This window comes from Somniosus microcephalus, chromosome 18 (assembly GCF_052327205.1).
Source record: "Somniosus microcephalus isolate GS21.2 chromosome 18, FLI_Smic_1.0, whole genome shotgun sequence".
Lineage (NCBI taxonomy): Eukaryota > Metazoa > Chordata > Chondrichthyes > Squaliformes > Somniosidae > Somniosus > Somniosus microcephalus.
Genome location: NC_141004.1, coordinates 58,447,958 through 58,592,136, shown reverse-complemented (window position 1 = coordinate 58,592,136; position 144,179 = coordinate 58,447,958). Strand labels below are relative to the sequence as shown.

General features: G+C 47.6%; 2 protein-coding genes and 1 long non-coding RNA gene across 9 annotated transcripts in view; 2 read left to right on the top strand and 1 right to left on the bottom strand.

Annotated features, from left to right (window-relative positions):
- Positions 1-53,645: 53,645 nt before the first annotated feature.
- On the top strand, positions 53,646-63,519 carry LOC147105305 (ADP-ribose glycohydrolase OARD1-like). 7 transcript variants are annotated; one of them, XM_086011538.1, is made up of 7 exons: positions 53,717-53,735; positions 54,210-54,367; positions 58,285-58,352; positions 58,843-58,996; positions 59,794-59,852; positions 61,884-61,996; positions 62,400-63,519. In XM_086011538.1, exons 2-7 carry the CDS (start codon positions 54,295-54,297, stop codon positions 62,572-62,574), a joined length of 642 nt encoding a protein of 213 aa, XP_085867664.1. In that variant the 5' UTR covers positions 53,717-53,735; positions 54,210-54,294; the 3' UTR covers positions 62,575-63,519. The 7 variants fall into 7 exon arrangements, with proteins under 7 accessions (XP_085867666.1, XP_085867664.1, XP_085867668.1 ...); XM_086011540.1 differs by lacking the exon at positions 54,210-54,367 and having other exon boundaries at positions 53,646-53,735; XM_086011542.1 differs by lacking the exons at positions 53,717-53,735; positions 54,210-54,367 and adding an exon at positions 53,976-53,994.
- A 17,131-nt stretch (positions 63,520-80,650) lies between these two features.
- apobec2a (apolipoprotein B mRNA editing enzyme, catalytic polypeptide-like 2a) lies at positions 80,651-114,515 on the bottom strand. The gene is made up of 3 exons (XM_086011536.1): positions 114,245-114,515; positions 96,560-97,098; positions 80,651-81,104 (listed from the first exon to the last, which is right to left on the bottom strand). Exons 1-2 carry the CDS (start codon positions 114,361-114,363, stop codon positions 96,564-96,566), a joined length of 654 nt encoding a protein of 217 aa, XP_085867662.1. The 5' UTR covers positions 114,364-114,515; the 3' UTR covers positions 80,651-81,104; positions 96,560-96,563.
- Positions 114,516-137,767: 23,252 nt separating this feature from the next.
- Positions 137,768-144,179, top strand: part of LOC147105303 (uncharacterized) — a 16,368-nt gene continuing 9,956 nt past the window's right edge. Inside the window, exon 1 of the long non-coding RNA XR_015081729.1 lies at positions 137,768-141,633. This is a non-coding gene — a long non-coding RNA (uncharacterized LOC147105303). The remainder of the gene's footprint in view (positions 141,634-144,179) is intronic.

Here is a 144,179-nt window from a genome sequence, read left to right as displayed (position 1 = left end):
AAAACTGGAAAGTAAAAATAATTACTTCTTCCATTGACTACTAGAGACCAAGCAACATTCCTTTATGCATGCACACACATATACACACATGTGCACATACACAAGAGCAAATAGACACATGTACAGGCACACATTTGCACATGTACACGCCAGCTGTGGCTCAGTGGGTAGCACACTCACCTCTGAGTCAGAAGGTTGTGGGTTCAAGTGAGCACATAAATCTAGGCTGACACTCCAGTGCAGTGCTGAGGGAGTGCTGCACTGTCTGAGGTGCTGTCTTTCGAATGAGACGTTAACCGAGGCCCCGTCTGCTCTCTTAGGTGGACATAAAAGATCCCATGGCACTATTTCGAAGAAGAGCAGGGGAGTTCTCCCCAGTGTCCTGGCCAATATTTATCCCTCAATCAACATAACAAAAACAGATTATCTGGTCATTATCGCATTGCTGTTTGTGGGAGCTTGCTGTGCGCAAATTGGCTACTGCGTTTCCCACATTACAACAGTGACTCCACTTCAAAAGTACTTCATTGGCTGTAAAGCGCTTTGAGACGTCCGGTGGCTGTGAAAAGCGCTATATAAATGCAAGTCTTTCTTTCTTTCTATATGTACACATATACACATACCGTACACACATGCACACATACACAAGTACAAATAGATGCACATACACATATGTTTACACACACGTACACCATACACATATGGACACAGACACACATGCCTTGTGGAGCTGTGCCTATTATATAAGTTGGACTGAGGCATACACAAATAAAGTAATACTAAAATAGACTACATGGGGAAATCATAGAATCATAGAATAGAACAGCACAGAAGGAGGCCATTCAGCCCAAGTGTGCGTCATAATGGACGATGCACTTTCACAGCTCCAATAGACTACTAGAAATACTGACATGGAGATATGGAAAAGGTTCAGAGAAGGGCCACCAGAATGAGTCCCAGCTTTAAAAACCTTAGTTAATCTTGGAGGCTTAAAAAGCTTGGTCTATCCACTTTAGAGTTGCGTAGACTTAGTGGTGATTTGATAAAAATATATAAAATAGTGAAAGGACTAGATTGTGTTCCTATTGATAGATTATTTCAATTTAATAGATTGAAGAAGACCAGGGCTCATGCATACAAGTTACACATGGGTAGGGCTAGGTTAGTCGTTAGGCGGTTCTTCGTTTCACAGATGAAAGTAGACCTTTGGAACAAGTTGCCAGCTCGTGCAGTGGGTGCTGGCTCTCTGCAAACCTTCTAAAAGAGAGCTGGACCAGTTCCTGGCTGGGGCAGAAAGGTAAGTGAAATGCCAGGCAATGTGGCCAATGTGGTCTTCTAATTTCGTTTTCGATCGCCTAAGGAAGTCGGAGTGGAATTTTCCAGATTTTTTCCCCCTAATTGTATCTGTGTTTTTTTACCTCTCCCAGGAAATTACATGGCTGCTGGTGGGTAGGGAATGTCTAATGATGATGCTTCACGCATCATGACAGTGTGGGGCAGCCTTGATGGACCAGATGGTCCTTTCCAGCCATGCTGTTTTCATACGTTTGTGAGCTCGTAAGTCGGGTAACTCCCTCCAGGGAAGGCCAGACTAAGGAAGTAACAAAATGTAAAAGAAGAGATAATAAGCCCTGGAAATCCACAGAGATTCTCACTGTAAACCTGGTGCAACCTGCCAGAAAATGACAGCAAGCTGCTTGTCCTGGGTCTCTGCTGTTTCTCTGGCATGATCTTATTGAGTGGCGGAGCAGGCTCGAGGGGCCGTATGGCCTACTCCTGCTCTTACCTCTTATGTTCTTTCTTATTTCTGTACCCAATATTTACAGCTGTTTCCCGCAAGGCTCCCAGAACAAACCCGTTCCACTGATTTATTTATTCTCAGCTTTGATATATTTAATTATTCAAGAGATCCTACCACCTGTGTCAATGAGCTCTTCTGCTACTAGAGCGAGTCCCGGTGCTCTCGCCTCACAATAAACCAGGTAGGCGAGGAAAAGTGCAGCCAGCTATAACAGAAGCACAGCCCATCTACCTGTTCACTCTGAATAATTGTAGATACTAACAGATCTCCTGTGACACTGCTCTGGGATCTAGAGCACTGTTGTGATGCTTAACTGATAACCATTAAGGCCACTGCTCAGTTCCTCCCTGCGAGGAATTAGTGTAACCAGGCAAATGTAGATCATTGCAGCTATCCAAAAACTTGTACAGTCAATCACAGGGCAATTATAACTGCTTGTAAATTTCAGGTTCCTGGTCAATGGCTGGCATTCTTTACCCCTTCATGACCTCGCCAATCTCTATCTCTGTAACCTCCTCCAGCCCTCCAACCCACCAAGAACTCTGCGTTCCTCCAGTTCTGGCCGCTTGTGCATCCCCAATTTCTTTCGCCCCATCATTGGCTGCCGTACTTGCAGCGGTCTAGACCCTAAGCTCTGAAATTCCATCTGTAAACCTCTCCGCCTGTCTCTCCTACTCAATAAAGCCTACCTCTTTGACCAAGCTTTTGGTCATCTATCCTAAACACCTCCCCTTGACATTCAACGTCATTACCATCGCCAAATCCCCCACTATCAACATCCTGCGGGTCACCATTGACCAGAAACTTAACTGGACCAGCCACATAAATACTGTGGCAACACGAGCAGGTCAGAGGCTAGGTATTCTGCGGCGAGTGTCTCACCTCCTGACTCCCCAAAGCCTTTCCACCATCTACAAGACACAAGTCAGGAGTGTGATGGAATATTCTCCACTTGCCTGGATAGTGCAGCTCCAACAGCACTCAAGAAGCTCGACACCATCCAAGACAACGTAGCCCGCTTGATTGGCACCCCATCCACCACCTTAAACATTCACTCCCTCCACCACTGGCGTACCGTGGCTGCAGTGTGTACCATCTACAAGATGCACTGCAGCAAATTGCCAAGGCTTCTTCGGCTGCACCTCCCAAACCCGCGACCTCTACCACCTAGAAGGATAAGGGTAGCAGGCGTATGGGAATGCCACCACCTCCAATTTCCCCTCCAAGTCACACACCATCCTGACTTGGAAGTATATCGCCGTTCCTTCATCGCCACTGGGTCAAAATCCTAAAACTCCCTCCCTAACAGCACTGTGGGAGTACCTTCACCACACGGACTGCAGCGGTTCAAGAAGGCGGCTCACCACCACCTTCTCAAGGGCAATTGGGGATGGGCAATAAATGCTGGCTTTGCCAGTGATGCCTACATCCCATGAAAGAATATTTAAAAAAATTCGCTCCCCAAAAAGCTGTTGAGGCTGTGAGTCAATTGAAAATTTCAAAACTGAGATTGATAGATTTTTGTTAAGCAATGTTATTAAGGTTTGCGGAACCAAGACAGGTCGATGGAGTTAAGATACAGATGATATAATATACATGATATATATACATGATCTAACTGAATTGTGGAACAGGCTCGAGGGGCTGAATGGCCTACTCCTGTTCCTATACTCCTATGTTCCTATGTGCCACTTTCAAGTGTGACATCAGGTGTGACCAACATTCATAGAAATACACAGAAGTTACAACATGGGAACAGATCATTCGGCCCAACTAGACCATGTTGGGGTTTACCCACCACACGAGCGAGCAGCTCCAATCACATTTACGCACCCTTCTCCTTCCTTATCCACTTAATCAATCTAATCTTGAATTATGACATCGTTTCTGCCTCAACCACTAATCCCGTAAGTGAATTCCACATACTCACAACACTCTGTGTAAAGAAGTTCCTCCTGCCCACAGTTCTAAATCTCTAATCTTGTATCTATGGCCCTTATTCTTGACTCCTCAACTATTGGAAACAGTCTGCCTGTATCTACCCTGTCCCATCCTTTCATAATGTTAAACACTACCATCATATCGCCCCGTAATCTGCATTGTACTGAAGAAAGAATTTGTTCATGTTCATATCTGTATTTCCTCATACCAAGCAGCATCCTAACGAATCTGCATTATACCCTCTCTGAAGCCTCAATATCCATCCTATAGTGTGGAGCCCAATACTGCACACAGTACTCTAACTGAGGTCTTATTAAGGTTTTATGTGGGCTCATTATTACTTCTTAGCTTTTATATTCTATACCTCTTGTGATAAAACCTATAATTCCATTTGCTTTTGTTACAGCCTTCGCAACCTGAGATGCTGGCCTAGAAATTCAATTGGGCGCGCCAGCCGTTAGCGCCTTAGGAGGAGTAGATCTCGAGCGCGATCTGCGCCTCGCCCCAACTTCAGTAGACATTTAGCGCCGGCGCAAAGTCTTAGCGCGCGCCCTGCTGTGCGCGCAGATCATGACGTCATTTCGTCGTGCAACGCCCTTTGTGCGCCCGGAACCGGAACGTCACTCACGCCGCCCCATTGTGCGCCGGGCGGCCCTAACGACTGTGAAGTGGAACGGTACACAGCCGAGGCGGGCCACGGGGAGCGCAAATTAAAGGGCACTTACCCTGCACTATAAAGGCCAGCCATTTTACAGCATTCACTCTTGTGCAACGGTTTTTTGGAGAGAGACCAAGGAGGAGAGCTTACTGCTTTGGCCCAACACTAGGACAGGTATTTTTGGCTCAGGCCAGAGCTTAGCAATTATCTTTGCCTTCATTGAGATCTCAGTGTTTGCCAGCATATAATGGGGGCTGCATTGGGTGTCAACGCTGAGTTTCAGCCTTATGCCGGAAGGGCTTACAGACGCCGTGAGAGAGTGGCAGCCCTGGCTAGACGCAGAGGGGGCAACAGGCGTCGCCAAGTGAGGCCTTACCCACCCAGGGTATACCGCCAGCAGTCCTCCTATCTGACCATGTCTGCCGCGCAGTGTGTTAGGAGGCTGCGATTCAGAAGGGAGGTGGTTGCAGACATCTGCCAGCTGCTGCACAGAGATCTGCGTCCACAGCTAATGCGCAGGACGTCGCTGTCGGTGGCAGTGAAGGTGACGGTGGCTCTCAACTTCTATGCCACTGGCTCCTTCCAATCCGCTGCTGGGGACATCGCTAACATCTCCCAGTTCGCCGTGCATTGCTGCATCCACCAGGTGACCAATGCCCTTTTCAGAAGGAGACGTCAATTCATCTCCTTCCCCATGACCCTGGACAAGCAGCAGCAGCGTGCAGTGGGATTTGCAAGAATAGCGGGCTTCCCCATGGTGCAGGGCGCCATTGACTGCACGCATGTGGCTTTGCGGGCACCTCTGGAGCATGCCGAGGATTACCACAACCGGAAGGGCTACCATTCCCTCAACGTACAGCTGGTGTGTGACCACAGGCAGCGCATCCTAGCTGTCAATGCCCGCTTTCCAGGCAGCAGCCACGATGCCTTTATCCTGCGACAGACAACTGTGGCTGACATGTTCCAGGCACAGCCTCACCCAAGAGGATGGCTTATCGGGGACAAAGGCTATCCTTTGTGTACCTGGCTCATGACCCCGCTCCGCGCGCCCACGACCCCTGCTGAAGAGGCATACAACGAGAGCCATCAAGCGACTAGGAACATCATAGAACAAACAATCGGCGTCCTCAAGCAATGGTTCCGCTGTTTGGATCGCTCCGGGGGAGCCCTCCAGTATTCGCAGGAGCGAGTCTCCCAATTCGTCGTCATTTGCTGCATGCTGCACAACCTGGCTATCCGCAGGACTCAGGCACTGCCACCTCACGTTGGACCACCACCTCAGGAGGAGGAGCAGGAGGAGGAGGAGGACGAGGAGTACCAGCCCAGGAGGGAGGCAGAAGGTCCAAGGGCCGCCTGTCGGCGGCTTATTGACCGTCACTTCTAGGCCCCCTGTCAGGGAATGGCTTGTGCCAATGAAACAACATGATTGCAGCCGCTCCGCAAGCCGTCAGCCGGTTAAGGCAACAAACACTTCAAAGATCAAACATGGACAATGTGAATAAATAAAATGCTTTATTGTACAAACTCAGGGCCCTTCCCACATGAAAACCAAAAACAGACGAAACCCCCAAAAAACACTCACACACATGACTCACTCCCACAACCTGGGGAGCATTAACAAAAGATGTAAACAAAAATGGCCTTCATCCTCGGCCTTCACAAAACACACATTCCAGAAAACACAACATTTGGACACACCCTCTACTTAGTGGCCCGCGAGGGCGATGCCTTCTGCCAACTTTGGCGGCCCCTGCACGCCCTGCTGCTCCTCCTCAAAGTGAGGCCATTGGCTGCTGCAAGGCTGGGGGCAGGCTCCTGAGGGGCACATGTCGTGACGGCAGATGCCCTTGGGGGTCGGCCTAGACGAGGTCTGGCCGTCGAGGGGCCGGCTGGTGAATGCTGCAGCTGTGGCTGGCCAGCATCAGTCGCTGCAGCAGCTCCTGGCAGCTCCACTGGGGGAGTGGCAGTGGCGGCTGGAGGAATGGGGGCAAGCTGGCGGATGGCAGGCGCTCGCTGGTCGCCTGAGACACTGGCACTCGGCCGGGCCAGCACTGCAGCATGTGCACCAATCTGCCGAGGGACAGACCGCTGTGCTGCTGCAGCGCGCCGGGTGCCCTGGCGATGCCTGGCTGACACAGCGAGTGTGGCAGCAGTGAGTGCCCGTGTTGACCTGTTCAGTGACCGCATCAGAGCACCCAGTGACTGCACGGCACCACTGATCACCTGGCCACTCGCTGCCTGAGGTGCCCCGAATTCCGCCCGACTGGTTGCCTGTGAGGCCCCGAACTCGGTCACACTCCGAGACAGGGACTCGATGGCCTCAGGCAACCGTGCCACTACCCCCATGAGCTCCGTGTGCCGGCGCTCCGAGTCCGCAGACAAGTCCTCGAGGCGGCGCATCTCCTCGGCGTTGGCCGCCTCCGGACTGGAGGCCGGACTCTCCCTCTGGGGAGAAGGCCGCCGAGCTGGCCGACCCTTCCTGCATTGCTGGACGCCGCTGGGCCCAGCAATTGGACTCCCCTCCGACCCTTCCCCCCTCTGGGGAGAAGGCCGCTGAGCTTCCAGCCCCCTCCCGCGTTTCTGCAGGCCGCAGGTCCCAGGAGCTACCCTCCCCTCCGACACTTCCCCCACGCTCCCCTCCAGGGAAGACGTGTCCCCTACATTGGCATGGGTTGCCGCGGCTGAGGGTTCCCCTGATGGGCCGCCTTCCTCTTGCTCCTCCTCCTCCTCCTCTTCTGAGGGGCTGTCACTGGCAACTTCAGGGACCTCCTCCTCACCATCTGAAAGCAGGAAGGCACAAGAGTAGCTTTAGAGTGAGGAGAGGGCGTCAGCGAGGGATGCATGAGTGGTGGCATTCAGCGCATTGGTCGGACAGTGGCAAAGGATGTAGATCTGATGCGCAAGTGGGACGAGAGAGGTCCAAAAGGTGATGTCCTTACCATTGGTGCCCAGAACAGGGTCGGCATCTCCAGATGCAACGGGGCCAATCACCCGGGCACCCATGATGCGCTCCACGCGATGTTGCAGCTCGGTGAGCGGCTGGATCTGGGGTCCACCTCCCCCGGTCGCATTCCGGCTCCTCTTATTATTGGCCAGCTTGGCCTGCAAGAGAAAGGACGGCCTCTAAGTACAGTGTGTAGCCCTGATCTTGTGTGCACTGCCTCCCATGGTCGAATAGCCTGGCCAGTGTGTAGCCCTGATTTTGTGTGCACTGCCTCCCATGGTCGAATAGCCTGGCCAGTGTGTAGCCCTGATCTTGTGTGCACTGCCTCCCATGGTCGAATAGCCTGGCCAGTGTGTTAAGTGCACAATGTGCAATTGATGTTCATGACTGTCCCATAGCTGCTGCATGAGGGCTGGCCATTAGGGCTTTCAGGTCCCTTTGCCCATAATGTGAGGTGCACATGCAAGGATGAGGAGGACACTGGAAAGGGTACTCACCCTGACATTCCTGGCGAGGTCATTCAGCTTTTTGCGGCATTGGACACCGCTCCTGGGGACCTCGCTGTTGGATGACACCTTGGTGGCAACATGCCTCCAGGCTCTCCGGTAGACGCGGGCTGGCGGCTTCCTGCCATTGTCTGGAAACAAAATATGGCGTCTCTTCTCCACAGCACCAACCAGCACCCTCAGATCAAGCTCTGAGAAGCGCTGCGCTCGTTCACGGGCCTTCTCCATGGTTTCAGGCGCTCTTTGGGTCCAGCAGCAGTGTTCAGGCCTAGCTGCAGGGCTCCACTATCCAGGGCGTGGCAGCAGACCAAGTCGACCCTTCCCCCTTAAGAGCTGGCTGGCGCCAGGGTGTCTGCTGTCAATCAAGAAATGGCCGCACCTGCGCTGCGCCCGGCCTCGGCGCTCTCGCTCAGCACCTCCGGCTTAGCGCCTAAAGAGAGGCGTGCATCGCCAGTTTTAGCGCTCGAGCAAACTCTTAGGGCGAAGCTAATGAATATCGGAGAAGTGGCCTCGAATTTGCGCCGGGCGCAAACTTTAGCGGCCGCCCGACTTTACCGCCCCAAAAGTGGCTATAATGAATTTCTAGGCCGCTGTCTTTAATGTCCTGTGATCCTGTGTCCCCAAGTTCCTCTGCTCTCTGCAGCACCAAGCTTACTTCCATTCATGCACTACATACGAGACTCTTATAGTCACTAGTTGGCGAGTTGGATACATAGGAAATTACGTTATATGCAAAACTATTAAAGATGATAGATTAGAAATTTATCTTTTCTCTTTACAAAAAATCAAAATGGATGGAATTTGATCTCCAAAAGCTGATTATAGATGTAGATGCCTCGCTATTACTATTGGCAACATCAGCAGGCACATGTTTGATGATGTTCCAAATACCATTCATTTCGCAGAATCATTGGCCCATTTCAAATAAAAGGCTTACTGAGTTTATCTATTGAGAGCCATACAGACAGGAAGGGCCCAGATTTGATTAGGGCAGACTAAAAACTAGAGGCAATAAATAGCCACTAATAAATCCAATAGGCCATTCAGGAGAAACCTCTTTACCCAGAGGGTGGTTAGGATGTGAAATTCGCTATCACAAGGAGTAGTTGAGGTTCCATTCTAATACTGTCCTCCTCTAATATTGTGCCAAAATGACCGGCTACTGAACTGCCTTCAGGAGGAACTTTGACCCTCTCAGAACTGAATGACATTTTTATCCCCACTTTTCCAGCAGTTCTGACGAAGGGTCAACGACCTGAAACGTTAACTCTGTTTCTCTCTCCACAGATGCTGCCTGACCTGCTGAGTATTTCCAGCATTTTCTGTTTTAATTCAGACTAGTGCTGGGGCAGGAGTGTGGTTTTCTGTAGAAGCAACAAATCAGCCTCAATGCTCTCATAGTCAATAAGCCGCCAAACTCTCACACATGAATAATGGCCTCTTGCATCGGGTAGCAGAGGATCAACAACGCCCATGTAATCATATCCTAGCAAGGAGTCAGAGCCTTCAAGGCAAGGAGGGGAGGGGAGAAAACTGGCAAAGTAAACAAACAGGAGTAAAAGGAACATATGATTGCTTTTGCACCATTTGCAACCAAAGAATAGTGTTCCAATATGCAAATTTTTACACATTATTTGCTTTGCAAATATAATTGTTGACAATCCTCCAACTGCTACAGTTAACTGTCGGTGCTCCAACTCGTCTTCATAAACTTCAGCTTATCCAAATCTCTGCTCCTCATATCCTATCCCACACCAAGTCCTGCGTGCCCATCATCCCCTGTCCTTGTTGAACTACATTGACACCCGGTCCCCCAAATCCTCAAATTTAAAATTCTCATCCTTGTGTTTAAATCCCTCCATGGCCTCACCACTCCCTATCTCTGTAGTTTGCTTCAGTGCTACAAACCCCTCTCCGTTTCTCTAACTTTGGCCTCTTGTGCATCCACCCACCGCTCCCCCCCTCCTTTTGCCCCACCATTGGTATCTGTTCCTTCAACCCCTTAGATCCCAGTCTCTGGAATTCCCTCCCTAAACCTCTCCATCTCTTCACTACCTCTCCCCCATTAAAACCCTCCTTAAAACCCACCTCTCTGACAAAGCTTTTGGTCAGACCTCCTAATCTCTCTTTTGCTCTGTGTCCTTTTTTTACTTATTACATCTCTGTGAAGTGCTGTGGGATCCTTTTCCCCGTTAAAGGAACTATATAAGTGCAAGTTGCCATTGTTGTATTTTCCTTTATGAAATTCCTGTATTTGCTTTGTCCTGTACAGGAAAACACTGTATCGTTCATGTTTGGAAGCAACCCTCCCAATTCCAGGTCTGATTAACTCTTCCCCCACCTTCCCATCAGTAAGTCTAGAGAGAAAGCTCTACTTCCATATATTAATCCAAGGTCACATGAGACTGGCAACGGCTTGGGATTTTTTTTCCTTCCAATTTTCTCCCCTTTTCACCTGAAGTCTCTGTTACTATGAACCAGGCACCAGGAGCCCGCCAGGATCTCACTGGAAGGACCTTTCTTCATGTAAATGACTGTTGGCATTCAACCTGTGTTCCTTTCTCCAGATTCACACAGGATGCATTAACAGACTACATCCGCCTCCATTTACTTCAAGCAAGGAAGAAGCTGGCTTTAGTGTCCTGAGCTCACATCTGTCAAAGCGCCTGAAGACAGCCCTCAGCCACAGGATGCTGATGACAGAAGATTGCCATGCCTGATTGTGGCTCTCTGCTCTTCGTTAGGTTTTCTATACCAAGTTGATCTCATGATTTTTCAATTTTCTTTCTGTTTACAAAACAGAAGATAACTCTCGTGTAATATAAACCTGTAGGAAGAACTTCCACTGAAAATTGAACTCATATCACAGTTATATCATGAAGCAGGGATTTGGCTGTTAAGTGATTCTGCTGTAAAGCCCCAATAGACTGCCACTACTGCTTTACCTCTGGTTCTATCAGCCATTCAGAGGAGAAGTTAGGTTATATTTCAAACATGAACACTTTGTTTATAACGTAAGAGGACACCAGCACAGTCGTCTTTCCTGCTCTCATACAGGCTGGTGCTATATACATATATGTGTGTCTGCGTATATGTGTATATAGGAAATTGCTCAGCCTATACACTAGATGGCTGTGGTCCAGGAGTCTATCTCCAAACTAGCTACTTATCTAAGCTTGGTGCTTCAGCTTAGCAATTCACCTTGTTTCAGCCAGCAAAGGGCCTATAGTTCTAGTTTGTAGATTGCCGTACAGACATTTATACTGAAGCAACAGCTTCACCAAGTATTCAAGTAGGATGTGTAATGATATCAGCAAATAGAGATGGTATTTGCCTGTTCGATTATGATGCCTTAATAGCATGTTTGCAGGTATTGATTACTTATGCCTGACCAGCAGAGGTCATGTGAGAGACAAGCAGTTTGGGTTTAGTTTCAGTTTCGTTCTAGATGCATCACTAGCTTGATGTCTCCTGTAAATGCTGTTAAAAAGAGTTGGACAGACTTTAGCTTAAAAGACATTCTCTTTCATAAATGTCTCGTCATTGAACCCACAAAGAAATCAATACACGGTGTCAGAAGTGATTGAAAGAGATGAAGAGAAAAAATCTGAAGTTAAATCAGCTCTCCACATATTAGCAAGCCAAAAGTGAACATCGTTGCTTACCATTGGAGAATAGCTAACGAAGTGAAAAAATGGAAGGTTTACACCCACCGGCGACGCTTCAGTTGACAGGTAATGTGGCTGAAAATTGGAGGAGATTCAAACAACGTGTAGAGTTGTATTTAGCGGCAATCGGAGCTGACGAGAAAAGTGATAATAAGAAATCGCCAGTGTTCTTACATGTCGTGGGTGATGAAGCGCTGGAGGTGTATAATAATTTCACATTCGCTGCTGATGGAGACAAAATGAAACTAGATAAAATAATGGAACAGTTTGAGGCCTACTGCATACCTAAACGTAACGTGACGTTTGAGAGGCACGGATTTTTCACATGTGTACAGAAAACGGGTGAGACTATTGATCAGTATGTGACTGAACTGAGAAACAGAAGCAAATCGTGTGAATTTGGGGGACTGACAGACTCGCTGATAAAAGACAGACTGGTGTGTGGTATTCCGGATAATGGTCTAAGGGAAAGACTGCTAAGAGAGCAAGATCTGGACCTGGGAAAAGCCATAGCACTGTGTAGGGCTACAGAGACTGTGAAGTTGCAGGCAAAGGAGCTGTTCAGTGACAATAGCTGCAATGTGGATGCAGTGAGAAAGAACGGATACAAACCGTTTAACAAAACGAGCACCAATGTGAAAAAAGAGGCGTGGCCAGCGAACGAAAATGAAAGGGACAATCGAAAGTCATGTAGTCGATGCGGTACACAGCATCCACCAAAAAAGTGTCCAGCATATGGTAAAAAATGCAATAGTTGCAACAAAAACAACCATTATGCCCGTTGCTGCAAGAACCAAGTGCAACAAAGCAAGGTCCATGCAGTAGATGAAAGCGACATAGAGGAGTTCTATGTAGATGTTGTGTCTGAAAACAAAAAAGAAGAAAGAGACTGGATGTTGACACTAAAAGTGAATGACATACATATTCCATTTAAATTGGATACTGGAGCACAAGTTAATGTGATATCAGAGACTGATTTTAAGAAAATTAGACCCAGACCAAAGATACATGGAATCAAAGTGAAAGTGACAGGATACTCAGGTACTGATATACCAGTGAAAGGAAGATGCATTGTCAAAGTAACACACAAGGACAGAGAGCACACGCTAGCATTAATCATGGTGCCAAAGGATGTGCAAGCCATACTAGGTTTAAAAGCCTGTGAGAGACTGAACCTGGTAAAGAGAGTCCTTGTTGTGGAAAGCGAAGGAGAGACAGTCTATGATGAACTCATGAAAGAGTACAAAGACCTATTTAAGGGTCTAGGCTGCATTCCAGGAGAACACACGATCAGAGTAGATAAAAGTATGACACCGGTCATACATCCATGCAGAAAAGTTCCGTTTGCTCTTCAAAAGCAACTGAAGGCAGAGTTGGACAGGATGGAAAGCCTGAACGTGATTCAGAAGATAGATGAGCCAACTGAGTGGGTGAGTTCCCTCGTCGTAGTGGACAAAAAGAATGGAAAGCTCAGAATTTGCCTGGATCCAAGAGATCTAAACAGAGCAATAAAGAGAGAGCACTTCAAGCTTCCTACACGTGAGGAAATCATGGCACAGTTTGCAAATGCAAAGTATTTCAGCAAGTTAGATGCATCATCAGGATTTTGGCAGATGAAATTGGATGAAGCAAGTTCAAGACTGTGCACGTTCAACAGTCCATTTGGCAGATACAGATTCCTAAGGTTACCATTTGGCATTGCCTCAGCTCCTGAAGTGTATCACAAAACAATTCATATGATCTATGAGCACCTGGAGGGAGTTGATACATCAATGGATGACATCATAGTATGGGGAACCACGAGAACTGAGCATGACGAGAGACTGAAAAAAGTGCTGGAAGCAACAAGGAAAACAAACCTGAAGCTGAATAGAGAGAAATGCCAGCTCGGGGTGACAGAACTGACATTCGTGGGAGATATCCTTAGCAGTGAGGGCATCAGACCAGATCCCAGAAAGGTGTCCGCCATTGAGAATATGCCAAAGCCACAATGCAAAAAGGACGTGCAGAGGTTTAATGGAATGATCAACTACATGGGTAAATTCATATCCAACTTCTCAGAAAAGGTGGCGCCACTGAGAAGACTAACTGAAAAGAACATAGAATGGGAATGGAATCATGAGCATGAGAAGTCATGGAGCGACCTAAAGAAACTGCTCACAAAGGAACCAGTTCTGAGGTTTTATGACCCAGCGAGACCCATCAAGATATCATCAGATGCATCACAGAGTGGGCTCGGTGCCGTTCTTCTGCAAAAATATGACTACTGGCAACCTATTGCATATGCATCGCGCTCAATGACAGACGCGGAGACGCGATATGCTCAAATAGAAAAGGAGCTGCTCAGCCTCACATACGCCTGTGAAAGATTTCACCAGTTTGTGGCAGGACAAGCAATCAGTGTAGAGACTGACCATAAGCCCTTGATTGCATTGTTCCAAAAGCCACTAAATAGCTGTCCGCTTAGAATACAAAGAATGATGATCAGGCTGCAACGCTATACACTGAATGTTGCGTACACACCGGGTAAGCTGATGTATACAGCAGACACGTTGTCCAGAGCTGTAGACCCAAGTGAGCCCGCAAACACCACAATGGATGAAAAAGTGAACGCCTACGTGGACATGATCACAAGTGCACTGCCCATAGCAGATGCAAAAATGGAGCTCATAAAGACTGAGACAAACAAAGATGAAACAATGAGACGACTGAGGAAAAGCATCTTGGATGGATGGCCCAACATGAAGCAAGACTGCTCACCTGACATAGCAGAGTACTGGAACTGCAGGGCAGAACAATCAGTGGTCGAAGGCATCATCTACAAAGGAAGTAAAATAGTTATCCCAAAGAGTCTGAGAAAAGAGATGCTAAAAAGGATCCATGGAGGACATCTGGGAATCGAAAAGTGTAAGAAAAGAGCACAAGAGGTGATGTACTGGCCACGAATCAACCAAGATGTGACAAATGAGGTGTCAAACTGCACAATATGCCTGAAATATCGAGCAAGCAATCCGGTAGAACCACTAAAGCCACACCCAGCACCAGACAGACCTTACCAGAAGGTAGGCGCTGACCTATTCGTATGTCAAGGGAAGGACTATCTTGTAGTCACAGACTATTACTCCCTGTATCCAGAGGTTTGTAGACTGCACACCACCACTGCAGATGCTGTGATAACATGTATGAAAGCCATATTCTCCAGACATGGCGTGGCAAGCGAGGTCTTCACAGACAACGGGCCTCAGTTTTACAATGCAAGTTTCCGACACTTTGCCAAAGAGTGGGACTTTGTCCACACAACTTCAAGTCCTCACTTTCCACAGTCCAATGGTCTAGTGGAAAAATCGGTCCAGACAGTGAAAAGACTGATGTACAAGGCAAAAGACAGTGGAACTGACTTCTACCAGAGCATGCTTGTATACCGCACAACGCCGCTCGAGTGTGGTATGTCACCAGCCCAACTCCTGATGGGACGTCGACTAAGGTCAAACCTACCCATCCCGGAGAACCTCCTGAAAACAAAAGAGGGGGAGAAAGTGAGGAAGTTCAAAGAACAACAGAAAGAAAAGCAAAAGTACTACTATGACAGAGGAACACAAAACCTACCTGAACTCCACACTGGTGACCAAGTAAGGTTCAAAGACAAAACAAACACATGGACTCAGAAGGGAACTGTCCTGAGTGAAGTTCAACCAAGATCATACACATTCAGACAGATGAGGGTGCTGTTCTGAGAAGAAATCGTCGAGATCTTCTCATGGGACCAGCCACAGCAGGTCAAGAGACTGATACTGTTGAACAACCTGATCACACAGCTGAGAACCAATCATCTGAGGCAACAACTCAGATTCAAGGACAATCAATCAGAAAATCCTCAAGACACGTGAAGCCTCCTGAGAGACTCATTGAGCAAATTTAAGGACTATTGTTATAGAAGAAAGTAATGTTATCTTATTCTTTCTTCAAGTTCTAGTGTATTGACATATTTCATGTGAACACACAAAGCAAGGTTAAAAAACCTTGATCATGATAATGATAATGTAAGTTCATTAAGTGTTACAGTTAAAATGCAGATTAATACAAAGAAAACATGTTGTTAGTTAAAAGTAAAATACTTTTGTTTTAAGGAAAGGAGATGTAATGATATCAGCAAATAGAGATGGTATTTGCCTGTTCGATTATGATGCCTTAATAGCATGTTTGCAGGTATTGATTACTTATGCCTGACCAGCAGAGGTCATGTGAGAGACAAGCAGTTTGGGTTTAGTTTCAGTTTCGTTCTAGATGCATCACTAGCTTGATGTCTCCTGTAAATGCTGTTAAAAAGAGTTGGACAGACTTTAGCTTAAAAGACATTCTCTTTCATAAATGTCTCGTCATTGAACCCACAAAGAAATCAATACAGGATGCATTTAAAGTGGACTATCACCATTTTAGAGAAAGGGAGGAGCCACATATAACTTTACCTCAATTGTAAGCAACAGTGTACACAACAGTGTCAACACATTTTGGATACAAATTCTTTAGAAAAAGTAAGATTTTCTTAAATTTGTACGGTGATATGCTCCTTCCATAAACTTCTGGAAGGATCCAAGGATAAATCATTGATTTCTCAAAGAGCTTTTGTAAATTAGCTTGTTACCACAACACCACCTGATCGTGCATTTATTTATTGATTATCAGCCAACCTTTGAACTTTCTTTGTGTAGCGTGGCTGCTCTAGACTACCACCTAAGGCTGGTACAGGAAACTCCCGATTTACGGCCCCCTAAATTAACCGGAAATCTCTGTTAACCGGCATAATTCAGGAGTAGGTTCAGGTAAGTTTTACTTCATATTAGTGGCCGTTCCTGGATCTGTGGCTGTGTAACCGGGGTTCCTGCACCTGTTGCTATGCAACAGGGACGCCTGGATCTGTGGCCGTGTACGGGGCTCTCGTACCTTTTACTATACCTCTCTGTAATCCAGACTTTTTGATAAACTGGCACCATGCCGGTCCCGTCAGTGCCGGATAAAAAAGAGTTTCCTGTACCTGGAAATGTTCTGCTTTGTTTCGGTCTCAATATCTTGTTTTGATTTGTGTTGAAATGAACAACGAAGACCACTGCCCATCCCAACAGTAATGGCTGAAGCGGAAATAAACAAAGTCAACAGGACACAGGGTTATGTTGCCAAATCAGTTGACTTTGTTACCTCCAGACTCGACTATTCCAGTGCTCTCCTGGCCAGCCTCTCACTTTCCATCCTGAGCTCATCGAAAACTCTGCTGCCCATTTCCAAACTCGCACCAAGTCCCGTTCACCGGTCATTGACCCCTGGTCAGGTAACGTCTCAATATTAAAATTCTCATCCTTGTGTTCAATTTCCTCCATAGCCTCACCCCCTCCCTATCTCTGTAACCTCCTCCAGCCCTAAAACCTTTTGAGATCTCTACACTCCACCAATTCTGGCCTCTTGAGCATCCCCGATTTTCATCACTCTACCAGTGTTTCAGCTGCTCTATGCTCTGGAATTCCCTCTCTCCACCTCTTTCTCCTCCGTTAAGTCGCTCCTTGAAACCTACCTCTTTAACCAAGCTTTTAGTCACCTGTCCTAATATCTCTTTATCTGGCTCGGTGTCAAATTTTGTGTGCTAACGCTCCTGTGAAGTGCCTTGGGGAGTTTTTACTGCGTTAAGGGCGATATATAAATGCATGTTGTTGTTTTTGTTGTTGAGTTTGTCTCCCCAGGAGTCATGCTGAAACTGTACCGTGCTTTGTTCAGGCTGGACCTGGAGCTCTGGTCACAACACAACATAAACGTCTACCAGGTTCCACAAGCAGTGCAGAGAACAGCAGCTAAGCTGATAACCTATGTGACATAAACAGATAACCTGGTGCTCTTTAGCTTTGAAAAACAGGTATCTCAGAGTGGACATTATAAACTGTATTGTGGCGGAGCTACTAAGGGACTCCAATCAATTGTATATAATTCCCTTTAATAATATGTTGGCTACAGCCTGAGCCTGTATCTTTGTTTTCACTGTTTACATGTACAGAGCGCGATCACTTTAATAGCGCAGGCAAACGCGATGACGTCACGCCGTTCATCACGTGATCCCCACCGGCGGGAAAAATGTGATGACATCATGACGTCAGCCACAGGACCACCCTAGCAGTCCTCGTGGAGCCTCCGAACTGACTAGACCTATATTCGATGTTCTCCTGTAGTTATCTGTTAAACTCTGTTAGTTTTCATTAAACCTCGTTTATTTGATCGCCTGAGTGGACCTCAGTCTTTTGGATAGGAACTAGACATTCCTACATTGGTGATCCCGACTTTTGCGAACGGTTTTCGCAGAAGTTACTGAACATGGAATCGAACGCCGTTGCTTTGAAGCTACCACAGTTCTGGGAGCAACAGCCAGCCGCGTGGTTCATCCAGGCTGAAGCCCAGTTCGCAATCAGGAACATTGTTGCGGATCAGACCCGTTACTATCACGTGGTCTCCGCCCTCGACAGCGCCACAGCCTCGCGGATCGTCAGCCTGCTTGCAGGACCAATTCCAATAAAACCAATTTTATTACAGCGGTTACGAATCGCTACCCCTCCTTTAGTTCTGAATGGAGGAACTTATAATTAATGATATTAAAACGGAACAAGTGGTTTGGATGAGAGAAAAAAATCAAGTTTTATTACCTAAATAAACTACAATCAAAAGAACAAACTATACCACACAAACACAGTAATACTATATAACAGGGGGTTGCAGACGGCGAAAACGAGGGATACAATGAGCTACAATGTTATTTAAACAATCTTAGCAATTCCCTTAAATCACCACCCCTTAACCCCTGCTAAGTTGCCTTGTTGAGGAGTCAGAACACCCAGCTCACCTTTGGTCCAGCGAAGTAAGAGAGCGAGAGCTAGCTTCTCGGCCGCTATTTTTATACCTGGTGAGGTCCTGCCGTTCTGCCTTGCAAGGGCTGTGTGCAAAATTCCCCACCCAAAAGGGTCCAATACACAAGAGAAAGCTGTGATTGGCTAACTCAAAGTGGTTAGACTGGGTTAATGTGTCTTCCGGAGCTCCCTGGGCTGAAACAAAAGGGAGATACAACTGCTCTATTGTCCAGCGCTGGGTGATTTAAAACCCATTCAAATCTTGAACGATTCCCATTCAAGGTGCAAAAGCCTCTTCTGCAGTTTAGATGTATCCACTCGATATACAAACAAATGCTAATAGCATTCAATTGCTTTGTAAACAAAGCATTGTCCTTTGTCTTCGGCCATGTGGTGACAGCCATTTTTATCCCTGGAAATTTAAAAGCACATCGCCCAGGGATTCTTTAATCAAAAAAATGATCTTCAGAACTGTAAATTATTGCGAATTCTTACAGGTAATCCACCAGAAGTTCGCAAGTATGATACGATAAAGGTGCGGTTGTTACAGGTCTTCAGGCTCACGAAGTCGGAGCACGCCCGCCGGCTGCTCAATATGCCCGGCCTCGGGGACTCCAAGCCGTCCGAGCTCATGAGCCAAATGCTCACGCTCCTGGGCTCCGAACCGGAATGCTTCCTCTTCAGGGAGCTATTCCTCAGCCAGCTACCGGAGCAAGTTCAGGCTGCCCTAGCCAGGTCGGGAGTCACCGACTGCGCAGAGCTGGCTGTCGATGCGGACAAGATCTTCGCGGTGACACAGCAGTACTGCGCTGCCACGAGGTGCCCATCCCCCACAGACGCCGCTCCAGCCCCTCAACCTGCGGGGTTGTGCTTCTACCATGCCTGTTTTGGCGCGAAAGCAAGATGTTGCCGCCCTCCCTGCAGCTTTTCGCTCAAAAAAAAAAGCAGCCACCCTGTCGAAAGAGGACCGGTTATAACGAGCGCCCCGCGGCTGCTATGGCAATTGGTAATTCGGGAAAACTCCTCTTCATCAACGACTCCCTATCTGGTCGACGTTTCCTTTGCGACACCGGGGCACAGTGTAGCATCCTACCTGCATCAAGTCTTGATCTACAAGTTGGGGGGCACGGCCCCTCCCTCCAGGCGGCTAATGGCGGGGCCATTCGGACCTTCGGAAGCCGGCGGGTCCAGGTGTGCTTCAGCGGCCAGCGGTTTTACAGGGATTTCATCAGGGCAAAAGTCTCTCAAGCCATCCTCGGGGCGGATTTTTTGTGCGCCAACAGCCTCCTGGTGGATGTATGTCACCGCCGGTTGATCAATGCGGCCACTTTTCACTCCATCCCGTGCTACCGCGGTAACACCGTAGCGCGCACTGTCTCCTGCGCGTCCCCACCTCCGGATGACTTCATCGCCTCCTCAGAGATTTCCCAGACCTGACCAGACCCACTTTCTCTTCCACGGCCACGAAACATGGTGTCGAACATCACATCACCACTACTGGCTCCCCGGTCTACGCACGGGCCCGGCGCCTCGAACCTGGCAAGCTCACGGCTGCGAAAGCGGAGTTCGACACGATGGAGCAGCTAGGGATTATTCGCCGGTCGAATAGTCCCTGGTCTTCGCCTCTCCACATTGTTCCGAAACCTGGCGGTGGATGGCGGCCTTGCGGCGACTACCGACGCCTGAACGACACCACTACTCCTGATCGGTACCCAATCCCTCATATTCAGGATTTCTCTGCACATTTGGCGGGAAATACCATTTTTTTCAAAAGTCAACCTTGTCCGTGGCTACCACCAGGTCCCCGTACACCCGCAAGACGTCCCGAAAACTGCAGTCATCATCCCATTCGGCCTGTTTGAATTTCTGCGGATGCCGTTTGGATTGAAGAACGCTGCACAGGCTTTCCAGCGCTTGATGGACTCCGTGCTTCGGGACCTCAAGTTTCTATTTGTCTACCTCGACGACATCCTCATCACCAGCCCTAATAAAGAGGAGCACATCTGCCATTTGCGTACCCTCTTTAGATGCTTCAGTCAACACGGCTTGATCATCAACCCGGCTAAGTGCCAGTTCGGCCTGCAGCAGATTGATTTTTTAGGCCATCGCATCATATCAGACGGCGCAATTCCTCTGCAAACGAAGGTGGAGGCAGTTACTTCGTTCCCGCACTCGCACTCTGTCAAGGCCCTGCAGGAGTTCCTCGGGATGGTATATTTTTATCACCAGTTCGCCCCTAATGCAGCTCTGCTCATGCAGCTCCTGTGCGAGGCCCTCAAGGGCAAGTCCGGCAAGGATCCGATCAGCTGGACGGTCGACATGGACCGGGCGTTCGTCGACACGAAAGGCGCTTTAGCCAACGCAACCATGCTGGCACACCCGCTGCCAGGTGCCACCATCGCCCTTACCACCGACGTGTCAGACTACGCCATCGGCGCAGTGCAGGAACAGTGGGTGCATGGGACATGGCAACCGCTGGCGTTTTTCAGCCGTCAACTACGGCGAAACGAACGAAAGTACAGCACGTTCGACCGGGAGTTGCTGGCGCTTTTTCTGGCCATCCGCCATTTCTGGTTCTTGCTAGAGGGACGTCCGTTCACGGCTTTTGTGGACCATAAGCCACTAACGTTCGCTATGGCCAAGACCGCCGAACCGTGGTCAGCTCGGCAACAACATCAGTTGGCGTTTATCTCAGAATTCACCACTGACATTCAGCATGTGTCCGGTAAGGACAACCTGGTAGCGGATTGCCTCTCCCGCGCGACCATTCATGCAGTCCAGCTCGGCATCGACTACGCCCTCATGGCTGCGGATCAAGCCTCGGATCCGGAGGTCCAATCTGACAGAACCAACCCCTCTAGCCTCCAAGCGGCCGACGTCAAATTCCATGCCGTGGGCACTACGCTACTCTGCAACGTCTCCGTAGGAGATCCTCGCCCTATCGTCCCGGTCGCCTGGCGCCGAAAAGTTTTTGACGCCATCCACGGGTTGTCGCACCCTGGCATGAAGGCCTCGCAATGGTTGATGTCGTCCAAATTCGTGTGGCGGGGCATGCACATGGATGTTCGCGACTGGGCCAACACCTGCATGGTCTGCCAAAAGGCCAAGGTGCAGCGTCATGTCAAGGCTCCATTGGCCACTTTCGCCGTTCTGGAATGTAGGTTTGGTCATGTGCATGTGGACCTGGTGGGGCCACTTCCGCCTTCGCACGGGTTTACTCATCTTCTTACAATGGTGGACCGCATCACTCGATGGCCGGAGGCGGTTCCTCTGTCTTCCACCACTTCCGCAGACGTCGCCAGGGCTTTCATCTCCTTTGGGTCGCCCGCTTCGGGGTACCGGCGGACATCTCATCCGATCGTGGGCCACAGTTTTCTTCGGAGTTCTGGAATGCTGTGGCTCAGGGGCTCGGCGTCAAGCTACATCGCACCACTGCCTACCATCCACAGGCGAACAGCCTGTGCAAACGATTCCACAGGCCGCTCAAAGCCGCACTGCGAGCCAGCCTTCAAGGCGCGTGCTGAGTGGACAGGCTTCCATGGGTCCTTTTGGGTCTTCGTACGGCACCTAAAGAAGATCTTCAATCGTCCTCGGCGGAGCTCGTATATGGCCAGCCACTACGCGTACCAGGGGATTTCCTTCCGACTCCGACAGAGCCATGGTCCGCGTCCCAGCAGCTCATCAGCCACCAGGAGGCAGACAGAAGTTTCGCTCCAGTGCCTACGTCACATCATGGCTTGCAGAGCTCCCACGTCCCAGCTGAGCTGAAGAACGCCGACTATGTGTTTATCCACCACGACGCTCATCGGGACCCGCTCAAACCCCCTTACACTGGTCCTTTCCATGTGATAGAGCCGGGAGACAAATCTTTTTCGGTCGATGTCGGGGGTAAACTGGACCACATTTCGGTTGACCGGTTGAAGCCGGCTCACTTGGACCTTGACCGCCCAGTCAAAATCGCACAACCGCCAAAACGTGGCCGACCGCCCACAGTCGCCGTGCCGGATCAAACGCAACCGCCCGCCAGCTCGCCCGCCGTCCATCAGCTTCCACTTCAAGGCTACAGAAGTTGATCTGACAGGTTTGTCAGGCCTCCTCGCCGTTTTACTTTTGCTATTAAAGACAATTCTGGGGGGGCACATGTGGCGGAGTCACTAAAGGACTCCAATCAATTGTATAAAATTCCCTTTAATAATATGTTATGCTACAGCCTGAGTCTGCATCTTTGTTTTCACTGTTTACATGTACAGAGCGCAATCACTTTAATAGCGCGGGTAAACGCGATGACGCCACGCCGTTCATCACGTGATCCCCCACCGGCGGGAAAAACGTGATGACGTCATGACGTCAGCCACGGGACCGCCCTAGCAGTCCTCGTGGAGCCTCCGAACTGACTAGACCTATATTCGATGTTCTCCTGTAGTTATCCGTTAAACTCTGTTAGCTTTCATTAAACCTCGTTTATTTGATCGCCTGAGTGGACCTCAGTCTTTTGATAGGAACTAAACATTCCTACAGTATGATATTTAACAAGATGGTGAAAGTAAACTTGAAACAATACTTTCAGCAGGACAGAGGACACAGGCCTTTGAAGCCAAATTCAGGACATATGTCAGCAAGAATTCCTTCACATGGAGGGTGATCAACATCTGGAATGAAGTGGCAGGAACGATGGTTGAGGCCAGGACAATAGGCTCACTTAAGAAACAGCTGGGTGTTGTAATGCACGAATGGCTAAGCCAGGTACCCTCAGTTTGTGCCATTGGACTTGAGGGAGCGAAGCTGGCCATACTGGAAGATGGTGGGGATGGGAGTCAGTGAAGGTTTTGCTGGGGATGAGGCCATCGAAACTAGAAGTGCGTGAGTGGCGGAGCAATGGTACGCATTACTATTAAGTCCATCCAGAATTTATGCTCTAAATATACAGAAGGTTGCTGAGGGAAGTAAGGGTGGAAATAGTGTCCTCCCAGGGGTCAGTGTTAGGACTACTGCTATTTTTGATATATATTAATAACCTGAACTTGGTTATAGCAGGCCAAAATTTCTCAATGTTTGCAGATGACCCAAAACTTGGAAATGTATTTAACAATAAGGAGGATAGTAACAGATTTCAGGAGGCAGAGGCAGACTGGTGAAATGGGCAGACACGTGGCAGATGATATTTAACGCAGAAAAGTGTGAAGTGCTGCATTTTGGAAGGAAGAATGAGGAGTGGCAATATAAACAAAATGGTACAATTTTAAAGGGGACCTGTGGGGGTTCATGTACACAAATCTTTGAAGGTGGTGGGACATGTTGATAAGGCTAGTAAAAAGCATACGGATTCCTTGACTTTATAAATAGAGGCATAGAGTACAAAAGCAAGGAAATTATGCTAAACCTTTATAATTCACTGGAATATATTGGGCAGGATTTTCATTGGGCCGTGGAGGCAGGATTGGAGGCGTGTGGGGGGTTAAAATCGTGAACTCAGGGGGCACGAACCCATCCCGCCCCCAACCCGCCTCCATGCCAGTTTCAAAGGAGGCGGATACCCAACCTGTGCTGGGAGCCGCCTCCCCGAGGCGGGAAGGGGATTAGTGCCAATTAACTGCCTGTTAACAGGTAGTTAACAGGCAGTTTTTAGCCTAATCCCGATTTTTATTCCTGAAGTGTGAGATTCCCGATGGCTCCAAACCACGCCAAGTTAGCGAGGCGGACCGTCGGGCTGAAGGGCTTGGAGGGTTCGAGATGTCCAGTGTTCAGGTGAGTGATGGGTGCATGAGTTCAGAGGTAAGTGTGTTTGGTCTGTGTAAAGTGTTTAAAGAAGTTTTACTTATCTTTACTTACCTTTACAGCCTTCCTTCCTTCAGGTCTCGGGAGTCCCTCATCTCAATGGCACAGAAAGCAGAATGGCCGTGAGCTGTCAAAAATTGTAACATTCAGCTTTCTGTTCTGGAGAGATCTCTAAATCAGCCTGAGAGGAAGGAATTAACTTAGTGTACAGATTGTCAGTGTTTGACAGCTTCAAAGAGCTGTCAAACGCTGATATTTCATCTGTCAAAAGCTCTTGACAGATGAAATGTCAATCTGTGACATCACCTGTTGCCAGGTGGCCCTTAATTGGCCTGCTGAGCCCGCTGGACGGGCTCAACAAGGTCAATCAAGTGAAAATCGAGTGGGTTGGCCACAACTCGATGGAGGCAGGACTACAACCCCGAACATTGTAGTCCCGCCTCCTACACGCCTCCCGTATCAAAATCCAGCCCATTGTATCTAATTCTGGGCACAACACTTTAGGAAGGATGTCAAAGCCTTGGAGAAGGTACAGAGGAGATTTACTAGAATGGTACTAGGAATGAGGGACTTGTAGGGGGATGGGGCTCTGCTCTGCCCAATTGCAGGGGTCTTTAGTGCCTGTTGATGTATTGGGCCTCGGTCTCCTTTATACCCTTGCAGCTTATGTTAGCCTGCAGGTCGGGTGTCACTAAACGCCCTCTAAGGAGATAGAGAGCAACAGCTTATAGAGGAGGACTAAAATACGGTGGCGGCCCGCACAGTTTATACCTAATCTGTGGGGTACTCCTGAGCCCAAGTGCTCCTGGAGTCCTCTCTCTTTTCCCTAGTCTGCTGTTCCCTTGTTTGGCGGATTCGAAGCGCCCTAATGCTCCTATCTGGTTCTAACTCCAGAATTTGGGTGGAGAACGATGCACTTTAAATAGACACTCGGAGACAAGTAGTCCTTGGAAAAAGAACAGGTGACAACCAATTTTATTTGCCAAGGTAAGTTCTACCACAAACGTAATAAACACACACACACATTTATAACTATATAAATAAAATATGGGAGAGAACGGACACAACGAGAATGTTTACACAGTTTTATCTTTACCAAGTCCAATCCCACCAACCCACTTTGCTACCTAAACTAGACTGACAGTTGCAGGCCCTTGGATTATACTCACAGCCTCCTCCCTTGACAGATGGAATTTTGAGTGCGGTTGTTGGGTTGTTGTTGTTGCTGTCGTCGTCGGAATTCGACCTGTGCCTCGGGGTTCACCGTACCCCGAACCTCGGAGAGGACCTTGCTGCGTCTGGTCGGGCTTTCTCGAAGTTTGGTTTTGTTGATTTCGCTTTCGGTCGATTGTCGTTGGTTGGTTTGTGCTTGATGGAAAAGGTTCCCGAAATGACTGGAGTGAATGCCGTCTTCCACAGCCACTTCGGTCGTTGGTGTCTTCTTCTCGAGGTCCCCGGAATGGGAGTCGGTATACGGTACGGCTTCTTGCGGCGATGTTGCGCCGTCTGGTAGCGGAGTATACCTTCAGTATACCGATTGAGCTTGGGGCCTGATGGTGGATCTTCTCCTCAGCGCGGTTGGAGTTCTTTAGATGTTAGTTCGCCCCAGCTCGTCCCTCCTGGGCTCGTCTTTTCCCTCGGCGTCTTAACTCGCTCTCCTGTTTGTTCTTCTGGTAATAGTTCTTTCTCAGCGTTGGTCCTTCTTGTGTTCCATATTTATACAGGTAGGTGTGAGGACAGGGGTATTGTTTTGAGTGCACATCGGCTCCTCCAAGCCTGCTGCCCCATTGTGTCAGTCCTGGGACTGGATTAGTTTGGGCCACCTCTTAACTGTAGTGATCCCAAGACTATTGTCCCTAGTCCTTCTTGATTAAGGTGATGATGGCTTGTATTCATAGCCCGATTAGGGGTGAGTCACATATTCAAACCCGGACCGGGTGGTCCCCATTGGCTGGGGGTTTCCTCACTTCAGGTCTGACTCGGTCCCCTGATTGGCCTTTGAGAATGCACTCTGCTTCGATTGGCCGACATCTATGGCTCGCCTCTGAGCCACAGTCCCCTGTATTCGGATGTCCCAGGCATATCCCAGCCTGCTTGTCGGGACCTCTGTCTTGGCCGAAAATGTTGGTTTTAAACTGTATAGGGCAATCCAATTTTTGGTAAAACGTGCTTGTGGATTTTCGAACTCTACAGTCCCCCATCTTGACATAACCGGGTATAGCTGGGATGTGTCAATTGGCATGTAAGAAAATCCAAAGGCCTACCAAGTGTCAGTCATCCCCGTTGTTTACTCTAACTAATAACCCTTACAAAGTTAGTGTAAAAACAAAAAAAAATAATAAATAATCATGTTCCCTTTCAGGTATACATCAAAACAAGGTATTACATTTTTCCAATACATAGAGCATAACAAAATACCCCATGCTGCGTGTGTTCCTTGCGTCCTTTCCTGCAAAGTTGTACAGCTTTCACCATACCCATACAGTATATAAGATACATATCTGTGATGGCGTAAGTTCGTACTGTGTGATCTGCCGTACATAAGTTTTGACAGCTTACGTAGTGTATGGTATTATCCAGCTCCGGGTGCGAGTAGTGCTGCGATACAGTGCATCAGAATGGTCCTCTTTGTTTCCGACAAGGAAAGAATGCCTGGAAACAAAAGGGCATTCTTCTCATGGTTATACTGGGCTGTCCTTCTGTTGCTGCTTGTTGAATAATTTCAGATACCGGTGTGCTTTGAGGGCTCTTCTGGCTTTGCAGGCGTTTATAATGAGATACACTACAATGACCAGTTGTACAATTACCATCGTGTGGGAGGCCACGCGAAGCCAGACAGGGATATCTACCCTTGTTCCCCATTCCCACCACGCGGGTGACTGTATGTCTGCAATCCCAAGAGCTATGTCTTTGTTTTTCTGTTCAAGGGTGAAGTAATGTTTTTGACTGAGGTCCACTGCCTTCAATAAGGCAGTGAGTTTCTCAGGTAAGAGTGGTATAGAGTACCCAAACCGGGCAACATAGTTCTGCAAGTCACTTACATTGTGCTGTACCGTGAGGTGAATTGTGGAGGGTTCCGGGATTGGAATGATCCTTTCCTGGGCCACTTGAACTTCTGCCCTAGGTTTAAAGCAAAAGCTGCCGTCCGGTATATCACACCACTCACTCGGGTCGTGCCTATACCGGCGGGCAGTCGTGGCGACACAATATGTCCCACCACCCACATATGCTATCTGTAGAGGCACATGGCCAGGCGCCATTACCTCCAGTGTGCAATTTATAGGTTCTGCCCCAGCAGTGCTAAACCCGCATTGTGACCTCCTGAAGGCGTTCAAGTGCTGGGGACACAGTATCACCTGTATTCCCCGGCTACAGCAACCAGACAGGTCAGTACCCGTCACTGTGTGCTCCCACACAATGACATAGGGTGGGACCGTTGTGAAACGGACGTGTACCCCCCCACGAATGACCCCGACATTCTCCACACGATACAGGGGTGCTGGTCTGGCGGATGACCCCATCACTGGCATTCACACAACCACACCCATAATCGTGTGGTTGGATTTCCCACAGTCAACCGGGACAGGATAGGCCTCCGACGCCACTCGGAGCTGGCATGGGCTGAGGGTGCGGCTATAGGGGTGTAGTGCCTCCAGGTGCCGGTTGCTGATCCAGGAGGGGACCCGACCTTGCCTAAGGTCTTCCAAGTTACTGCGGCCCTCTCCCAGCAACCAGGCCCCATAGAGCACACACACCTCATTCTGTGCCGCCTGATCAGAGGCCAGCCAGCCCTCCTTAATCAAGGTGTTTATCGTCCGAGCATGAGCCTCTAGCTGGGCGACAATCTCCTTCAGGTGCACAGTCATAGCCACCCCCTCGTGAAGCGTGGAGCCCAAAACATCATTCTCCTTCCCTAGGATGCTGCGCAGCTGAGACTTTAGCCCATTAATCTGTAGGGCCAGCTGCACATCATCCAGGCTGTTCATAACTGAGGCCCCGGTATTAAACCCAGTGAAAACATCGTTCATAACCCCCCTGCGCTGTCTGCCCCTCTCGGTCGTGTCTTCTTTTGTGTACAGGTCTGCCACACTGATGTCCCCGAAATCCAGCTCATAGAAGCTTCGGAACATCTCCCTCAGCAGAGCTTGATACAGCAACTTGGTTTTCCGGGGGCAGAACACAGGTAGGCGAGCTTCTGTTAGGTTAAGGACCACAGATGCAACTGCGTAGTGCACTCCCTGGTACACCAACGTACCCGTCGGTACTAATACCAACCCATTCCCAGGTCCCCTAGTGGTGGTCGGACATCCGTGGGTGTCAATGGGTTTGGGCGTGGGTAGGGGTTTCCTCACCTGAGCCAGGAGCTCGGTGGCATTGATGGGCACTCGGATACGAGGGGTGACGCAAGCTTCCCCGCTTCTAACCCACTCCAACCCGTACCCTGTGTCCTGCCACCACCTGACAAAGGCGATGGACAGCCCCGCTGGGCATACTTGGGCTGATCCCCATAGGCATACGTATATCCCTTCGTCGTAGGCCCACCATTTTTCCCAACACACAGTGACTTCCCCCGGTGACCCCGTGATGGTCCGGTAGGTATCGTTGCTCAGACGTTCCCAGTCTGAGCTCCTGTCCTCGATGTCCGTGCTCAATTTCCTGAGCCACCACCAGCGTCCTAAAGGTACGTCCCCCTTACATGTCAAACACACCCTTTTCCCCTCTGTCACCCTAACCCGGGAAGTGGCCACCTCGATGTTCGGGCAGGGGATGGAGGCCTCTCCATAAGTAAAGCTCTTGTGGCTCGAATACTGGGTGGAATTCGAGCTGAACCACCCAGGCCATCTTCCCTCATGGAAGTAGGTGGCCTGGTCTTCTGCCTCCATGATCCCTTCTCCCGTGGTTACGGTTGGCGCCCTGCCCCCGGAACACCCGTACACCAGGGACTTCTCGGTGTCCCCTCAGCGTCCGGTGCAGGTCCCCATGTAGGTGAGTATCATCACGATGGTCCGGAGCATCTTCTGGAACACAAAGTGAAAAACACAGTCTTGCCTGAGACTTCTTCAGGCTCGACTGGAGTAGCACCAAGTTTTGTTTTCCTTGCTTAACCAAAACACCATCACCTCACTGCAAAATCACCCCAACTATCAAAAAGGTGCTATGTACAACGCCACCCGTCTCCGGGTGGCCAGGTCAGTCTCTGTAACTGCCTCCCCTTTCCTGGTCATCCTGTTGACCTTGTCCAGGGGATCGAGATACCCCCTTCCATAAGGCTTGCAGGAGGACCTCCTTCAACTGTCCCCCTGTGTCTGGTGCTCGTTCTGGGGATTGTGACGGGGACTTACCCCTCACAGTACAGAGTTTACCCTTCCAGCGCTTCCTCTGCTTTTGAACCCTTGTATTTGGGGAAGGATACACGGGGGACCAAGTCACCCTGGGTTGGACCGCCCGGGAACTACGCCTCACCGACGGCACAAAGTCCCACATCATGGGCAGTATCCCTTCGTCCTCCCACTGATCCTCCCCTTCCTTTGCTTTTCCGGTTGCTATGCTTAACACAATTCCCTTCTCTGCTGCAGGCCGCAGGGCTTCCCTCGGCTGCGCGTCGGTTTCACACTGAGCTCCAGCCTCCCTGTGACCTTGACTTTGAACTTCCTGTCCTATCCTTCCTGCCTGTCTGTCAAGTTGTGTGATGTCTCCACAGTGGCAGAGGACCATCCCGGGCGGCATAGCTTTCGGGCCGACATCGACCTCTGTCAAAGCTGCCACCTCCACCGGGGCGTCCTCTGTTACTTCTGGGGGTTCTCTGGGTTTGGGGACCTTCTTCCTTCCTGCCCTAGTGGGGTCAAACCGCTTACATTGGTTAATGTGGTACCACTTCACCCGGCGGGGTAATTGGACCACATAAACCATTGGGCTGGCCTTATCGACGATACTATAAGGACCCATGTACAATGGTTCGAACACCCCCACTCTGGCGAAACTGCGGACCATGACCTGGTCGCCGACGTCCCAGTCCTGCTGCTTGCGGGGTTCCAGCAGCAGTTTGTTGCTGCGGTGCTGTTTCCCCATATTGGTGGCCGCTTGCCAGTGAATCTGCTGCAGTCGTTCCAGCAGATTCCCAGCAAAGCGGTCCCGGTCTGTTTCCCGAAGCTGTCCTTCGGTGAGGCCGGGCACCAACACGTGTACCGGGGTCCTCATGGGCCGTCCGGTCATCAGCTCATGGGGTGAGTACCCTGTGCTCTTCGATCAACTGGCTCGAATTCCCATGAGGACCAGAGGCAAGACCTCTACCCATTTGTTCGGTGAGTCCCCCGTCTCCTTGCGGAGTCTTTCTTTAATGGTGCGGTTCAGGCATTCCACTGGACCTGAGGACTGGGGGTTGTAAGCAACATGCCATTTTTACCCTAATTCCCAGTACCTTTAGGGTGGCCTGCATCACCTGGCCAGTGAAGTGACTCCCCTGGTCGGACTCCACAAACTGTGGCAGTCCCCACCTTGAAAACACCTCCCTGACCAGGATCCTGGCCGTCCCTATTGCGGTGACTGTTCGGCAGGGGAAGGCCTCCACCCACTTGGAGAATACGTCTACCAACACCAGGCAGTACTTGTATCCTCCCTGGGCGGTCGGTAAGGGTCCTATGTAGTCGACCTGGATCGACTGCCATGGTCTCTCTACCCGCCTTATGTGCCCCATGGATGCCTTTCTTTTCTGGGGGTCTGGGTTGTTTGCTGCACACACCAGGCAGGCTGCACAGAAGTCGCGGACGTCAGTCCGGAGACCTGGCCACCACGCTGCCTGTTCCACCTTCTGCCAGGTGGACTCTGGCCCGGGATGTCCTGCACCTGGGCCCTCATGGGCCAGTTGTAGGAACTCCTACTGGTGTTGAACTGGGACCACCCACTTGTCCCCCTTGAACAGCATCCCTTCCTTCACAGCTACGTCCACAATATCATACGAGCCCTCTGCTTTTCCTCCATCGAGGATGATTGTTATGGCCGCCTTGAGGACGGGATCCTGCGCCTGAACCATTCTCAGGTCTGGGGCCAATCCTACCCCTGTGCTCCCTGGTGCCCTCGGCTGGCCTCTGACAGCTACAACACTGCCTTTCTCGTACGGGTCCCAGAAGTGACCGGTCTGTGCTCCCTCTCTGGCTAGCAGGTCGGCTCGCTGGTTACCCTCTGCCCGTGGCTCGGTCTTAGAGTGGGCTTTTACTTTATGGATGTAGACGTCCCTACTACTCCCTAGGGCTGCCACTATCCTCACTAGCAGGGGCTTGGTGACCAGGGGACTCCCATCTGCGGAGGTGTATCCCCTGCATGACCAAATCGCCAGATACTCTGTACACGAATTGCATGTGAACATACTGTCCGAGCAAATCGTGTACGGGGTGGGGAATTCCTCGGGGTGAGTGACCACGTACATCACCGCCGAGAGTTCAGCCTGCTGGGCGCTCAGGGTGCTGGGGAGTTTAAGTGCCAAGGCTATGCCTGCCTTGGGGTCCCAAACTCCGCAACCCGTGAGTCTTGTACCCGCGGACACTGAACTTGACCCATCGACGTAGATCTCGCGGCCTGTGGGATGTATCCCTGCCCGAAATCCAAAGTCGACGTCCCACACCCCCTCGACTGAGCATCTATGCGGTTCCCCTGCATAAGTAAGGTTGGCTGCGAGCTTTGGCTCACAGAGGCCTCTGACCCTGATCGCCACCTGGGAGAGGAGGAGGGTCCAGCGAGTGATCCTTGCACTGCTGACCGTCCCATCTTTTATCCTCCCATCAAGCAGCATCTGGGTCGGGGTATGATGGGTGAGGAGTGTGATAGGGGATACTCCTGTGAAGACTTGTGACCTCTTCACTGCCCAGTGAGTAGCCAACAGATGTCTCTCACAATTCGAGTACCCTTTCTCCACATCCGTGAGGACCCTAGAGGAGTACACCACCGGTCTCAGCCGTCCGTGCCTTTCCTGTAAAAGCACGGCACTCAGGCTGTCCCCGCTGGCTGCCACTTCCAAAAGGAAATCCTCACCCCCATCAATTGCCCCCAGTGCTTCAATCGAAGGAATGCAGCCTGACAGCCGTCGTCCCATTCCCACTCAACCCCCTTGTGGAGGAGCCTGAGCAGGGGGGCTGCCGTGGCTGCATAATCCTCGATGAAGTCCCTGCAATAGCCCGTGATCCCCAGAAAGGATCGAACTCCGGACATGTTGGTCGGTACCGGGAGTTCCTGCACTGTCCGCCTTCGGGCCTCATCAATGCCCCTTTCTCCTGCCCTTAAGGTTAAACCCAGGAACTTGACTTCCCTCAACCTTATCTGGGCCTTCTTGGGGTTTATTTTAAACCCCCCGCCTTGAACGTGAAAGCAAACTTTTATTGGTCTTCTCTCCTCACAGGGGTCGACCAGAAGCTGTTTGAAATGTCTAGCACCGTAAACGTGGTGGCTGAAGCAGGGATCTCTCGGATCAGGTCTGCAACCGCCGCCACCGTGGGAGCGCAAGCCAGGATGTTCTTATTGAGCACCCGATAGTCCACCGTGGCTCTCCACGAGTTGTCCGGTTTCCTGACCGGCCAAAGGGGAGAGTTTACGTGGGTGGCTATGGGCCTCAGAACACCCTGCTCGACTAGCGAACCCAGCGCCACCTCTAAATCGGCTTCCGCCTCTCTCGGGAAGTTGTAGTGACTTTGGGGCCTAGACATGGGATCCCCATCTATTCTAACCTCCACACCTGTGACTCTCCCACAGTCGTGCTTGTGGGTGGCAAATGCTGCGAGATTGGCTCGCACATAGGCCCTGTACTCGGCTGGGGTGCCACTGGCCAGAAGCTCCAGGTCGTAGCCCCCTTTGGCTTCACTGTACAGAGAGTCCCCTTATCCTGCACCTTGTCAATCATCATAACTCCCTTCTTGGTCCCCGGGTCTACGGTTCCCCACAGACAATGGTTCCGCAAGTCCACCAGGATCTGGTGGGCGATTACAAAGCCAGCCTCCAGTATCCCCTTGTCAGCCTGCTCCCACTTCATCAGGACACACTTCCACTTCGCAGTAAGTGCGCCTAACTGAAGCGTAAGTGGGAGTGAGAAGTACCCTGTCTTCTCATTCCCCGTGAATCCCACTAGTTCATGGGGCACCCCGCTGGATAGAGGCGAAGCCCCCGGATCCTCCGCATGGACGATAGTGTTGGAAGCACTCATGTCCAACAGGTAGGTTCCCCATGCTCCCTCCACCTCCATCTTCACCCACGGTCTACCCCATGAGTCATAATCTAGTGGGCACAAGTAAGCCGGCTGCGTGGGCTGTAGTCATTGTTCCCGTGGTTGTGGAGCCGTGAGGGTTTCCCTTCCTACGGCTACATCTATGCGTCCCGTCCCTGCCATCAGCTGTCACAGTGTTACCACTGCGTTTTCAAAAACTTCGTTTGCCTGTCCTTTCTTTCCTCCGGACGGGGCAGTCGCGGGAGGGTTCCTTCCTCCCTGCGCCTGGGGTGGATTGCTCCTACAACTACTTCGGTAGTGGCCGGGCTTCCCACACCCGTAACACACTCCCCTCTTATCGGATGGGTGCTTGCCCTCCTGATACCATTCCCTTTTTGGATTAGGGTTTGAGTGCACTTCGTGCACTCGCCCCTTTGTGGGTTTATCCAGCTTTTCATCTGGGGTTTCCCCATTACGCTGGGTAACCGACATCCTTTCTGCCACCGCCTCTTCGTTGAGGTTAGGGTCTCTGGGGTTGAACCAGGGATCTGCCCGGGTCTTAATACAGGGCAGACTGTATTAAGATTCCAGATAATTATCCGGAACCACGCTTCACGCTGGTCCGCTGTAAGAGCCTCTCTATCCAGGATATTGCCACAGGCTGCACGGTACACCGTCCACAGCCTGTCCACGTATACCTGCGGGGCTTCCCCAGGTAACTGGCTGGTCTTGTTGAGCCTGTCAAGGGAGTTCCCATCGTTACACCCCAGGGCTTCTAAGATGGTCCGTTGTAACCGCTCTGGGGTGACCTGCCCCTTTCTACAGGCTGTTGGGAGGGCCTGGTACACCCTCCCCTCTATTGAGAATAGCAGCATCTTTACTGCTTCTTGGTCATCACAATTGTTCATTTGTACCGCCTGTGCGATGTTAGAGAAATGTACAGATGGATCTCCCCCCCTCTGGTGAGCGTGGGGATATGTGCAATCATGGCCTTCAGAGCTGGGGCTGCGTGCGGGACTACAAACTCACTGTCCAGTGGCCCACGGGCCTGTGCACCTTGTGGAAGCCCGTACTTTTTCTGGACCATTGGACACATAGGTCCCGCCGCAGACTCCGTAGCTGGGGTCCCTATTTCCTCTACCTCCTCTTCCTCTGCCTCGGATTCCGATCCTACAGACCCAACTCCTTCCGTGGGTGACCCATACCCCTTGGGCTGGACCGGATCTACCTGTCCGGTCCTATACCCTTTTGGTTGGGCCGAACCTCCCTGTTCAGTCCCCCACCCTGTGGGCTCCCTGGTCTGCACCCTTGGTTCCCCCCGTGGCTCGACCGGACCTACCGGTGCTTCGGGAGGCGGTTGGCTGTCCTTCGCAGCCGGGTCCTCTACTATTCCCCAATGCTCCGATCTATCGCAGCCGGGTCCTCTACTATTCCCCAATGCTCCGATCTATCGCAGCCGGGTCCTCTACTATTCCCCAATGCTCCGATCTATCGCAGCCGGGTCCTCTACTATTCCCCAATGCTCCGATCTATCGCAGCCGGGTCCTCTACTATTCCCCAATGCTCCGATCTATCGCAGCCGGGTCCTCTACTATTCCCCAATGCTCCGATCTGTTGCCAGCCCTCTTTGGCTCTAACAAACAGATCATGCCCTTCGCCTGGGCAAGAGATTGGAGCAGCGACTGAACCCGTTCTCTGCAAGGCCCGTGATCTGTTTTCTCGAAACCCTCCTTGCAGTTAACTCTATATGCCGCCTGCAAATCTTTCAGCTGGCCTTCCAGCTCTTCGATTTTCTGCGCATAAGTAACGTTCAACTTCTTAACCTTGTGCTCCCCAGCCTCAGCCTCGGTCACCTGCCCCTGCAGGTATTGTTGCTGGCTGCGGAAGGCTTCCTCCTCTTTGGCCTTTTTTTCCCTTTCCTCAAACAGCTCTAACATGATCCTCTGACCTGTGGCTTCCCTAGCTTCTGAGGTGAGCAGCGCCTTTTGCAGCTCCTCGCTAATCCTGGCTATCTCGCAGTCCGATGCCCAGACCTGCCTTGTCAGTCATATGAGCCAGATTGCCTTTTCTATCTTCCTATTATGCTTTGATCCTGCCGTCCACTGGGCCGCCGCGTCCACGGGTTTTCTCGAAGTTTGGTTTTGTTGATTTCACTTTTGGTCGGTTGTCGTTGGTTGGTTTGTGCTTGATGGAAAAGGTTCCCGAAATGACTGGAGTGAATGCCGTCTTCCACAGCCACTTCGGTCGTTGGTGTCTTCTTGTCGAGGTCCCCGGAACGGGAGTCGGTATACGGTACGGCTTCTTGCGGCGATGTTGCGCCGTCTGGTAGCGGAGTAAACCTTCAGTATACTGATTGAGCCTGGGGCCTGATGGTGGATCTTCTCCTCAGCGCGGTTGGAGTTCTTTAGATGTTAGTTCGCTCCAGCTCGTCCCTCCTGGGCTCGTCTTTTCCCTCAGCGTCTTAACTCGCTCTCCTGTTCGTTCTTCTGGTAATAGTTCTCTCTCAGCGTTGGTCCTTCTTGTGTTCCATATTTATACAGGTAGGTGTGAGGACAGGGGTATTGTTTTGAGTGCACATCAGCTCCTCCAAGTCTGCTGCCCCATTGTGTCAGTCCTGGGACTTGATTAGTTTGGGCCACCTCTTAACTGTAGTGATCCCAAGACTATTGTCCCTAGTCCTTCTTGATTAAGGTGATGATGGCTTGTATTCATAGCCCGATTAGGGGTGAGTCACATATTCAAACCCGGACCGGGTGGTCCCCATTGGCCGGGGGTTTCCTCGCTTCAGGTCTGACTCGGTCCCCTGATTGGCCTTTGAGAATGCACTCTGCTTCGATTAGCCGACATCTATGGCTCACCTCTGAGCCACAGTCCCCTGTATTCGGATGTCCCAGGCATATCCCAGCCTGCTTGTCGGGACCTCTGCCTTGGCCGAAAATGTTGGTTTTAAACTGTATAGGGCAATCCAATTTTTGGTAAAACGTGGTTGTGGATTTTTGAACCCTACAGACTCCAGTTACATGGGGAGACTAGAGAAGCTGGGATTGTTCTCCTTAGAGCAGGGAAGATTAAGGGGAGATTTAATTGAGGTGTTCAAAATCATGAAGATTTTTTATAGAGTAGATAGGGAGAAACTGTTTCTACTGACAGGAGGGTCAGTAACCAGAAGACAAGGATTTAAAATAATTGGCAACAAAACAGGGTGGCAAGGAGGAGAAATGGTTTTACGCAGCGAGTTGTTGTGATCTGGAATGCACTGCCTGAAAGGGTGGTGGAAGCAGATTCAATAGTAACTTTCAAAAGAAAATTAGATGTAAGCTTGAAAAGGAAAAATGGGGAAAGAGCAGGGGAGTGGGTCTAATTGGAGAGCTCTTTCAAAGAGCCAGCACAGGCATGATGGGATGAATAGCCGCCCTCTGTGCTGTAAAAATTCTATGTTTTTAAGGGGGGGGAGGGGCGCAGTGCTTCAGTGTTAAATATGGAATTTATCTCAATGTTGAGGAGACTGAATTACTTATGAGGTTCACAGGCACAAGTCAGCTTATAGTCACCATTTTTAGATCAATTATATGTTTTCAACTGAGTGGTGTTGGGTATCATAGACTATAAAGAAAACCTGCATTTCTATCATTTTTCTCATACAGGAAGATGTCTCTAAGTGCTTTTCATCAAAAAGGAGAAATAATGGACACCAAGCAGGGGAACTAGATAGAAAGTTCTAGAGGACAGGAGTGTAGTGGTTGAAAAAACAGTCAGTCTCAGAGGAGCAGAGGGCGCATGGCGGGCATGAGGCTGGGCTTCAAAAGACAATGAGGGGGTGAAGAATCACTTGCTCGAGTGCCATGGCCAAAGTTAGGCAAGGTATCGAGGGTCATGACTTTGCTAGCTGCTGCTTGACTTCAAACGGTGAGATGGCATATGTTTGAGTAACTGATGCAAACTGCTTCTTAGCCACAGAAAGTTCTAGAGGGTCATGTTATTGTGAAGCAGAGATAAAGGACACACAGAGCAGAAAATAAATCTACAGGATCTGTTGTAAATAGGGGCAGTATCAGACATCTGTTGCATTGTTTCTAGAGGCTGGTGAGGTGTGAGCATATCAATATTAAAAGTAGATGAGCAAATATTATGTAAATTTACTCACTGTAAACATTTCCAGGGCTGAGCTCCGATCCCCAGTGGGAGACAACCCTAATGTGTTTTTATATTGAAGGAGTGCAACTGACTGTAAGACAGCGATTCTCCCTCCCTGGGCTGCACTCCTGATGGACCTGCAAGAAACCAATGGCATCATCTACCGGCATATATAACAGCACAGAAAGCGAGCAAAAACCGGCACTGCCTCAAAAAAAAACTGATAGCTCATAAACAGCCCTGAATGCAGGCCTCTGACCTATGGTTGTGGGACATGGATTTGTCATAATTTAAGCTGCAGGTGTATCCAACATTCTATCGCTTGAAGATGGCCAAATGTTAACGGGGCAGTGCAGTGCTGCTGGAGATCGCTCCCTCAAGGCAGGAGCTATAAAACCCAGTAAAGTACAAACCATCAAACGTTTCTAATTGTGAGGTAATTTTTTCGTGAAAAGGAAATACTTACTAATTGACTGCATTTTCCCAAACATACAATATTCAACTATTTGGGTACAGGGTACTTTCAACCCTGAACTAGTGATTGTATAAGGCCAAACCTTGCACAAGATGTCCATGCAAGATGCTTCATAATATCATGTAACCTTTGCCCTTTTTTTTTAATCATGTTGAAAGGATTGAGGTGGAAGTTCTCAGCCTCTTTAAAGGTCGTGACCTGGATGTAGAGGGTTTATAGAATATAAGAGCAGGAAGGTTATGCTTGAACTGTAGCACCACATTACAGGAAAAATGAGTTTGCACTAGAGAGGGTACAGAGGAGATTTACAAGGATGTTGCCAGGACTGGAGAATTTTAGCTCTGAGGAAAGATTGGATAGGCTGGGGTTGTTTTCTTTGGAACAGAGGAGGCTGAGGGGAGACTTGATTGAGGTGTATAAAATTATGAGGGGCCCAGATAGAGTGGATAGGAAGGACCTAGTTCCCCGAGCAGCATGGTCAATAACCAGGGGGCATAGATTTAAAGTAATTGGTAAAAAGATTAGTGGGGAGTTGAGGAGAACTTTTTTTGCCCAGAGGGTGGTGGATGTCTGGAACTCACTGCCTAAAAGGGTGGTAGAGGCAAAAACCTTCATCACAGTTAAAAACTACTTGGATATGCACTTGGACTGCCATAACCTACAAGGCTGCGGACCAAGAGCTGGAAAGTGGGATTAGGCTGGATGGCTATTTTTCGGCCGGCACAGACACGATGGGCCAAATGGCCTCCTTCTGTGCCGTAAATTTCCACGATTCTACGATGAGTAGTTGCCAATAGAATGGCATTGTACCGGTCTCGGGTTGCATAATCTGGCTCTGTGGAACGCAGGCGCTCTGCTACATCCACAAGAAGGTTTTTGATTCCTTGATTTGTCTGAGTCAAAAGCAAAGGTAACTTAAAATGTCTGTTCACTTGTTACAGACTAGTCACTGTGAACCTTTATTGGTGGCACTGCTGATCAGCTATTCTGGAGATAAGTTGTTACAAACATTAGATATAGAGCTCCCTCTATTGGCTGAAATAATAAATTTGTTAACTCTTTCTCTCGCCACGGTGCTGCCTGACCTGCTGAGTGTTTCCAACATTTTCTGTTGTTATTTATAATAAATTCACTGCCCAGTATGGAATTGAACCAAACAGATGAGAAGGCTTCTAGATTCAATCCCTGGTCTGTGCTGATTGAATGACAGCAGCAACTGTCCCTTTCACTGTCCCCAACAACACTGGTCTTTCTCAGTGCTTGTCCAGCCTGACACGGCCCACATCCTCTCCCTCATCCGCATTACCCCAACTTTGCCAAGCTCCACCGGCTTTGCTGCATCCTAACTCTGTGGCACCCTCAAACCGTATGTACCTGCCTGCACCCTCTCCTTTTCCACCACCGGTTTACTCCTCATTCCAAAGGGCATAATGCATTGCAGCCATTATGCCCTTTGGAACTCCCTGCCAAAAGCCTTTTGCTTCACCGCCTCTATTCCATTTTTCAAAAGTCTTCTTAACATCCCACCTTTGACTGTGCTTTCACCCTCCTCTCCCGCCACCCCCCTCCCAATCCTGTTCCATTCTACTCCATGTTCTCTCCCTCTTGGCAGCCACCTTTCAGTAAAGTGTCTTCAGGCAGTGTTCTCTACGTGAGCAGTGCTATAGAAATGTAAGGTAACTGCTCAGAAAAACACCCAAATAGGGTGGAGCCAGGACCGGGTGGCCACCCCTCCTCCCCCATCCTCAAGTTCAATGCTGGAAGATTCTGTTCTTTTCTTCTGACACAAACCTTTTATTGTCAAAATACAAATATCTCCCATAATCCCTGGCACCTGCAGCATCAATTCAATAAAATGATTAAGATGTGATTTGAATTTCACTCTCTATTGGATGTGTGCATTGCTCTATTATGTAGACAGCAATATTCTATAATATTTGAAAGAAAGAAAGACTTGCATTTATATAGCGCCTTTCACGACCACCGGACGTCTCAAAGCACTTTACAACCAATGAAGTACTTTTTGAAGTGTTGTAATGTGTGGGGAATTTTTTTTAAATATGTGTTTCTCTCTCCACAAATGCTGCCTGGCCTGCTGAGTGTTTTCCAACAGGTTTATTTTTTCAGTTTTCCAGCATCTGCGATATTTTGCTTTTGTTTCCAAGCGTTTGTGATCCTATTTTCTGAAAAGTTTGCTGTGTGTTTTTCAGGATTGTGTAATCCTCTTGTTACGAATGGCAGCAATGTTCAGAACAAGGTGACCTCAAACCGCCCAGACACTTCACACAGTCTGGGTGAAGACGGGAGGCGTAAGCACAATCCTCTGCCAAGTGTTCTGAACTGCATGGTGCTGTTTGCAGAGATACCCAGCTCATAACACAGCTCCTTGTTCAACACTCGTGGACTTTGTCTCCATTGCATGGCCTTGCAAAGAAACTCAACTGATAGAGGGAGGAAAGGTTTATTTATATATCTTATATAAGACATGGTGTACTGAGCACAGGTCAGCAACAGTGCTCTCACCCTGCCAGAAACTGCACTGGGGTAGGGGAAGCAATGGCTGCCACTTTAGGAGAGGAATTTTCCACAATGGTGTTACAACCAGTGCTGCTTGTGAGTGCCGCTCCTCACTGGAGCACTCAGTCAGGGAGTCAGCCCTAATATTCCATCACTATAGTGTAAGTAAAAACTAAAGTACAAATAGATGTGGTTCTGGTCAGATTTAGACATTTTATATAATCCCAATGAGTGACATTGAACAATCTTGCCCCACTCCTCTGTCAACAGAAATAGGTTCAGTCAATTTTCCATTTAACCTTGCAAGGAATCCTGGCGCTGCCGTGCATAACCAGATAAAATCCAAGATTTGGACCTTGATTCCAGTTTCTCCATGAGGGCTGCATGACAACAACAACAACTTGCATTTATACAGCACCTTTAACGTAGGTCCAAAGTCTTGCAAAAATTGATGAAAACAATATAAATGGATTCCCCCTGAGCTTTACAATCTCCTATAATCTCCTATAAAACCACATCTTGGCCTACACATTCCACATGAGAGAAAATTGCGGGCTGTTCCTTTCTGTAGGCCCTCGGAGCATCAGATATGTGTACTGTGACAACCTGGGGAACCACCTGATATCAGAGAGATTTTCAGGCTCACTCGGTCCTCTTTTTATGGATAGAAACCACAAGTGCTCTCTGTAAAACTGAGTGTATGTGTATCTCAAATGGAATCCTATTCACCAAGCTCAGAGACAAGTAGAGCCAAATGAAAAAGTGGAATATTGTGGCGTACCGATCACAGAAAGGACACAATCCGCTTTCCGGTCCGTAGACTATAAATCAGGCGTCATGCCTTTAAGAAGGATCACACCTTTAAGAAACTCGATCTGCAACATAGTTAAGCCCAGAGCGGGGGAGGAGCAGTCGAAGCTGTGCACTGATGAAAGGCAGTCGTACTTTGTGTAGTCTCTGACTCCATTTTGGTTCAGCATGCAGCCTCAACAATTAAACCTTTTCTGTTGAACCTCTCCGAGTTCAGTATTTTTTGCTAGGAGTACGTAGACTCCTACATTGGTGACCCCGACGCTCAGGACGACTCCTAAGCGTAACCATGGCTGACACAAACGCAGTTTCTGTGAAGCTGCCGGAGTTCTGGGAGAACCTGGCCACCGCCTGGTTCCTTCAAGCCGAATCGCAATTCCGACTCCCCGGCATCACCGCCGACGCAACGATGTACGACTACCTCCTCACCTCCCTGGGCAGCTCCACAATCACGAAAGTCTAGACAACACTACAAAACCCTCCGGAGGAAGGCAAGTACGCGCATCTCAAGGCCGCGCTCATTAAAAAATTCACAGCCTCCCAATTCTTGCGCAACTGCCACCTCCTCGACCTCCCGGGCCTCAGTGACTCCACGCCGTCAGACTTGCTCTCACACATGCTTGCGCTGACCGACGAGAAACCGCCCAGCTCCCTCTTCCGCACGCTCTTTATCCGCCAACTACCTCCCAGCATCCACCCGGCGATCGTGGCGTCCAGCCTCACGGACCTCGAGGCCCTGGCCGACGAAACCGATAAGCTCCTGTCCGCCAGCTCCAACTACGCTGTCACCCCCGACCTGGCCTCCACAGCGTCGGTGCGCGCTCCACCCTCTATCGCGCGGCCACACAGCTCAGCCACGAGGTCCCCCAGGCTCCCACATCCCCCAAGCCCTCCGACCCAGGGCTACTGCTACTTCCATACCCGGTTCGGCACACGGGCACGCCGCTGCAGCCATCCCTGTACATTTCCAACCGCCCCCACACCGGCCTACATGATGGCCGTGGGGCAAGCAGGCGCGCTGCTGTACGTTACAGACAGCGCCTCCGAACGCCGTTTCCTATGCGACACAGGCGCACAGCGCAGCATCATCCCCGCGTCCGCCCTCGAGATCCAGTGAGGTGGCCACGGCCCTGCGCTGGCTGCCGCCAACGGTACCAACATCCGGACGTACGGCACCCGCACCGTCACCATCGACCTCGCAGGCCACCGCTACCACTGGGAGTTTATCACCGCCAAGGTGATCTCCCCGCTCCTCGGTGCGGATTTCCTGTGCGCCCACGGCCTGTTGGTCGGCATGCCTCGGCGCCGCCTCATGGACATGAACACCATGTCACCTATCCCGGGCGCCATGGCTCCCCCCCCAACCGGCCGAAATGGCGTGGCAGTGCCGCGCCCACTCAACGGACGACTACTCAGCACTCCTGGCTGAGTTCCCAGCCCTCACCAACCCGACCTTCTCTGCGAAGGTTGCTAAGCACGGGGTAGAACACTTCATCCCCACCACAGGCCCACCGGTGTATGCCCACGCACGCAGGCTGGATCCGGCCAAGCTGGAGATCGTGCGGGCCGAGTTCGCCACAATGGAACAGCTTGGCATCATCCGCCGCTCCAACAGCCCCTGGGCCTCCCCACTCCACATCGTCACCAAACCCGACGGGGGATGGCGCCCCTGCGGGGACTACCGGTGCCTAAACGACGCCACCACGCCGGATCGGTACCCCATACCGCACATTCAAGACTTCTCGGCTAGACTGGCCGGCCGCTCAGTCTTCTCCAAAGTCGACCTGGTGCGCGGTTACCATCAGGTGCCAGTCCACCCCACGGACGTTCCCAAGACGGCCATAATCACCCCTTTTGGGCTATTCGAGTTCCTCTGAATGCCCTTCGGCCTCAAAAACGCGGCCCAGGCCTTCCAGCGGCTCATGGACTCAGTCCTCCGGGACCTGAAGTTCCTCTTTGTCTACCTGGATGACATCCTGGTAGCTAGTTCCTCCAAGCAGGAACACATCGAGCACCTCCGCACCCTGTTCCAGCGGCTCAGTGAGCACGGCTCATCATCAGCCCAGCCAAGTGTCAATTCGGCCTCAGCAGGATCGAATTCCTCGGCCACCACATCACGCAGGACGGAGCCATTCCCCTGCCCGCCAAGGTGCAAGCCGTCCAGCAGTTCCCCCGGCCTACCACCATCAAAGGCCTCCAGGACTTCTTGGGGATGATCAACTTTTACAACCGCTTCATTCCCGGAGCGGCCTCCCTCATGCGGCCCCTATACGAAGCCCTCCGGGGTAAGAAAGACAGAATGGCGATCGAGTGGTCGGCGGACATGTTGACCGCTTTCGACTCGACCAAAAAGGCACTCGCCGACACCACCATGCTCGCTCACCCACAGCCCAACACCAGGGTGGCCCTCACCACGGACGCCTCCGACCACGCGGTCGGCGCCGTGTATGAACAGTGGGTCGACGGGGCCTGGCAACCGCTGGCCTTTTTCAGCCGCCAACTGCGCCCCCCGGGGGCCAAATACAGCGCCTTTGACCGCGAGCTCCTCGCACTGTACCTGGCAGTCCGCCATTTTAGATTTCTTCTGGAGGGCCGCCCCTTCACCGCGTTTGGCGACCACAAACCCCTGACATTCGCGCTGGCGAAATCTGCGGACCCGTGGTCAGCCAGGCAACAACGCCAGCTCGCCGCGGTATCCGAATTCACCACGGACATCTGGCACGTCTCCGGTCGAGACAACGTGGTGGCCGACTGCCTATCCCACCCCGCCGTCCACGGCGCCCACCTGGCAGTGGACTATGCTCAACTGGCAGCGGAGCAACGCACCGACCCCGATCTGCTCTCCGCGCCCACAACACTCCCAGGGCTGCGACTGACCGATGTCGCCTGCGGCCCGTCTGCCGTCACAGTCAAATGCGACACCTCCTTGGCGCAACCCTGCCCCGTAGTCCCGGCGTCCTGGCGAAAACGGGTGTTCGACATCGTCCACGGCCTCTCACACCCCAGCACCCGCACGTCCATTAGACTGGTGGCCAACCGATTTGTCTGGCGCGGCCTGCGCAAAGATGTGCGCGTCTGGGCCAGATCCTGCATAGCTTGCCAGCGTGCCAAAATCCACCAGCACGTCAAAGCCCCACTCGAGGAGTTCACCGTGCCAGAAAGAAGGTTCGACCACGTCCACATCGACCTCGTCGGCCCCCTGCGCCATCACAAGGTCACACGCACCTGCTGACAATCGTGGACCGTACCACCCGCTGGCCCGAGGCCATTCCACTGACGTCCACCACCACCGCCGACATCGTGAGGGCATTCATCGGTACCTGGGTCGCTCGGTTCGGCGTCCCCTCCAACCTGATGTCGAATAGAGGCCCGCAGTTCACCTCTGATCTGTGGGCCGCCATCACCCGAAACCTCGGGGTGGCCGTTCACCGCACCACGGCTTACCACCCCCAAGCCAACGGACTGTGCGAGCGATTCCACAGGTCCATGAAGGCGTCCCTCCGCACCAGCCTCGAGGACGAGGCTTGGATCGACCACCTGCCGTGGATGCTACTCGGCCTACGCGCCGCAGCCAAGAAAGACCTGCAAGCCTCGGCGGCGGAACTCGTGTACGGCCAGCCGCTGCGCGTACCCAGAGAGTTCCTGCCCACCGCCACGACCCCCTGGTCGGCTGACCAGCAACGCCGCGCTTTTGCCAACCGAGCACAACAGTTCGCTCCGGTACCCACCGGCCGGCATGGCGAACCAGCAACCCGTGTACCACCTAGCCTGCACATGGCCAAATTTGTTTTCGTGCGCCATGACGCCCACCGAGGACCTCTATGGCCCCCATATGACGGACCCTACAAGGTACTCCAGACGGGGAACAAGTTCTTCCTCCTCGAAGTGGGCGGCAGAACTGACAAGGTGTCGGTCGACCGGCTCAAGCTGGCGCACCTAGAGCCCGACGAACCCGTTCAAGTGGGCCAACCCCCACCGCGGGGCAGACCGCCTAAGAGCCCGACGCGTCCGACCGCCCCGCTCCCGACACCAACCGCCAAGAGCCGTTCCGGTCGTGCCATCAAGCCGCCACGCCGGTTCGTACACTCCCTACTAGCGGATTCTTGGGGGAGCTGTGTGGCGTACCGATCACAGAAAGGACACAATCCGCTTTCCGGTCCGTAGACTATAAATCAGGCGTCATGCCTTTAAGAAGGATCACACCTTTAAGAAACTCGATCTGCAACATAGTTAAGCCCAGAGCGGGGGAGGAGCAGTCGAAGCTGTGCACTGATGAAAGGCAGTCGTACTTTGTGTAGTCTCTGACTCCATTTTGGTTCAGCATGCAGCCTCAACAATTAAACCTTTTCTGTTGAACCTCTCCGAGTTCAGTATTTTTTGCTAGGAGTACGTAGACTCCTACAATATACACTTTTTTTGACTCTAGAATGTGCTTGAGCTTTATTAAGTGGACAATGAATGTTTCCAGTAAAGACCCAAACTGCCATGTCCGTGTGATCTATTCAATTCAAGGACACCATGGACAGAAATAGCCACCAAATATTAAATGCTTTTACCTTTCTATTATCGCCGTAACTACAACTCCAGCAAGTTGATCAATATCTTGTACAGGTAAATTGTGCTAATGGAATATTTGATGTCATTTTTCTTTTAGTAAGTCCACGCTATGGAACTGAAGAAACATATTAGCCGGTAATTGATGTCAATTCCCCTCACAGGATGCATGAACTCAGTCCGCAGGCTGAGGAAGTCCCACCACATATCAGGATCATTCAGGTTGGTCTGTGGATTCCTCTTTAGACAGTGAAGAAACGATGGGAACAGAAAAAGGAAATTAAAACCTTGGAGTAACATTTCGTATCGGTATTTGGAGGTGGCCCCTCATTGAGAATAGCTCTGAGATATTGTCCCACGTCCTGGAACTGCTATTTGTAAACTGTTCCAGTGTATAATTAGCTTGGTGGTAGTACAGAAGGTAGGCCGTACATTCAGCAGTGGGATTCACGACCTGGTACTGATTTATCACGTTGACTATTAAACTACCAATGCATAGCCAGCTGTTGAGACCAAAGTGAAAGACATATGTAGTGTAACGCCCACTAGTTGCATTGTTTCCATGGTGATAGGCAACTGCTCGAGGGCAGATGAGTCGCCCACCCTTCCAACCCGCCTCCGTTAAAAATGGAAGTGGGTGGGTTGGGGTCAGGTTTCTGATTTTTTACATTTCAACTCTCACGCCCGTCCTGGGGGGTTAAAATTCCCCCCCAATATCTTTGTGAATCTTAATCCATCACTGAACGTCAAAGTCTGAACATTTTTTTCTGGTGCTTTCAGATTTCATTCCACTGCTTGCCAAGCCCAAAATAGACAGGCGGGGGACTCAGTTCTTATGTTGTTTTTCTACTCAGTAAAATTCTTTGAAAACCATAACAATTGGTGTCTCCAAAGTGAAAGATGCAGGCATCAGTCAAAAATGACTCTTTCAAAAAGTTTTTGGTATCCGGTTTACATTTTATAACTTACTGGAAGCATAGGGGGAGCTGGAATCTCTGTTGCAACCTTTGTACTTCTAGACAATCTAGTGCAGGCCAGAGGCAATCATGTGGGCAAACCAGCACTGCTGTGATGCTGGATCTTCAAACAGCACCAGCAGCAGAGAGGCTTGATATTGGCCCAACATTTGCGATCGGAGGCTTCCCGCGGGCGGATGCCTCCGACCTGTAAAATATCTGCGCATTTACCTGGTGGTCCGGGAAGTATGGAGACTTGCGATCCTGGGCCTCTCCGGGTACACGCGGGCAGAGCCCCACGTATCCCAGGGGCGCAGGCGGTTCGCAATTGCCCTTGGGATCACGTGGGCCGGCCCAACCAAGAAAAGAAGGGAATCCCCATTCATACTTATGGGAGTTGCATACGTACTGAACTCCAGTAAGTATGAATGGGGATCGCTTAAAAATACACCAACACATGAAATTTAAAAAAAATTAAATTACATATTTAAAATTAATTAAAATGTCATTTAATTAAATATTTTAAACACAAATTTAATATTTTCAAAAAGAAATTTATATGTTTTAACAGGGCTAAAAATAAACTTACCTTATTGGACAGGGTTTTTAATGTATAAATGAATGATAACATTTTATTTTTCTATTTTTTGAAACACTTATTCTGGTAAAAGCAGCCTTACACCTGCTTTCACCAGGCATAAGAATTTCACGGGCATTCAGCGGGCGGAAGTTGGGCAAATAGCGCAACTCTCCACCCGCAGAGGCCCTTCTCCCGGGAATGCAGAGGATCTGTCAAGCGGATTCTTGACAGATCGCAAGTTCCGGGTTTTAGCACATGCCTAAACCCGGAAATTGCGCTGCTCCTACGGGTGCGTGCGCACCTCATGCGCACCCGTAGGGGTCACAAAATACGGCCCAATATATTAGGCTTTGACCAGTGAATAAAGTGAAATTGTTATGAGAGGATACTCAATCTTTATTCCTCCAGAAAACATTTTGTAACTTTTGACCCAGGACTGAATTTTTCTGCTCTTTACTGAGAATCCTAAGTCTCTTATAAACATGCCTTATCTTCCTCCAGTACAAACATTAAAATCCATGGGGGCTGGATAAATCCCTCAAACTAGTGTTTCAGACCCCTATCTACCATTTTTACAAATTTTTGGAAAACAAAATATTCATTCTAAAACTTCTTTTCCCCAGTACTACTGATATTACTGGAGGAAAGATACTTAAACTTTATAGAGGAAGGAGTCTCAGACAATGGGAGAACCTGTCTATGAGGAGACTCGGCATTTCCCTAGAGACAAGACACTAGAATTTCAGTAAAATGTGATGGTGGGCATCATCAGCAACTGGATTTGCCACTCAGTGTGTTAAGTAGCTTTGTTTCTTTTTATTTTTTTTAATATTTATTTTTCTTCTTTCCCTTTATCAATTTCTCCCACAATTGCAAAAGGTTTAGAGTTGAGAGACAAAGCTTTCCCAGACTGCTCAACCAGAACAAAACCACTGCTGGAACTTTAGCAATTATAGTTTCCCTCTGTGAGAAAGGCCCATCTTCATTTACACAAAACTGACTCTCACACTAACAGGTCCCTAGGATGGTCCCGTGGTACTCCGTGTTGTTGTACTACTGTTGTGCTGTGGGACAATCAAATGCAAGTTCATCCCTGCCCATACCTTACCACAGAGATTGTAAGACCCAATCACAGCAAGGCGACTGTGATGAAATAACTCTGTTCTGGCATTTGTATTGTCTGTTGTTGTTGCACTTGCTAATGTCTGGAATGTTCTACAGATGTAACCACTAATGCTCCTCCCTAGCCCCGCCCCTCTGGATCCTCCGGATTGGTGTGAGTCTTACTCATAAGGGCTGGGTCGGTGGTGAATGATGGCTGCCTTGTGTTAACTCGATGCCATGTTCTTTCTTAATAAAAGCCTTTAGTTTTAAGCGTTAACCTCTTGGACTCAGGCAGTTATTTGGCACATCAATTTTATTAAGTAACAACTTTTGGAAGATGGATCGATTTTTGAAACCAGAGCGTCTGGACATCGATCCCCAGTCGGCAGATGCGTCGAAGAAATTTATGCATTGGCTTTGATGTTTTGAACACTTCATCGCATCGATCGATCCGACGGTTAACAAGTTGGGTCTTCTAACCAACTTGGTAAGTCATCAAACTTACTCTATAATTGAAGATATTACTACATATGAAGAGGCCCTCGCAGCTCTTAAGGCCCAGTACCTTAAGTCGGTTAATGAAGTATACGCCAGGTATCTTTTGTCTACTCGCAGGCAATTACCCAAGGAATCCCTGGACGATTTCCTGCAGGACCTTAAGGCTTTGGCTAAGGATTGCAACTACAAGGCTGTCTCTGCCATAGTGTATCAGGAAGAAGCCATCCGCGATTCTTTCATATCTGGCCTCCAATCTAATTATATTAGACAGAGACTCCTCGAGAACGACTCGTTAGTTTTAAAAACGGTCGTCGCTACTGCTCGATCGTTAGATGTAGCCCAGAAGAATTTAGAAGTGTATGCATCAGCCCATGTGTCTCTCTCAGCCTCGTGTGTTCTGAGTATGGAGGCATCCATAACACCAATGGAGCCTCCACTTAATCCTATTGTTGCGGCTGTACCCCATGGGTCTAAGTGTTATTTTTGTGGCCAATCTAAACACCCCAGGCAAAGATGCCCAGCCAGAGAGGCTACCTGTTTTAAATGTAAGAAACCGGGACATTTTAGTAAAGCGTGTAAGGGTAATCCTGTACCCGATGTCTTCTCTGCTGCCGCCTATCATTTTACTCTAGCCTTGGCTATGGTTGACCAGACCATACCGTGTTCCTTGTCGAAATCTATGATGGACATCAAGATTAATGGTCGTCCTACTGGGTGTTTGATAGACTGTGGCAGTACTGAAAGTTTTATACACCCCAACCTTGTTAACTCCTGTTCATCGAAGGTGTATCCTACTCGAAGTGAAATTGTGATGGCACCCAAGTCCCTTAACTCGGAGGTAACTGGATATTGTAAAGTCACATTAACCGTTAAGGATACGGAGTATAAGGACTTTAAACTCCTCATATTACCTCAGTTGTGTGTGAACTTAATTTTAGGCTTGGACTTCCAGTGTCAGCATGAGAGCGTTACCCTTAAGTATGGTGGATCTCAGCCTCCACTCACAGTCTGCGGCCTTTCTACTTTAAAAGTAAGTCCGCCTTCTTTGTTCGTGAACCTTGCTCCTAATTGTAGACCTATAGTGACTAAGAGTCGACGGTATAGTTCAGAAGATAAAACATTTATAAAAGAGGAAGTGGAAAGGCTTCAACGGGAGGGAATCATCGAACACAGTAATAGCCCGTGGCATGCCCAGGTGGTGGTGGTTAAAACTAATGAAAAGAAAAGACTTGCGGTCGATTATAGCCAGACTATAAACTTGTATACCCAATTAGATGCCTATCCTTTGCCTCGTATTTCTGAGATGGTGAACCAGATAGCTCAGTACCGTGTGTTCTCCGCCATTGATTTAAAGTCTGCCTACCATCAACTCCCCATCAAAATAGAAGACCGACCTTATACGGCCTTTGAAGCTAATGGGCGCCTGTACCAATTCCTTAGGGTGCCCTTTGGAGTGACAAATGGGGTATCCATCTTCCAACGGGAGATGGATCGTATGGTGGATGAATACGCGTTGGAAGCAACATTCCCGTACCTGGACAATGTTACTATCTGTGGGCACGACCAACGGGAGCATGATCAAAACCTCGTGAAATTCCTAGAGACTGCAAAGAGGTTAAACCTGACCTACAACGAAAACAAGTGTACCTTCATTACTACACGTTTGTTTATTCTTGGTTGCGTTGTGGAGAATGGGGTAATTGGGCCAGATCCTGAAAGATTACGCCCACTTAAGGAATTACCTTTACCTCACACTGTAAAAGCTTTAAGAAGGTGTCTGGGATTCTACTCGTACTATGCCCAGTGGGTGGCTAGCTACTCAGATAAAGTCCGACCTCTTATTAAGTCGACGTCTTTTCCGCTATTGGCGGAAGCTCAGGAGGCTTTCTTTAATATCAAACGGGACATTGAGAAGGCAGTCGTATGTGCCGTGGATGAGAAGATCCCTTTTCAAGTGGAAAGTGATGTATCTGATTTTGCGTTGGCAGCAACTCTTAACCAAGCTGGTAGACCAGTAGCTTTCTTCTCTCGTACATTGCAAGGACCAGAAGTTCGACATTCTTCAGTGGAAAAGGAGGCACAGGCGATTATCGAAGCAGTCAGGTATTGGAGACATTATCTCGCTGGCCAACGTTTTACGCTTATTACGGACCAGCGATCTGTGGCCTTTATGTTCAATACTAAGCAGAGAGGCAAGATCAAAAATGATAAGATTTTAAGATGGTGAATAGAACTGTCAACATATGACTATGATATTCAGTACAGGCCTGGAGTATTCAATGAGCCATCGGATGCTTTGTCACGAGGAGTATGTGCTAGTCTAGGTATAGATAAGCTTCAAAATCTCCACGACGCACTCTGCCACCCTGGGGTTACCAGAATGAACCACTTCATTAAGTCCCACAATCTACCCTACTCTATTGAGGAGGTCCGGACAATGACCAGAACCTGTCGTGTTTGTGCTGAATGCAAACCCCGCTTCTATAAGCCGTCCGAGCCAGCTCATCTTATTAAAGCAACTCGACCATTTGAGCGTTTGAGTCTCGATTTTAAAGGTCCCCTTCCATCAAGCGACCGTAATGTCTATTTTCTTAATATTATAGACGAGTACTCTCAGTTCCCTTTTGTTATCCCCTGTCCGGATGTGACCAGTGCTGTTGTAATTAAATGCCTCTGCCAACTGTTTTCCTTGTTTGGCATGCCTAACTATATACATAGTGATAGGGGTTCTTCCTTTATGAGCGAAGAATTGCGACAGTTTTTGCTAGCGAAAGGGATTGCAATGAGTAGAACTACCAGCTATAACCCTCGTGGTAATGGGCAGGTCGAGAAAGAAAATGCGACAGTGTGGAAGGCTATCGTACTGTCTCTGAAGTCGCGAGGCCTGCCGACCTCTCGCTGGCAGGATGTCCTGCCAGACATGCTGCATTCCATAAGGTCTCTTTTGTGTACAGCGACGAATGCCACCCCTCATGAAAGGATGTTTAGCTTTCCAAGAAAAGCTACTAATGGAGTATCGTTACCCACATGGTTGACGACCACGGGCCCTGTGCTGTTGCACAGACATGTGAGAGGCCACAAGACTGATCCACTGGTGGAGGAAGTACAACTCCTCCATGCTAATCCCCAGTATGCGTACATTCAATATCCAGATGGGCAAGAGGATATGGTCTCTATTAAAGATCTTGCACCTGCTGGAGCTCGAAAAGAGTTCGACTCTGAGAGTAGAGTTTTCAATCGTGGTATTGGACCTTCAGAGACACAAATCCTCAGTGTGGAAAACACTGATGATTCTGGGAATTCGAATGAACCGGAGTTAGTACTCCGGGAGGAGCCTCAGCAAGAGTTACGTCGTTCCCAGAGGACTATCAGACCTCCTGACAGACTGAATCTATAGCAGGGGGTGAATGTGATGAAATAACTCTGTGTTCTGGCATTTGTATTGTCTGTTGTTGTTTTACTTGCTAATGTCTGGAATGTTCTACAGATGTAACCACTAATGCTACTCCCTAGCCCCGCCCCTCTGGATCCTCCGGATTGGTGTGAGTCTTACTCATAAGGGCTGGGTCGGTGATGAATGATGGCTGCCTTGTGTTAACTCGATGCCATGTTCTTACTTAATAAAAGCCTTTAGTTTTAAGCTTTAACCTCTTGGACTCAGGCAGTTATTTGGCACATCAGCGACTGAATATCTTACCCCAAGATTACCTTTGCGAGACTACCGAGAGGTGCAGCCGGCATGTGTGGGGCATCAAGCGGAGGTTAACCCTTGCTGTTTCCACACCAATCCCAATGAACTGAGCAGCATTAGTTTAAAAAAAGCAAGCCTGTATGGAGCTGTGTTTCTGTTTAAGAGTGAATAGCTCAGGAGTGACCCAAATCCGTGCATCAGTAGATATGGTGATTTAATAGTGAAAAGTAAAAATAGATAAGATGAATGCTCGAAGAGTGATAAAAGTTTGAAATAAATTGCCATTTAGGAAGCAAATAACCTTCTACGACTGGACTGGAGTGTGTAGTAGACAGAGGTGGAAACATATGGGCCCAGTAATTCCTGTCACAACGCGTGAGTACGGACGGGGTACTCACGCGTGTGCCCGGAGGAATTGCCGGTTTTCAGCATGCACAGCGCATGCGGGGAAAACCGGCATTTCCTGTCCTCTGACCCAAGGGGTTAAGAGGCAGAACGCATGCGACTGCACAGGCAGCGCGTGCGCAGTGAAATTCCTTTTTTTTTCAGAGTTGCCCGAGTGTAAAGGCCTCCGGTTTTTACGCGTGGAAAAAACAGACGTAAGTACTTAGTTTTACAGGTAAGTGGGCTTTTAGTACAATTTAGAAAAAAAATTTCCACAGGTTTATTATTTTTTAAAGAATTTATAGTAAGGTAAGTTTAGTTTTAGACCCTATTTTTTAAAAATTTATTTTTTTCAAAAATTTGATTAATTGTTTAAAACATTTTTTAAAACTTATTTATAGTTAATATAATCAGTGGGATGTTTTTTTTAAATTTTATTTAAAGTTTAAGTAGTGTTTTGGCAGCCCATACTTTTCATGAGTTTGACAGTTCATACTGTCAAACTCATGAATGAGTTTCCCCTCCCCTGATTGGCTGCACAGTGCTCACCTGATCCCAGCCGGCACATCGCACTAACTACGCCGCTGGATCAGGTTAGCACAGCGCGCCGACATCTGAACCGGGCCAGTGACAGGAAATGCAAGCGCGCCGGGCTTCAGATGTCGGCGCGCAGGGTGAGTGCACATCGGGGGCTTGCACGCGTGGCAAGCTCCCAATCCTCATTTCAGGGCCAATGACTTAATTTGCTAAGTTTCCCTTTGTCTTTTTTATGATTTGGGTGTTTATTAGTTGCGTTCCTCTAAAAAAAGGGGGGCTCTTTTGTTTGATGACACTGGGTGTTTTCTTATTGTTCCAATTAAGAGAAAGCAATTTTTTTTAAAAAGGCATGCTGGCCAAGGTGTCCGTTAACAGGTGCAGGCAGCGGGCGACGAGGTGGGTCGTTCGGCCCGACTCCCTGCCTCTCTTCTGCGGCTACGTTCGCGCCCGGGTGTCCCTGGAGATGGAGCACGCGGGGTGTCCGCCGGCACGCTCAAGGCCTTCCGCCACCGGTGGGTGACCGGAGGGACTGGAGTGCGACATCTACCCCGGGAAATATTAGAATTTTGATTTAATTTAAGTTTCCTTTAATTTTTTTGTTTAAGTTACAGTTTTCATTCGATAGAGCCCCGTGAAATAAAAGGAAACGAACAATAAAAGGAAAGGGGGAGGTGCAAGCTGCAGCGGATTGGCGGGATGATTGGGGCTGGTCTGGTGACGAGGTGGAGCAGCCGTGTGAGCCGGGTTTGGCCGGATGCAGTGGCCATAGGTAGGGGCGCTCGGGTGGAGCAGCCGCTCTCTGTCACACCGTGAGGGCAGGGGGAAGCGACTGGGGCGCCGGCCGTGCGCTCAGACCCCGATACAATCGAGCGCGGCTTGGGCCTTGAGGCCTCTCACCAAGTGAAAGCCCGGGCGCTCGGATGCTGTGGTCACACCCGCAGGAGCTGGGCCTCAGGCCTGGTCAGATTCCTGGGCGCAGGCCCGGCTCCTGTTGCCGGGGTAACCGGGCCGGTTCCCTGCCCGACACACGGCGGTTCCGTGACCACAGAAACGGCTTTAAACATCCGCCGACGTTAAATCCAATCGAAGCCTGTTGGCGCAGTTTCAGTAAATCAGGCGGGCCGGTGTGATGCAGCCACTTTTTAAAAGAAAGAAATTAGCATTTCTATAGCACCTTTCACGACCACCCGACTCCCAAAGCGCTTTACAGCCATTGAAGTACTTTTTGAAGTGTAGTCATTGTTGTAAAGTGGGAAAGGCAGTAGTTTGTGGAAGATTGCATACAGCAAGCTCCCACAAACAGTAATGTGATAATGACCAGATAATCTGTTTGTGATGTTGGTTGAGGGATAAATATTGGCCAGGACACTGGGGATAATTCTCCTGCTCCTCTTTGAAATAGTGCCGTGGGGTCTTTTACGTCCACCTGAACAAGCACGGGGTCTTGGTTTAACGTCTCAACAGAAAGACGGCACCTCCGACAGTGCAGCACCCACTTGGTACTGCACTGGCGTGTCGGTCTAGATTTATGTGCTCAAGGCCCTGGAGTGGGACTTGAACCCACAACCTTCTGACTCTGAGGTGAGTGTGCTACCAAATGAGGCACAGCTGACACTGAGTGGCTGTTCAGGTAAAATTATTTGTGTGTTTTGGCCAGGCTTGTATTTTTTTTTTAAATGCAGCAATATTAGTGATGTAGTTGAACCAAAACCGTGTTACTGATCAAATCCAATTTGCTTTTAACTCTGAAAACCAGCAAATGCAGATGTAGTCCCAGAAAGCTCGCAACTCTGGACTGGCCCTAATTTAAAGCTTATGATCTGCAAAGAAGTTGTTCCATGGACTTTGTAACTTAAGCTGTAAAGGTATACTTGATGCTTTGTTTGTATTGGATGAAAAAATATAAGTGCATGAAAGCCTGAAGGGATAAATTGGTGCATTTCTAGGTGGGGTCTGGGGGGCATCTTCCTTTTTCAAAATTGAATCTTTGCATACATTTTAATGTATTCTTGTTAACTTTAAGTGTTTTTATACTTCACAATTGTTAGATATTTAGATGTAAGAAAAGGAAAAGTGACATTTAGATTTTCATCTTTTCCCCAACACTTATCTCAACAGCAACAACTGCATCAACCTTCACTTGCTCCAGTTCACCATGGAACACCCCATCCTTTCAGGAGCTTTCCTTCAAACCTGCCAGCTCATAATGCCATTCTTCACCACATTCTCCCCTCCCCATCACGATGACACTCCTTTCCCCTCCAAACCAGTTCAACCTGGTACTCTTCTTCCACCCCTTCCCCAGTTCAAGATGGTGATTTTCCCCACCCACCCCTTCAATCACATCAGGCATTCTCTCTTTTTTTTTCTCCTTCCTCATTCCAAAGCACTGATTCCTGCTTCTGCCACTTCCTTTCATTTCCCCTTTCTCCACTACATTGCCTATTTTCCTATTCTCTTTGCTATCCATTTCCTCTTTGCCTTCATTGCCATGCATTCTGCTGACTCTCCTCTCTCTCCTCCGTGCTGCTCGTGAGTCCTTTTGTTAATGGCAGTGATTCTAGTTGCTGCATACTGTAGTGTGCTGCATTTTGGATTGTTATCTTGACTTGGCGGAGCACTTGAGTCAGAAGGGTTCAGGCCTCAATCTAGACTGACTGTGCTGCATTTTTGGAGGTTCCTTTTTGTATGAGATGTTAAACTGTGGCACCATCTACCTGTTCAGGTGTACGATTGAGTAGATTGGGCCTATACTCTGGAGTTTAGAAGGATGAGGTGATCTCATTGATACATATACAATTCTGAGGGGGATTGACAGGATAGATGCTGAGAGATTGTTTCCCCTGGCTGGAGAGTCTAGAACTAGGGGACATAGTCTCGGGATAAGGGGACATAGTCTCGGGATAAGGGGACTGCCTTTTAAGACTGAGATGAGGGGGAGTTTCTTCACTCGGGTTGTGAATCTTTGGAATTCACTTCCCCAAAGGGCTGTGGAGGCTCAGTCATTGAGTATATTCACGGCTGAGATAGATAGATTTTTGGACTCCAGAAGAACCCAGGAATATAGGGATAGGGCAGGAAAGTGGAGTTGAGATCCAAGATCAGCCATGATCTTATTGAAAGGCTCGAGGGGATGTATGGCCTACTCCTAATTCTCATGTTTGTATGTAAAAATCCCACAAAACTGTAGTCTCATCTGCCTGTTCAGGTGTATGTCAAAGATCTCACTGCACTAATCAAAGAAGAGCAAGGGAGTTTTGTTATCCTGGCCAACATTTATCCCTCAACCCATTGTTCCCGTTAAGCTGCGTAGTGCTCTGGAGGTCCCATGCAGGGTCGCTCATGGACTTTTCAATGTACATAACCAGGCATGCGCGAAAAATTGAATGGGCTGTGCGGCCAATTAAAGGGCCCGTGCACCAAAAGAAATTACAGGGAACATTGTCTCAACACCACTAAGGCAGATTAACAGCTCATTTTAAATCTCTGCTGTTTGTGGGATCATGTATGTAAATTAGCTGCTGTTTGCCTACACAATAATTGTAACTGCACTTCAGTGTAATTGACTAAATTGCTTTGGGACATTTTTAGGACATGAAAGGTACTATATAAATGCACGATCTTGCTGTAGGTGGGAACATATAAATGCACGATCTTGCTGTAGGTGGGAACATATAAATGCACGATCTTGCTGTAGGTGGGAACATATAAATGCACGATCTTGCTGTAGGTGGGAACATATAAATGCACGATCTTGCTGTAGGTGGGAACTCCTGTTCTCGCGAGAATTCCCACCCATGCGGTGGTCAGAATCGCTTCCATTATCAGCAGGACTCTGGTAGGAGTAGCGCTGAGGGAAGAGGTGCCTTGTCCACAATGGTATTTCTTAGCAAACCAACTGATGGCTGCCATGTATATATTGTAAATTGTTAGTATTTGTGGCCTGTTGATGGGAGAATTGCTGTGTTTGTGATTCTGTTGCCGACAATACAAGTTGAAGTCTGCTGCAAGTTCTCCTGAACTTCCTTGCAAACAGTCCACAAGTTTTGTTGTTGCTGCTACAAAATATTAGGGACAACCAAAGATCAGAAAAGTGCCTGTTGCACGGGTGCTATGGCGGGTTGATGTACCAATGCCTTGTTTCATAAAGAAGTGCAGTGCAGATGTGCATTTGATTCTCCATGCAGGAGTTCCCAATATAAGTCTGTTTGCTTGAGGGAGCTCCAACAAATGTGTCCTTCTCCACAACGAGAAAGGGCAAATTGGAGATCTCATCAGTACTCTACAGAGCATATAAATGTACCACTACAACAACAACTTGCATTTATATAGCACCTTTAACTTCATAAAATGTCCCAAGGCACTTCATAGGAGCATAATCTGATAAAATTTGACACTGAGCACATAGGGAGATATTAGGACAGGTGACCAAAAGCTTGGTCAAAGAGGTAGGTTTTAAGGTGCACCTTTCTAGAGGAGGAGAGAGGTGTTTAGGGAGGGAAATTCAGAGATTAGGGCCAAGACAGCTAAAGGTACGGCCACCAATGGTGGAGCGATGAACCAGAGTAGAACATTTCAGTTCTTCTGACTGACCGTGGAGGCAGGTGATAACGGGCATTGGCAGAAGGTGGGAACAGGAGGAGGAGAATGTTTAAAAAATAAATTCATTTTTGTCATGTTTAACAGGTGGAAGCACAATAGGAACTGAAAGGAGCAAAATGTCAAGTTCCACAGTCAAACCACCAGAGGGCAATGTAAGTATATGGATGTCACTGAGCAAGTACTCGATGCACTTCTTTTAATTTTTTTTGTTCGTCATCTCCTGAAGCTAATAGTTCAAAAGATACCTGCAGCATTCTGCTACCTTGCCTTGCCTGAGGTGCCAAATAACATTGACCACTACCAATAAGTCTGACCAACATAGCACATAGACTTAATTGACTTAAGTACAGAGATATCTGCCCCCCTCCAATTCTGGCCTCTTGCGCATCCCTGATTTTAATCGTTCTACCATTGGTGGCCATACCTTCAGCTGCCTAGGCCCTAAACTCTGGAATTCCTCTCTTCCCAGCCTCTCCGCAGCTCTACTTCCCTCTCCTCCTTATTTAAGACGCTCCTTTAAAACCTATCTCTTTGAACAACTTCCCCGGGAAGGAGGGGGGGGGGGCTGGCGGCAGCAAGAATGGCAAATGTTCCAAGTGCTGTAAGTACATAACAACAATGTCTCTTCATTGACCACTGCAGAGCTTTGAGATCCATTACGTGACTGGCGATCTGTTCAGATGTCCCGTGCAGGACGCACTGGCACACTGCATCAGTGAAGACTGTCGTATGGGAGCAGGCATAGCAGTCTTATTCAAGAGGAAGTTTCAATCTGTTAAGGAGCTGCTGAACCAGAGTAAGATATTAGTTATAGGTGAAATAAAGTTTAATTACATTTTACCCCAATGAAATGTGTATTATGATTTGTCAAAGGTTTTAGCTCCACCCCAAATTCTTAAGTCAAAAGAAAAGATAATCAAAGTTCTTTCAGAAGTGGACTTGTGCTCCATTCTCCAGTATTGATATGTGCATATAATTCATTCCAAAAAAATAGCAAACATAAATTTATACAAGTTAATACTGTTCTAGCACCTCAACTATGTGGTTCACAACTGTGCTAAAAGTATGACAAAATTAAAAACATTTAAAAAGTAATTATATTGTTAACCAACTGCAGGACTTGTTTGGCTCAGCTTATCCTTTTTCAGAGGTTCCAGTCAAACTGGCTTTTCACCCCTTGTGTTCATAGAAAAGTTTAAAAAGCCCAATCTTGGGAAAATACTTGTTGTTATACTCACGCTACCTGAACTTGTACTTCAAGTGTTCACTGTGAAAGTGTCACTACTATGTTTATTTTTGAGGACTTCATTATAAGGAAACTGTGGGTTAGCTCCTTTTCCATGACCTCTTTAAAATGTGCAGACTGTTAACGCAATAAACAGAAGGTTTATTGTTTCTATAATTGAATCAGAGATGGACCTCATTAGTGGTTCTTAATCTGACTTCTTCCTAAATCCCTTGTCACACTTCCATATTTGTTAATGTAATGCAATGTGTCATTTTATCCATCCTCTTGACATTCGGTTGTAGCATCTTTGCAAGGCATTTACCTATTACTAAAATGACCATTTTTTTTGGTGATTTTCTTCACAGAAAAGAAGACTGGGGATGTGGCAGTGCTGAAGACAGAACAACGATACATTTACTATTTGGTAATGAAGAGGAGAATATTTTAATCATTTGAGTACTGGAATTGTTCACCATTTGAATGATTTCAAATTCACCAGATGCAGAATAAATATATTTTTTAACCCTCTGATAAATTTTCTTTGGTTTTCCAAAATATAGTTCACACTGTTGTGCCAGGTTTGTAACGTGAGTGCTGAAATGTCGTCTTTCTGTTAAACCAGAAGAAAACTCCATACAAAATACAGCAATCAGTCCTGTCATTAAAAAGGCAGCAGTTGCTTATGGACTAAGCTTGGGAGGGGTTCAAGCTCCAGGCTTAACCTTTAGACACCAGTGCACTCGGAATAATTCTTATCTGTTGCTCACATGTACCTCTGTTACATGTGAAACGATTTCCTCTGGTTGGGGGAGACCAGAACAAGGGGGCATAATCTTAAAATTAGAGCTCAGCTGTTCAGGATTGATGTCGGGAGGCACAACTTCACAAAGGCTAGTAGAAATCTGAAACTTTTTTCTTCCCCCCCTCCCCCAAAAAGAAAGGCTAGGGGGGGTCAATTGAGAATTTCAAAACTGAAATTCATAGATTTTTGTTAAGTTAAGGGTATTCCGGGATATTGAACCAAGGCAGGTAAATAGAGTTGAGATACAGATCAGCCATGATCTAATTGTTGGAATAGGCTCGCGGGGTTGAATGGCCTACTCCGTGTTCCTTATGTTGCAGTACAAATTTGTAGAAACTTTTTAATAATCAGCCACATGGGCAAGGCCAGGACTATTGCCTGGTGTCAGCAATTTAGGGCTTATTTTTGTATATAGTAGGTGGGTGATCATGTTATTGAGCTTTGTTACTTCCTGGTAACGCTTTCTTATTTGATAGAATATTTCTGGATGTTCAAATGTTGTGATTACCCATTGGGTACAAGCACGGTGTCTGAACCATCATTGAAGATATCCTGAGATGCAGCAGAGGAATGGCCCATTTTGAGTGTGCCACTAATTTGACTCCGTATGTTTCACACAATGTGGGGCAGGTTTTCAAATTTGTAGGCAATTGTACAGTTACGAGTAAGTGTTGCACTAAATGCCATGGCCAAGATTTTGTTACAATTCACATTGATACTGAGAGTAAAAGAAGAGAGACTTGCATTTATGTAGCACATTTCAAGATGTCCCAAAGCACTTTATTCAATTAAGTACTTTTGAAGTGTAGTTAGGCTTGTAATGTAGGAAATGTGGCAGCCAATTTGCACACAGTAATTAGATAATGACCAGATAATCTGTTAGTTCTGATGAAGAGTCATCAACCTGAAACATTAATTCTGTTTCTCTCTCCACAGATGCTGCCTGACCTGCTGAATATTTCCAGCATTTTCTGTTTTTATTTCAGATTTCCAGCATCCGCTGTATTTTGCTTTTGTAATCTGTTAGTGATGTTGGTTGAGGGATAAACATTGGCCATGACAATAGCAGTATGTTCAAATAGCAGTGCCATAGCCCTAAAAATCACTGCATTGCCATACTACTATTTCAATCTGTCTGGGGCAGAATGCCAGGGAGGAATGGTTTCTGCTACTGCAGGACGCTTTACTGCATTTTGCTGTACTGCTTGCTCAGAGGCTATCGCACCATTGCAAATTCTCTAAAATCCCACATTGCTCCACATTGTGAAATTTCAGAACACTAGTGGTGGTGGGAACTAAAATATGAAGCTAGTTCGTGCTGCATTGTGGCGTAAGCTTTCTGTTGAAGGTACTGTATTCATCTCAGAACAGAAATAAGGTATTAAATTTTATGACTCGCAATTCCAAGAATGCAAAATCAACTTTTTTAAATTAAACTTCAGCTCCTGTGTTCAGCTATGTTAATCTTCTGCAATGCCCAGTACCTTTTTATACTAATTATACAGGCAGGAAAGCACTAAGCCTTTCAACTCAAACAACAAATATCTAATACCCTCTCCTCATCACTACATAACTCATTGTATGTGGGAGAGCTATAAGGACAATTAGATTGTAAATGCTTTGTTGATATTAAGTGGGTCAATTCTTCCACAGATTACTAAAGAGAAGGCCTGGCATAGGCCAACTTATGACAGTCTGCAAAGCAGCCTGGAGGCCATGAAGAAACACTGCTTGAATAATGGCGTCACACACATCTCAATGCCCAGGTAATGATAGGAAAGTTGAATGTGTTGTCCATTTGTTTAGTGTATAGTTTGCTACGGTTTGTTCAAGAAAAATTGAGATGTATCTTTTCATAATATGGAATCGTATCTTGTCACTAAATTTAATTTTGGAGGTGGCAGCTGCATCTGATAAAAAATAATGTCCAATTGGCCGAAAGCAGATTCCAAAGACCTTTGTTTCAACCCATTGAGGTCCAAAGTCATACAAGCTGTCTCATCTGTAGCACCAACTGCCCAATTGCAACCAGATGATCGAAATTGTGCACAGAGCAGGAGGTGTTAAACCATCATTATTATGGGCTGTGGGACGTTGCAGTCTAACATTCTGCATCACCACGAGGCCTGGATGGACTGCATTGCTGATGTGTTGCTTGTTTCTCCGCAGGATCGGATGTGGACTGGACAAACTGAAGTGGGACGAAGTTGCTGCAAGAATTCAAAAAGTCTTTAAGAACACTGATATTCTAATCACTGTGTACTCTTTGGAAACACCTGTGTTCAGGCCGCCAGCTGTGTCCAGGGCGCCGCTACACTGTAAACGGCGCAAGTATTTTATCTAAATAGCATATGGGGATCAACTCATTGGAAACATCTGTTAAGGATACCGCCATGCTGTAAATGGCACAAGTGTTCTATCTAAATACAGGAAACTTTCGATTAACCGGCCACTAAATAACCGGAACACTCCATCTACCCGCAAAATTGAGGAGTCGGTTCAGATTACTTTTTTTTTTACTCCATTTGTGGCTGTGCAAGGGTGTAGCTGAAGCTGTTGCTAAGCTACAGAGACGCTTGCAACTTGTGCCGATTGTTTTGAAGCTGTTGAGGGTTTGTTGCTTTATACGGAGCTCTGAGCTCCGTATGTTTTACTATAGCGTTCGGTTGTCCGGCATTGTTAATGGACTGGCACCAGGTCGGTCCCGTCCGTGCCGGATACCAGAAAGTTTCCTGTAGCATGGGGATGGAATCAAATCAATTGGGTAGTTGCTTTGATTCTTGCCATTCCATCAACTATAGCTGCCAAATAGTTATTTCTGCTGACAGATCTTGAAACTATTAGCTAAATTAATTTATTTGTAAATGATGTATATCAGTAGGTTATTTAACTTCATAAGATGTGATGGGAGAAATTCACCTTCGAACGAAAAACAGAAGAGTGCCTGTTTTCACTATAACTAACCTGTGCCAAATTCTGTTCTCTAGAATTCTTTATTTCAAAACTGCATTGCCACAATTTCTTCAGATTAAAAACAGGCATTCACCCATTTTCATTACAGCAATTTCACCTGCATTATAAAGTTTAAAGGATTCCCCCACCCTACCCCAACCTTAGTTTGTCAATCTGCTGACATTTTGCATAGGTACAATTTAACCTGCTCATATGTCGTATGCCCAACAGTTTATTGTGCTTTTCTCTACAAACCCAAGACCATTGCAAATGGTAACAATTTATGAAGTTGGATCTTTTTACTATTGCTTTACAATATTAAAGACTAACCGACTGACTTGCTGCAGTTTAGATACTGATTGTAGTGTGTAATTTTTAGGAAGTGAGTGGCTAAGAGTTGGTGCTATTTTCCTATTGGTAAAATAGAAGGGCAAAAATTTGTCCTCATAGCACCTTCCATTAGCGCCAGTAGATGGCGCTAGACCAGTAGTGCCGGGGCGAGGCAAATCCAGCGTTGCGTGCCAAATTCGGCCCCTGTAGCCCCACCGGTAAGAGGTATCGCTGGGAACGTCAACGCCAGGTAGATCGTGACATCAGTGAGTGTGCCCGATTTGCAAAATTGATTTTTGCCCCTTAACTCACTGCCTGGAGTAAACATTGACAGGGAGAGCTGGCGTGCAACACCAGGAAGCCGGTTCCAATGACGTTATTTAAAGGGATCATCAGTAATCACTCGCAGCTGTCAGGTTAGCGCAGTTTCAGTTTCTTTGTTAATTGCACCCACCAACAGTTTCATTCAGTAATTTCAAGGTTCTTTTGTATCGGGAGTCTTCTGGCAACTAAAAAGTAGCTACAAGTATTCTTCAAAGATTCAAACTGCTACACTTGGTAATATTAATGAGGGCTGCACTGGCATGCCACCTCGCCCTCCAGGATCGACGGCAGAGGGAGCGTAGGCAGCGCGAAATACAAGAACGTGTGCAGAGAGATGAGTAGGGACATCAGGGCTCTCGCCAGGAGGCCTTGCCCTCGGTGCACTTCTCCTACCTTCAAAGAAGCGAGCAAATGAAGCGAGCAGTAGTGTATTAGATGGCTCCACGTCACCAAGGAGGTGGTCACAGAACTCTGCCACCTCCTCCAAACAGACCTCCAGCCTCACACCAGGATGACTTAAACCCCAGATCCCCTTTGCTCACCACATCCCCATCTTTCCATCACTCTTGCAGGCCATGTCACAGCGCAAAGCTGAAATGAGAGTTCCACAAAAGAATGGTAAGTGAAGTAATAAATTTATCAAAATGTAGTGGACACATATTTACACCAAAAATATTTACTTTTCACCCTTGTGCAATCCCTTCGTGCCTGTTACTGTGCCTTTTCCTGCTCTAGTGCTCCTGCGAAGTTCTGGCCCAGTGGCTGCAGCAGGGCTGGTGGAAGGCTGCTGAGTGTCCGTGCAGGGGACTTCACATTGCTTTGCAGGACATCCTCGACCAGTTCTGGACCTGGAAGTTCTGGCTGGAGACTGCACCACCTCTGCATGAGCGGCAGCCCTCTGGGCAGGGACAAGGGCAATGGCGGAGTGGCAGTGGTGGGAGCAGGAATGCTGTCATCCTGAGAGGACAGCAGGTTCCTGACCACTGCCAATCCCTTGGAGCAGCACCTCAGCATCCCTAACAATCTATTGGCGCACAGATTGCTGGCCTGCTGCAACACAGTGGAAGCCCTGGTAGATCCAGCCACGACTGCAGTCAGAGCTTCCGTGGCATCAAGCTGAGACTACATGAGCAGTCTGGGATTGGCTGCCACCAAGCATAGACTCCATTGCAGCATAAAGACATCGCATCGCTTCCGCCTATGCGGCAATGGAAGCTGCCAGATCGCCAATCTCACGCAGCATCAGGTCTGGGTCACCACGGTCTCTGGGAGTCTACCATCCTTTGCAGACTGGAAGGATGGGCTCTATGGTGTGCGCAGAGCCTTGTGCAATGTTGGCAGTGGACTCCTCCATGCTCCTTACCATTGCCAAGAGGCGCTCTCACCCTTGCCGTTGCACCTATCATCTCTATGTGCATCACCCTTCTAAAGGCTTCCCCATTGAGGTCCTCATCTGAGTCCCTCCGGGAGCTGCCCTTCTCCCCCCCTGGCCTTGCTGCAGCCCACTCGTCCCTGGTGCCTCACCCTGTGTGGATCCTGCTACTATACTAGCCTCTAGAATGCGTAGTGCCAGTATCTGAGCTGGTGTCTGCGGGTGAGATGCAGTGACAGTGTGTTCTTCCTCTTCTCGCGCTCCACCGTGCTCCAGGGACAGGCTGCTCAGCTACTTGCTGATTTATCTGAAGGCATAAAGGCACAAGAGTCGGGTTAAGGGGAGGGGGGCAGGAAGGGCGAAATGCATGCGTACAGCATGATTAGCTGGAAAGTGCAAAACGCTTATGGGGTGAGGGGGAAGTGGGATGTGAGAAGGAGTAGGAATGAAAATACCATTGTCCCCAAAGGGGTTAACGTCGCCGGTGGCCACAGCGCCCACCACCTGGCGCCCAATGATTTGCAGCACTCGATTCTCCAGCGCAGACGGTGGTTGTGTGTCAGCTTGTCCCCCGCCTGTGCGCTCCTGCTCCCTCCTATTGTGCGCCACCTTGGCTTGCAAGAGAAAGGAAAGTGAGTGTGAAGCAATGTGTTTGGGTGATGTGCCTGCCATAGTTGAATAGCTGTCATTGTGTGCAAGGTGTGAGATGTGAGTGCTGGGGGTGTGGTGCTTTGGGCAGTATGTGAAGATTATGGTATGTAGCATTTGTTGAAGCATTCACTTGCCCTGACCACCCGAGTGAGGTTGTTAAATTTCTTCCAGCACTGTGCGGGGGGTCCTGGGGACCACAGTGCTGCCCGAGACTTGCTGCGCTACCTCCCTCCACATGGTGCGGAAGACTTGTGGCGAGGGCCTCCTGCCAGTTGGTACAGGACATCCCATCTCCCCACCGCTAAAACCAATGCCTCCAAAGCTTCCTCGGAAAACCCCTGGGCTCTCCCTGGGGCGGCGATCTAGTCAATTAGTCCCACTCCCCTGCTCTTTCCCCATAGCTCTGCAAAATGTTTCCCTTCCAACTATTTATCCAATTCCCTTAAGTTATTATTGAATCTGTGTCCACTACACTTTCAGGTAGTGCATTCCAGATCATAACTCGCTGCGTACATTCCCCCCCCCCCCCCCCCCCGTCGCCTCTGCTTTTGCCAATTGCCTTAAATTTATCCTCTGGTTACTGACCCTTCTGCCATTAGAAACATTTTCTCATTTACTTTATCCAAACCCTTCATGATTTTGAACACCTCTATCAAATCTCCCCTAACCTTCTCTGCTCTAAGGAGAATAACTCCAGTCTCTCCACATAACTGAAGTTTTTAATCCCTGGTACCATTCTAGTAAATTTCCTCTACACCCTCTCTAAGGTCTTGACATCCTTCCTAAAGTGTTGTGCCCAGAATTGGACACAATTCTCCAGCTGGGGCCTAACCAGTGTTTTATAAAGGATTAAAATAACTTCCTTGCTTTTATACTTTGTCTCTAATTATAAAGCCAAGGATTCTGTCTGCCTTCTCAACCTGCCCTGCCACCTTCAAAGATTTGTGTACATACACCCCCAGATCTCTCTGTTCCTGCACCCCCTTTAAAATTGTACCATTTAGTTTATATTGCCTCTCCTCATTCTTCCTACAAAAATGAATCACTTCACACTTCTGTTAAATTTCATCTGCCACGTGTCTGCCCATTTCACCAGGCTGCTTATGTCCTCCTGAAGTCTTTTACTATCCTCATCACTGGTTACTTCATTTCTGAGTTTCATGCTTTCTGCAAACTTTGAAATTATGCCCGGTGTACCCAAGTCCAGATCAAACTCTTTGATAAACCGGCACCACGCCGGTCCCGTTGGTGTCGGATAATAAAGTCCGGATTACAGAGAGGTATAGTTAAAAGGTACGAGAGCTCCGTACACAGCAACAAATCCAGGCTTTCCTGTTGCTTAGCAACATGTGCAGGAACTCTGGCCACAGACCAAGCGTCCCTGTTGCTTAGCAACAAGTGCACGAACCCCGGTTACATGGCCACAGATCCAGGAACTGCCACTAATATGAAGTAAAACTTACCTGAACCTACTCCTGAATTTTGCCGGTTAACAGAGATTTCCGGTTATTTAGGTGCCGGTTAAGAGAGTTTCCTGTATATCAAAAAGAGCAGTGGTCCCAATACTGACCCTTGGGGGACACCACTGCACACTTCTCTCCAGTCTGAAAACAGCCGTTCACTACTCTCTGCTTTCTGTCTTGTCCACACAGCCACTGCCCCTTTAATCCCATGGGCTTCAATTTCTGTTCAAGTATTGATGACATTATGGTGCTGGCTTGAAGGAGTTGCCAACTATTTCCCTGTAAACTGATAGTGCTAGTAATCAACCTGGGATGATTCAGCAGTGCTAGTAATCAACCTGGGATGATTCAGCATCAATTATGTGTGTTCAGTTGCCTGCACTATAAGGCTCGTTAACCTTCCAGGCCAGGTTTCGCACTTATACCATCAGCTCTACACAAATAATCTTCAAAACCTGACTGCAGCACAGAATTAGGACGGGCATCAAAATCCTGCAGGATTACAATTAAAAAATGGGATTTATGGAAAAACCTTGGACAACCAACCAGTGCGATACTGTAACAAAAGCAAAATACTCCGGGTGCTGGAAATCTGAAATAAAAACAGAAAAATACTGGAAACACTCAGCAGGTCAGACAGCATCTGTGGAGAGAGAAACAGAGTTAACGTTTCAGGTCGACCTTTCATTAGAACTGGAAGAAGTTAGAGATTTAACAGTTTATGTGCAGGTATCGAGCCAGGGATGGGGGAGGGGACAAAGGGGGAAGGTCCGTGAGAGGGTGGAGGGTAGGTGTGAGTAAGCAACAAAAGGTAGAATAGGACAAGTAAAGAAACAAATGATGGGTCTAGAGAAGGTGTAAATGGTAACAGAACCATCTAGAAAGTAGGTTTTGCACCAAGCTATAGTTTGCTGGCTTTAAATTTGAAGATAGCCCATGGGTTTTAATTTTTTTTCCATTTATAAACTTAGTTTGTGATGTAGTGAGGCTGTAATACAGCATATTGCTGCTGCATATGAATAGCCCTTGCCTGCTGCGTCATTCTAGTCCTGGTGTAGTGTTGCATCAAATTTATCTGGACACAGCCTTTCAAGCATACCATATGCCGTCGACTCCATTACAAGTTATTCGTGCATCTCTCTGAATTTTAACTCTTTTCAAACATGTTAATTTTTAACACACTTTTTTGTGCTTCTGATCACTTAAGAGGTTGATTCTCTAAATTTGTATGGTATTTAGAAAGTGATATTTACAAAATGCACAATCGGGGGACATTACTTTGATTACTATTCCCGGAGCCTTCTAAAGTTGCAATTCTTGTCGTATTTTTGGCTCTAGGGAATAACGGAGCCACTGGTATTCTGAAATGACTCCATTTCATCCTTCGCCTCAGCGAAAAACTTTTTTTCTTCCCTTCAGGTGACGAGGATCGCAAGCTTCAACAACTCCTGGACACCAACGCCCATCCAGAACCTTCTTTCCGCTGACCCCATCCCTCTTTCCAATCTCGCCCCCTGCCGTGTTTTCACTATCCCCTCTCTGACCCCGAACGATCAGTCCTTAGCAAAGGCCTGAGCTTCATCCCCTTACGCCCCCATCTCAGTGAATTTCGAGCTCGGCATGACGCTGAGCTCTTTTTTCCGCCGCCTTCGTCTCCGTGCCCACTTCTTTGGCCAAGAGTCTCCCCCCCCCCCCCCCCCCCCCCGGCACGGCTGACCCTTTCTCCTGTTTTCAGAATTCTCGTTCTACCTGGACCCCTCCCTCTGGCCTCTTAACCTCTCTAGATCTTTTCATTGCAAATTGTCGGCGTGACATCGGCCGTCTCTATTTCTCTGCTCCCCTCACTCACTCCAACCTACCTCCCTCTGAACTTGCAGCACTCCATTCTCTCAGATCCAACCCCAACATTGTTGTTAAAGTTGTTGACAAGGGTGGTGCTGTTGTTTGGCGAACCGACCTCTACCTAGCGGAGGCTGAACGCCAACTCTCTGAATCCTCCACCTGGACCATGACCCCACTACCAAACATCAAACCACCATTTCCAAGACCATCACTGACCTCATCTCCTCTGGAGATCTTCCCTCCATGGCCACCAACCTCATAGTCCCCTAACCCTGCACAGCCTGCTTCTACTTCCTTCCCAAGATCCACAAACAGGACTACCCCGGTAGACACATCGTTTCAGCCTGTTCTTGCCCCACGGAACTTCTCTCTTCCTAGCTCGACTCTTTTTTTTCTCCCCTTGTCCAGTCTCTTCCCACCTACATCCGCAACTCTTCCGATGCCCTCCGTCACTTTAACAGTTTCCTGGCCCCAACCGTCTCCTTTTCACTATGGACGTACAATCCCTCTACACCTCCATCCCCCACCAGGATGTCCTGAGGGAGCTCCGCTTCTTCCTTGAACAGAGGCCCAACCAGTCCCCGTCCACCACCACCCTCCTCCGCCTGGCTGAACTTGTTCTTACATTGAACAACTTCTCCTTTTGACTCCAATCACTTCCTCCAAATTAAAGGTGTTGCTATGGGAACCCACAAGGGTCCCAGTTATGCCTGCCTTTTCGTGGGATAGGTGGAACACTTTGTTCCAGTCCTACTCCGGTCCCCTCCCTCACATCTTTTTCCGGTACATTAATGACTGTATCGGTGCTGTTTCCTGCTCTCTCCCTGAACTAGAAAATTTCATTCATTTTCCCTCACCTTCACATGGTCCATCTCCGACTCTTCCTCGACTTCTCTGTCTCCATCTCTGGGGATAGGCTATCGACAAACATTTGCTACAAGCCCACAGCTACCTGGACTACACTTCCTCCCACCCCGCCTCCTGTAAGGACTCTATTCCATTCTCCCAGTTTCTCCATCTCTGCCGCATCTGCTCTGACGATGCCACCTTCCATACCAGTGCTTCCGACATGTCTTCCTTTTTCCTCAACCGAGGATTCCCCTCTAGTTTGGTTGACACGGCCCTTGACCTTGACCGTGTCCGTTCTATTTCCCGCACTTCTGCTCTCACCCCTTCCCCTCCCTCCCGGAACCACGATAGGGTTCCCCTTGTCCTCACCTTTCACCCCACCAGCCTCCAAATTCAACAAATCATTTTCTGCCACCTCCACCGTGATCCCATCACAAAACACATCTTCCCCTCGCCTCCCCTTTCAGCATTCCGAAGGGACCGCTCCCTCTGCGACACCCTGGTCCACTCCTCAATCACCCCCAACACCCCTTCCCCTTTGCCCGGCACCTTCCTGTGCAAGCACAGGAGATGCAACACATGCCCTTTTACCTCCAGCCTTCCCACTGTCCAGGGCCCCAAACAATTCTTCTAGGTGAAACAGCGATTTACTTATACTTGCAATTTAATATACTGTATTCGCTGCTCACGATGCGGTTTCCTCTACATTGGGGAGACCAAACACAGATTGGGTGACCACTTTGCGGAACTCCTCCGTTCAGTCCGTAAGGGTGACCCCAAGCTTCCGGTCGCCTGTCACTTTAATTCTCCGCTTCACTCCCACTCTGATCTCTCTGTCCTCGGGCTTTTACACTGTTCCAATGAAGCTCAACGTAAGCTCGGAACAGCACCCCATCTTTCGATTAGGCATCTTGCAGCCTTCTGGACTCGACATGGAGTTCAACAATTTGAGACCATAACCTCTGTCCCTATCTTTTTTTTTTCTCTTTATTTTATTTTATTTATTTTCTCTCTTACCACATGGCAGCTGTCTTTCATTCTGCCAGTGCCATTTACACTTCATCTAGAGCCAGCTTTTGTTTCTTAACTTGCCCAATTACCATCTCCTTTTGCCTTGCACCATCTCTTAATCTCTCCTACCTTCCATCCTCTCCTACCTTCCATCCTATCACAGACCTTCCTTTTGGTTCTTTCCTCCTCTTCTTCCCGCCACCCCCCCCCCCCCCCCCCTTTCCCTGCCCCTACACTTGCTTAAAAACCTGTTCCATCTCCAGCTTTTCCCAGTTCTGATGAAGGGTCATTAACCTGAAACGTTGGCCCAGAAATTTGGGTCTCCACGGGTGAGTACGCATGGGGTACTCACCCGTAAGCCCAATGGAAGTGCCGGTTTCGTGGATGCACTGTGCCTGCGCGGGAAACCGGCACTTCCGTGCCCCTGAAAGAAGGGGTTAAGAGGTGGAACGCATGCGCAGGCGAGGCAGCGCGTGTGCATTGAACTTGCGTTTTTTTTGCAGGTTTTCCCAGGAAGGTAAGTCTCCAGAAGTTAGACATGTAAAAAGCAGTCGCAAGGCCTGCTTTTTACAAGGTAAGTGGTGAATTAATTAAAATTAAAACATTTTTTCCACAGGTTTATTATTTTTTAATACTTTAAAGAAAGGTAAGTTTATTTTTAGCCCCATTAGAAAATTTAAAAAAAATTCAAAAATTTAAATTATTGTTTAAAAGTTATTTCATGTGATTTTTAAAAAATGTATTTGAAGATTTAGTGATGTTTTAGTGATGTTTATAGGTTTGACAGGTCTTCCTGTCAAACTTATGAATGAAACATTCCCTGCTACCATTGGCTCTCAAAGGTCCACGTGATCCCAGGGGATGCATCAAACTAACTGCGCCCCTGGGATACACAAGCACTGCGCGCCGGCAGCTGGAGCAGGCCCAGGATCGGAATCCCACGGGGGCCCACAGCACAACGGTCGGCGCGCAAGGTAAGTGCAGGTCGGGGGCTTGCACCCGTGGGAAGCCACCGACCCGAATTTCTGGGCCGTTAACTCTGTTTCTCACTCCACAGATGCTGCCTGACCTGCTGAGTATTTCCAGCATTTTCTGTTTTTATCCTGAAATGACTTGATGGTTTGCTCAGCTGAAGCAAGTTGCAGAAATGGTGCGCTGTTGCCATCTTTGAACCAAGGTGAAATTCGGTTCAGTGTTGTCCCGGTTTTGCAACATTTACCTTGTTGCACTCACAGGCGTGGTATGAAAGGAAAATATGAAGGCTGAAAGGGCCCTTCAGTCCTCTGGGTTTAGCATTTAGTGTAACCCTCGTGCACTTAACGGTTGTAAAGTTTTAAAAAATTTTTACTTAAGTAAATGACAATGTGCTGCTGCATTATGATGTCAAGATTTCTTATTGAAAATAGGATTTTCAACTGAGAAAGCTCTGTAAAATGTGATGTAGTTTAGAGGAACTACAGCCATACCTGGGAATTGCTGGATCAGTACAGAGGGACTGGATATAGAAGCCCAGCTGGCTGTTGGAACAGTTCACCAGGATAGGAGAAAGTAACAGAACTCCACAAATGGTCATATTTGGAACAAAATAACTGCAGGTTTGCTCTCAAATTTACAACAACTCAGGACAAGCCCTGACCCTTGGTCTAGTGTGGAGTAATCTGCATCGAGATTACAGTAGGACACAAGGATGAGAACTATCCAATATTGTGTGCACTGGAGTCTGGAGGACATAACATTACTGATATAAAATACAAACAAAATAAACTCGTAAGAACTTTTAATAATCATTGATGGGTCACAAACACACCCTCCTAAATGAAGCAAGCATACTTAAAAATAAGGGAGCAGGGTATGCTTGATCTAAGACCGTGAGTTAATTTATAGAATAATAGTACAGCACAGAAAGAGGCCATTCGGCCCATCAAGGCTGAGCTGGCTCTTCCAAAGAGCAATCCATTAGTCCCACTCCCTTGCTCTTTCCCCATATCCATGTTGCCACTAATTGGCATCAAATTGCTGGGAACAAAAAAGCATTTTACTCCATCTGCCTGACTTGGCATTCAAACACTGAACACGCAGTTCACTGCTTATCTCCCTCAATTGCTTTTGTGCCAAAGTCCTGTCCAACTCCCTCTTACAATTACTCATGAACAGCTTTGATTGCTTCCCGGGGCAGTTCATTCCAAACATTCAGTGCCCTCTGTGTAAAGTAGTTATATCTCAACTGTCCATTTACCTTCCCTCTTCTGAGCTTCATCTCATTGTTCTCAGGGTGGTGAAGAGTTTCTCAGGGTTATTAATATCCTTAAGGATCTTGAATACCTCAATAAAATCCCGTCTCCGTCTTCTGTAACATAACACTAGCTGGAGTCATACCTAGCACAAAGGAAGGTGGTTGTGGTGGTTGAAGGTCAATTATTACAGCCCCAGGACATCGCTGCAGGAGTTCCTCTGGCAGTGTCCTAGGCCCAACCATCTTCAGCTGCTTCATCAATGACCTTCCCGCCATCATAAGGTCAGAAATGGGGATGTTCACTGATGACTGCACAGTGTTCAGTGCCATTCACAACTCCTCAGATAATGAAGCAGTCCATGCAATAAGACCTGGATGATGTTCAGGCTTGGGCTAATAAGTGGGAGGTAACATTCGCACCACACAAGTGCCAGGCAATGACTATCTCCAACAAGCGAGTGTCTAACCACCGCCCCTTGACATTCAATGGCATTACCATCACCGAATCCCCCACCATCAACATCCTGGGGGTTACCATTGACCAGAAACTTAACTGGACCAGCCACATAAATACTGTGGTAACAAGAGCAGGTCAGAAGCTAGGTATTCTGCGGCGGGTGTCTCATCACCTGACTCCCCAAAGCCTTTCCACCATCTACAAGGCACAAATAAGGAGTGTGATGGAATACTCTCCACTTGCCTGGATGAGTGCAGCTCCAACAACACTCAAGAAGCTCGACACCATCCAGGACAAAGCAGCCCGCTTGATTGGCACCCCATCCACCACCTTAAACATTCACTCCCTCCACCGCTGGTATACCTTGGCTGCAGTGTGTACCATCTTCAAGATGCACTGCAGCAACTCCCAAACCCCTGACTTCTTCCACCGAGAAGAACAAGGGCAGCAGGCGCATGGAACACCACCACCTCCAAGTTCCCCTCCAAGTCACACACCATCCTGACTTAGAAAAATATCGCCGTTCCTTCATTGTCACTGGGTCAAAATCCTGGAACTCCCTCCCTAACAGCACTGTGGGAGTACCTTCACCACACGGACTGCAGCAGTTCAAGAAGGCGGCTCACCACCACCTTCTCGAGGGCAATTAGGGATGGGCAATAAATGCTGGCCTTGCCAACGACACCCAGATCCCCTGAATGAATAAAAAAAAATTAAAAATCAGCTAATGTAGTCACTCCTTGTAGTTTAGCTGTCTGATGCTTTACATTATCTCTTTTGCTGCTCACTCTGCTTCCTATTGTGTTTCTTGCACAATGGCATAAATTAACTTTGTAATTCTTGTATTCTGCATTTTAAAGTATCCCATTTCGCTCTAACAAATTGTCAGTCCAGCTCCATGAACTGCTTCCTCATTCCCCTAAAGTCTTATTTCCTAAAATTTAGAGCTTTCATTGTACTTATCTTAACCTTAATGAGTTTGGCATATTTCTCACTGGATAAGGTCATTTGTTCAATCATCTCGGTTTGTTACACAACACCAGATCAAGTCACCTCTCGTGCTTCTTCACGCTCTGGGTCAAATATATTAGCATGTCCAGAAAGTAAATTGCTTTGCTCCTGCTCCCTGCTAGTTTCATTAGATTAAAATGCCCCCTGACAATAACATTTGTGCTCAAACATACCTCACTAACCTGTTTGCACAGCTCAGCAGGTGTTGCCTCGCTCTGATCTGGTGACCTGTAACATATCCCAACAACTAGATACTAACAGATCTTGGTCTAATTTAGAACTTATCCAATATATGAGGCAACAGAACCAAGAACAGCCCATTTCAAATCTCCAGGTCTATACCAGTAAATAACAACTATGGCCCGTGATTCCGCCGACCGGGGTCGGTGTCCCAGCCCGCTGCCTACTGCAGCCCGCACTCGCCAAGCGATTTTTCATTGATTGGGCTTGTTAAGCCCACCCTGCGAGGTTCCCGGCCAATTACAGGAACCTTTGTGCTATCCGGCACCCATGGGACCGAGCTACTGCCGTTTTTTTAAAAGCTCCGGATAGACCAGTGTCAATGTTATCAGATCGGAGCTTTTCCTGGCAGTATCTGACCACAAACACTGTTGCTCAGCAACAGCTTGTAAACACTGGGCCCGTGGCTTGGAAGCGTCTCTGAAGCTGTTACTAAGATACAGAGACGCTTTCTAGAGCCTGCCGTGTCTGACCACAAACACTGTTGCTCAGCAACAGCTTGTAAACACTCGGCCCAGTAGCTTGGAAGTGTCTCTGAAACTGTTGCTAAGCGACAAAGACGCTTTCCAGAGCCTGCCTGTGAAAAGAATGCTAGGAGAGAAAAAAACACCTAACCAAAACGGCTGCTGATTTCTGCCGTTAGATCAAAGTTGCCGGACATTCAACTTCCGGATAGCACAAAGTTTCCTGTAATAGGAAGCGGGTCTGATGATGTCATTTGATGACGCATCATCAGCCAGTTTCCTTAAAGGGGCCATGTCAAAATTGATTCTGACAGTTGCGCTGTCAGTTTCCTACAGCTTTGAGGTGCTGCAAACACTGACGAGCACTGCCCAAAGGTGCACGGCTGCACCCAGGCTCTCCCATGACTCCCTCCATATGCTTATGGAGGAAGTCACAGCACACAAGGAGGTTCTCTTCCCTTCCCACAGGTGGAAGAGACCTCCCCAGGAGATCAACACAGCCTGGTTGCACATTGCACAGGAGGACACAAGCAGGGATGTCATCAGGAGGACCAGGCTGCAGTGGCGCAAACCTTTCAATGATCTCAGCAGATCACGAAATATTACTGCCAAGCCACACTCCACCTCATCCTGCTGTGCCTCTCATCACATCCCCATCACTATGTCTTCCTTACCCTACTCCTGCACATCTTTACTCACACCAACTTACCTTGCACCTCCACCCATCCCTCTTTATCGACATTATCACTTCCCCATCTCACTAGCCACCCCTCACACTCACCCTCAACCTACTGCAAGCATACCAACTAATAACACACAAGGGTAGGCACTTGGGTGGTTTAGCCAATGTTCATGTGAAGTTTCTGTTAATGTGTTGTCAAGCATTGAAATCTATATTTTCAACACTTTACCTTATTGGAAAGATCTGTGCTCATCTTTGGAAGTGTCTTAGTGAGTTCCAGTGAATGTTGAGACATAACCCCCCCTCAACCCCCGCCAATTGTGATGAGTGTGAAAGGAATGGCTTGGACATTGTAGGGATGCTTTATGGTCCTGGTGTGGGGTGGTGTCAACCTGGTGCATCATGTGGCAGCCAGGGTGTACAGCGTCAAGTGAAGTAAATCTGGCCATGGTGATGCCATTGCTAGATTCCCGGGCAGCAATGTGGTCGGGTGCTGATGTCCTGTGCAGCATCAGGTGATTGCGGAGAAGGTAGGTATTGTTGTTGGTGTGCCTGGTGATGTTGGTGCTGGGGCTGATCGTGGAGAGATTTTTTCAAGGGCACCGATGTTGCTGGAATAGATGGCAGCTTAAGTTGAGATGACACAAGCGATCTGACAATGGTGAGAGAGCTTGCTCCAAGGAGGTGACCGTGGATAGAGAGATTACTCCAAACACTTCCAGATGTTTGCAGATGATACTAAAATCGGCTGTGTGGTTGATACTGAAGAAGGAAGCTGTAGACTGCAGGAAGATATCAATAAATTGGTCAGGTGTGTAGAACAGTGGCAAATGGAATTCAATCCGGAGAAGTGTGAGGTAATGCATTTGGGGAGGGCTAACAAGGAAAGGGAATACACATTAAATGGTAAGACACTGAGTAGTGTAAAGGAACAAAGGGACCTTGGAGTGCATGTCCACAGATCCCTGAAGATAGCAGGCCAGGTAGATAAGGTGGTTAAGAAGGCATACAGAATGCTTGCCTTTATTAGCTGTGGCATAGAATACAAGAGCAGGGGGGTTATGCTTCAACTGTATAAAACACTAGTTAGGCCTCAGCTAGAGTACTGCATGCAGTTCTGGTCACCACATTACAGGAAAGATGTGATTGCACTAGAGAGGTTACAGAGGAGATTTACAAGGATGTTGCCGGGAGTAGAGAATCTTAGTTATGAGGAAAGACTGGATAGGCTGGGTCTGTTTTCCTTGGAACAGAGGAGGCAGAGGGGAGACCTTATTGAGGTGTATAAAATTGAGGGGCATAGATAAAGTGGATAGGAAGGACCTATTTCCCTTAGCAGAGGGGTCAAAAACCAGGGGGCACAGATTTAAAGTAATTGGGGGAAGGTTTAGAGGGGATTTGAGGGGAAATTTCTTCACCCAGAGGGTTGTGGGGGTCTGGAACTCACTGCCTGAAAGGGTGGTAGAGGCAGGAACCCTAACCACATTTAAAAAGTACTTGGATGTACACTTGGGATGCTCTAACCTGCAGGGCTACAGACCAAGAGCTGGGAAGTGGGATTAGGCTGGATAGCCCTTTGTTGGCCGGTGCGGACACAATGGGCTGAAATGGCCTCCTTCTGTGCTGTAACTTTCTATGATTCTATGAAATTGCATAAAGCTCAAAAGTGTCTTCCAAGTCCTGAAGGCTTAAGCTTCTGACATTGAAAAGTGACCAGCTGTGAAATGGTAGCTTTCATACCATTTTTGCAGCTGTCGCCTATTCACAGCAATGGGGAGACAGAGAACCCGACCTACTTACCTGATGTGATCTCCGAACGACGTGAACCCTGTTAAAAAAGTGGTAAAATAGAAATAGGCTGGCAAAATAGTAGTTAACAAAGGTTTAACAAACATTTAACTATCTTAAATGCCTCTCCTGCCACTTGGTGTCGGGTCTGTTCTGAAATCGCAGACCCGACACTTTGGAAACGTACATGAAGGCGGGTTCCCAACCTGCTGTCAATCATTTTGATTTTGACAGCGGACCCGCCTCCAAACCCGCACTCTGAGCACTGGCAAAATTCAGCCCTTTCAGTGCAAATCAGACTGATTTGCCATATTCTTGGATATCCTTGATATATATAGTCGTTACTTTAAGATGACAAAGATCTAGGTGTGGATGGTAGAGCCCGAGGGAAATTAAATATTCCAATATATAAGATTACCTCAAAATTAAGCAAAATTAATCACTAGTGATTTAAAAATAATGGCCCAGAAATTCGGGTCGGAGGCTTCCCGCGGATACAAGCCCCCTGACCTGCACTTACCTAGCACGCCAGCCGTTGAGCTGTGGGCCCACGTGGGATTCCGATCCTGGGCCTCCTCCAACTGCCAGCGCGCAGTGCTTGCATATCCCAGGGGCGCAGTTAGTTCGATGCGTCCCCTGGGATCACGTGGGCCATGGGGAGCCAATGGTAGCAGGGAATGCTTCATTCATAGGTTTGACAGGAAGAGCTGTCAAACCTATAAATACTATAAGCCCCAAAACATCACTTAAACTTCAAATAATTTTTTTTTTAAACATCACATTTTTAAAATAACTATAAATTACATGAAATAACTATTTTAAACAATAATTAAAATTTTTGAAATAATTACATTTTCCAGCAGAGCTAAAAATAAACTTACTTTTCTTTAAAGTATTTAAAAATAATAAACCTGTGGGAAAAAATGTTTTAATTTTAATTAATTCACCACTTACCTTGTTAAAAGCAGGCCTTGCGCCTGCTTTTTTAAAGTGTAACTGCTGGAGACTTGCCCTCCCAGAGAAACCTGCAAAAGAAACGTAAGTTCGATGCGCACGCGCTGCCTCTCCGGCACACGCGCTCCACTTCTCAACCCCTTCTTTCAGGGGAATGGAAGTGCCGGTTTCCCACGCATGCGCAGTGCATGCACGAAACCGGCACTTCCATTGGGCCTACGGGTGAGTACCCCATGCGTACTCACCCGTGGAGACCCTAATTTCTGGGCCAATGGAAATCAATTGGTTTCTGAGAACATGCCCATGATAAAGAGAAAGTCCACAAACAACCACCCATTGCTGGGGTCAACTATATTTAGTGACATGGCTGATTATTTTTGGCACATCCCACAAAATGCATATTTTTGTATTATCTCAGCAATCAACTTTCCTTTTGTTTGAACTCTAGTTTTCTGTAACTTGTGCATGTTCTAGCTGACAGTTATTGTTTACCAGCTATTCAGCTGTGCAGCAACAAGCAGACAACTGATTCTGTTCACACGCAGTTACTTTGCATTACAAGTTACTGGGTAGTGGTAGAGAGCAGGAGCCTTGGGTGATTTCCCTCCCGCCCCGACCCCTCTTGCGAGCCCAGGAGTGTGGATGCCAATTGTAACACCTCTGCTGCCTCCCCAGCAGGGATCAGTTAAAGTCAACGCAGACCACACAATGAAGCTGAGGCTGGGATGCACTGCTCAGCTCCACGTTGGACAGCACTATGCAATCCTTCAGAAGACAGCCCATAGTGAGAGCAACTTATGCAACCCCTCTCTTAAACAAAAGACCACGTCGGCCATAGCATACAACATACTGAGAGGGAGTGACCATTTCACTAATGAGGAAGCCCTAAACAATGTATGTTGTAACAAATGCATTGGTCTTTTAGAGAATTAGTTATGGCTGTTGTACATGCTGTTTATTAATGTAAATTGCTCTTTATTAGTATGAATTCCATTCTGTTATTAAATAAAACAAATAAGTAGAAAGGGGGATAAACTGCAATGCTTGCTATTGAAAGAGAAATCAGCAGCAAAAAAAACTATTATTTCTAGACTGAACAGAATTTTTTGTGAAAGATTTGAAGTTCATGAGTTTGTGTAGGTTTTAGGACAGAAATGAAAATCCTCGCAGGAATCTTATAGTCGGAGCCGGTTTCTCAATTTCAGATACAGCGCCCCCTAATGCCTGCAGTGAGTTAAACCTGGAGAAGAGGCTACCTGGGATGGAGCACCTCAGCTATGAAGAAAGGCTAAACAGGCTGGGGTTGTTTTCCTTGGAGCAAAGAAGGCTGAGGGGGGACCTGATTGAGGTGTACAAAATGATGAGGGGCATCGATAGGGTGGATAAAGAGGAACTTTTCCCCTTAGTAGGGGGGTCAATAACAAGGGGGCATAGATTCAGGGTAAGGGGCAGGAGATTTAGAGGGGATTTGAGGAGGAACTTTTTCACCCAGAGGGTGGTTGGAATCTGGAACTCACTGCCTGAAAGGGTGGTAGAGGCAGGAACCCTCACAACATTCAAGAAGCATTTGGATGAGCACTTGAAATGCCATTGCATACAAGGCTATGGACCAAATGCTGGAAAATGGGATTAGACTGGACAGGGATTGATGGACGGCACAGACACGATGGGCCGAAGGGCCTCTTTCTGTGCTGTAAAACTCTATGACTCTATAAGAGGCATTTAACGGCACTTCTATCTGGTGTTAGGGGGACAAATAGTTTCATTGGATGATGAAAGAACTGAGCAGCACAAAGGTTCGCAGTCGATATTTTATTGTAAAACACAAAGTGTCGGTGATGACTGACTTATTTTGGATATTGAATATAGTTCCATATTGGCAGCTATGATATCTGCTATATAACACAGGCGTTCTATATGTGAAACATAGCATTTTATTACCACATTCTAAACCTATATAAAAACAAACTTTACAGAATTAAGGCAGTCCTATATTTGAAATAACAGTGCATTATGAGACGGCTCTGAACCTCCTTTCCTCAGGTACAGGTCACAATGACTACTTTCTAAGAACTGAAGTTGGAAACAAACAGAACATGGTAGTTCAATAAACTTAAGATGCATGGTAAGAGAAGTTAAAGCAAATCCTTTCAGTTCAATCCAAGTGAAACAGAATAAATGAGTTTAGCTTCTTCCCAGATGTCCCATCGCATAGAGCTATTGAAGTGATTGGCACACAGCACCCAATATTCTATAATAAAGAAAAGTATACAATTACTGTTTATATATCATAGTGAGTGTAGAGCATTGGAAAGGGGTTACTTTTTCTGGTTGACTTTTGGCTTAATAGAAACAAATGCATTTTCCTTAGACTAACATTTCAATAGACTAATGGGAATGTATTTCAGTCTTATATTAGGTACTATAATAGTCAATGCAGTATTCCTTTGTACACCTATTTTAAAAGGCATACAAATACACTCAATTTGAACTGTTGAGTCACCCACATAATCAAATCACAGATGCGATCCCAACAAATATTATTTGTAGGGATTTTTTTCGCTGCAGTTCTATATAGGATATTGTAAAAGTTAAACAGAGAGAACTGGCATTTATAAAGTACCTTTCATGACCTCAGGATGTCCCAAAGTGCTTTACAACCAATGATGTACTTTTGAAATGTAGTCACTGTTGTAATGTAGGGAAACACAGCAGCGAATTTGTGCACAGCAAGCTCCCACAAACAGCAATGAAATAAATGACCAGATTATCTGTTTTAGTGATTATTGGTTGAGGGATAAATGTTGACCAGGACGGGAGAACTCCTGCTCTTCTTTGAATAGTACCATGAAGTTATTTTACATCCTCCTGAGAGCGCAGACAAGGCCTTGGTTTAATATCTCGCCTGAAACGACGGCATCTTTGACAGTAGCAACTCCTTCTTCAGTACTGCACTGAAGGATGAACCACGATTATATGCTGAAGTCTCCTAGAGTGGGGTTTGAACATATGACATTCTGACTCAGAGGCAAGAGCACTACTGCTGAGCTAAGGCTGTCTCACAGGATTATCAGGCGTGGGTTGCAGGGGTGAATGGGTCCTGTACTGGTTGGCAGCTCCTGTTTATTTCAGGCTGCACCTATCGTACGCACACTAGCTTCAAGTTGATGCAGAACTGCATACACATTTGCAAAGCATTCTAGACCAGATAGCCACATGTCGATTAAAAGACTATTAGTGCGGACTGCAGCCAACTCATCGCTACCACATAATTAGAAAAGTTTCCATCCTCATTGTGGTCCTGACTGAATAACCCTGGTCTTTCGTATCCCCTCCCCTAGACTGGCTGACCTATAAATACTGGGACAGCTGAAATCGTACAAGGAAATATGAGACCCTCGTGTCATAAAACAATGCAACAAAGAGTAAGGCAGTACAGGATATAGCAATGAAGTCTAAAGCTGTTACCCAGGGCTACTGCTTTAGCCTAGGTGTTTCCCAGTACTATCAAAATCCTTTAGATGGATATTTCTATTAAGTGCCTAAAATGTGAATAACTATTTGCACCAATTAAATTAATTTCTGCTTTCTGAATTTTAGGATTAAGTTCCCTGTAATATTTTGTTAGGATTACTGGAACATTAGGAAATAAAAAGCTGGTGTATCAGAAGAGTATTTGAATTGTGGCCAGTCTCAAAGGACAATTCTATCTACGGTCTACTGGCTAACTCCATAGTTTTTCAGTCACAGAACGTTCATTCAAAATGTGCATTTAGCTAAATTTTAATCTGTCACTTTTGGCAAAACCTTTGGAATGATCTCGTTTGGTGACGACATCGTAAACAGATGCAAAAATATTTTGGCTGGTTGGTGCTTCTAGCGTAAACTGTAAATGTATTCAAAAGGAAATCATCCCAACTTACACAGAATGTCTACTGATAGACTGCAGGCTCCAGCTCCAGGAATCACACGGCTTTCTCATATATTACTGAGCAAATGCCACTCGGTGAGGGGAATTGGGACTTTGGGCGATAGTGTAAAATGGGCGATATCGATTCAACCGTCCGTTGTACATCTCCCAAGTTTCATTTCTATTGACTTCACTGGAAATGAAAATCGGGAGAGGTGTAGGACTATTTTATAAACCTAAAAAATGCAAAACCTTGGTTTTAGGTGTTAACCCATATTTTTGGTTCTCTGAAGGACAATAGGTACTTTATTTGTAGGCTCCAACTCATGCCAATCAGACATGGGAAAGATTTTAACCACTGGCAAGTGTCAAAGTAAATAAGTTCTTACAGATGAATTAATTACATCTTAAATGGCCGAACCATCAACAGGGGTTCATTGTAGAAGTTGTTCAAAATATGCATTGTTTAATAGATTAACAAGTCCTGGGAAAACAACTGGTTTGTGAACACTTGCTCATTAGTATGGAATGCAAACATCTCTTGCATTGCACCTTTGAACTCAATTGAATGGCAGACCTTTATTACAACCTTTTTGCTTGGGAATGTATATCCTACTGACTTTTCCCATGTATTTCATTCAGTTCAGTTTAGTTTCTGGAATTAACATTTGGATTCTGTGGCCTGATACAGGAATTGGGAGGATTTTAGAATTCAGCAAAGGAGGACCAAGCAATTGATTAAAAAAAGGGAAAATAGAATGAGAGTAAACTAGCGAGAGACATAAAAACAGACTGTAAAAGGAAAAGATTAGCGAAAGTAAATGTGGGTCCCTTACAGGCTGAGACAGGAGAAATTATAATGGGGAATAAGGAAATGGAAGAGAAATTAAACAAATACTTTGTGTCTGTCTTCACGGAAGAAGACGTAAAAAAACTTCCCAGAAATAGTGGACAACCAAGGGTCTAGCGAGAATGAGGAACTAAAAGATATTATTATTAGTAAAAAAGTAGTACTGGAGAGGGACTGAAAGCTGATAAATCCCTTGGACCTGATGGCCTACATCCTAGGGTATTGAAAGAGTGGCTATAGAGATAGTGGATGCATTAGTTGTCATTTTCCAAAATTCAATAGATTCTAGAATGGTTCCCACGGATTGGAAGGTAGCAAATGTAACCCCACTATTTAAGAATGGAGGGAGAGAGAAAACGGGAAACTACAGACCAGTTAGCCTGACATCAGTAGTAGGGAAAATGCTAGAATCTATTATCAAGGACGTGGTAACAGGGCACTTAGAAAATAATAATAGGATTGGGCAGAGTCAACACGGATTTATGAAAGGGAAATCGTTTAACAAATCTGTTAGAGCTTTTTGAGGTTGTAACTAGCAGAATAGTTAAGGGGGAACCAGTGGATGTGGTGTATTTGGATTTTCAGAAGGCATTCGATAAGGTGCCACACAAGAGGTTATTAAACAAAATTAGGGCTCGTGGGATTGGGGGTAATATACTAGTATAGATTGAAGATTGGTTAAGGGACAGAAAACAGAGTAGGAATAAACGGGTCATTTTCGGGTTGGCAGGCTGTAACTAGTGGGGTACCACAAGGATCAGTGCTTGGGCCTCAGCTATTCACAATCTACATCAATGATTTGGATGAGGGGACCAAATGTAAAATATCCAAGTTTGCTGATGATACAAAGCTGGGTGGGAATGTAAGTTGTGAGGAGGATGCAAGGAGGCTTCAAGGGGATATAGACAGGCTAAGTGAGTGGGCAAGAACATGGCAAATGGAATATAATGGGGAGAAATGTGAAGTTATCCATTTTGGTAGGAAAAATAGAAAAGCAGAGTATTTTTTAAATGGTGAGAGATTGGGAAATGTTGGTGTTCAGAGGGACCTGGGTGTCCTTGTACACGAATCACTGAAAGTTATCATGCAGGTACAGCAAGCAATTAGGAAAGCAAGTATAAGAGTAAAGACATCTTACTGCAATTATATAGGGCCCTGGTGAGACCACACCTGGAGTATTGTGTACAGTTTTGGTCTCCTTACCTAAGGAAGGATATACTTGCCATAGAGGGAGTGCAACAAAGGTTCACCAGACTGGTTCCTGGGATGGGGGGATTGTCCTATGAGGACAGATTGAGTAGGCTAAGCCTATCTTCTCTAGAGTTTAGAAGAATGAGAGGTGATCTTATTGAAACTTACAAAATTTGTACAGGGAGGTAGATGCAGGGAGGATGTTTCCCCTGGCTGGGGAGTCTAGAACCAGGGGTCACAGTCTCAGAATAAGGGGTTGGCTATTTAAGACAGAGATGAGGAGAAATTTCTTCACTCGGAGGAATTCACTACCCCAGAGGGCTGTGGAGGCTCAGTTGTTGAGTATATTCAAGACAGAGATCGATAGATTTTTGAATATTAAGGGAATCAACGGAAATGGGGATAGTTCAGGAAAGTGGAGATGAGGTAGGAGATGAGCCATGATCTTATTGAATGGTGGAGCAGGCTCGAAGGGCCAAATGGCCTACTCCTGGTCCTATTTCTTATGTTCTCATACTGCCCATGCACAGCATTATATTGTCAAAAGTCAATAAAAGACTTTCATCCACAAGTTTCATAGCAAACTGTGCAAGATATACTATCTAGAAAATGGCATTTTCTATATTTATATTATGATTCTATATATTTTTTTTAAAATATTTGTATCCTCCATGTATTTTAATCTTTTACTGCTTTCATGTAATTAACCTGAACAGTGCCATGTGCTCTTTTTAAATAAATCTGACTAATAGATTTAGCCTGAATGGAATGGTCTGACAGCAGGGTATTTACTGCCATTTGGAGTAGACACAATAAGATGGTGGGCAATGCACATGGTTTCCAGTTCATGATGGGAACAGCAGCGTAGTGGTAATGTCACTGGGCTAGTAATCCAGAGGCCTGGACTAATGATCCAGAGACGTGAGTTCAAATCCCACCACGGCAGCTGGGGAATTTAAATTCAGTTAATTAAATAAATCTGGAATAATTACTGGTATCAGTAATGGTAACGGCAACCATGAAACTATCGGATTGTCGTAAAAACCCATCTGGTTCACTAATGCCCTTTAGGGAAGGAAATCTGCCGTCCTTACCTGGTCTGGCCTATATGTGACTCCAGACCCACAGCAATGTGGTTGACTCTTAACTACCCTCTGAAATGGCCTAGCAAGACACTCAGTTGTAACAAGCCGCTATGAAAAACAATAAAAAGAATGAAACCGGACGGACCACCTGGCATCGACCTCGGCACCGGCTACGGACATGGCAATGATACACCCAACCCAGTCGACCCTACAACGTCCTCCTTACCAACATCTGGGGACTTGTACCAAAATTGGGACAGCTGTCCTACAGACTAGTCAAGCAACAACCTGACATAGTGAAACTCACAGAGTCATACCTTTCAACCAATGTCCAAAACTCATCCATCACCATCCCTGGGTATGTCCTGTCCCACCAGGGGTGGCGGCACAGTGGTACACAGTTGGGAAGGAGTGGCCCTGGCAGTCCTCAACATTGACTCCAGGTCTCATGGCTTCAGGTCACGCATAGGCAAGGAAACCTCCTGCTGATTACCACCTACCACCATCCCTCAGCTGATGAATCAGGACTCCTCCATGTTGAACAGCACTTGGAAGAAGCACTGAGAGTAGCAAGGGCACAGAATGTACTCTGGGTGGGGGACTTCAATGTCCATCACCAAGAGTGGCTCGGTAGCACCACTAATGACCGAGCTGGCCGAGTCCTGAAGATCATAAATGCCAGTCTGGGCTTGCGACAGGTGGTGAAAGAACCAACACGACAGAAAAACCTACTTGACCTCGTCCTCACCAATTTACCTGCCGCAGATGTATCTGTCCATGACCGCATTGGTAGCAGTGACCACCGCACAGTCATTGTGTAGACGAAGTCCCGTCTTCACACTGCGGACACCCTCCATCGTGTTGTGTGGCACTACCACCGTGCTAAATGAGACAGATTCAGAACAGATCTAGCAGCTCAAAACTGGGCATCCATGAGGTGCTGTGGGCCATCAGCAGCAGCAGAATTGTATTCCACCACAATCTGTAACCTCATGGCCCGGCATATCCCTCACACTACCATTACCATCAAGCCAGGGGACCAACCCTGGTTCAATACGGAGTGTAGAAGACAATGTCAGGAGCAGCACCAGGCGTACCTAAAAATGAGGTGTCAACCTAGGGAAGCTGCAACACAGGACTACATGCATGCTAAAAAGCAGAAGCAGCATGCTATAGACAGGGCTAAGCGATCCCACAATCAACGGATCAGATCAAAGCATTGCAGTCCTGCCACATTCAGTCCTGAATCATGGTGGACAATTAAACAACTAACAGGAGGAGGAGGCCCCATGAATATCCCCATCCTCAATGATGGTGCAGCCCAGCACGTGAGTGCAAAAGACATGGCTGAAGCGTTTGCAACCATCTTCAGCCAGAAGTGCCGAGTGGATGATCCATATCGGCCTACTCCTGAGGTCCCCACCATCACAGAAGCCAGTCTTCAGCCAATTCGATTCACTCCACGTGATATCAAGAAACGGCTGAGCGCACTGGATACAGCAAAGGCTATGGGCCCCAACAACATTCCGGTTATCGTGCTGAAGACTTGTGCTCCAGAACTAGCCACGCCTCTAGCCAAGTTGTTCCAGTACATCTACAACACTGGCATCTATCCAACAATGTGGAAAACTGCCCAGGTATGTCCTGTCCACAAAAAGCAGGACAAATCCAACCCGATTATTCTGCGGCGAGTGTCTCACCTTCTGACTCCCCAAAGCCTTTCCACCATCTACAAGGCACAAGGAAGGAGTGTGATGGAATACTCTCCACTTGCCTGGATGAGTGCAGCTCCAACAACACTCCTGAAGCTCAATACCATCCAGGGCAAAGCAGCCCACTTGATTGGCACCCCATCCACCACCTTAAAAATTCACTCCCTCCACACCAGCGTACCGTGGCTGCAGTGTGTACCATCTACAAGATGCACTGCAGCAACTCGCCAAGGCTTCTTCGGCAGCACCTCCCAAACTCGCGACCTCTACCACCCAGAAGGACAAGGACAGCAGGCACATGGGAACACCTCCAAGTTCCCTTCCAAGTCACACACCATCCTGACTTAGAAGTATATCGCCGATCCTTCATCATTGCTGGGTCAAAATCCTGGAACTCACTCCCTAACAGCACTGTGGGAGAACCTTCACCACACGGACTGCAGCGGTTCAAGAAGACGGCTTACCAGCACCTTCTCAAGGGCAATTAGGGATGGGCAATAAATGCTGGCCTTGCCAGCGACGCCCATATCCCATAAACTAATTTAAAATATATATATTTTTTAAATACTCTAATTAAGGAATAATGGTGCAGGTTTAGGCTCATAGAAGGATTGGTTTGCTTGTGGAAGCTGCACGTTTTATGTGAACACTCATAAATAAAGTGTTGGAAAAAAGCCCAAACTGTATCAGAGGCAATAATTTGTTTATTTTAAGTTAATACCTCTTAAAATGGCATTTCACACTATGCATTAGTCATTTTTATGCTAATCTTTGAAGAGTCAAGGCATTAAACATTTTATGAGTGTATTGTTCAATGTCATTCATTGTTGAATTTAATGGATTCACTTGTACTAACACTAAATATTTCATTTTTAATTTATGTTTCTTTTTGTGCTTTTTACAGTAAAAACTGCTAACCATGAATAATTGAGACATTTACTTCAGGGGATTAACCAGGCCATTTTAAAGAGGTATAAAAAAGCTAACACCTTGTGAGGGAATCCAAATTCCTTGCTGTCCATCCAATATGGTGGCCTTGAAATGGTGACTAATCCCAGGTTTTAGGCTATTGTTGGCTCTCTTTGCCTGCCACTGACTCCATGGGTTACAGCAGCACTGCCCTGTGTATGTTTTAGTTCCTAATTTCTATATCTGATAAGAGAATCTGCTTTGTAACTGCTGCACTTTGCAACACTGCTGTGATTTGTTAGAACAAATCTCCATTAGAACATACTGATAGATGAACCTCTTTCTCAAAAGCTCTCATTAAGGTGGCTTGTAAAATATATAAGAGCAGTTGAAAACTGTCAAAGGGACAGTCCCAACCTTGGTCCAATGGTAGCCACCTCACACAATTGGAGTTACTGACCTTCTAAAGCTAAAATGAAACAGAAATAGTTGGTGTTGCTGGAGACACTCTGATGTAATGAAAACTATACATGAAAGGAACAGCTGCTGCTGCTTGGATCAGGTTCTGATATCTTCAACCCTATCCAAGTGTGATCAGCTGCAGGCCAGGCATTATGAATTTCATTCACCAGGCCTACAAATTATCTCGGTTCTGATGAAGGATAATACACACAATGTTACCCTCACTTTTTTTTTTTTACAGGTACTGATGGATCGGCTATGTATTTCTGGCATTTTTTGTATTTGGTTCCATGAATATTAACAGCTTTTCAAGTATTACTGAAAATTTGAAGAATGTCTTGAATATGAAGCCTTCATAAAATGATCCTTCATCCACCTAGTGGTTCACCTTTATCAGATGAAAATGTCACAGAAGTTGAACTTCTGTTTTCTATCAACTCTCATCTTCTTCACTCCTGAATTACAGTTGGCTGCTTTTGCCAAGTCCAAGACCAATAAAGGTGTGATTGGGACTGGGCAGGTAAAGTTGATCGCAGCCAGGTAGCGGCAGGCTTCAGAGCCCTTGACTAGCAAGGGGGAAAATCGGCCAGGGTATCCATTCCTGGTCATTATCCAGCAACCCCTGCTGGAAGTACAGGTTTGTGGACACTGGGAGAGAACAGGACCAGACTCAGCTGTTGCTTTGTTTACTTCAATACAAATTTTACCAGACAGCATGTAACCACTGTTTGGAGACACTCAAGGTGTATAGTAGAAGAATTTGGCTATATTCAGCTACCCTCAAAAGTTTGTCACTATCCTCCGCCTGCTTCAAGACGACATGCAAGCCGTGATCCTGACCAACGGTTCCACCACAGACCCAATTCACATACGAACCGGGGTCAAGCAAGGCTGTGTCATCGCACCAACGCTCTTCTCGATCTTCCTTGCTGCAATGCTCCATCTCACCCTCAGTAAGCTCCCCGCTGGAGTGGAGCTAATTTACAGAACAAACGGGAAACTGTTCAACCTCTGTCACCTCCAGTCCAGATCCAAGGTCGTCCCATCCTCTGTCGTCGAATTACAGTATGCAGACGATGCTTGCGTCTGCGCTCACTCGGAGGTCAAACTCCAAACCATCATCAACACCTTCACCGAAGCGTACAAGAGCATGGGCCTTACACTAAACATCCGTAAGACAAAGGTCCTCTACCAACCTGCCCCCGCCACACAGTGCTGCCCCCCGATTATCAAAATCCATGACAAGGCCTTGGACAACGTGGACCACTATCCATACCTCGGGAGCCTACTGTCAACAAGGGCAGACGTCGACGACGAAGTCCTACACCGTCTTCAGTGTACCAATGCAGCATTCGGTCGCCTGAGGAAGAGAGTGTTTGAAGACCAGGACCTCAAACCCGGCACTAAGCTCATGGTCTACAGGGCAGCAGTGATACCCGACCTGCTGTACGTCTCAGAGACATGGATCATGTATAGCAGGCACCTCAACGCACTGGAGAGGTACCACCAACGCTACCTCCGCAAGATCCTGCAGATCCATTGGCAGGATAAGCGCACCGTCAGTGTTCTTGCTCAGGCCAACATCCCCAGCATCGAAGCTTTGACCATGCTCAATCAGCTCCAATGGACGGGTCACATTGTCCGCATGCCCAATACGAGACTCCCAAAACAAGCACTCTACTCGGAGCTCCGGCACGGCAAGAGAGCCCCAGGTGGCCAGAGGAAATGCTTCAAGGACACCCTCAAAACCTCCTTGAAAAAGTGTAACATCCCCACCGACACCTGGGAATCCCTGGCCCAAGACCGCACAAAGTGGAGGAGAAGCATCCGGGAAGGCGCCGAACACCTCGAGTCTCTTCGCCGGGAGCAAGCGGAAGTCAAGCACAGGCAGCGCAAGGAGCGCACGTCAACCCAAGCACCCCACCCACCCGCCCCTTCAACCACCGTCTGCCCCACCTGTGACAGAGACTGTAGGTCCCGCATTGGACTAATCAGTCACCTGTGAACTCATTTTTAATGTGGAAGCAAGTCATCCTCAGTTCCGAGGGACTGCCTAAGAAGAAAGAAATGAGAAGAAGACTGTTTGGAGACACTCAAGGTGTATAGTAGAAGAAAGGTGGGATGTGATTGAGGTATGTCAAATATTAAATGGTGTTGAAAGGTAAATTCACTTAATTGTCTTCAAATAAGCCAGGAAAGTAGGCCAGAGGACATAAATTTAAATGAGTGAAAAGTAATTTAAAAATAATATTGGGAAGAACTTACTTATTCAAAGAGTGATGGAAAAAAATATCTAGAATAATCTGCATGGCAGGTTAGTTGAGGCAAACATTAGGGTTGTTGAAAGTGCAGTTGGACACTAAGAGGGAGCGTTTACAGCAGCAGATAGATGAGCAGGATGACCTTTCCCCGTCCTAGACTTTACTTATGTCATAATTCAAAATGGCTGCCATGTCCAAACTGCTGCTCAATCAGAAGGCGCCATTTTACAAGTTTAGAAAGCATTCTCAGTATAAAGAGAGATGTCTGAAATGTAAACTCTCCATGCCACTATGTTCTGTTTCCACAGCAACTCTCAGTAGTTAAGAACCCAACACTAGACTGTAGTACCAAGCACATTTTTTTTTAAATTTCAAGAGCTTTCACAGCAAAATGTTGTTTCCTTTTTTCGTAAAATATGGACACTTTGTAAAATTCTAGTAACTTTCTAATGAGGACATTTACCTCAGCAGAGAGAGTGCATTCTCCCAGCTCCCTCTCATACAAGTACTGGCCTTCTGCCTCACTGAGCTGGAGCACAAGGCGGAGTGTCAGGAAGCTGCTCTCAATATAGTTATGAACACCTCTGAGCACTGTTATAAAATTATAATATCCCCTGCAAAAATATGCACAGTGTAACTAGGGGTTTTCAGCATGGTAGAAAAAAATCACACTCAAGTCAATGTTCTGCACTCTGTTTCTCATGTGATGCCTTTAATCCTTCACCAGGAATTGCTCTTACTCCCACCAGTGATAAACCTGCAAGCGCCAATATTTCGCCCTGGCATTATGCAACTCAATGCTCTCAAGTTTGGTAGGAAAAATCTATAACTGCACCACAGTGTGTTTTTCACAATGTAATTACATAACTGTAATATTAAAAAATCTTAAGTCTGTACACACTTCCTGTCCAAAAATATCTCACTTCCTGTTGTTATATTTTTGTCACACTTTTGTGTCAACTTTTTTCCATTCTAAATTTCAATGTCCACATTTATAATGGAAACCGTGTAAACTCGTCACGTCATAATTACATCCTCCTACCAGGGGTGGTGCTGTAGCACCTCAGTTTTGCATTTCCCAGCTCATCACTCTGTACTATAGAGAAACTACTATACTTCCAAAGTGCCTCAAGTCTTGCAATTTAACTATAAGTAATAATATAAAATCAATGTATATAAAAATAAAGACATGTATAATTTTAAAATAGGGACTGAACTTGGTGCATGCACCCTGTTCCAATTGTCCCTCACCCGCTAATCCTATTTCACCTGAAGGCTACACGTGGCCTGGACTCTGTGTGCAATAGCACAGGAAATCGATTAGTATCTCTATAAAACTCTTCAGACTTCCTGTTTGTTGTGCTTATTTCCTGTTGTCATCATTCAGTAATGTACTTGTGACATTGGTAAAGCCTACAAGCAATGTTTCTGCAAGGTCTCGCACAGGCCGTTCACCAGCTTTTACATTGTAAATACCGTGCATGTGTAGAAATTTAAAGGGACTGCGCGTTAAAACAGGAATGGTAGCATAGTGGTTATGTTACTGGACTAGTAATCCAGAGGCCCGGACAAATGATCCAGAGACGTGAGTTCAAATCCCACCACGGCAGCTGGGGAATTTAAATTCAGTTAATTAAATAAATCTGGAATAAAAAGCTAGGATCAGTAATGAAACTATTGGATTGTCATAAAAACCCATCTGGTTCACTAATGTCATTTCGGGGAAGATATCTGCCGTCTGGCCTATATGTTACTCCACACCCACAGCAATGTGGTTGACTCTTAACTACCCTCTGAAATGGCCTAGCATGCCAGTCAGTTCTAACAAACCGCTATGAAACAAAATAATAAGAATGAAACCGGACAGACAACCCGGCATCAACCTCAGCACTGGGATGGACACGACAATGGCACACCTAGCCCAGTCAACCCTGCAAAGTCCTCCTCACCAACATCTGGGGACTTGTGCCAAAATTGGGACAGCTGTCCCACAGACTAGTCAAGCAACAGCCTGGCATAGTCATACTCACAGGATCATACCTTTCAGCCAATGTCCCAAACCCCTCCATTACCATCCCTGGGTATGTCCTGTCCCACCGGCAGGACAGATCCACCAGGGGTGGTGGCACAGTGGTATACAGTTGGGAAGGAGTGGCTCTGGGTGTCCTCAACATTGACTCCTGACCCCATGAAGTCTCATGACTTCAGGTCAAGCATGGGCAAGGAAACCTCCTGCTGATTACCGCCTACCGCCCTCCCTCAGCTGATGAATCAGTACTCCTCCATGTTGAACACCACTTGGAAGAAGCACTGAGAGTACTCTGGGTGGGGGACTTCAATGTCCATCACCAAGAATGGCTCGGTAGCACCACTACTGGCCGAGCTGGCCAAGTCCTGAAGGACATAGCTGCCAGTCTGAGCCTGCAATAGGTGGTGAGAGAACCAACACGAGGGAAAAACCTACTTGACCCCGTCCTCACCAATCTACCTGTCGCAGATGCATCTGTCCATGACAGCATTGGTAGCAGTGACCACTGCACAGTCATTGTTTTTGTATCTTCACGCTCTTCCCTCGGAGAACAATGTGAAGTAGTGGAAGGATCTGCAGGCTGATTAATGGTTTTACATAGGATTACATAGGATATACGGTACAGAAACAGGCCGTTCAGTCCAACCAGTCCATGCCGGTGTTTATGCTCCACACGAGCCTCTTCCCGTCTTTCCTCATCTAACTCTGTCAGCATAACCCTCTATTCCCTTCTCCCTCATATGCTTGTCTAGCCTCCCCTTAAATGCATCTATACTATTCACTTCAACCACTCCCTGTGGTAGCGAGTTCCACATTCTCACTACTCTTTGGGTAAAGAAGTTTCTTCTGAATTCCCTATTGGATTTCACAGAATCACACAGAATCACAGAAACCCCACAGTGCAGATAGAGGCCATTTCGGCCCATCGAGCCTGCACCGACACATATCCCACCCGATCCCCGTAACCCCTACACCAACACATATCCCACCCTATCCCCGTAACCCCACGTATTTAATCCCCCTAACACTAACACTAAGGGTCAATTTATCATAGCCAATCACCCTAACCCGCACATCTTTGGACTGTGGGAGGAAACCGGAGCACCCGGAGGAAACCCACGCAAACACGGGGAGAATGTGCAAACTCCACACAGACAGTCACCCGAGGCCGGATTCGAACCCGGGTCCCTGGCGCTGTGAGGCAACAGTGCTAACCACTATTTCTTGGTGACTATCTTATATTGATGGCCTCTAGTTATGCTCTTCCCCATAAGTGGAAACATTCTCTCTGTATCCACTCTATCAAAATTTTTCAGAATTTTAAAGACCTCTATTAGGTCACCCTCAGCCTTCTTTTTTCAAGAGAAAAGAGACCCAGCCTTTTCTGATATGTATACCCTCGTATTTCTGGTATTGTCCTTGTAAATCTTCTCTGCATCCTCTCCAGTGCTTCTATATCCTTTTTATAATATGGCGACCAGAACTGCACGCAGTACTCCAAGTGTGGTCTAACCAAGGTTCGATACAGGTTTAGCATAACTTCCCTACTTTTCAATTCTATCCCTCTAGAAATAAACCCTAGTGCTTGTTTTGCTTTTTTATGGCCTTGCTAACCTGTGTCGCAACTTTTAGTGATTCGTGTATTTGTCCTCTGAGATCCCTTTGTTCCTCTACCCCACCTAGACTCGCACCCTCCAACTGATAGGTGACCTCCCTATTCTTCCTACCAAAATGTGATACCTCACATTTATCTGTGTTGAACTTCATTTGCCAATTAAATGCAAGTTTATTAATGTCCTCCTGTAATTTGTTGCAGTCCTCCTCAGTATTGACTATCCCCCCCAATTTGGTGTCATCCGCAAATTTAGAAATTGTATTTTTGATTCCAAAGTCTAAATCGTGAATGTAAATTGTGAACAGCAGTGGTCCCAGCACTGAACCTTGTGGAACACCACTACCCACCTTCTGCCACTGTGAATAGCCACCCTTTACCCCTACTCTCTGCTTTCTGTCCTGAACACAGCCAGCAATCCATTCTGCTACTTGTCCCCTGACTCCGCACTCTCTGACCTTGTTCATCAGTCTATTATGGGGTACCTTATTGAAGGCCTTTTGAAAATCTAGATAAATTACATCTACTGCATTACCATTGTCTACTCTTTCTGTTACCGCTTCAAAAAGTTCAATGAGGTTGGTCAAGCAAGACTTTCCCTTTTGAAATCCATGCTGACTATTCATTATTATATTTTTGGTTTCTAGATGTTCTTCTATTTTCTCCTTTAGTAGGGATTCCATTATTTTTCCTACCACCGATGTTAAGCTGACTGGTCTATAATTCCCTGGACATGTTCTATCTCCCTTCTTAACTATAGTTATTACGTTAGCTATCCACCAGTCCTCTGACACTACATCTCTATCTCTTCCCTAGATTCTTTTAAAATGCGTGGATGCAATCCATCCGGACCAGGGGTTTTATCCTCTTTGAGTTTGATTAGTTTATTTAATATATCCCATTTTGTATTTTAAATGCAATTATCTCATCATCCAATGTCATGTCCACTTGTTCTATCTCCCTGGTAAATACTGAATCAAAATCATTATTTAATATTTCTGCCATCTCTCTATCGTTACCTGTGGTATTATCCTGTCTATCCCTTAATGGCCCTATTCCCATCCCAACCTTCCTTTTTTTATTGATGTGCCTATAAAATATTTTACTATTTTATTTTATGTTCCTCGATAATTAAATTTCATAGTTCGTCTTTGCCTTCCTAATTTTTTTTTTTACTTCTCTCCTAATCTTCTCATATTCTCCCTGATCATCCACAGGTCTGACAGGCCGCAACTTGAACTCTCCTTCAATGGCTCTTTATACCTACTTATAGTCCTCCACAGCAGGAGGGTTTAATGGACTCCCACAACCCATACGATGAGGTGGAGGGACCACCCACACTCACTGGATGCAGGGTAAAGTTGGAGTTCTGGTCTCCACTCACCAACATTGTCTGGAGTGAGGTTCAAACCCAACACCTTCTGACTCAGAGGGGGGAATTTCTATCACTAAGCCAAAGGCTCAGTTCCTCTATTCCTGTGAATTCCAAACATGGGCGCAATGGTACAAAATCAATAAGACGTTAACCAAACTGCCAGTGTTGGCAACACCGCTCTTACCTTTCCTTACCTTTTGTAAATCAATAAAATCAAACTGGAGTGCCCACGGCAAAGGCTGCACTGGAAAAAGAGAAACATCCACAGTGTGGCAACCCCCAAATTTGGGAAAATGTCAGAATGTCTCACCTTTCTAGGCATGTTGCAGAATTTCACTTAGTATCCCTTCGTAAAACATGCTGCTGTCTTGAAGGTCCTCCCAAGGCGCGAAAGCCTCCCCCTCGTTTTCGACGTAGGTGTTCCAGCAGTAATTATACTCCGAAGCCTTCATGATCCTCAATCGGCAGCCAGCCGCTTGCAGCTGCCGTAGGCCTTGCTGGATCTCGGGCTCTTCCCACATGAACAAGCGGGCCGTGAAGATGGTAAGGTGAACATTGGGGCACTTGCTCAGTTGCTCAGCGATTTTGGAAGCGCACGTCGCGCAAGGGCTGGAGGACACATGCCAAATGATGGAGTAGCTCAGGCTGCCATCGCACCCCTGGAAGATGTCTGTGAAGAAGGCCTCTTCTGCGTGTGTGCCTGTGTGCTCGTCCTCCACGTATCCCTCCAACCTCTCACACTCCGTGCCCTGTTGCTCTACTGAATAGCACAAAAATGTTTTATTCCTTCCTGAAGAATATTCTACATTTTTGAACTGAAATTTGAAGTAAGAGGATGGCATGCGTTGTCTGGAAAAGAAAGAAGCAGATGTTATTGGACATAGCAAGAATACAATGGTCCGGATTTTGTGGTCAGTCACGAAGTGACGGCGTTTGCCACTGACCTCGAAGAAAGCTGCCCACAAAGATCTAGCGATCTCTGTGGCATCGATTTCACCTTTCCTGACGTTAATTTCATTCTGGTGCCATCTAGTGGGGATCTCAACCGTGGCTAACAAGGGAAATTAGGGATAGCATAAGATCCAAGGAGAGGACATATAATTTGGCCAGAAAAAGCAGCAAACCTGAGGATTGGGAGCAGTTTAGGATTCAACAAAGGAGGACAAAGGGATTAATTAAGAGGGGGGAAATAGAGTATGAGGGTAAGCTTGCAGGGAACATAAAAACTGACTGTGAAAGCTTCTATAGATATATGAAGAGAAAAAGATTGGTGAAGTCAAGTGTAGGTCCCTTGCAGTCAGAATCAGGGGAATTTATAATGGGGAACAAAGAAATGGCAGGCCAATTAAATACATACTTTGGTTCTGTCTTCACAAAGGAGGACACAAATAACCTCCCAGAGATGTCAGGGAACATAGGGTCTAATGAGAGGGAGGAATTGAATTAAATCAGTATTTGTAGGGAAATGGTATCAGGGAAATTCATGGGATTGAAGGTCGATAAATCCCCAGGGTCTGATAATCTACATCATAGCGTACTTAAGGAAGTGGCCCTAGAAATAGTAGATGCATTGCTGGTCATCTTCCAAAATTCTATAGATTCTGGAACAGTTCCCATGGATTGAAGGATAGCTAATGTAACCCCACTATTTAAAAAAAGGCGGTAGAGAGAAAACAGGGAATTATAGACCAGTAAACCTGACATCGGTAGTGGGGAAAATGCTAGAGTCCATTATAAAAGATGTAATAGCAGAGCACTTGGAAAACAGTGACAGGATCGGACAAAGTCAACATGGAATTACAAAAGGTAAATCATGCTTGACTAATCTACTGGAATTTTTTGAGGATGTGACTGGTAGAATAGATAAGGGAGAACCAGTGGATGTGGTGTATTTGGACTTTCAGAAGGCTTTCGATAAGGTCCCGCATAAGAGATTAGCATGCAAAGTTAAAGCACATGGGATTGGGGGTAAGGAACTGACTTGCATAGAGAACTAGTTGGCAGACAGGAAGCAAAGAATTGGAATAAACGGGCCTTTTCCGAGTGGCAGGCAGTGACTAGTGGGGTACCGCAGGGATCGGTGCTAGGACCCCAGCTATTCACAATATATAGTAATGATCTAGACAAGGGAACTAGATGTAATATCTCCAAGTTTGTAGATGACACAAAGCTGGGTGGGCGTGTGTGCTGTGAGGAGAATGCAGAGAAACTCCAATATGATTTGGACAGGTTGGGTGATTGGGCAGATGCATGGCAGATGCAGTATAATGTGGATAAATGCAAGGTTATCCACTTTGGTGGCAAAAACAGGAAGACAGATTATTATCTGAACAGCAATAGATTGGGAGAAGGGGAAGTGCAACGAGAGCTGGGTGTCCTTGTGCACCAGTCGCTGAAGGTAAGCATGCAGATGCAGCAGGTGGTTAAGAAGGCAAATGGTATGTTGGCCTGCATAGCGAGAGGATTCGAGTACAGGAGCAAGGATGTCTTGCTGCAGTTGTACAGGGCCTTGGTGAGACCACACCTTGAGTATTGTGTGCAGTTTTGGTCGCCTTATCTGAGGAAGGATGTTCTTGCCATGAAGGGAGTGCAGCGAAGATTCACCAGACTGACACCTGGGATGGCAGGAATGACGTATGAGGAGAGATTGGGTCGATTAGGCTTATATTCGCTGGAGTTTAGAAGAATGAGATGGGATCTCATTGAAACTTATAAAATTCTAACAGGACTAGACAGACTAGATGCAGGAAGGATGTTCCCGATGGCGGGTGAGTCCAGAACCAGGGGTCACAGTCTAAGGATAAGGGGTAAGCCATTTAGGACAGAGATGAGGAGGAATTTCTTCACCCAGAGAGTGGTGAACCTGTGGAATTCTCTACCGCAGAAGACAGTTGAGGCCAATTCATTAAATACATTCAAGAAGGAGTTAGATATATTTCTTAAGGCTAAAGGGATCAAGGGATATGGGGAGAAAGCAGGGACAGGGTACTGAATTTGGATGATCAGCCATGATCTCATTGAATGGCGGAGCAGGCTCGAGGGGCCAAATGGCCTACTCCTGCTCCTATCTTCTATGTTTCTATGTTCAGCAACAGTGACATCATCAAGCAGGCTACGCAGCCAATCACATTGAAGAATTCTCACAGACAGCAAACCAGAAAGTAAAAAGCACTGATTATCCTTCACTTTTTAATCATTTTATAGAGAACAAAATAAATATTGGGGCATACACATGGGTTTAAGGTAGAAGATAAAATATCATAAAACAACTTAAAAACATTTTATTATTTTAAAAATCTATGGGAATCTTTTATCATAATGGAGAAATTTGGCATTCCACAAATATAAAATTCGTTTTTCAGGGCCAGATAGGCTGTTCAGCAGTAAATATGACTTAGTACGCCATTGAAAACCCAGTTACACCTCATTCAACAAGGCTTAACTTTTTTGTGGGTTTTTACGGCGAGATCAGAGAGCAAAAAGTGAAAGTTCACGTCAATTCAAGTGATTTCTAAGCTTTTCATCTGCGAGAACTTCAACAGCGCCCCCTGTGGAGGAGCGGGGAATCACTGACAGCAACTTCCTCGTTTAACTGCGCACGTGCGGACGCCAGAAGTTGCTGTCAGTTTCACAGAGTCGTGACGGCAAATGCTGACAGTTTCACCGTCATCACAACCGCAAATTCCGGGCCAAAGTATTTCTGTCTCACCAACACAGCGCTTATAAAATAAAATACAATGGTTGAAAAAGGTCTACAAAAACAACAACAACTTGCCATTATATAGTGCCTTTAACATGGTAAAACGTCCCAAGAAAAGTTCCATGTAATTTTTTTGGGGCTGCGCGGACCATTCAACGCGGGACCCCTGGAGCGCCGCGTGGCCACGCAGCTTAAAAGGAACATTGGGCCCAAGGCACTTCACAGGAGCCAGTATCAAAACAAATTTGACACCGAGCCACCTAAGGAGACATCAGGACAGGTGACCAAAAGCTTGCTCAAAGAGTTAGGTTTAAAGGAGCGTTTAAAAGGAGCGAGAGGTAGAGAGGTTTAGGGTGGGAATTCCAGAGCTTAGGGCCTCAGCAGTTGAAGCCACGTCTGCCAATGATGGAGCGATGAAAATCGGAGGTGCGCAAGAGGCCAGAATTGGATACCTCAGAGGGTTGTAGTGCTGGAGGATGTAATAGAAATAGGTATGCATGATACCACTATGCATATGGATTTACATCTAATATATACAATAAGAACATAAGAAATAGGAGCAGGAATAGGCCACTTGGCCCCTCGAGCCTGCGCCGCCATTCAATAAGATCATGGCTGATCTTGGGCTCAAAGCCACTTCCCCGCCCACTCCCCATAACCCTTCACTCCCTTAGCTTGCAAAAATCTGTCTATCTCCACCTTAAATGTATTTAATGACCCAGCTTCCACGGCTCTCTGGGGCAGAGAATTCCACAGATTTACGACCCTCTGAGAGAAGAAATTCCTCCTCATCTCAGTTCTAAAAGGGCGACCCTTTATTCTGAAACCATGCCCCCAAGTTCTAGATTTTTCCACGAGGGGAAACATACTCTCTGCATCTACCCTGTCGAGCCCCCTCAGTATCTTATATGTTTCAATAAGATCACCTCTCATTCTTCTAAATTCCATTGAGTGTAGGCCCAACCTGCTCAACCTTTCTTCATAAGTCAACCTCCACATCTCTGGAATTAACCTAATGAATCGTCTCTAAACTGCCTCCAATGCAAGTATATTCTTCCTTAAATAAGGAGACCAAAACTGTACGCAGCACTCAAGGTGTGGTCTCACCAATACCCTGTACAGTTGTAGCAGGACTTCCCTGCTTTTATACTCCAACCCACTTGCAATAAAGGCCAACATTCCATTTGCCCTTTTGATGACCTTTGTCATCTAATTCCGGATCTAAGCTGTGTGTCAGCCTGGTTCAGATGGTTGCACCCTGTCCTCCGAGTTAGAAGGTTGTGGGTTCAAGCTCCAAGACTTGAATGCATAATTTAGGCTGACACTCCAATGCAGTACGAAGAGAGTGCTATCTTGTCAGCTGTCGCCCTCCAGGAGACAGGTTAAACAGAGGCCACACCTCTCTGTTCTGGTTGTTTCATATGGATGTTGATTGAATTTATATATCACATCTCTGAGAAACAGCGCAACACAATCCACACAAATTACTTTTGAAGTGTATTCACTGTTGTTATGTAGTAAATACAAGAATCAATTTGCAAACAAGGTCCCACAGACAGCAATGAGAGAACTACCAACTCATCTTTTTGATGATGTTGGTTGAAGGATTATTCTAGGGCAGGATCTTTGATATTCACCAGAACAGGCAGACAGAGCATTGGTTAAATGTTTCATCCGCAGAACGGCACCTCTGACAATGCAGCACTCTGTTAGTGTTGCACTGGAATGCCTGTCTAGATTATGTGCTGAAGACCGAGGGCAGGATTTTCATTGGGCCGTGGAGGCGGGATTGGAGGCGTGTGGGGGGTTAAAATCCCGAAATCGGGGGGCACGAACCCATCCCGCCCCCAACCCGCCTCCATGCCAGTTTCAAAGGAGGCGGGTACCCAACCCGCACTGGGACCTGCCTCCCCGAGGCAGGAAGGGGATTAGTGCCAGTTAACTGCCTGTTAACTAATCCCTATTTTCATGGGTGAAGTGTGGGATTCCCGATAGCTCCAAACCACACCAAGTTAGCGAGGCGGGCCGTCGGGTTGAAGGGCATGGAGGGGTCGAGATGTCCGGTGTTCAGGTGAATGATGGGTGCATGAGTGCAGAGGTAAGTGTGTTTGGTGTGTTTAAAGAAGTTTTACTTACCTTTACAGCCTTCCTTCCTTCAGGTCTCGGGAGTCCCTCATCTCACCGGCACAGAAAGCAGAATGGCCGCGATCTGTCAAAAATTGCAGCATTCAGCTTTCTGTTCCGGAGAGATCTCTAAATCATCCTGAGAGGAAGGAATTACCTTGGAGTACAGTTTGTCAGTGTTTGACAGCTTCAAACAGCTGTCGAACACTGATATTTCATCTGTCAAAAGGTCTTGACAGATGAAATATCAATCTGTGACGTCACCTGTTGCCGGGTGGCCCTTAATTGGCCTGCTGAACCCGCTGGGCGGGCTCAACAAGGTCAATCAAGTCAAAATCACATGGGTTGGCTATAACTCGATGGAGGCGGGACTACAACCGCGAAAGTTGTAGTCCCGCCTCCTACCTGCCTCCTCAATGAAAATCCAGCCCCTAGAGTGGGGTCTGAACAGATTCAGAACAGATCTAGCAGCTTAAAACTGGGCATCCATGAGGCGCTGTGGGCCATCAGCAGCAGCAGAATTGTATTCCACCACAATCTGTAACCTCATGGCCTGGCAAATTCCTCAATCTACCATTACCATCAAGCCAGTGGACCAACCCTGGGTCAATGAGGAGTGTAGAAGAGCATGCCAAGAGCAGCACCAGGCATACCTAAAAATGCAACAGTGGGGAAGCTGCAACACAGGACTACGTGCATGCTAAAAAGCGGAAACAGCATGTTATAGTCAAGGCTAAGTGATCCCACAATCACCAGATTAGATCAAAGCTTTGCAGTCCTGCCACATCCAGTCCTGAATGGTGGTGGATCATTAAACAACTAACGGGAGGAGGAGGCCCCATGAATATCCCCAATCTCAATGATGGTGGAGCCCAGCACGTGAGTGCAAAAGACAAGGCTGAAGCGTTTGCAACCACCTTCAGCCAGAGGTGCCGAGTGGATGATTCATATTGGCCTCCTCCTGAGGTTCCCACCATCACAGAAGCCAGTCTTCAGCCAATTCGATTCACTCCATGTGATATCAAGAAATGGCTGAGCACACTGGATACAGCAAAGGCTATGGGTCCCGACAATATCCTGGCTATCGTGCTGAAGGCTTGTACTCCAGAACTAGCCATGCCTCTAGCCAAGCTGTTCAAGTACAGCTACAGATAGATGCAAGCTGGCATCTATCCGACAATGTGGAAAACTACCCAGGTATGTCCTGTCCACAAAAAGCAGGACAAATCCAATCCGGGCAATTACCGCCCCATCAGTCTACACTCAATCATCAGCAATGTGATGGAAGGTGTCATCGACAGTGCTATCAGGCGGCACTTACCAATAACCTGCTCACTGATGCCCAGTTTGGGTTCTGCCAGGCCCATCGGCTCCAGACCTCATTACAGTCTTGGTCCAAACATGGACAAAGGAGCTAAATTCCAGAGGTGAGGTGAGAGTGACTGCCCTTGACATCAAGGCAGCATTTGACTGAGTGTGGCATCAAGGAGCCCCAGTAAAACAGAAGTCAATGGGAATCGAGTGGAAAACTCTCCACTGGATGGAGTTATACCTAGCACAAAGGAAGATGTTTGTGGGGGTTGGTGGTCAATCATCACAGCCCAGGACATCGCTGCAGGAGTTCCTCAGGGCAGTGTCCTAGGCCCAGCCATCTTCAGCTGCTTCGTCAATGACTTTCCCTCCAACATAATGTCAGAAATGGGGATATTCGCTGATGACTGCACAGTGTTCAGTGCCATTCACAACTCCTCAGATAATGAAACAGTCCATGCCCGCATGCAACAAGACCTAGACAACATTCAGGCTTGGGCTGATAAGTGGCAGGTAACATTCGTGCCACACAAGTGCCAGGCAATGACTATCTCCAACAAGCAAGAGTATAACCACCGCCCCTTGACATTCAACGGCATTACCATCACCGAATCCCCCACCATCAACATCCTGGGGGTCACCATTGACCAGAAACTTAACTGAACCAGCCACATAAATACTGCGGCAACAAAAACAGGTCAGAGACTAGGTATTCTGCGGCGAGTGTCTTACCTTCTGACTCCCCAAAGCCTTTCCACCATCTACAAGGCACAAGTAAGGAGTGTGATGGAATACTGTCCACTTGCCTGGATGAGTGCAGCTCCAACAACACTCAAGAAGCTCGACACCATCCAGGACAAAGCAGCCCACTTGATTGGCACCCCATCCACCACCTTAAACATTTACTCCATCACCCGCGTACCGTGGCTGTAGTGTGTACCATCTACAAGATGCACTGCAGCAGCTCACCAAGGCTCCTTTGGCAGCATCTCCCAAACTCACGACCTCTACCACAAAGAAGCATGGGAACACCACCACCTCCAAGAATTCTCTACCACAGAAGGCTGTGGAGGCCAAGTCACTGAATATATTTAAGAAGGAGATAGATAGATTTCTAGACACAAAAGGCATCAAGGGTTATGGGGAGAGAGCGGGACTATGGTATTGAGATAGAGGATCAGCCATGATCATATTAAATGGCGGAGCTGGCTCGAAGGGCCGAATGGCCTACTCCCGCTCCTATTTTTCTATGTTTCTATGTTCCCCTCCAAGTCACGCACCATCCTGACTTGGGAGTATATCGCCGATCCTTCATCGTCGCTGGGTCAAACTCCTGGAACTCCCTCCCTAACAGCACTGTGGGAGTACCTTCACCACACGGACTGCAGCGGTTCAAGAAGAAGACAGCTCACCACCACCTTCTCAAGGGCAATCAGGGATGGGCAATAAATGCTGGCCTTGCCAGGGACGTCTAGATCCCATGAACGAATAAAAAAAAAGAATCCACAATCTTCTGAACCCAAAAACTCTGATTCAGAGACAAAAGTGACACTAACTGCACTGCAGCTAAAGATCCCAAGGCAATAATTAAAGAAAAGCCTGGCCAACATTCATCTTTTAACCAACACCACCAAAAACAGATCAACTAGTCACTTGTCTCATTGCTGATTATGAGACCTTGCTGTGTATAAGATGGCTGTCGACAAAAATGACTGCTTACATAACAGTCAGTACACTTCAGTATAATTCATTGGGGGGAAAATTCAGTTGTTTGCGCCTCCCGTTAGCGCCTTAAGATGTCACTAATGGGGCGCAAAGCAACTAGTGCCCGGGCGCGGCAATGTTTGTGCCACTCGCAAAATTAACTAGACATTTTGCGGCGGCGCTAAACACTGCCGCCACGATCTCTTGCACCAGCAGATCGTGACGTCAGTCGAGTGTGCAATGCCCTGGTAGCGCCCCGGACCGGATATTGAGTGGCACCCCCTGCCTTACCGCCTGCCGCTAGCAACGACAGGTTGAGGGGAGCGTTTTGCAGTCAGAAAGGGACTGGGGGAGCGCTATTTAAAGGTGACCGCTTCCTGCCTTTTTTTTTTGGTGACATTTGTGCACCACGCATTCTGAGAGAGAGAGAGAGAGACTTCTGGAGAGATTCAATGCTGTGTGAAGGAGTTTTGGGTACTGAGCAGCGTTTTCAGGTTTATTTTGATATGCCCTTCCTTGCTTCGCCAGCGCTCTGAGGTAGCGCCTCGCTCCTCGGACTTTGCGCCTTAAGACAGGTGTGAAGCGCCTGATTTAGAGCTCCAATCACCTCCGGGGGCGATAAAAGTCAAGTTTGCCGTCGGAGGCAATAATTAGCGCCAGGCGCTAAACTTTGCGCACGGCCGATAATGGCGCTCCAAACGGGGCGATACTGAATTTTTCCCCCATTGTGTGTGAAGCATTTGAGATGTTTCTGAGAACTGATAAAACTTCTATATAATTGAAGTTTTTTCTTTATAAGTCATAAAAAATTCCCACAATATGCTGTCAGAGTGTCTACGCTGTATTGTGACAGCAATTAAATCAGTTTAATAAGGAAGTTAATCCTCTGATTATATATCATGAGCAATAAAACACCACTCTGAGGTTGAAGACTCTGTTCTATATCACAGTTCAGCTAACATTAACAAGCCGTATGTAATGTGCCCCATCAATTCTGGTGTCATCTGAAGCTCACAACTGAGGTTCTGCTTCTCTCAGGTCTCCACTCTCCCCCACACCATACTCTCGTGTGAAGCCTGTGACACATTGTTCTGTACTTTCAGCGGCATCTCAATGAATGGAATTTCAGACTTATTTTTAACTCTCCTTATCTCAGCTGTGCTGGCAGGAAAAGTCATCAGAGAATCGGCACTGTTATCTTCCATCACCACCTACCCAGCAACCCTGCACAGGGAGGGAAGGCAGAGTTAAGGGGGGGAATCTGCCTGGACTGTTCTCGCACACACAAGTCCGATTCAGAGGAAGGAGATTTTTTGGCCCATTTGATCCCATCCTTTCAGAATACCAGCCTCAAACAACACTGGCAGAGACCCAGTAATAGAATCATAGAATGTTACAGCACAGGAGGCCACGACCCCGCTTTTTGTCCGTGACCCTGTAAGTTCTTTATCCTCGAGCAGCTGTCCAACTCCCTTTTAAAATTATTTCTGGAATCAGCTTCCACCATCTTTTCAGGTAGAGCGTTCCAGATCCCGACAACTCTAAGTGAAAAAAATTCTCCTCATCTCCCCTCTAGACCTTTTACCAATGATTTTCAATCATGACCTCTGGTTATTGACCCACTCGCCAGAAGGAATAGTTTTTCTCGCTCTACTCTATCAAAACCTCTCATCATCTTGAAATCCTCTATTAAGTCACCTCTTAACCTTCTCTGTTCCAAGGAGAACAGTCCTAACTTTTCCAACCTTTCTGCATAACTGAAGTCCCTCGTTCCTGGTAACATCCTGGTAAATCTCCTCTGTACCCTTTCTAAGGCCTTTACATCTTTCCTAAAGTGTGGTGCCCAGAATTGTCCACAATACTCGAGCTGAGGCCTAACTAGTGATTTATATAGTTCGAGCATGATCTCTTTGCTTTTATATTCTATTCCTCTGCTTGTAAACTCAAGTAACCCATATGCTTTTTTAACTACCTTATCAACTTGTCCTGCCACCTTTAAGGATTTATGTTAATGTACAGCAAGATCTCTCTGCTAATCTATACTTTCAAAATTGGCCCATTTATAGTTTACTGTCTTTCCATATTAGTCCTCCCTAAGTTCATCACTTCACACTTCTCCACATTGAACTCCAGCTACCATGCTTCTGCCCATTTCACCATCCTGTGTGTCATCCTGAAGTCCATAACTATCCTCATCACTATCTACTACTTTGTCAAGTTTCGTATCATCTGCAAACTTTATAATGCTGTTCCCTACACCTAAGTCTAGGTCGTTTATAAAAATTAAAAAGAGGAATGGACCTAAAACTAATCCTTGGAGGAACGCCACTGCAAGCCACCTCCTAGTCTGAAAAAGATTCATCCACTACCACCATTTACTTCCTGTCACTGAACCAATTCTATATCCATACTGCCACTTTCCCCTTAATTCCATGGGCTTCCAGCTTCTTAACAAGCCTCCTGTGTGGCACTTTGTCGAATGCCTTCCGAAAGTCCATATATACATCTACTGCACTACCTTATTCAACCTTCTCTGTCACTTCACCAAAGAATTAAATCAAGTTAGTCAGTCAAGATTTGTCTTTAACAAATCCCTGCCGCCTCTCCTTGATTAACCCATGCCTTTCCAAATGAAAGATTATTTTGTTCTTGATAATGGTTTCCAATAACTTCCCCACCACCAATGTTAGGCTAACTAGCCTGTAGTTTCCTAGTTTATCCCTTTCTCCTTTCTTGAATAGTGGTATAACATTAGCAACCCTCCAGTCCTCCGGCACTACTCCTGTATCCAATGAGAATTGAAAGATTGTGCCAATGCCTCCATTATTTCTACCTTTGCTTCTTTCAGCAGCCTAGGATGCAATCCATCCGGACCAGGTGACTTACCAACTTTCAGTAATGCTAACTCTTTTAGTACGTCCTCTATCTATTGCTATCCTGTCCATAACATCCCTCTCCTCTTTTAGTGTAACCTTCACATCACCCACTTCCTTTGTGAAGACAGATGCAAAGTCCTCACTGGGTAATGGGTTGCCTTTTGCCTTTATGCTTTATCGAAGGATAATCAGCACAAGACAGACCAACAAAGATGGGAGGAAAAAATCACTACGGAATGGCTGAGGAACACTGAGTCAGTCTTTGTCTGCAGCAGCACTGGGATTCGCAGTATTCACATTTCACAGTGAAACACACAACTGGGGCAAGTGCCGAGTGACAGGGTTAAAGGGTTGAAATAGCTCCATAACTGTAGGAAAATCATAATCTGGGGTTATGGCGAGTCCGAACCTTAAATCTAAATGACCAATTACCTATATTTAAACTCTTGGGACTTATTTTGAAAAATCTGAGATTGGGCAAAATCTGTTTGCTTCCTTTGTAGGAAAGTACAGCGCCCACTGATACATGAGAATAGTCAGTGGTTATACCTGTAGTACAGAATTCCATGTTTATCTCACTGACCAAGAAAGACCCTCACAACTTAAAAATTAGCTCATTTATCATCAGTTACTCAGACATCAGAACTCAACAGATAAACAAGGTTTCCACAGTAACTCACCAAACATACCTTATTATAAACATTGAAAAAATCCTTTTAAAAAAAGTCATGATTTCATTAAATGTCTGAAAGTGGAACCCTGCCTATTACTAATTCCAATACACTCTGCAAATTCACTGTCCCTCCAGCTGAATCGTGTCTACCTACAGGTACCGGCCTGTACCTGCAGACACTCTGGCACAAAATTTGGATCCGTGGTGCGCCGTTTTTGGGCAGTATGAGTGCCCTTAGAGGTCCAAAATGTCATCCACGGCACGTGCATACACCTCTGGTGCGAGTCGCACCGGACGCCATATTGGAGAGGGCCTTAGCATGCGCACAGTGAGCGTCCACCGGAAGTATGCTGAGTAGGCAGATCACGACATCCATTTGCAGCCTGTAAATCAGAAGAAATTGTGGGATGAGGGGGAAGTGGGATGTGAGAAAGAGGATTAGTTATGAGGATTCCGTCATCTTCTATGATTTTAGTCCCGCCGCTGGCCATGGCCTCAGCAATGGCTGCTACAATGATGGCGAGCACCATCTCCTCTGTGGGAGTAAGGACATGGAGGCGCGCCTGTCCCCCACCGGTTAGCTCCTGCAGCCTCCGGTTGTGCGCCACCTTGTCCTGCAAGAGAGAGGGAAGTGTGTCAGTGAGTGTGGTGCAATCTGTTTGGGTGACGTGCCTGTCATGATTGAATAGCTGGCAGTGTGTGCATGCTGTGGGATGTGGGTGTGAAGCTTGCAGCAATGCTAAGTGTGTGAGGGTGATCCAAAATTGGCTCAGTGGCAGGAAGCAATGGGTAATGGGCGACGGGTGTTTTTTGTGACTGGAAGGATGTTTCCAGTGGGGTTCTGCAGGGCTCAGTACTGGGTCCCTTGCTTTTTGTGGCATACATCAATGATTTAGACTTCAATGTAGGGGGCATGATTAAGATGTTTGCAGATGATACAAAAATTGGCCGTGTGGTTGATAGTGAGGAAGAAAGCTGTAGACTGTAGGAAGATATCAATGGACTGGTCAGATGGGCAGAAAAGTAGCAAATGGAATTCAACCCGGAGAAGTGTGAGGTAATGTATTTGGGGCGGGCTAACAAGGCAAAGGAATACGCAATAATGACTGAGGAGAGTAGAGGAACAGAGGGACCTTGGAGTGCATGTCCACAGATCCCTGAAGGTAGCAGGACAGGTAGATAAGGTGGTTAAGAGGGCATACGGGATGCATTTCTTTATTAACTGAGGCATAGAATACAAGAGCAGGGAGGTTATGCTTGAACTGTATAAAATACTAGTTAGGCCGCAGCTAGAATACTGTGTGCAGTTCTGGTCACCACATTACAGGAAAGATGTGATTGCACTAGAGAGGGTACAGAGGAGATTTACGAGTATGTTGCCAGGACTGGAGAATTTTAGAACATAAGAACATAAAATTTAGGAGCAGGAGTAGGTCATACAGCCCTTCAACCCTGCTCCGCCATGCAATAAGATCATGGCTGATCTTCGATCTCAACTCCACTTTCCCGCCCGTTCCCCATATCCCTTGATTCCCCTAGAGTCAAAAAATCTATCACAGCCTTGAATATAATCAAAGACTCAGCATCTACACCCCTTTGGGGTAGAGGATTCCAAAGATTCACAACCCTCTCAATGAAGAAATTCCTCCTCATCTCATCCTGAGGCTATGACCCCTAGTTCTAGACTCTCGAGCCAGGGGAAGCAACCTCTCAGCATCTACACAGGAAGAAAGAAACGGGGAACTACAGACCAGTTAGCCTGACATCAGTAGTAGGGAAAATGCTAGAACCTATTATTAAGGACACGGTAACAGGCCACTTAGAAAATAATAATAGGATTGGGCAGAGTCAACACGGATTTATAAAAGGGAAATCATGTTTGACGAATTTTTTGAGGTTGTAACTAGCAAATAGATAAGGGGAAACCAGTGGATGTGGTGTATTTGGATTTTCAGAAGGCATTCAATAAGGTGCCACACAAGAGGTTATTAAACAAAATTAGGGCTCATGGGATTGGGGGTAATATACTAGCCTGGATTGAGGATTGGTTAATGGACAGAAAGCAGAGAGTAGGAATAAACAAGTCATTTTCGGGTTGGCAGGCTGTAACTAGTGGTGTACCTCAAGGATCAGTGCGTGGGCCTCAGATATACTTGCTATAGAGGGAGTGCAACAAAGGTTCACCAGACTGATTCCTGGGATGCGGGGGATTGTCCCATGAGGAGAGATTGAGTAGACTAGGCCTATATTCTCTGGAGTTTAGAAGAATAAGAGGTGAAACATACAAAATTCTTACAGGGCTTGACAGGGTAGATGCAGGGAGGATGTTTCCCCTGGCTGGGGAGTCTAGAACCAGGGGTCACAGTCTCAGAATAAGTGGTCGGCCATTTTGGACTGAGATGCGGAGAAATTTTTTCACTCAGAGGGTGGTGAATCTTTTGAATTCTCTACCCCAGTGGGGTGTGGAGGCTCAGTCGTTGAGTATATTGAAGACAGAGATCGATAGGTTTTTGGATATTAAGTGAATCAAGGAATATGATAGGGCAGGAAAGTGGAGATGAGGTAGAAGATCAGCCATGATCTTATTGAATGGTGCAGCAGGCTCGAGGGGCTGAATGGCCTACTCCTGCTCCTATTTCTCATGTTCTTATGTGCCGAATGAACTCCTTCCATGTCGTAAATTTCTACGCTTCTATGATTCTATGAAGCTATGAATGTTAGGTATGAGTCCTGATTGATAGAGACTGTTGGTAGGTGAGTGTTAGGGATGTGGTGATTGAGCAGTGGCTGAGGATAATGTTGCAGTTGATATGATACGGCATTTGAAGATGCATTCACTGACCTTGACCACTCATGTGAGGCCATTGAACTTCTTCTGGCACTGTATCCAGGGCCTCGGGGCCTGACTCCTGGCATTGATCGCCATGGCTATCAGCTCCCATTGCCTTCTTAGCATGTGTCTGGAGGGCCTCCTGGCCCCCTGTGGATAGAACACATCTCTCTTCCTTCCACCTCCTCCACCAAGGCCTCCAGTGCAGCGTCAGAAAATCAGAGTTCACTCTCTCCCATGTTGTGCCATTATTACGTCTTTTTCCACGTCAGAATGAGCTCCACAGCAACTTCCACCACCTGCTCCAGCCACAACGCACAATGCCTTTAAGAGGCGCAGGCTGTCTTTAAGTAGTGCAGGCTAGCTTTAAGTGGTGCTAGCCTCTCACAATTTTGGGCCTCCTGCTCAGACATGCAGCCACTCAACAGTGCTGACTGCACACGCCAATGATATTAATTAGCAGGCAGCATGAAGCTGGCGTGCTGCTTGCATCAGAAGCAACAGGTGTGGGTTAATCATGATTCCCGCACCCGTTTTATGGGGGGGTGATCGAATTTAGCCCACTGGCTCTATCCCTGTCGCAGCCAATTAAAGGAGACAATCATCTCGATAAATAACAGGAAAAATGGCGAAATAGACCAGAACCAGGCCTTCTTAGCATGAAAGGTTTATTTGAACATCTGAACACACACACATGTGAACTCCTAAGCACACAGTGAGGGGTCTTGCTCAAAGAGAATGCAGGTCACAGAAAGGGTTACTAGATTGTAGTGCTGATTCTCTGACATGCATTTGCTTCAAGCAAGGTTGAGAGTGTGGGATCACTGAAATTCCCCTATATATACATATACCTAGTCAAACATCCATTGAGTTGCACATGGGCAGTCTTCAGGTGAAATTTTATATATTTTGTGTAAACTGCATTATACAGTGTACATAGAAAGAAGTTTTGTATCTGTATAGCGCCTTATCACATCTCTCAGAAACATTTCAAAACGCTTCAGAATTAATTACTTTCTAGCAAACACATGTACATCTATATATCATACACTGTACACATACTTATCCTCATTCATGTTTGCAAATGTACGGCACTTACATACTCCTACATATCTATTTGACACAACAATTGAGGGCCAGTTTTCCTAAATATGTGTTCCTGCAACAACCTGCCGGCAGTACCTATCAGAACACTCCAGGTGTGGTGCCCACCGTGGACTGGCCAGTTCTGGGGTACGCGCCCGTAATTTCATGATATGATCTCCCGACAGGTGAGGCTCTGTGCCAGGCATTCGTCAAACCAGCCCAATGCTGTACTTGTAACACAAATAATAACCTGTTCAGAAACTCTGCACACAGGCATATAAATCTAGAGATAACTGTTGGTGATATTAACATAGAAGATAGGAGCAGGAGTAGGCCATTCAGCCCTTCAAGCCTGCTCCGCCATTCGATGAGATCATGGCTGATCATTCAAATTCAGTACCCTGTCCCTGCTTTCTCCCCATATCCCTGGATCCCTTTAGCCTTAAGAAATATATCTAACTCCTTCTTGAATATATTTAATGAACTGGCCTCAACTGCCTTCTGTGGTAGAGAATTCCACAGGTTCACCACTCTCTGGGTGAAGAAATTCCTCCTCATCTCTGTCCTAAATGGCTTACCCCTTATCCTTAGACTGTGACCCCTGGTTCTGGACTCCCCCACCATTGGGAACATCCTTCCTGCATCTAGTCTGTCTAGTCCTGTTAGAATTTTATACGTTTCAATGAGATCCCCTCTCATTCTTCTAAACTCTAGCGAATATAAGCCTAATCAACCCAATCTCTCTTCATACGTCATCCCTGCCATCCCAGATATCAGTCTGGTGAATCTTCGCTGTACTCCCTCCATGGCAAGAACATCCTTCCTCAGATAAGGCGACCAAAACTGCACACAAAAGTCAAGATGTGGTCTCACCAAGGCCCTGTACAACTGCAGCAAGACATCCCTGCTCCTGTACTCGAATCCTCTCGCTATGAAGGCCAACATACCATTTGCCTTCTTAACCGCCTGCTGCACCTGCATGCTTACCTTCAACGACTGGTGCACAAGGCCACCCAGGTCTCGTTGCACTTCCCCTTTTCCCAATCTATTGCCGTTCAGATAATAATCTGTCTTCCTGTTTTTGCCACCAAGTGGATAACCTCACATTTATCCAGTTATATTGCATCTGCCATGCATTTGCCCAATCACCCAACCTGTCCAAATCATACTGGAGTTTCTCTGCATCCTCCTCACAGCACACTCGCCCACTCAGCTTTGTATCATCTGCAAACTTGGAGATATTACATCCAGTTCCCTCGTCTAAATCATTAATATATATTGTGAATAGCTTGATATTAATGAATGAATGCTTCACGCAGGCCTTAGCCTGGTTATTTTACCTGGATTAATACCTGCACTGAAACAGCAGACAAATAATTGCCATTGGAATGTGTTAAAAACTCATTCACTAATATCACTTAAATACAGTGTTTTTAACACGGATCACTTTCTTTCTGACAAAGATATTTCCTACTGTTGTTACAATTAAACCTTGCCTCGCATTTCTTGATCTGTGGCCAGAGTTCTTTCTATACAGTGCGCTAGCAATGTAGATATCTCTGGTCATTCCATTTTACTCAGATGTTTAACAACAGTTGTTCAGTCTGTAGACGTTTTTTGTCAAATTTCTATCCAATGTTTCCTTCTTTCCTGACATTCCATCACTGTATAGAAAGAGGTTCGACACTCACCCGATAATTATTTCAAAAGGCCCCAGATCAGGGAGTTCTACGTCCTCTGTGACAGCCTCTCCGTCCACTTCGCCCTCTTTCTCAACTTTCTTGGTATCTTTTTTGGTGTTTTCAGCCATTGCGGACAGAAACCCGACAGATCCGTGCGACGTGTACAGACCGAAGGCGGCTCTGCTCTGAGCGAGCGAGAGGTCCCTGTCACATTACTGCCTCAAACACTAAATAAGGGAGCGAAGGAGGAGGAGAGGTCTTTCAGCCCAAAATAAACTGCAACAATGTCATCACCATCGGCCCTGTCCATCACAGGCAGCTCTCCCTAATCCTTACATTTTCCCAGCTGGATTCACAATGCTTTCTTCCCAACACATTTGTTCCTTCCCTTCATCCTTTACTTCTTCTTTAACCTTCGTTTGAAACTTTTACCAAAAAAGAAAAAGAAAAACGTAAGATAATGTAGCAAATGTTTAAGTTAGTTTCTTATTAAGTTTATGTTTTTTGAAGAACGGTCCTCTTTACAACAAATCTTTCCTTTAATTTCCTCACTCCTTCCCTGAAGGCGTTGACTCTACTTGGGGTACAGTGCCATGGGTTGCAGTTGGCACCTTGCCCAAGTGACTGCGCTTCATGTGCCAGCTTTGGCAATAAGGGCCGGCAGGCTATTCAATCACATAAGGCATCACATGCCCCACCAGATCCTGCCCTTACTCAATGGTCGTGTACACTACACTCTCCAGGAGGAGTCTCTGGATAGCGATCAGGAGCAGGAACCCTGGCTGACTGTTTCCTCTCTTTAGCGCAGGTGCTGAGGCCAATTGCAGCACCTTAACCGCTTCCCATTGACAAACCTTTCCTCTTGGTTTATTTATCAATATTCAACTCAAGGTGTCCTGACATGGCGTGCATGTGTCCTGACGCCCACCTCTTCTCCTTCCCCACTCTTTCATTGAAATACCACCTTAAAGCATTTTATTGCCACAGGTTGAGTTCTTTTAGGATTCAACATTTATGGTTGGGAGTTCAGAACAAGGGGGCATAACAGGACAAGGTCAAGCCTGATTGAAGATGTCCTCCATAGATAGCCGACTGGCAATTATCGTCAAGATTTGCACATAGATACTGACCACTTGGGTGAGGTCAACTGCTGATGTAACTCACTTGTCTATTTGGCCATAAATGAGGAACCACACCATCAAGAGATAATTTCCTTGTCATAACACTTAAGGTGTCAGCCATGGCTCATTGGTAGCAGTCCTGCCTCTGAGTCAGAAGATTGTGGGATCAAAGTCCTGCTCCAGAGACTTGAGTTCATAATACAGGCTGATGCTCCAGGGCAGTATTGAGGGAGTGCAGCACTGTCAGAGTTGCTGCCTTTTGGATGAGATGTTATACTGAGACCCCATCGGCCCTCTCAGGTAGATCCCATGGCACTATTTCGAAGAAGAGCAGGGGAGTTATCCCCAGTGTCCTGGCCAAGATTTTTCCCTCAACCAATAATCACTAAAACAGATTTTAACTGGTCATTATCACATTGCTGTTTTGTGGGACCTTGTTGTGCGCAAATTGGCTGCCGCGTTTTCTACATTACAACAGGGACTTCACTTCAAAAAGCACTTCATTGACTGTAAAATGCTTTGTGACATCCTGAGGTCGTGAAACTTATTTCTTTCCTCACAAAAGCAAAATACTGCTGATGCTGGAAATCTGAAATAAAAACAGAAAATGCTGGAAATACTCAGCAGGTCAGGCAGCATCTGTGGAGAGAGAAACAGAGTTAGCGTTTCAGGTCAATGACGCTTCGTCAGAACTGGAAAAAGTTAGAGATGTAACAGGTTTTAAGCAAGTACAGGGGCAGGGAAAGGGGGGAGGGGAGGAAAGAACCAAAGGGAAGATCTGTGATAGGGTGGAAGGAAGGAGTGGTTAAATGACAAAAGGTACAAAGCAAAAAGAGATGGTAATGGGACAAGTAAAGAAACAAAAAGATGTGTCTAGAAGAGGTGTAAATGGGAATGGCAAAACCATCAACAGCTGCCTGAGAAGGACTGGAACAAAGAATGTCCCATATAGCCCACAAAAAGGCAAGCATATACTTGAACAAACTAGCATTGAGAGGGAGGAGGTACTAGTGGTTTTAGCAGGCTTAAAAGTGGATAAATCCCCAGGTCCTGATGGGATGTATCCCAGGCTGCGCTGTGAGGCAAGGGGGGAGATTGCAGGGGCTCTGACACAAATTTTCAGAACCTCTCTGGCCACAGGGGAAGTGCCAGAGGACTGGAGGACAGCTAACGTAGAACCATTATTCAAGAAGGGTAGTAGGGATAAACCAGGGAATTACAAGCCAGTGAGCCTAACATCAGTGGTAGGGAAATTATTGGAAAAAATTCTGAAGGACAGAATTAGTCTCCATTTGGAGAGGCAGGGATTGATCAAGGATAGTCAACATGGCTTTGTCAGGGGGAGATCATGTCTAGCCAATTTGATTGAATTTTTCGAGGGGGTGACTAGGTGTGTGGATGAGGGTAGTGCAGTTGATGTAGTCTACATGGACTTCAGTAAGGCTTTGACAAAGTCCCACATGGGAGACTGGTCAAGAAGGTAAGAGCCCATGGGATCCAGGGCAATTTGGCACATTGGATCCAAAATTGGTTTAGTGGCAGGAGGCAGAGGGTGATGGTCGAAGGTTGTTTTTGTGACTGGAAGCCTGTATCCAGTGGTGTATAGAAACATAGAAACATAGAAGATAGGAGCAGGAGTAGGCCATTCGGCCTCTCGAGCCTGCTCCGCCATTCAATGCGTTCATGGCTGATCATCCAAATGTACCGCAGGGATCGGTGCTGGGTCCATTGCTGTTTGTAGTGTACATTAATGATTTAGATATGAATGTAGGCGGTATGATCAGTAAGTTTGCAGATGGAATGAGTGACCATAACATGGTTGAATTCCATATTCAATTAGAGGGTGAGAAGGTTGGATCTCAAACAAGCGTGCTAAGCTTGAATAAAGGAGACTAAGAAGGTATGAGAGCGGAATTGAGTAGAGTGGATTGGGAAAATAGATTAAAGGGTAAGACAATACATGATCAGTGGTGTACATTTAAGGAGTTATTTTACAACTTCCAAAAAATATATATTCCACTGAGAAGAAAAGGGTGTAAAAGAAAAGACAGCCATCCGTGGCTAAGTAAAGAAATTAAGGATAGTATTCGACTAAAAACAAGGGCATATAAGGTAGCCAAATCTAGTGGGAAGATAGAGGATTGGGAAAACTTTAAAAGACAGCAAAAAATAACAAAAAGATTGATTAAGAAAGGGAAGATAGATTATGAAAGTAAATTAGCAAAAAATATAAAAACAGATAGTAAGAGTTTTTATCGTTATATAAAAAGAAAAAGGGTGGCTAAAGTAAATGTTGGTCCCTTAGAGGATGAGACCGGGAAATTAATGGTGGGAAATATGGAGATGGCAAAAACACTGAATGAATATTTTGTATCAGTCTTTACAGTAGAGGACACTAAGAATATCCCAACACTGGACAAACAGGGGGCTATAGGGGGGAGGAGCTAAACACGATCAAAATCACTAAGGAAGTGGTACTCGGTAAAATAATGGGACTCAAGGCGAATAAATCACCTGGACCTGATTGCTTACATCCTAGGGTCTTGAGGGAAGTGGCGGTAGGGATTGTGGATGCATTAGTAATAATTTTCCAAAACTCCCTGGACTCAGCAAAGGTCCCGGCAGACTGGAAAACTGCTAATGTAACACCCTTATTTAAAAAGGGCAGTAGACAGAAGGCTGGAAACTATAGACTGGTTAGCCTAACATCTGTGGTAGGTAAAATTTTGGAGTCCATTATTAAGGAGACAGTAACAGGACATTTGGATAATCATAATTTAATAGGACAAAGTCAGCATGGTTTTATGAAGGGGAAGTCATGTTTGACAAATTTGCTTGAGTTCTTTGAGGAAGTAACATATAGGGTGGATAAAGGGGAACCAGTGGACGTATTGTATTTAGACTTCCAAAAGGCATTTGACAAGGTGCCACACAAAAGATTATTGCTTAAGATAAAAAATCATAGGATTGGGGGTAATATTCTGGCATGGATAGAGGATTGGCTATCTAACAGAAGGCAGAGAGTTGGGATAAATGGTTCATTCTCAGACTGGCAATCAGTAACTAGTGGTGTTCCGCAGGGGTCAGTGCTGGGTCCCCAACTCTTTACAATCTATATTAATGATTTGGAGGAGGGGACCGAGTGTAACATATCAAAGTTTGCAGATGATACTAAGATGGGAGGGAAAGTACTGAGTGAGGAGGACATAAAAAACCTGCAAGGGGACATAGACAGGCTAAGTAAGTGGGCAGAGATTTGGCAGATGGAATACAATACTGGAAAGTGTGAGGTTATGCATTTTGGCAGGAAAAATCGTAGAGCAAGTTATTATCTTAATGGCAAGAAACTGGAAAGTACTGAAGTACAAAAGGATCTGGGGGTCCTGGTGCACGAAACTCAAAAGGTGCAGCAAGTGATTAAGAAGGCCAATGGAATGTTGGCTTTCATTGCTAGGGGATAGAATATAAAAATAGGGAGGTATTGGTGAGACTGCACCTGGAATACTGCATACAGTTTTGGTGTCCATACTTAAGAAAAGACATACTTGCTCTCGAGTCAGTACAAAGAAGGTTCACTCGGTTAATCCCGGGGATGAGGAGATGGACATATGAGGAGGGGTTGAGTAGATTGGGACTCTACTCATTGGAGTTCAGAAGAATGAGAGGCGATCTTATTGAAACATATAAGATTGTGAAGGGGTTGGATCAGGTGGATGCGGGGAGGATGTTCCCGATGATGGGTGAAACTAGAACTAGGGGGCATAGTCTTAGAATAAGGGGCTGCTCTTTCAAAACTGAGATGAGGAGGAACTACTTCACTCAGAGGGTAGTAGGTCCATGGAATATGCTGCCCCAAAAAGCTGTAGAAGCTACATCATTACATAAATTTAAAACAGAAATAGACAGTTTCCTAGAAGTAAAGGGAATTAAGGGTTACGGGGAGCGGGCAGGAATTTGAACATGAGTCTAGGTTCGGATCGGACATGGCCCTGTGGGTAGCGGAGCGGGCCCAGGGGCCGTGTAGCCTGATCCTGCTCCTATTTTGTGTGTCTAATTCTGTTAGATTCAGGAGATGGTTCTGTGATAATGGATTGGCGGTTAGGATCAGATCAGCCATGATCTTATTGAATGGCGGAGCAGGCTCGAGGGGCCGATTGGCCTACTCCTGCTCCTATTTCTTATGTTCTTATGTTAAAAATTGGTGAAGTGGTAAATAGCGAAGAGGGAAGCCTCAGACTACAGGATGATATAGACAGGTTGGTCAGATGGGCAGAACAGTGGCAAATGGAAATTAAACCTGAAAAGTGTGAGGTGATGCATTTTTGGAGGACTAACAAGGCAAGGGAATACACAATGATTGGTAGGACCCTAGGAAGGACAGAGGATCAGAGGGACCTTGGTGTGCATGTACATAGATCTCTGAAGGCAGCAGGGCAGGTAGATAAGATGGTTAAGAAGGCATATGGGATACTTGCCTTCATTAGCCAAGGCATAGAATATAAGAGCAGGGAGGTTATGATGGAGCTGTACAAAATGCTAGTTAGGCCACAGCTGGAATACTGTGTGCAGTTCTGGTCGCCACACTATAGGAAGGATTTGATTGCATTGGAGAGGGTGCAGATGAGATTCACCAGGATGTTACCTGGGCTGGAGCGCTTCAGCTATGAAGAGAGACTGGACAGGTTGGGGTTGTTTGCTTTAGAGCAGAGAAGGCTGAGGGGGGACCTGATTGAGGTGTACAAAATTATGAGGGGCATAGATAGGGTAGATAGAAAGGAACTTTTCCCTTTAATAGAGGGGTCAATAACCAGGGGGCATAGTTTCAAGGTAAGGGGCAGGAGGTTTCGAGGGGATTTGAGGAAAAACTTTTTCACCCAGAGGGTGGTTGGAATCTGGAACTCACTGCCTGAAAGGGTGGTAGAGGCAGGAACCCTCACAACATTCAAGATGCATTTAGATGAGCACTTGAAACGCCATAGCATACAAAGCTACGGACCAAGTGCTGGAAAATGGGATTAGAATAGACAGGGCTTGGTGGCCGGCACAGACACGATGGGCTTCTTTCTGTGCTGTATAACTCTATGACTCTAGGGGGGAGAAATTGGGTGAGTAGCGCCACCTGTTAGCGCCTAAAGAGGCAGTCAGTGGTTATAGCGCCACTGGCTGCGCCTCCCGCGATATTCAGCAGGGGCGCTAATGGTGGCGTTATGCATTTGCGCTGCGCCGCCACTGATGATGTCATCGGTGTGCGCAGCGCCCCATTCACGCCCCGTTCGCAATATTTGGTAGCGAACACCACAGTTGCGCCATTTGCTACCCGCGCCCGGTTCACGGGGCCTTACTGTGCCGGCAGCAGCGCAAGTTAAGGGGGAGGTGCGGGGCGGCCGCCTTTTTCATCGGCCGCCTGCCAGCACCTCCGTCCCCGGCCTCCTAACCACCCCCCCCCCGCGGCATTGCTGGCTGTTTCCCGGGAGCCCGGCACTTCTCCTTGGTGCCGGGCTCATTTGCCGGCACTCGCGAGTGGGGATCGCGCTGTTGCAGGCACCTCCCCTTAACAGTGGGAGGAAGGCCTGCAGTACCGCAGCGTGCCGTGCCACAGCGTGTGGCGCTGCGGCACGTTGCGCTGCGATATTCAGTTTCAGCGCCCTAAGAGGGACACGGAGTGCCTCGAGCCTCGCCCCGTGTCCCTCGAGGGGCAATGAAACTGAATATCTGACGATCGCTAAAGCCTCGAACGCTGCGCTAAATCCTGCGCTCAGGCGACTTTTGCGCCACTTTGGCGCCCCAACCCAGTTTCTAGGCCTATGACACTAAGACCCATGTGGGTTCCCATAGCAACACCTTTTATTTGGACGCTACCTCCTTCCATACTAGTGCTTCTGATATGTCTTCCTTTTTCCTGAAAAGAGGATTCCCTTCTACTGTGAGTGACATGGTCCTCGACCGTGTCCGTTCCATTTCCCGCATTTCTGCTCTCACCCCTTCCCCTCAGTCCCAGAACCACGATAGGGTTCCCCTTGTCCTCACCTTTCACCCCACCAGCCTTCACTTTCTATGGATCATCCTCCGCCATTTCCGTGATACCACCATCAAACACATCTTCCCCTCCCCTCCCCTTTCAGCTTTCCGAAGGGACCGCTCCCTCCGCGACATCCTGGTCCACTCCTCAATTATCCCAACACCCTTCCCACACACCTTCCCGTGCAAGCGCAGGAGATACAACACCTGCCCTTTTACCTCCTCCCTTCCCACTGTCCAGGGCCCCAAACACCCCTTCCAGGTGAAACAGCGATTTACTTGTACTTCTTTCAATTTAGTATACTGTATTCGCTGCTCACGATGTGGTCTCTTCTACATTGGGCAGACCAAATGCAGATTGGGCGATCGCTTTGCAGAACACCTCCATTCAGTCTGCAAGCTTCCGGTCGCCTGTCACTTTAATTCTCCGCTCCACTCCCACTCAGACCCCCCTGTCCTCGGCTTCTTACACTGTTCCAATGAAGCTCAACGTAAGCTCGAGGAACAGCATCTTGTGGCATACCGATCACAGAACGGACACAATCCGCTTTCCGGTCCGTAGGCTATAAATCAGGCGTCATGCCTTTAAGAAGGATCACACCTTTAAGAAACTCGATCTGCAACATAGTTAAGCCCAGAGCGGGGGAGGAGCAGTCGAAGCTGTGCACTGATGGAAGAGAGTTGTACTTTGTGTAGTCTCTGACTCTATTTTGTGTTCAGCATGCAGCCTCAACAATTAAACCTTTTCTGTTGAACCTCACCGAGTTCAGTATTTTTTGCTAGGAGTACGTAGACTCCTACATTGGTGACCCCGACGCTCAGGACGACTACTAAGCGTAACCATGGCTGACACAAACACAGTTTCTGTGAAGCTGCCGGAGTTCTGGGAGAACCTGGCCACCGCCTGGTTACTTCAAGCCGAATCGCAATTCCGACTCCGCGGCATCACCGCCGACGCAACGATGTACGACTACCTCCTCACCTCCCTGGGCAGCTCCACAATCACGAAAGTCTGGGCAACACTACAAAACCCTCCGGAGGAAGGCAAGTACGCACATCTCAAGGCCGCGCTCAGTAAAAATTCACAGCCTCCCAATTCGTGCGCAACTGCCACCTCCTCGACCTCCCGGCCCTCGGTGACTCCACGCCGTCAGACTTGCTCTCACACATGCTTGCTCTGACCGACGAGAAACCGCCCCGCTCCCTCTTCCGCACGCTCTTTATCCGCCAACTACCTCCCAGCATCTGCCCGGCGATCGTGCCGTCCAGCCTCACGGACCTCGAGGCCCTGGCCGACAAGCTCCTGTCCGCCAGCTCCAACCACGCCGTCACCCCCGACCTGGCCTCTGCAGCGTCGGCGCGCGCTCCACCCTCTATCGCGCGGCCACACAGCTTGGCCACGAGGCCCCCCAGGCCCCCACGTCCCCCAAGCCCTCCGACCCAGGGCTACTGCTACTTCCATACCCGGTTCGGTGCACGGGCACGCCGCTGCAGCCATCCCTGCACGTTTCCAACCGCCCCCACACCGGCCTACACGATGGCCGTGGGGCAAGCAGGCACGCTGCTGTACGTTACGGACAGCGCCTCCGCACGCCGTTTCCTATGCGACACGGGCGCGCAGCGCAGCATCATCCCCACGTCCGCCCTCAAGATCCAGCGAGGCGGCCGTGGCCCTGCGCTGGCTGCCGCCAACGGCACCGACATCCAGACGTACGGCACCCGCACCGTCACCATCGACCTCGCAGGCCACCGCTACCACTGGGAGTTTATCAGCACCAAGGTGCTCTCCCCGCTCCTCGGTGCAGATTTCCTGTGCGCCCACGGCCTGTTGGTCGACATGCCTCGGCGCCGCCTCGTGGACATGAACACCATGTCACCTGTCCCGGGCGCAATGGCCCCACCCCAAACCCGCCGAAATGGCGTGGCAGTGCCGCGCCCGCTCAACGGACGACTACTCAGCACTCCTGGCTGAGTTCCCAGCCCTCACCAACCCGACCTTCTCCGCGAAGGTTGCTAAGCACGGGGTAGAACACTTCATCCCCACCACAGGCCCACCAGTGTATGCCCACGCCCGCAGGCTGGAGATCACGCGGGCCGAGTTCGCCACAATGGAACAGCTCGGCATCATCCGCCGCTCCAACAGCCCCTGGGCCTCTCCACTCCACATCGTCACCAAACCCGATGGGGGATGGCGCCCCTGCAGGGACTACCAGCGCCTAAACGACGCCACCACGCCAGATCGGTACCCCATACCACACATTCGAGACTTCTCGGCTAGACTGGCCGGCCGCTCAGTCTTCTCCAAAGTCGACCTGGTGCGCGGTTACCATCAGGTGCCAGTCCACACCACGGACGTTCCCAAGACGGCCATAATCACCCCTTTTGGGCTATTCGAGTTCCTTCGAATGCCCTTCGGCCTCAAAAACGCGGCCCAGGCGCAACCCCGCCCCGTAGTCCCAGCGTCCTGGCGAAAATGGGCGTTCGACATCGTCCACGGCCTCTCACACCCCGGCACCCGCGCGTCCATTAGACTGGTGGCCAACCGATTTGTCTGGCGCGGTCTGCACAAAGATGTGCGCGTCTGGGCCAGATCCTGCATAGCTTGCCAGCGTGCCAAAATCCACCAACACGTCAAAGGCCCACTCGAGAAGTTCACCGTGCTAGAAAGAAGGTTCGACCACGTCCACATCGACCTCGTCGGCCCCCTGCCGCCATCACAAGGTCACACGCACCTGCTGACAATCGTGGACTGTACCACCCGCTGGCCCAAGGCCATTCCACTGACGTCCACCACCACCGCCGACATCGCAAGGGCGTTCATCGGCACCTGGGTCACTCGGTTCGGCGTCCCCTCTGACTTGACGTCGGATAGAGGCCTGCAGTTCACCTCTGATCTGTGGGCCGCCATCGCCCGAAACCTCGGGGTGGCCGTTCACCGCACCACAGCTTACCACCCCCAAGCCAACGGACTTTGCGAGCAATTCCACAGGTCCATGAAGGCGTCCCTCCGCGCCAGCCTCGAGGACGAGGCTTGGATCGACCGCCTCCCGTGGGTGCTACTCGGCCTACGCTCCGCGGTCAAGGAAGACCTGCAAGCCTCGGCGGCAGAACTCGTGTACGGCCAGCCGCTGCGCGTACCCGGAGAGTTCCTGCCCACCGCCACGACCCCCTGGTCGGCTGACCAGCAACGCCACGCTTTCGCCAACTGAGCACAACAGTTCGCTCCGGTACCCACCGGCCGGCACGGCGAACCAGCAACCCGCGTACCACCTAGCCTGCACATGGCCAAATTTGTTTTCGTGCGCCATGACGCCCACCGAGGACCTCTACGGCCCCCATTCGACGGACCCTACAAGGTACTCCAGACAGGGAACAAGTTCTTCCTCCTCGAAGTGGGCGGCAGAACTGACAAGGTGTCGGTCGACCAGCTCAAGCTGGTGCACCTAGAGCCCCACGAACCCGTTCAAGTGGGCCAACCCCCACCGCGGGGCAGACTGCCTAAGAGCCCGATGCGTCCGACCGCCCCGCTCCCGACACCAACTGCCAAGAGCCGTTCCGGCCATGCCATCAAGCCGCCACGCCGGTTCGTACACTCCCTACTAGCGGATTCTGGGGGGAGCTGTGTGGCGTACCGATCACAGAACGGACACAATCCGCTTTCCGGTCCGTAGACTATAAATCAGGCGTCATGCCTTTAAGAAGGATCACACCTTTAAGAAACTCGATCTGCAACATAGTTAAGCCCAGAGCGGGGGAGGAGCAGTCGAAGCTGTGCACTGATGAAAGAGAGTTGTACTTTGTGTAGTCTCTGACTCCATTTTGTGTTCAGCATGCAGCCTCAACAATTAAACCTTTTCTGTTGAACCTCTCAGAGTTCTGTATTTTTTGCTAGGAGTACGTAGACTCCTACAACCTCATCTTTCGATTAGGCACTTTACAGCCTTTTGGACTCAACAGCGAGCTCAACAATTTCAGACTATAACCCCTGCCCCCATTTTTTCAGATGGCAGCTGTTGCTGATTCTGCTATACCCTCTTCTAGACCCATCTTTTGTTTCTTTACTTGTCCCATTACCATCTCCTTTTGCTTTGTACAATCATACCTTTCGTCATTAAATCACTCCTGCCTTCCACCCTAGCGCAGACCTTCCCTTTTTCTTTCCACCCCTCTCCACTTTCCCTGCCCCTGCACTTGCTCAAAACTTGTTACATCTTTAACTTTTTCCAGTTTTGACAAAAGGTCATTGACCTGAAATGTTATTTCTTTTCTTTCTGCATTCAGGAGGGAATCTTTCTGCAGGAACCCCTGTTAAAAAAGCATCAGGACCCACCGTTAAAGAGGGAACCATGCCATCAAGAACCCTGTTCAGGAGACTTTCCTCTTCTGCACACATATTAAAGAGAGAGAGCTTCATTCTCAAGATCCCTTGTTAAAGAGAGAGTGCCCCTGTCAGGAAAGTCCATAAACATCCAAAAGGTCAGCCAGCATTTCAAAGACAGGTTAATGTTTTAGGTGAGACCCTTTAGCAGAACACTCTGCTGCTCATCAGGTTATTCAACCATGGGGGCAGTTTAACCAAAATTCATTGTGTTCTCACTCAACATTCACACTCTCCAGCAGAGACCAATGGATAGGAATCAGGAGCTGGAACCCTGGCTCCCTGACGGGTCTTCCCTCTCCCTAGCCTAAGGCTTCCACCAGAAATTGTAGCCCCTCTAATACCACACTGCTTGGCATCAACCAACTCGGTGTAGACTGCAGGGTTGAACCTGCACTGCGGCCTTGCTGGTTCAATACCACATTGAGCAGTGTTTACCCACTGAGTTATTCGGGAAGCCACTCTTTCTACTTTCGATCTATTTCCTCTTTAGGTTTTGCTCTTTTCCTTTGTATCTCCTTTCTCTCTCTTTAAATGTCTTATCCCCATTCCTCCATGTTTTCTCTTGTCTGTTGTTCACAGTGACAGCTGAGCAAACACATTTTCACTATTTACTCAACATACTTTTAATCCAGCAGCAGCTGCATTCTCTGTGCAAAAACCCAACTGGCAAGTCAAGCTGGATATTTCGGCCGGTAGTGAATCAATCCCAGCTTCAATGTGTAACTATTAAAACAGTTTCAGTACACTGCAGTACATTCAGTACCCGCATACTGATATTCAAAGCCACACAGTCTAATACTCGGCTTACAGTACTGTATACAGATCCTTCCAATGGGGACTGTGGTAAAACAAGATGGGAAGCTGCCGCAGCCGCACAGGCCCGATAACCCGAGCCTTCCTAAATAACAACAGAAAATGCTGGAAAAACTCAGCAGGCCAGGCAACATCCGTCAAGACAAAGGGTTTTGACCTGAAACGTTGACTCTATTTCTCTCTCCACGGATGTTGCCTGGCCTGCTGAGTTTTTCCAGCATTTTCTGTTGTTATTTCGGATTTCCAGCATCTGCAGTATTTTGCTATCGCACCCGAGCCTTCCTGCTCGCCCTCATAGTGGAGGTGTGACAGTCGGACTCGCGGTGATAGAAAAGTTTTGGAGCAAAATCATTTCTTTTAAAACTAGAAAGATACGAGGTGACGTAATTATATATACGCAAGGGGGAGTGGGGATTGCCCCTAAGTTTATGTGACTGCACCAGAGGTCATTGGGAGTCGTTGTTCCTCAGCTTGTCAAGCAAGCAGCAGGCATGTTTCCCTGGTTGCCGCCGGCTGTGCTAATGGCTCTTAAAAGCGAAGGCCAGGGACTGCCATTGCACCTTGTCCTTGTGGAAACCCGCTACAACAATGGGCTTTTGAGAAGGCAGTGCGGAGTTAGGTGATCTCAGCCAGTGGTGCTGGTAGGAATAAAACAATTTGGAATAAGGAAGGGACAATGAGCCAGAGTTCCCACTCCTGATCGCCATCCAGCGATGGAAGTGGATTTTCCGTGTTCAACATAGGAGAATAAAATAAGGCTCAGCTGTGATATCTGCAGTTACTTTCAAGATTCAAGTGAATTGTGTCCACTTGGAAAAGGTACCGAAGGGTGTTCGATTCTTTAGAGCCGTTATCCCAGCAAGGAGTCAGGAGAGAGCGGGAGGTCAGATTGTGAACAATGATGCTGTTTCTGCTAACAGAAGCTTCCTTATGGGTGAACTGAGCTGCCACTTTTTGCTGTGAGAGGTACCACAACACTGCACATTAACCTTGACGATAGTGACCGGAGCCTTCAGCAAACACTTTACTGTGTCTGTCCACCTGATTGTGTTCTCCTTTCCTATTTTAGCCTAGTGACCCAATTCCATTTTTAGAAACTGTCTGCGGCTATCAGATAAGTGGCAGATTTGGGCCGTAAACTTTCGTTGCCAGTGAAACTCTATCAAGGACCAACTCTGATCTGCTTCATCACTGAAATATGATTTCACTTTGGCAAGTCTAATCCAGGATTCCTTCTAGAGCAAAGGATTGGAAGAACTCTTAAAGTACTAACTACAGAACTGAATCCACATAGTAACAGAAGGGGGTTATTTTAGTGAATGGGTGAAAACGGGCACTAAATGGGTGCTGTGCTAATAAGACACGCCTGTTTCAAAGTCTGGATTTAGCACACAGTTTTGGTCCTAATTGCTGATTACCATAATTTGAACTTAATGGAGGTGCACGCAAGGGCTGATTGGAAGCAATTTTCGTGGAGCAGTATATGTGGGCTCCACTCACCCACTTCCACTGAAGGTGTGGAGTGCTCTGGCTGACACACAACGGCAGGTTTCAGGATGGCTCAGGGACCGAGGGAGAGGGCGCACAGGTTCACGGATGTGGCACTGGAGGTCCTGGTAGAGGAGGTCCAGAGGAGGAGGGATCTCCTGTACCTGCAGGGGGGATGGAGTCCATCTCGCCCTCCTGTCCCTCTCTCCTGCAACGGCTGGTGCTGCTCTGCCTGGCCTCATGTCCTCACCTCATTCCTCCTCCAGACCAAGGAGGACCACGAGCAAGATGCTGATGACCAAGCACACCCTTTCTCCTGGTGACTCCTATAATGTATCCAATAAGGTGGAGTAGCCCAGCACTCACTCTTTTTAGGTGAAGTCCTCAGAGAATTTCCAAAATAAATGTTGCTCGAGTGTTGGTGAAGTCTTGACAAACTGTCCCAGAAAGTCTCTCGATATGTTTCAAAAGTCCTCTTCGAACCTCCAGCAGCAAGTGAACAGTAAAAGGTGATATGTCTTTAAGTAGCGTTCGAAATCCTCAGCAACGACTTGTTTACTCCCAATCAGCTGGTCGCTGTTAGGAGAGGGCGTTAGGTCAAGTGCGATGTAGCCTTGTTAATGAGCGCTAACAGGCAATTTAAGTGGCAACCAGCCCCTTAACGAGCCTCTGGGAGGCCGTTCCTAGCGCACTACAACTCCTTTACTAAGATGGCGTCTTGCGCTAAACGCGGGCTAAATCGGCGATTCAGCTCAAAACCTCATCTTGGCCACCTCAGAGGCTCTTTAGCACCTGAAGGAGCCACCGAAAATGGCCCCCAAGGTCTGAGGTTCAATTCCTGCAATGTGCTGAATGTGCTGGTGTGGCAGTTAGGTTACCACAATGGGCTTAGGCCCCTCCTGAGATAGGAAGGAGGTCCAGCTTCTGATCCAGTTATTCTTTCTGGAAAGTGTGTCAGTGTGGAAGTTAGGCAAAAGGATCGAGCAGCACGGGAGAAATTGCTAAAAAGATTTACAAGGATGATACCAGAACTGAGAGGGTACAACTGTCAGGAAAGATTGAGCAGGCTGGGACTCTTTTATCTGGAAAAGGAAAGACTTGAGAAGTGACCTGATAGAGGATTTTAAATTTATGAAGGAATTCGATGGTGTAGACGTAAAAAGATGTTTCCACTTGTGGGGGAGTCCAAAACTAGGGGCCATAAATATAAGATATTGACTAATAAATCCAATAAGGAATTCAGGAGAAATGTCTTTACTCAGAGAGTGGTGAGAATGTGGAAATCGCTACCACATGGAGTAGTTGAGGCGAACAGTATAGATGCATTTAAGAGGAAGCTAGAAATGTACATGAGGAAGAGAGGAATACAAGGATATGTTGATAGGGTTAGAGAAGTAGAGTGGGAGGAGGCTTGAGTGGAGTATAAATGCCTGCATACACCTGTTGGACCGAATGGCCTGTTTCTGTGCTGTAAAATTCTATATAATTCGATGTAAATAAGGTCAACCTTTGCTCTTAAGCAATCAAGTCCCAGTGGTTGCCATTCCATTGAGATAAGTCCATGAGTTAAGATATGTCTCTTAGAAACAGCACTGTCGTCCGCTGCCCTCTCAGTCTTGCACTCACTGCCTTCGTTCTACGAATTCCCTGCAGTGCTTAATATGAGAAAGCAACGTGACTCCATCATTGCTGCAAGTATATCCTTCCTTAGGTAAGGAGACCAATACTGTACACAATACTCCAGGTGTGGTCTCACCAGGGCCCTCTTCTTCTTCTTCTTCTTCTTAGGCAGTCCCTCGGAACCGAAGATGACTTGCTTCCACATTAAAAATGAGTTAGCAGGTGACTGATGAGTCCAATGCGGGACCTACAGGGCTGGATTTTCATTGAGGAATCGGGTAGGAGGCGGGACTACAACTTTTGGGGTTGTAGTCCCGCCTCCATTGAGTTCTAGCCAACCCATGCGATTTTGACTTGATTGACCTTGTTGAGCCCACCCAGCAGGCTCAGTAGGCCAATTAGGGGCCACCCGGCAACAGGTGATGTCACAGATTGATATTTCATCTGTCAAGACCTTTTGACAGATGAAATATCAGCGTTTGATAGCTGTTTGAAGCTGTCAAACACTGACAATCTGCATTCTAAGTTAATTCCTTCCTCTCAGGATGATTTAGAGATCTCCCCGGAACAGAAAGCTGAATGCTGCAATTTTTGACAGCTGGCTGCCATTCTGCTTTCTGTGCCGGTGAGATAAGGGTCTCCCGAGACCTGAAGAAAGGAAGGCTGTAAAGGTAAGTAAAGGTATGTAAAACTTCTTTAAACACTTTAGACACACCAAACACACTTACCTTTGCACTCATGTACCCATCACTCACCTGAACACCGGACATCTCGACCCCTCCAAGCCCCTCATCCCGACAGTCCGCTTCCTCTAACTTGGCATGGTTTGGAGCCGTCGGGAATCCCACACTTCAACATTAAAAATAGGGATTAGGCTAAAAACTGCCTGTTAACTACCTGTTAACAGGCAGTTAATTGGCACTAATCACCTTCCCGCCTCGGGGAGGTGGGCCCCAGTGCGGGGCGGGTACCCGCCTCCTTTGAAATTGGCATGGAGGCGGGTTGGGGGCGGGTTGGGGACAGGATGGGTTCGGGACCCCTGATTTCAGGATTTTAACCCCCCACCCGCCTCCAATCCCGCTTCCACGGCCCAATGAAAATCCTGCCCACAGTCTCTGTCACAGGCGGGGCAGACGGTGGTTGAAGGGGCGGGTGGGTGGGGTGCTTGGGTTGATGTGCGCTCCTTCCGCTGTTTGCACTTGGCTTCCGCTTGCTCCTGGTGAAGAGACTCGAGGTGTTCAGCGCCTTCACAGATACTTCTCCTCCACTTTGTGCGGTCTTGGGCCAGGGATTCCCAGGTGTCGGTGGGGATGTTGCATTTTTTCAAGGAGGCTTTGAGGGTGTCCTTGAAGCATTTCCTCTGCCCACCTGGGGCTCTCTTGCCGTGTCAGAGCTCCGAGTAGAGCGCTTGTTTTGGGAGTCTCGTATCAGGCATGTGGACGATGTGACCCGTCCATCGGAGCTGAGTGAGCGTGGTCAAAACTTCGATGCTGGGGATGTTGGCTTGAGCAAGAACACTGACGTTGGTGTGCCTATCCTGCCAATGGATTTGCAGGATCTTGCAGAGGCAGCGTTGGTGGTACCTCTCCAGTGCTTTGAGGTGCCTGCTGTACATGGTCCATGTCTCTGAGGCATACAGGAGGGCGGGTATTACTACTGCTCTGTAGACCATGAGGGATTATGGAGTGTCCTCCTCAAATTCGGCTGCCCTCAAAAGTTTGTCACCATCCTCCGCCTGCTTCACGATGACATGCAAGCCGTGATCCTGACCAACGGTTCCACCACAGACCCAATTCATGTATGGACCAGGGTCAAGCAAGGTTGTGTCATCGCACCAATGCTCTTCTCGATCTTCCTTGCGGCAATGCTCCATCTCACCCTCAGTAAGCTCCCCACTGGAGTGGAGCTAATTTACAGAACAAACAGGAAACTGTTCAACCTCTGTCGTCTCCAGTCCAGATCCAAGGTCATCCCTTCCTCTGTCGTCGAATTACAGTATGCAGATGACGCTTGCGTCTGCGCACACTCGGAGGTCGAACTCCAAACCATCGTTAACACCTTCACCGAAGTGTACAAGAGCATGGGCCTTACACTAAACATTCGTAAGACAAAGGTCCTCTACCAACCTGCCCCCGCCACACAGTACTGCCCCCCGATTTAAAAAATCCATGACAAGGCCTTGGACAACGTGGACCACATTCCATACCTCGAGAGCTTACTGTCAACAAGGGCAGACGTCGATGACGAAGTCCAACACCGTCTTCAGTGTGCCAGTGCAGTCTTCGATCGCCTGAGGAAGAGAGTGTTTGAAGACCAGGACCTCAAACCCAGCACCAAGCTCTCCAGAGCCCTATATAATTGCAGTAAGACATCTTGGCCTAGAAATTCAGTTAGGGGCGCCCAGCTCGCCTGGGCGCCGGAATTACCGCTGCGCGCGGAGCCACTTGCGCCAGCGGGAAATTCACTTTCAGCGCCCCAAGTGGAAGCCGGCCGCTAAACAAGGGTTTCGGCGCCCCGCTTGGGGCGCTGAAACTGAATATCGGCGTGCAAAGTGCCGCAGCGCCACCCGCTGCAGCACGGCAGCCTGTGGTACTGCAGGCCTTCCTCTCAGTCTTAAGGGGGAGGTGCCTGCAACAGCGCGATCCCCGCTCGCGAGTGCCGGCAAATGAGCCCGGCACCAAGGAGAAGTGCCGGGCTCTCTGGAAACAGCTGGCAATGCCGCGGGGGGGGTGGTGAAGGAGGCCGGGGACGGAGGTGCGGGCAGGCGGCCGGCGAAAAAGCGGCCGGCCGCACCTCCACCTTAACTCGCCCCACTACCGGCACAGGTAGGCCCCGTGTACCGGTCGCTGTTTGCGGCCGGCGCGGGGGAGGCGGCAGCAACCAAATATGGCCAGCGGGGCGATAGCGGGGCGCTGCGCACACCGATGACGTCATCGGTGGCGGCGCAGCGCTACTGGCTAACGCCGCCATTAGCGCCCCACTAAATATTGCGGTAGGTTTGCACAGTGGCGCAAAAGCCCTCTTTGGGTGCAAACTGGTGGCGCAGGCCACTGAATTTCTAGGCCCTTTACTCTTATATAGCACATTCAATGTAGAAAAACGTCCCAAGGTGCTTCACAGAAACGTAATCGGACAAAAGTTGACACCCTACTTATTTTTAACAACTTATTGGTCCTGCATTTCCAGGGGTCCGTCCACCCAGGAGCAGAATACCCTATCCAAAGGCAGATTTAGTGTCATTTTCATAAGCAGGGTGGGAGCCTTGATACGTCTGCCGGAAGGCAGAGTGGGCCGCAGCTGCTCCACCTGATGGGCCCCTTTTGGGCCAAAAAAAAGTATCAGCAAAAAAATCTTCATCTGTAGCGGAGCCATTGTCCTTATAGACGAAGGTCACCGATCCCAGAGGGTTTGGGCCTTTCAGCTGCCATGAGTTCCATTGAGGCCTACGGAGGGACTGATGGACAGAATTTCCAGGGGAACCCTCAAACCCTTCATTTGGGGGCAGGCAGAACGTCTGCTCATGGCCCCAGCCCTTTCCAGAATTTAAAGGGGCACTACAAATGGAGAGAAAGCCCAGTGGAACCAAGTTCCAGCACAAACTACAAAACCAAAATACTGCAGATGCTGGAAACCTGAAATAAACCACAAACTCCTGGCTCCCTGAATGGAAATCTTACTTTCCAGCCACTCTGGCCCCAGGAATCTCAGGGCCTGTGTCTTAATTGTTAACAGAAAGAGGAACTTCACACAATTGCGTTAACCCGTTGGTTACTGATAGCACACTGCACAATTCACTGGGCTTGGCACACTCTCTTGAAGCCTAAGGATGAGCCATTTAACACCTATGCACCTTATCAACTCACCATTAGGGTAACACAGATACAGGCATTAAATCCCGACCCAAGTATCAAATCATACTGCCAACCAAGCCACAGCTAGTTTGAGGTAACTCACCATCTCCAATAGACCTGCCGCTCAATTCAAGATCTTAAAAGAAAATTACATTATCAGCATTCTCCAAATTAAATCAGATCATCTCTGTACCAAGAATTACTCTCTACAAACTCTTGGCTCTTACTCTGTTTAAATACTGTCAGGTTGACAAGTGATGCTGTCACACAGTACGCACTAAATAAAAGCTAGATATTATTATAGTCTATCAAGGGTGGTGAATTCTTTGTAATTTGCTATCATTGAATCATAGAATGGTTACAGCACAGAAGAAGGCCATTCGGCCTGTCGAGCCCATGCTGGCTCTCTGCGAGAGCACATCAGCTAGTCCCACTTCCCCGCCATTTTCCCGTAGCCCTGCAAATTTCTTTCCTTCAGATACTTATCCAACTCCCTTTTGAAGGCCATGATTGAATCTGCCTCCAACACCCTTTCAGGCAGTGCATTCCAGATCTTAACCGCTCGCTGTGTAAAAAAGTTTTTCCTGACGTCACCTTTGGTTCTTTTGCCAATCACCTTAAATCTGTGTCCTCTGGTTCTCGACCCTTCTGCCAATGGGAACAGTTTCTCTCTATCTATTCTGTCCAGACCCCTCATGATTTGAACACCTCTATCAAATCTCCTCTCAATCTTCTCTGTTCCAAGGAGAACAACCCCAGCTTCTCCAGTCTACCCACGTAACCGAAGTCCCTCACTCCTGGAATCATTCTCGTAAATCTTTTCTGCACCCTCTCTAAGGCCTTCACATTCCTTCCTAAAGTGCGGTGCCCAGAATTGGACACAATACTCCAGTTGGGGCCGAACCAGTGTTTTATACAGGTTCATCATAATTTCCACACTTTTGTACTCTATACCTCTATTCATGAAGCCCAGGATCCCGTAAGCCTTTTTAACTTCTTTCTCAACCTGCCCTGCCACCTTCAACGATTTGTACACACGTACCCCCAGGTCTGTCTGTTCGTGCACCCCCTTCAGGATTGTCCTCTCCTCATTCTTTCTACCAAAATCTATCACTTCACAGCTTTCTGCATTAAATTTCATCTGCCACGTGTCTGCCCATTTTGCCAGCCTGTCTACGTTTTCCTGAAGTCTATCACTCTCCTCCTCACTGTTCACTATACTTCCAAGTTTTGTGTCATCTGCAAATTTTGAAATTGTGCCCTGTACACCCACATCCAAGTCATTAATATATATCAAGAAAAGCAGTGGTCCTAGAACCGACCCCTGGGGAACCCCACTGTATACCTTCCTCCAGTCTGAAAAACAGCCGTTCACCACTACTCTCTGTTTCCTGTCACTTAGCCAATTCCGTATCCATGCTGCCACTGTCCCTTTTATCCCATGGGCTTCAACTTTGCTGGCAAGCCTATTATGTGGCACTTTGTCTAACGCCTTTTGGAAATCCATGTACACCACATCAACCGCATTGCCCTCATCAACCCTCTCTATTACCTCATCAAAGAATTCAATCACGTTTGTTAATCCCAGGAAGCCATATATTCTGCGAGGTTACAGATCAGGTTGTACCATTCCAGGACAGATGAAAAAGAAGCGTTAGGTTCAGTCGTTAAAAACAACAGGGCTGATTGTGTAATCTGTTGAAGTCTCGGTAGCAGGAAATGGTATGAAAGAGCTGCAATGTTGTGGTAACAATGTGGTCCCACCATCACTGCAACAGGACTGCATGATTAGCGCAGTGTTTAAAGATTCCCTGATGGCCTAATGAACAATCAAGCAGACCAGGGCTCTCACAGGTCCAATCCCTGGTCTCTGTTGATTTAGCTAGACATTGTACTGTAATTGGTTCCAATGGTCCAACACAAAATACATTGAGCAAGCGGGTGAGCTTCTAGTGAGTATATGTTCACAGCCCATCAGTTGGCAATCTGAGTAAATTATATAATTTGTTAATCTATTAATGGTCCTACTGTGTAGCAGAACAAATCTTGCCATCGGTGGGTTATCACACTCATTTGCACCACTCAAAAATGATCCACAATAACAGCAGACTGTTAGAAACTGGAGGAAAAATTTGGTCGCGCCCCCTTTGGGGCACTAACTTTGCCAGAGCACTACTTTTAGCACCCCAAAAAAGTTAGCGCCCCCGCCCCCGAAATTCACTGGTAACACCCCAAGAGGGAAGTGGGGCGCTACTAGAAGCACCCCGCCTCCCTCTTGAGGCGCTGCAAGGGAATATCACGGCGCTACGTGCCGCAGCACCACGCACTGCGGCACGTCGTGTCGCGGTACAGCAGGTCTTCCTCCCCTTATTAAAGGGGAGGGGCCTTGCGCAGCGCGACCTGGGGCCCAGCTGGGCCACCAGGGATCGGAGTGCCGGCAAAAGAGCTTGTCACTCAAGAGAAGTGCCGGGCTCACGGAGCACAGCCAGCACCCCGCGGGGGGGCTTCACAGGAGGCCGGGGACAGCAAAGGGGGCAGGTGCTGGCAGGCGGCCAGCAACAAAAATGGCCACCCAGCACCACCCCTTTAATTATCACTGCCCTGGCTGCCCTCCCTGACCCTGCCGGACATAGCATCCGGCGGTAAGTCATGGGGAGCTACCAAAGTTCGCAGCCGCGGCGCGAGCAGGGTGCTACCAATTACCGCCACCGCTAACCTCCCGCTGAATTTTGCGGGAGGCGTTAGCAGCGCTGCGCCCGGGCGCTAGTTGCTAGCGCCCTGTGGATGACACCAAATTGGCGGGGATAGTCAATACTGAGGAGGACTGCAACAAATTACAGGATGACATTAATAAACTTGCAGAATGGGCATATAATTGGCAAATGAAATTCAACACAGGTAAACGTGAGGTATTACATTTTGGTAGGAAGAATAGGGAGGTCACTTATTACTTGGAGGGTGCGAGTCTGGGTGGGGTAGAGGAACAAAGGGATCTCGGAGTACAAATACACAAATCAATAAAGGTGGCGACACAGGTCAACAAGGCTATAAAAAAGCAAACGGGGACTAGGGTTTATTTCTAGAGGGATAGAATTGAAAAGTAATGAAGTTATGCTAAACCTGTATCTTGGTTAGACCACACTTATTATAAAAAGGATGTAGAGGCACTGGAGAGGGTGCAGAGAAGATTTACAAGTATGATACCAGAAATGTGAGGGTACACCTATCAGGAAAGGATGAACAGGCTGGGTCTCTTTTCGCTTGAAAGAAGAAGACCTAATAGAGGTCTTTAAAATTATGAAAGGTTTTGATAGAGTGGATACAGAGAGAATGTTTCACTTGTGGGGAAGAGCATAACTAGAGGCCATCAATATAAGATAGTCACCAAGAAATCAAATAGGGAATTCAGAAGAAACTTCTTTACCCAGAGAGTGGTGAGAATGTGGAACTCGCTACCACAGGGAGTGGTTGAGGCAAATAGTATAGATGCATTTAAGGGGAGGCTAGATAAGTATATGAGAGAGAAGGGAATAGAGCATAAACTGGTTGGGCCGAATGGTCTGTTTCTGTGCCGTATACCCTGTGTAATCCCATGTAAGGCTCCCTGATGTCACTGCTGGACCAAACGCCAACTGCAAACGAGATGTGTTTATCAGATGGCACTGCCCTTCAATTGGACAGAATCTGCTGAGACTTCCCATTTCCTCTGAATTCAGAAACTCATCTGATGCTGCTCCCCTGTTTGTGTCTACACGTAACCTCCAACTGACAGAGCAGCCAATGCTCAGCACATTGGTGATTCCTGCGTTAATATTGTGGTATTTGCTTATTGCGGTGAACTGGATGTTCCATGATTCATTTACACACGCTGACTCTTTGCTAAGTTTCGATGAGGTGAATCATCTCGCTGCAGAGAATCAAGTCCGACAAGTTGTACCACACCCATCAGAGCTTGGCTCGTGGATTTCCAGAACGGAGTTGGTTTTCTCTTTACAATGAAATGGAGAGCAGCAGGGATGCACCGTGTCAAACTAAACATATCAATCTCCCCTCCTATAAATATCCATGTCCATCTCTACAGTCACCTCCAAGCAAGATCACCTTCTCTTTTTAGCTGGTTGCTAGACACTGGGATAGATTGTGTTTTTATTGGCCTACAGTTGCCCCGTGTCTAAGAATTTTCATGCGACAGCTGAGAATGAAGCTGCAGGGATCTCACAGGGAGCAGAGTTCAGGGAAACCTCCGTATACCAGCAGGGAACAGCATGTTACGCCGGATACCACTGCGGCTGGAAATCTGATGACAAAATCAGAAAGAAGCTGGGAATACTCAGTAGATTAGTCATCCTCGGTTCCGAGGGACTGCCTAAGAAGAAGAGGTGGAAAAACAGAAACCAGTCGAAGTTTCTGGCCTTAAGCCTCTGCCTCGGGACTAGGGGATATTACTGATGAACAGCTTTAAAAAGGAACACAAAGAAACTGTTTCCATTGACAGAAAGGTCGAGAACCAGAGGACATAGAGTTAAGGTGATTGGCAAAAGAACCAAAGGCGACATAACAAAAAACTTTTTTACGCAGCGATTGGTTAAGATCTGGAAATCACTGCCTGAGAGGGTGGTGGAGGCAGATTCAATCACGGCTTTCAAAAGGGCGTTGGATAAGTATCTGAAGGAAAGAAATTTGCAGGGCTACAGGGAAAGGGCGGGTGAGTGGGACTAGCTGAAGCGCTCTTGCTGAGAGCCGGCACGGGTTCGACCGGCTGAGTGGCCTTTTTCTGTGCTGCATTTATTCTATGATGCTATGATTCTATAACAAGGCAAAGGGGCGAAAGAACGGGATGTAAGGCACAGAACAAGATCTGAACTGCCTTTTCTGCTTTCCTGCTTTGTTGTGTTCGCTGACAATCCATAAACTAATAACATTATTTCGGGATTTATTTTCTCCCACTTTCTCTCCACCTATAATGAGTGGACAGGCGACCTGGTCCCAGACCTCTGCTAATACTCTGCCATGACCAGTACTACGAGTTGCACAGTGCATCAGGATATCACTCCCTTACATTGGAGATTATACTGCACCAGAATTTACTGTCAAAATAACGGTGAGGCTAATGACGTAAATGGTACAGCAACTTCTGGCGGTTAAACGCGAATATACAAAAGTTGCTGTCTGAGTTACGCCACTCCACCATTAGTTTTGCAAAAGGGCATTTCAACATGCATTGAATGTCATGAAGTTGTTGTATTTCTGCGGTAGATACAAACTAAACTTGCCACCATAAGGTTTGAAATGGGGATGTTCGCTGATGACTGCACAGTGTTCAGTGCCATTCACAACTCCTCAGATAATGAAGCAGTCCATGCCCGCATGCAGCAAGACCTGGATGACATTCAGGCTTGGGCTGATAAGTGGCAGGTTACATTCGTGCCACACAACTGCCAGGCAATGACTATCTCCAACAAGCAAGAGTCTAACCACTGCCCCTTGTCATTCAACAACATTACCATCGCCGAATCCCCCACCATCAACATCCTGGGGGTCACCATTGACCAGAAACTTAACTGGACCAGCCACATAAATACTGTGGCAACAAGAGCAGGTCAGAGGCTAGGTATTCTGCGGCGAGTGTCTCACCTCCTGACTCCCCAAAGCCTTTCCACCATCTACAAGGCACAAGTCAGGAGTGTGATGGAATACTCTCCACAACACTCAAGAAGCTCGACATCATCCAGGACAAAGCAGCCCGCTTGATTGGCACCCCATCCACCACCTTAAACATTCACTCCATCTACCACTGGCGCACCGTGGCTGCAGTATGTACCATCTACAAGATGCACTGCAGCAACTCGCCAAGGCTTATTCAGCAGCACCTCCCAAACCCGTGACCTCTACCACCTAGAAGGACAAGGGCAGCAGGGAACACCACCACCTCCAAGTCACACACCATCCTGACTTGGAAGTTGCTGAAAGTGCGAGCTGATAGGACGTGTGTATTCGCAACACCAAAGTTCTGATGTCTCTCTGTCTCAGCTGTCTCTCATTCTGCCAGCGCATTTCACACCTAATCTAGAGCCGTCTTTTGTCTCTTTACTAGTCCTATCACCATCTCGTCTCGTTTTGAATACCTCTTAATGTCTCTTCACTTCTCTTTTGTTCTTTAATCCCCATTTCCCAGCCCCCAAACTGGCCTTTTAATCTGTTTCATTTCCTGTGTTTTTTCAGTCCTGACGAAGGGTTTCGACCTGAAACGTTGACTCTATTTCTCTCTCCACGGATGTTGCCTGGCCTGCTGAGTTTTTCCAGCATTTTCTGTTATTTCAAAGTTCTGATTGTTCCCCTTGGATGACAAGACATGATTGCTGATTGGTCCCCTTGGAGGACAAGACACACTCAGCAGTTTCTCTGGAATGTGTAATTAGATCCTCCCTGCCTACGTAATCAGTGACTTTGCAAAGTGTAACTCGAGCCATTCTGACTGCCGACTCCAGACAGAGCAGAGCTCACTTGGAATAGAGAGAGCTCACCCTCGCAGGTTGAGACCTTCTCCTCCCCCCTACCCCGCAAGTTCCTGCCCCCCCCGCAAGTTTGTGACCTCCCCCCAAGTTCCTGATCCTCTCCCCCGCCCCAAGTTTCTGACCTCCCTCCCCCCCACCCCCAGGTTCCTGGCCTTCCTCCACCCCTGGGTTCCTAACCTTCTCCCCCTGCCCAAGTTCCTCCCCCCACCCTCCAGGTTCCTGACCTTCTCCCCCCACCAAACTCCTGACCTTCCCCCAACCCCTCCATAGATGGGGCCTCGAGCATGGGCCACGGATTGTTAACAGGTTTATTGGGTATGTAGTGAAGAGTAACAGCTTTCCAAGAAGTCAACCAGGTCTAGGGGGAGGAGAGGGAGAACGTGGTGCGGGTGTAAAGGGGATGTGGTTGGAAGAACGTGATCCGTCTTACCATCTCAATCTCGTTCTCGCTCTCATCCCCCCCTCTTTAGACCTGGATCACGATCTTCCCCAATCCCCACTGTGCCCCCCTCCCCTCCCCACCAACCGAGTTCCTGACTTTCTCTCCCCGAGTTCCTGCTCCCCCTGCCTCTCTCTCTCCCTCTCTCTCTCCCCCCACGCATAAAATGTGAAAACCCTTGTCGTGCAAGGGCAAGTCTAACTAATGGCAGACACAATTAGATGCCATCATTGCGACAGCAAAATCTGGCCCAGTGTTGACTGGAAAGAGGATTTTGCCATCTGGTGGCCAGAAAGAAATAGCAGTTGGAGTGGAACACTTCTTGTGGTTTAAACTGCTGCCTGTGCATCTGATTTGAAGTACAGGTATTGTGAAGACACAATTCTCACTCAGATAGAGTAGTGAAGACAAAAGTAAAATGGAGCTGACGTAAGAAAACTACTAGGCACTTGGTCTAAACGTTAAACAAAGCTTTAATCAACTGTTTTACAACATGGAGGTCTAGTTGTGTCCTTCACTTGTTCCTGTTAAGAATGTCCTGCGCAAGCTGGGCCCGTGCCCGAGTATTTATACTCTCCCTGGACAGCGCCACCCGCAGGCCGCTCAGTTGATTCATGTCAGGAGCTATGTGGAATCCTGGGGGATTTACTGTTCTCAGGCCACAGATTAAATGTCACATCAGGGAGTCTGACAAATGCGATGCAGGTAAAGAAGATCTTGAATTGTATTCTTTACCAGTGGTCCAGTCTTTTGTATAACACTCTCTCCCGCCACACCTCCTCAATCTGCCCTGGACTAATAAATTAATCTTTGCTCCAGAGATCCAGGTCCGAATTCAGAATATCTTTCACTTAACAGAGCAGAAAATTAAGTGAAGTCCTTTGGTGTACTTAAACCTCTCTCTGACATTCCAGTGGGATTCTCTGAACGAGCTGTATATATTGCACAGGGGTTTAATTTGCAATCCCATATCCCCTGACTCTGGGGACCTGTTAACAACTCTAAAATCCCAGGATTTCAAGATTGTGGCAGTGAGGATGAATCTTACCCAACGACTAGGAACAATGCTGCATAGTGATTGGGTGAAGAGCAGATGGAGCTGGAAGGAGACGGACAGGAAGGATGGTACAGCTGAATGAGAAGGGAGAGGAGGTGAGTGAGAAAGAAAGAAACTGGGACAAGAGAAGTGAAAGGAGTGTAAGGTGTTTGGTTTCCTCATCCTTACAAGGGTTCTTTGACTCTGGGTTTTACAGGAACAAAATGGTAGACGACACAAAGGTTTAAGTTCAATCCAAAACTGTTAGTTTATTAAAACCAAAAAAACAGACAAAAACCTGTTGAAATTTGGCTGAAACTTACAATCACCCATCCGGCCGGTCGTTACCGGTGTGGCTTGTAGGCCTGGATCAGAGATGACCTGTCCCCGTCCTCCTTTATCTGACTGCAGCTGCCTAAACAGCGCAAACCCCTTGTAGAGTCAACTGATACTTACAATCGCCCGTCCGGCTGGTCGTGGCCGACGTCGATTGCAGACTGGGAGCTGGAGATGACCATCTTCCCTTCCTTCTTACACCTGGCAGTTGCTGTAGTCAGAGCTGGCTTCCGAGAGTGAGAGAGAGAGAGAGAGAGAGAGAGAGAGAGCTGTGGTGTGGTTCCTTTTTACAGCTCTTCCGTCACGCCTTTTCGAGTCTGGGCCTTCTCCCAACTCTTGTTTTCCAACACACACCTAGTAATCCAAATCACAGGATATGTACAGGGCTGAGGGATGGAAGATAATTCCTTATCTAGTCTCCCCCCACCCCTGTGGTACATATTTAATGTGATTTAGTCTTACTGCTGATGTGTTTTGCCCAAGGTTAAAGTGTTTTCCATTGAGGCCAGGAAGTCCATTGTTCCAGCGAAACTGGTATCATTGTCTTATCCATTGAAGATCCATCGAAACCCATTAAAACACGAAGTCTCATTGTCAAAAGTTAAATCACCTATCGAGACGCTCATTGTCCAAAGTAAATGTCTTTTCCAAAGTTAAATTAAAACTCACAGGTGTGTCTGTGCTTCTAGGTTTTACCTTACCACTGGGCCAAACAGGCTTCCAGCATTTTGCTATTGTACAGGGTTTTTTTGAAATCTAGAGGAGCTAGAACTGGAGAGGTCCTGCAGGATAGAGAATGTGGAGCGAGGCAGAGGTGATAGATTGACCTGGGGGCAAAATAAAGGTCTCCTTAGAGAAACTGTCAGTGAATGAGGGAGAGGAGGTTGCAGGAGCCTGAGTTTGAAAGCCTGTTACACGTTGGTGAGTGTGAGCAGGCAACTTTAGGCATCCCACAGGCTTCAGTAACAAAAATCCCAGGTTACTGCGGCAGCAGGTTTAAACACTTGTCAGATTGTATTGGCTCAGTATCGTAGGGAGTTGCGGCTCTTCTGTCTGGTAATGAAACACAAAGCTTGTTAGCATCGATGGAGGAGACGGCAAAGGGAAAGTAACGGTAAATCCCAATCCCAATCCCCATCCAGGGATGGCAGGATGTGCAAGGTTGAATCCTGAAATCCCGAGATCACAACAGATGTTGCAAAGCTTAACTTAAAGCGTAACTTTATTTGAAAGTAATCGCAGACTCTACTGCTGCCCTGACTGAGATCATCTAACTCAACCCAAAATGTAGATCAAATCTGGGAATTTCTCAGCTCAGTACAGTTGCGGGTGAATGTTGAGTTATATTTAACTGGAACATAGAAACATAGAACGTAGAAAAATAGGAGCAGGAGTAGGCCATTCGGCCCTTCGAGCCTGCCCCGCCATTCAATATGATCATGGCTGATCCTCTATCTCAATACCATATTCCCGCTCTCTCCCCATACCCCTTGACACCTTTTGTGTCTAGAAATCTCTCTATCTCCTTCTTAACTATATTCAGTGACTTGGCCTCCACAGCCTTCTGTGGTAGTGAATTCCACAGGTCCACCATCCTCTGAGTGAAGAAATTTCTCCTCATTTCAGTCCTAAATGTCCTACTCTGTATCCTGAGACTGTGACCCCTAGACCCCCCCCCCAGCCAGGGGAAACATCCTCCCTGCATCCAGTCTGTCTAGCCCTGTCAGAATTTTATACGTTTCAATGAGATCCCCTCTCATTCTTCTAAACCCTAGTGAATACAGGCCTAGTCGACCCAATCTTTCCTCATACGACAGTCCTGCCATCCCAGGAATCAGTCTGGTGAACCTTCGCTGCACTCCTTCTATGGCAAGTATATCCATTCTTAGGTAAGGAGACCAAAGCTGCACACAGTACTCCAGGTGTGGTCTCACCAAAGCCCTGTATAACTGTAGTAAGACATCCTTGCTCCTGTACTCAAATCCTTTTGCAATGAAGGCCAACATACCATTTGCCTTCCTAACTGCTTGCTGCACCTGCATGTTTGCTTTCAGTGACTGGTGTACAAGGACACCCAAGTCCCTTTGTACATCAACATTTCCCAATCTATCACCATTTAAATAATACTCTGCCTTTCTGTTTTTCCTATCGAAGTGGATAACTTCACAGTTATCCACGTTATACTGCATCTGCCATATATTTGCCCACTCACTCAACTTGTCTAAATCGCCTTGAAGCCTCTTTGCATCCTCCTCACAACTCACAATTCCACCTAGTTTTATGTCATCAGCAAACTTGGAAATATTACATTTGGTTCCTTCATCCA

Coding starts and splice junctions, on each gene's coding strand:
- LOC147105305 (XM_086011538.1), top strand. CDS start 54,295: ATGATTGGGGCTGGTCTGGTGACGAGGTGGAGCAGCCGTGTGAGCCGG. Junction 58,353..58,842: donor TCAAACCACCAGAGGGCAAT/GTAAGTATATGG, acceptor TGACCACTGCAG/AGCTTTGAGATCCATTACGT. Junction 61,997..62,399: donor ACACACATCTCAATGCCCAG/GTAATGATAGGA, acceptor GTTTCTCCGCAG/GATCGGATGTGGACTGGACA.
- apobec2a (XM_086011536.1), bottom strand. CDS start 114,363: ATGGCTGAAAACACCAAAAAAGATACCAAGAAAGTTGAGAAAGAGGGC. Junction 97,099..114,244: donor CCTTTTGAAATAATTATCGG/GTGAGTGTCGAA, acceptor TTTCTTTTCCAG/ACAACGCATGCCATCCTCTT.